General features: G+C 41.9%; 2 protein-coding genes across 7 annotated transcripts; both read left to right on the top strand.

Annotated features, from left to right (window-relative positions):
• The first annotated feature begins 4,061 nt into the window (after positions 1–4,061).
• Positions 4,062–43,907, top strand: VPS36 (vacuolar protein sorting 36 homolog). Of its 4 annotated transcripts, XM_054719774.1 has the most exons (15): positions 4,062–4,243; positions 19,335–19,403; positions 20,991–21,061; positions 29,068–29,182; positions 30,406–30,495; positions 31,214–31,300; positions 33,032–33,064; positions 33,185–33,262; positions 34,032–34,166; positions 36,188–36,253; positions 38,916–38,980; positions 39,764–39,848; positions 40,793–40,869; positions 40,949–41,043; positions 42,021–43,907. In XM_054719774.1, the coding sequence occupies exons 1-14, from the start codon at positions 4,148–4,150 to the stop codon at positions 41,040–41,042; spliced, it is 1,161 nt and encodes a 386-aa protein (XP_054575749.1). In that variant the 5' UTR covers positions 4,062–4,147; the 3' UTR covers position 41,043; positions 42,021–43,907. The 4 variants fall into 4 exon arrangements, with proteins under 4 accessions (XP_054575749.1, XP_054575751.1, XP_054575750.1 ...); XM_008152069.3 differs by lacking the exon at positions 4,062–4,243 and adding an exon at positions 17,372–17,400 and having other exon boundaries at positions 40,949–43,907; XM_054719776.1 differs by lacking the exon at positions 33,185–33,262 and having other exon boundaries at positions 40,949–43,907.
• A 3,115-nt stretch (positions 43,908–47,022) lies between these two features.
• On the top strand, positions 47,023–103,862 carry THSD1 (thrombospondin type 1 domain containing 1). 3 transcript variants are annotated; one of them, XM_054719772.1, is made up of 6 exons: positions 47,023–47,147; positions 50,252–50,422; positions 50,604–50,742; positions 58,952–59,917; positions 97,067–97,225; positions 102,221–103,862. In XM_054719772.1, the coding sequence occupies exons 3-6, from the start codon at positions 50,685–50,687 to the stop codon at positions 103,609–103,611; spliced, it is 2,574 nt and encodes an 857-aa protein (XP_054575747.1). In that variant the 5' UTR covers positions 47,023–47,147; positions 50,252–50,422; positions 50,604–50,684; the 3' UTR covers positions 103,612–103,862. The 3 variants fall into 3 exon arrangements, with proteins under 3 accessions (XP_054575747.1, XP_054575746.1, XP_054575748.1); XM_054719771.1 differs by lacking the exon at positions 50,252–50,422 and having other exon boundaries at positions 50,629–50,742; XM_054719773.1 differs by lacking the exons at positions 50,252–50,422; positions 97,067–97,225 and having other exon boundaries at positions 50,629–50,742.
• The last annotated feature ends 21,809 nt before the right edge of the window (positions 103,863–125,671 follow it).

Below are 125,671 nucleotides of genomic sequence, written 5' to 3'. Positions count from 1 at the left end.
AAAGAAACCATCAACAAAACAACAAGAAAGCCCACTCTATGGGAGAACATATTTGCAAATGCTATCACTGATAAAGGCTTAATCTCCAACATCTACAGGCAGCTTATGCAACTTAATAAAAGGAAGATAAATGATGCAATAAAAAAATGGGCAACGGACCTAAATAGAATCTTTTCAAAAGAAGACAGAAGGAAGGCCAAGAGACACATGAAAACAAGCTCAAAGTCACTAATTATCCGAGAGATGCAAATCAAAACAACAATGCGGTACCATCTCACACCTGTCAGAATGGCTATCATCAACAAATCAACAAATGACAAGTGTTGGCGAGGATGCGGAGAAAAAGGAACCCTCGTGCACTGCTGGTGGGAATGCAGACTGGTGCAGCCACTGTGGAGGACAGTATGGAGTTTCCTCAAAAAGCTGAAAATGGAACTCCCATTTGACCCAGTAATCCCACTTCTAGGAATATATGCTAAGAAACTGGAAACACCAATAAGAAAGGATATATGCACCCCTATGTTCATAGCAGCACAATTTACAATAGCTAAGATTTGGAAAGAGCCTAGGTGCCCATCAGCAGATGAGTGGATCAGAAAACTGTGGTACATCTACACAATGGAATACTATGCTGCCATAAAAAGGAGGAATTATCATCATTTGCAGCAACCTAATGGAATTGGAGAACATTATGCTAAGTGAAATAAGCCAGTCAATGAAAGAAAAATATCACATTACCTCACTCATTTATGGATAGTAAAGAACATTATAAACTGATGAACAAAAAGATAGATACAGAGGCAGTAAAGCATCAAACAGAATGTCAAATTACAGCGGGAAGGTTAGGGAGAGGAGGGGGAGATAAGAGATCAATCGAAGGACTTGTATGCATGCATATAAGCATAACCAATGGACACAAAACTCTGGGGGGTGAGGGCAAGTATGGGTGTGGGGTGGGGGGGGACAATGGTAAGATATGTACACATATAATACCTTAATTAAAAAATAAAGAAAAAAAATTAAAAAAAACCCACAAAAACAAAAAACACACAAATCAACAAAGGACAAGTGCTGGAGAGGATGCAGAGAAAAATAAACCCTCGTGCACTGCTGGTGGGAATGCAGACTGGTGCAGCCACTGTGGAAGATAGTATGTAGTTTCCTCAAAAAGTCAAAAATGGAACTCCCACTTGACCCAGTGATCCCACTTCTAGGACTATATCCCATGAAATCAGAAACACCAATCAGAAAGGATATATGCACCCCTATGTTCATAGCAGCACAATTTACAATAGCTAAGACTTGGAAACAGCCTAAGTGCCCGTCAGCAGATGAGTGGATCAGAAAACTGTGGTACATCTACACAATGGAATACCATGCCGCTATAAAAAAGAAGGAACTCTTACCATTTGCAACAGCATGGATGGACCTGGAGAGCATTATGCTAAGCGAAATAAGTCAGCCAGAGAAAGATAAATATCATATGATCTCACTCATATGTGGGATATAATGATCAACATAATTTGATGAACAAGAATAGATCCAGAGACAAATGGGGGGGGGGGTGGTTAGAGAGCAACCAAAGGACTTGTATGCATGCATATTAGTATAACCAATGGACACAGACACTGGGGCGTTGGGGGCTTGCCCAGGGTGGGAATGGCTGTGTGTGTGTGGCGGGGGGTAGGGGTTGGAGGAAGGGGGTTTCAATTGGGGAAAAAGGAGACATATGTAAAACTTTAGACAACGATAATAAAAAAAGAAAATAAGACCAATATGCTGTTTACATATGCTGAATACATATGCTGTTTACAAGAGAGCCACTTTAGAACAGAAGACACATAAAGACCGAGAGTAAAGGATAGAAAAAGATATTTCATGCAAATGAAAATTAAAAAAAAAAAGAGCTGGGGGAGTAATACATATACCAGACAAAATAGACTTTAAAACAAAAGTCATAATAAGAGACAAAAAAGGAGTCTTCATAATGAAAAAGGGATCAATCCAATAAAATGATATAACACTTTTAAACATTTATGCACCCAACATAGGAGTACCTAAATCTATAAAGAAAATATTGGTGGACATAAAGGAAGGGATCAACAGTAATAAAGTGATAGTAGCAGACTTTAATGTCCCTACTATGTTATCAATGTATTGATCTTCCAGACTGAAAATAAAAAAGGAAACAGTGGTCTTAAATGACACATTAGACCAGATGGATTTAATTGATATTTTTAGAGCATTTCACCCCAAAGCAGCAGAATATACATTCTTTTCAAGTGCACATGGAACCAACATCCTATCTAATAAAGAGGGAATATGCTAACCGACCATCACACCCTCAAAGATGGTGGCGCCCACAGCCAATAAGGAGGGAATATACTAATTGACTGCCACACCCTCAAAGATGGTGGTGCCCACAGCCACAAGATGGCGGCGCCCAGTCCCCTCAGCCCCGCCGGGGCAGCAGGCGTGTGGCACAGCTGGGCCCGCTCCCAGGTGGGTCCAGTCGCTCCATGTGCCTGTCTCTGGAGTCCCCAGTCCCCTCAGACCCCAGCTGCCCAGGGCCGGCCTGAGGTGCAGGCAAGCCTCGGGTGGCAGCTGCCCAGCCACCAAGGGCCGCCCGAGGCTCAGGTAACCAGGGCTGGCCGAGGCTTGCGCTGCCGGCAGTGGCAGCAGCAAAGGTGTGATGGGGTGTGCCTTCCCCTGATCACCAGGTCACCTCCTGCCCTGAGGGCTCCTGGACTGTGAGATGGGGCAGGCTGGGCTGAGGGACCCCCTCCTCCAGTGCATGAATTTTCATGCACCGGGCCTCTAGTTATCTATAATAGCTAAGATATGGAAGCAACCTAAGTGGCCATCATTGGACAATTACATAAAGATGTGTGGTACATATCTATAATGGGATATTACTCGGCCATAAAAAGAATGAAATGTTGGGAGTGGTGGGGGAGAGGGGTCAATCAGGGAAAAAGGAGACATATGTAATACTTGAAACAATAAACAAAAAGGAATGAAATCTTACATTTGTGACAACATAGATGCACCTAGAGGGTATTATGCTAAGTGAAATAAGTGAAACAGTGAAAGATAAATATCAGATGATCTCACTTACATGTGGAATTTAACAAAAAAGATAAATGAACTAACAAAATAGAAAAAAACTTATAGATACAGAGAGCAAACTGATGGTTGCCAGATAAGAGAGGGGGTTGAGGGTCTGGGTGAAAAACTTGAAGGGATTAAGAAGTACAAGTTTACAGTTACAAAACAGTCATGGGGATGTAAAGTACAGCATAGGGAAAATAGTCAATAATATTGTAACAGCTATGTATGGTTACAGGTGGATACTAGACTTACCAATGGGATCACTTCATAAATTATATGAATGTCTAACCACTATGCTACATACCTGAAAGTAATATTAAATAATATTGAATATCTGCAATTGAAGAAAAATTGTAGGACAGTAAATCATTTATTTCAGGTCTTGAGATCACCTTTGGTGTCCTTCATTTGGTTTCATGAGGATGTGGCTAGCTGGCCCTTCAGCTTCAGGAGCTGAAATACAACTGAGGCCATGATGTTATCTTTAGCTTAACAAACCCCTATCTTGCATCCATTCTTCAAGGAGTGCCCATTGTTCTTGCTGCCTCAGGGGCTAATAACTAAGGTAAGGGCTTAACATTTACAAGACATGCTGTAAAGAAACTGAATAGAGTGCTGGCGCTACATATTAAATCAAAATCACACATTAAATCTGGACCCTCGGTTTCCATTGCAGCTGTGTAAAAACAATTCAGGCCATAAATATTCATTTGGGATGCAGGAATAATGTACAATAAGGAAGTCCAAGCTGCGGTCCCGGCTCCACCAAAGTCCCTTGTAAGCTCTGGGTTTGTGCCTCAGCTGGACAAAGGATGGGGTGGACGACCCCGCCGGCCTTTGGCGAAACGACCGCCAGGGGGCGCTCCAGGCACACGATCACGTCCCTGGGGACCCTCGGGCCCGCGCACTCCCCGGGGCTCGCGCTGGCCGCGCCCTCCCCGCCCGCCGCCAGGGGGCGGTGCAGGCCGCCCGGCGCTCCCTAGCTGCCCGAGAGCGGCGGCGCGGGCGAGCCGGCGGGGCGGGCCTGGCGGCGAGCATGGACCGGTTCGTGTGGACCAGCGGCCTTCTGGAGATCCACGAGACCCTGGTGATCCAGCAGCGCGGGGTGCGCATCTACGACGGCGAGGAGAAGGTAGGGCGGCAGCGCGACCCGGCCGGGCCTCGCTCTCTCGGGCCTCGGCGCGCCGTCCGGCCGGCCTGCCGGGCCTCCCCCGCGCGTCGGCGCCGCCCCAGCTGCGCCCTGGCTCCGACGGGGCCGGTGGTTCCGGGCGGGCTCGCTCGGTGGCCGTCCCCCCGAGTCTCCCGAAATCTGCCTTGGAGTGGCACCGCCTGCGCGGGCCGAGAGGGGCGCCCGCCGTACGCATGGGGGGGGGCGATCCCCACGGCCGGGTCACCCCTCCTCCGCCGCCGGCGTCCTGTGACCCCGCCCAGGTTAGGACCCCGCCGTCTGTCCCCCACCCGGGAGGGCGGGCCGCGGGTTCCGGCCCAGCCCGCGGAGCGGCCGGCCCTTTGCTTGCAGGCGTCCTGACACTGCGGCCCGCGGGCCACATGCAGGTGTTTTTGCCGTTTTGTTTTTTTCCTTCAAAATAAGATATGTGCAGTGTGCACAGGAACTTGTTCACAGTTTTTTTTAAACGATAGTCCGGCCCTCCGCGGTCTGAGGGACAGGGAACTGGCCCCCCGGTTAAAAAGTCTGAGGACCGCTGCGGGTTTCTGAAAAGAGGTCTCATTGTCTCCCTGAGACGCCCAAAAGCTAAAGTTTTCTTTAAAAAAACCTGTTAGGAAGGAATTTTGAGCGTTTGTTTTGTCAAGCGATGCAGTACAGTAGGCCGTGCCTTGCACTCCAACACACACCTCAGGAGGCGGGTTTGCAAACGGAGAGGAGGGTGTGACTGACAGTAAACCTGCGGGGCCTCCGTCCAGCCCCAGCTGCCGTCCTGTGCTGGGTGCAGGGTGAGCTGGAACAGGGAACCGCTGAAACACCCCCTTGTCCTTTCCAGAAGTGTCCCTTGCCGTTTCTCCTTCCTCGTTCTGTGGGTGAAACTTCCTCTGTACCCCTCCCGCCTCCCCCCCGCAGCCAGGCTCCCCTCTGCCCCAGGCCCAGCTGCTCCTCCTCCTGTGGGGCATTTTCCATGGACTGTGTTGTCTCCAGTATTGAGTCAAGGTCTTTTCCTTTTCTTTCTTTCTTTCTTTCTTTCTTTCTTTCTTTCTTTCTTTCTTTCTTTCTTTCTTTCTTTCTTTCTTTCTTTCTTTCTTTCTTTCTTTCTTTCTTTCTTCCTTCCTTCCTTCCTTCCTTCCTTCCTTCCTTCCTTCCTTCCTTCCTTCCTTCCTTCTTGATTTTTTTTTTTTTTTTTTACAGAGAGAAAGGGAGAGGGATAGAGAGCTAGAAACATCGATGAGAGAGAAACATCGATCAGCTGCCTCCTGCACACCCCCCACAGGGGATGTGCCCGCAACCAAGGTACATGCCCTTGACCGGAATGGAACCTGGGACCCTTGAGTCTGCAGGCCGACGCTCTATCCACTGAGGCAAACCGGTTTCGGCTAAGGTCTTTTTCTCGAGTAATTTGCTTGGACTTAGCCATTTATTTCCTCAGCACTTTTATTAACTTGATCTCAGATCGGGTTTGCACTTTTTGGTTGGAGTGACAGCTAAATATTTTTGTTTTTTAAACCAAGGTTACACCTTTGGAACTATTTTAAATAAGAAGCCTGATTAACCTGGGGTGTGATGATGCCCCACTCTCAGAACTGAATGCTGACAAGGGTAGATTCGTCTTCAGAGATTCCTCCAAAGCCACACCCTTCTGGAAGTCATGCTTTTGCAAAGCAAAACCATTAATACCTGTATATGAAAAACTATTGTTAAACCAGCAAATTCTATATTTTTTTTCTTAAAATGTTTTTGCTTCTTGGTTTAGCAGACAAGTAGATAATAGGTATCTGAGGATTAAGAAAAACTTGGTGGAGTTGAGATCTAGTCAAGAATTCTTAACTGCTCCAAACACTTGGGGGGGCGAAGGAGGGGTGTAGGTGTCTTGAAATGGAGACAGAGCTCTAAGACAAGCCCGCTCACCACTGTGGCCCTGGGCTGGAAATCGTCACTTGCTGAGGTGTTACTAGTATGACTGAGGGCCAGACTGAGTCCTGGGGGAAAGTCCTGTGTCCTGGCTTCCTCCATCTGCCGGAAGACTTCCAGATCTCACAGGGTCTGAAGACTCTAGGAAGCTGCAAGTCAGCTTCCAGGTCTGATCAAGTTCCCTTTCAAAATCTCTCACTGGCTGCCTTGACTGCTCAGCCTTCATAGCTTTGTATCCCAACACACTTCCCAGACAAGTGTGCACGAGTGGCTGTCGAATAGACCAGGAGGGCAGGAAATGTGCCTTCCTCATCCTTGTTTCTTCTGACTCATTGTGGGTGTGAAATACATTGTTAAACAAATTTCTGAATAATTAGAGCATCTATTATGTACAAGGAGCTTTATATATAATCTCATTTAGTCCTCTCAATGGGCGTATGAGATGAGTATTTTACTGAATGAGAAAAACTCTCAGAGAGAAAGTGACTTGCCTAAGTAAGATACGTAGTTATCGGGAGAGACCGGAGTTAAATCTCTGTTGATCAGACATGGGCCCATTATGGTTGGATAATTTGTTATTTTCATAATCAGTATAGATAGGTTATTTGTTTTCATTCACAGAATCTTCTGTAGCCTCAGCTAATTTAAAAAATAATGTGATATACGCTATCTTCAACAAATCAACAAATGACAAGTGCTGGCTAGGATGTGGAGAAAAAGGAACCCTCGTACCCTGCTGGTGGGAATGCAGACTGGTGCAGCCACTGTGGAAGATAGTATGTAGTTTCCTCAAAAAGTCAAAAATGGAACTCCCACTTGACCCAGTGATCCCACTTCTAGGAATATATCCCAAGAAACTAGAAACACCAATCAGAAAGGATATATGCACCCCTATGTTCATAGCGGCACGATTCACCATAGGTAAGATTTGGAAACAGCCTAAGTGCCATCAGCAGATGAGTGGATTAGAAAACTGTGGTACATCTACACAATGGAATACTACGCTGCTGTAAAAAAAGAAGGAATTCTTACCATTTGCAACAGCATGGATGGAGCTGGAGAGCATTATGCTAAGCGAAATAAGCCAGTCGGAGAAAGATAAATATCACATGATCTCACTCATATGTGGGATATAATGATCAACATAATTTGATGAACAAGAATAGATTGATCTAGAGACAATGGTAGGGGATGGGGGGTTAGAGAGCAACTAAAGGACTTGTATGCATGCATATTAGCATAACCAGTGGACACAGACACTGGGGTGGTGGGGGCTTGCCCAGGGTGGGAATGGCTGGGAAGGGGGTCAATTGTGGAAAAAGGAGACATATGTAAAACTTTAGACAATAAAAAAAGAAAAGAAAAAGAAAACACACACAAAAATAATGTGATTAATAGCATATAAGGTGGTAAGTTGGCAGCATATACTAGAATATTTAGAAAATATTTCTTTGCTTTCATCTAGTTATTTCACTTTCAGGAATTTATCCTTGGAAAATATCTATAATAATAAAAGCATAATTTGCTAATTAGACCGGATGTCCTTCTGGATGAAGCCAGGGCTGCAAGGGAAGCCTGGGTCCCGGGTGCCTGCCAGTGGCTGGAGGGAAGCTGGGTCCCAGGTGCTGGAGGGAAGCCCGGGTCTCGGGTGCCAGAGGGAGAGCCGGTGCTGGCAGCTGGGGAAAGGAAGGCCTACTCTTGCACGAATTTCGTACATCGGGCCTCTGGTGGATGTATAAAAATGTAACAAATGAGGATGCTTAGCTCAGCAATATTATATATTATGTATTATTACGTATAGAGAAACATGGAAGCAATCTGAATGTCTACCATAGGGATTGGTTAATTAAATATGACAGTCCTGATGAGGAATTGCTAATGATAGGCTGCTAAGTGAAAAAAAAAAAATCTTAAAAAACTATAAATATCATGACCTCTTTTTGTTTAAAGATTATACACATGCACACACACATATATACACATCACGTATATATACACACATATATGTGTTTATGTGTGTGTGTATACATACACTCTGGTATGATTATGATTGATTTCATTTTCTTTTTTTACTTTAAAAACTATTTTCCAGATTTTTTAGCAGTCTGTTACTTTTATAACAGAAAAAAATGTTAAATAAAACAAAACAAAACAGGGTTAGAACTTATTCATCAAATGCTTAAGTTAGATCAACCTTTAAGTAGTTAAAATTCTAGTGGTAGAAGCAAACTAGTCTAAACTTGTCTATCAGGTTTAGCTCACAATCCCCTGGGATCCCTTGAAAGGGAGAGAGAGAGAGAAACATCAATGATGAGAATCATTGATCAGCTGCCTCCTGCACGCCCCCTACTGGGGATCAAGCCTGCAACCTGGGCATGTACCCTTAACCGGAATGGAACCCAGGACTCTTCAGTCCACAGGCCGACGCTCTATCCACTGAGCCAAACTGGCTAGAGCAAAATAAATAGCTTCTTAATCCAAACTATTATGCTCCAATGTAGCATCATGTACTACTCTTAAGTTGATAAAATATTTGCTGTTAGAAAAGGGAAACCTTACTTATTGGCAAAAAGATTTAAAAAGTATTTTCAATTATTTGGTTTTACATACATAAGATTAACCAAAACCTTTGAAACCAATCAGAATTAAGTGCCACTAGTATGGATGTTTTACTTCTGATTCAGAGGAAAACATGGAACTCATAAAGTCTTTTCTCTGTGGTGTTGAATAATTTCTCACAGAGTGTAAAGTAGATAGTTCAGTAGGACTCTGACCATTAAAGTTTATTAACCATATTAGTTAATACTTATTAATATTAAGATATTGGTAACACAGTAATGCCTTACTTTTAGAAAACAAATTTTTAAATTTCAAGTAAAAAATGTTGGGTTTTTATTACACAAGGACTTTTTGGACAAAAGAATGTTTCTGCATATGTTTGATTTAACAAAAGTCCTATCTAATAATAGACAAATATGCAAATTGACCATACCTCCGACATACCCACAAGCCACGCCCACAAGCCACGCCCACCATCCAATCAGAGCGAGTATGCAAATTAGCCCAAACTAAGATGACTAAAGCCACAGAGAGCAAGGTTTCCTAGGTAACAGAGGAAGCCAAGCTTTCTTCTGCCTGCCCTTGCCAGGCCTAAACCTCCACTCAAGCTACAAAGTTTCAATTATAGAAGGTAAACAAATTCAAACAAATGTCGGCAGAATGGAGCTTGAGAGAGCAGGCCAAGGTTGCTGCTGGCAACAGGGGAAGCAAAGCTTTCCACACACCCTGGCCGGTCCCACCCGCTTAAGGCAACAAAGTTTCAATTATAACCCCAACACAAATGGCTGCGGGCCTCAGAGGGAGCCCCAGGCTTGGCTCTGCTCCAGGCTACAAAGTTTCAATTGTAGAAGGAAAATAAATTCCAGATACCAGGGCCTCCGCTTGGGTTGCTAGGGGGCGTGGCCCGCCTGCAAACCACCACAGGCCCCTCACTCAGGCCGCCCCACACCCCAAGGGAACCCCCACCTGATCCGGGACGCCCTTCAGGGCAAACCAGCTGGCCCCCACCCCTGTACCAGGCCTCTATCCTATCTAATAAAAGAGTAATATGCAGATTGATCATCACTGCAACACACAATATAGCTGCCCCCATGTGGTCAAAGATTCTGCCCCCATGTGGACACAAGATGGCCACCACAAGATGGCCAGCAGGAGAGGGCAGTTGGGAGGCACCCGGCCTACAAGGGAGGGCAGTTGAGAAGGACCAGGCCTGCAAGGGAGGGCAGTTGGAGGTGATCAACCCTGCAGGAGAGGGCAGTTAGGGGTGACCAGGCTGGCAGAGGAGGGAAGTTGGGGGCAAACAGGCTGTCAGCAGAGTGGTTAGGGGGTGATCAGGCTGGCAGGCAGAAGCAGTTAGGGGCAATCAGGAAGGCAGGCAGGCGAGCAGTTGGGAGCCAGCAGTCCTGGATTGTGAGAGGGATGTCCGACTGCCCGTTTAGGGATCTGACTGCCCATTGGGATCGGGCCTAAACAGGTAGTCGGACATCCCTTGAGGGGTCCCAGATTGGAGAGGGTACAGGCTGGGCTGAGGGACAACCCCCCTCTGTGCATGAATTTCATGCACCGGGCCTCTAGTTATCTATATAAAAGCCCAGCGAACCTTACTGTGAAATGACCAGAATGACTGGTTGCTATGATGTGCACTGACTACTAGGGGGCAGACACTAAACACAGGAGCTGCCCCCTAGTGATCAGTGTGCTTCCACAGGGGGAGTGCCGCTCAGCCAGAAGCTGGGCTCACAGCTGGCGAGCGCAGCAGCAGTGGCGGGAGCCTCTCCTGCCTCCGTGGCAGTGCTAAGGAGCGTAGAGCCAAGCGTAAGGAGCAAGCAGGCGGGCAGTTAAGAGCGAGGGGTCCCAGATTGCGAGAGGTAATCTAACCACTAATAATGACTTTTGGCGTATTTTTTTTTTGTGTGTGTGTGTGTTTGCAAGCACATGTGTGTGCTGTGTGCATATCTAATCCTGCTGTGTATGCTATTTTGAAACCTACTTTTTATATTAACACTAGAGGCCCAGTGCACAAAATCGTGTAGGTAGGGTACCTAGGCCTAGCCTGTGATAGGGCCATCTTCTGCCTGTTCACCAGTCTCCAGGCCGAACGCTGCCACCCCGGTGGGTAGGTTGCGGGCGTGCCCTACAGCTTCTGTCAGTGCTGCAAGCCTTAGCAGCAGTGGGAGCAGCGGTGGCAGCACCCGCATGAGTGGCCCTGAGTGGGCAGCACATTCCATCAGTGGCCGGCCCAGCGCACACACATGGAGGTGAAGCAGCCGGTGTCTGCTTTCCCACTGGCCTGAGCCCCCGAGCAGCTGGGGATGAGCTGGGGATCACAATGGCCTGACAGCCAGCCTGGTCCTCCTGCCACCCACCCCGGACCCCCTGTTCACCATCGTTGATCCATCGGAGCCGGGGGGGAGGGACCAAGAGGTCAGCTGTTCCACCTGCTCACCCTGCCGCCACTCACCTGCTTTCCCATGGTTCCCTGTTCTCCTACGGGTGGGGGTGGGGGGTTGGGGGAGGTAGGGAAGGGAAGGGACTGAGAGGTGGTCAATGCACCTCATGGCGACTGGTCGAGTGGTCATTCCAGTCGTTATGCTTATGGTTCCTGGCCTTTTATTATATTAACGACCAACCGAAGGCTTGTCCGAACACTGGAAGTCAGTCCTGCAGTCAGTGCTGGGTTGCTGTGGTGACCCAGCACTGACTGCCACCAGTGTGGGTGTGGCAACCCAGCACTGACTGCTGAGGGGTTTGTGGATGAGGCCCAGAGAGAGGCCCGAAGAGAGAGGTAGGGTCTGATCTGCAGCCTCCGTGGCAGCTGTTGATCAGCCATTGCCTATCTCTTTCTCTCTGGGCTTTGCTAGCAGACATGCCTTTGTTTCTCTATGGGCCTCCATGGGGGCTGCTAATCAGCCCCACCTCTCTGATCAGGCCCGGAGATGCTGACTGGCATAGAAACCGACCAATCAGCACCAAATTGGGTGGACTGTGAGGAGCCAATGGCTGCCTAGGAGGCGGAGCTGCTGACACTGACTGGCATAGAAAGCGATCAATCAGAACCAAATTGTCTGGCAGGGGAGGGCAGTTGGGGTCGAGATCAGGCTGGCAGGGGAGGGCAGTTGGGGGCGAGATCAGGCCGGCAGGGGAAGGAAGTTGGGGGCAACCAAGCTGGCAGGGGAGGATAGTTGGGGGCGAGATCAGGCCAGCAGGGGAGGGCAGTTAGAGGCAATCAGGCCGGCAGAGGCAGTTAGGGGCGATCAGGTCGGCAGGGGAGAGTAGTTAGGGGCGAGATCAGGCCGGCAGGGGAGGGCCATTGGGGGTGAGATCAGGCCAGCAGGGGAGGGCAGTTAGGGGCAATCAGGTAGGCAGGCAGAGGCAGTTAGGGGTGATCAGGCAGGCAGGCAGGTGAGCAGTTAGGAGCCAGTGGTCCCAGATTGTGAGAGGGATCAGGCCTAAACTGGAAGTCGGACATCCCCCAAGGGGTCCCCGATTGGAGAGGGTACAGGCTGGGCTGAGGGAACCCCCCTCTCCATGCACAAATTTTGTGCACCGGGCCACTAGTCTTATAATATAATGTCAACTACATTATGGTTATTTTTACTTAAGTATGCTCTATAATGTTCGAATTGTTTAATTGACAGACATTGCAACCACATTATTTTAAACTCAAAAGGATTATTATTTGTAATAAACTGGACCCTCACTAAAATGCTTTTATTGAGTTTGTGTTGTAAGACAGCCTTATAAATGGGATTAATTAACCTTGAACTTTTGAAATGACAAATTGTTCCTCAAAAGGATATAAGCAAGTCCTACTGAAGGGCAATTTCTACTTTCTAGTAATTAAAGTTAATAGAAGATTCTAATATATTTTTGCTTTTAACAAAAATGAGGTAGTTTGGTTTATTAATCTCTTGAGTTGCAACTGTAAAATTTGCTTAGTTATATAATTTTCAATGCATAATAACAAATAATGGGGATTAAAAGTTTGGTCCTAAAGACCTAGCTGGCATTTTTTGTGATTGTATTATACTTAAAATTTTTTTTTCATTTTTCATTTACAGTTGATGTACAATATTATATGAATTTCAGGTGTACAACCCAGTGATTAGACACTTATGTAACTTATGAAGTGATCACCATGATAAACCTAGCACCCATCTGATACCATACATAGTTGTTACAGTACTAGAGGCCTTATGCATGAGATTTGTGCAAGCATAGGCCCGGCTGCCTTGGCCCTCGCAGCCCCGGCTGCGTCCGGGTGGTCGTTTTGTTCAGCCGTTCGGTTGATTTGCATATTATGCTTTTATTATTATAGATTATTGACTATATTCCCTATGCTATAATTTATGTCCCATGACTATTCTGTAAGTACTGATTTGTAGTTCTTAATCCCTTCACCCTGTTTTTTCCATTGATTTTTAGAGGGAGTGGATGGGAGGGAGGATAGGAGGGAGGGAGGAGAGAGAGAGAACCATTGATGTGAGAGACATATCAATCTGTTGCCTCCTGCATGAGCCCTGACCAGGGCTGGGATCAAACCTGCAACCCAGATACTTTGGTGCGTGGGCTGAAGCTCTAATCACTGATCCATACCAGCCAGGGCAATTCATTTACCCATTTTACCCTCCCCCTCTGCCCTCATTCCATCTGGCAGCCGTAAAAATATTCTCTGTATCTATGAGTCTATTTCTGTTTTGCTTGTTTATTTTGTTTTTTAGATTCCACATATTAGTGGAATCATGACATTTGTCTTTCTCTATCTGACTTATTTTAATCAGCACAATACCCTCTGGGTCCACCCATGTTGATGGCAAGGTTTCTTTTCTTTTCTTTTTTTTATGGCCGAATAATATTCTGTTGTATATATGCACCACTTCTTTATCCATTTATCTATTGATGGGCACTTAGGTTGCTTCCATATCTTTGCTATTGTAAATAATACTGCAATGCACATATGGATGCATATGTCTTTTGATTTAGTGTTTTGGGCTTCTTTGGATAAATACCCAGAAGTGAAATTGCTGGGTCCTTTTTGTCTCTTGTTTTAAAGTCTATTTTGTCTGGTAAAAATATTGCTCCTCTACCTTTTTTTTTTTCTTTTTCTTGTTTCCATTTTCATGAAATATCTTCTTCTTTCCCTTTCTTTTCAGTCAGTTTTTAAAAAAATCTGAAGTAAGTATCTTGTAGGCAGCATATGTAATAGTCTTGTTATTATCTATTGAGACACTCTATATCTTTTGATTGGAACATTTAATCAATTTACATTTAAAGTAATTCTTGATATTTTTTATTACTATTTTATTATTCCTATTTTTGATCTTTTTTTTTTTTTCCTTCTGGTATTCCCATGATGAAAATGTTGGTATCTTTGATGTCCTTATTTTTGGATTTTTTTTTTTTAATGTTTTGATTGTGTGTTTTCTTCTATCTTATCTTCCAAACTAGAGGCCTGGTGCATGAATTTGTACATGGGTGGGGTCCCTCAGCCTGGCTGGTGATCAGGGCCGATCGGGGCTGTCTCGTCCATTCCTAATCAGGGCTGGCGGGCCCAGGGGAGGGACTGCAGGAGTTTGGCTGTGGGAGTGCACTGACAACCAAGGGGCAGCTCCTGCGTTGAGCGTCTGCCCCTTGGTGGTCAGTGTGCTTCATAGCGACCGGTCATCTGATCGTAACGGTCACTTAGGCTTTTTTATATATATATAGATTGCTGATTTGATCCTCTACTTCATCTAATCTACTGTTGATTCCCTCTAATGTATTCTTCATTTCTGACTGGTTCTTTTTTTATGTTTTCTATCTCCATTTTTATGTTTCCTATTTGTTGAAGTTCTCACTGAGATCATTGAGCACCCTATAACTAGTTCTTTGAACTCTTTATCTGATAGATTGCTTGTCTTCATTTTGTTTAGTTCGTTTTGTGGAGTTTTGTTTTGTTCTTTCATTTGGGACATGTTTGTCTTCTCTCATTGCCTGCCATCCTGTGTTTCTTTCTAGGTCAGGTACAGCTGCCACACCTCCCTGTCTTGGTGTAGTTGCTCTATGTAGTAGGTGTCCTGTAGGGCCCAGTGGCACAGTGCCCCCAGTCACTCAAGCTGGGTGTTCCAGGTATGAAGTCCCCTCTCACCACCTCATTTGGGCTCTGTGCACCCTCCTGTTGTAGTTGAGCCTTGATTGCTGTTGACACATCACTGGGAGGGATTGGCCCCCAGGCAGATAGGCTGTAAGGACCGCCATAACTATAGTGCAGAGGCTGATTTCATGGAGCAGAACTTGCTTCAGTGGGGCTTTGGTGCCTGTCGCGTCTGCCCCTTGAGTCACTCATGGAGGTGGTTGGATGGTACTCTGGTGTGGTCTGTAGCTGTCCACTGGGTGTGCTTGCTCTGGGGCCTCCCAGGAGGTGCAGGCCAAGGTCAGCTGCTGCCTATGCCCTGCCCGGGACCACCTGATGAGCTACAAAGTGATTTGCAGATGATTGCCACTTGTGCTGAGCTTGGAGGTGCCTGGGAGATGCTAAGCTTTGAATTGAGGCTGGCTGCCACTGGTGCTGGGTTTCGGACTATTTACTGTAGCAAGAGGTCTGTGACATGGTGAGGCCAGGTCATGCTTGTTAAGTACTTGGGTGGACCCAAAAGTTGGGTGGGTCTCAGGGAATCACCAGACCTGGGAAACAGTGTTAGCCAGGTTAATGGAGACTCAGATATGTCACCCTTCTGTGCTACAGAGGGAGGGCTCAGCAAAGGAACAATGGCTTTTCTGCCAGCACTTTTGTCTGGGAGAAAACTGCCCCTCTAGCCCTTGCCCTGAAGCCAGATGATTCACCTCCTCCCCATACATCCTGGCACCTTTCAAGCTGCCATCCAGTGCTGGAGCTCAGAGTGAGTCAGTCAGCAAGTAAGTCTGGGTGGGCCCTTTAAGAGGAACTCCTGGGACTCCAGCAGCCCTCCATCCCACTCAGCCACAATCCCTGCTGGTTTTCACACAAGTTGTGGGGACTTCTTTTCCCAGCACTGGAACCATGGGCTGGGAGGCCTGTGTGGGGCTGGGACCCCTTGCTCTTCAGGGGGACCTCCCCCCCCTCACAGCCAAGATATCCCTTCTGATTTTTAGCCAACACATGTGGGTGTGAGACCAGCATTGTCTACCTCTCTATCCTTCTTACCAGTCTGAATGTAGCTTCTTCTGTATATCCTTAGCTTTAGAACTTCTGTTCAGCTAGACTTCAGGCAGATATCAGTGATGATTATTCTATAGTTTATTTGTAATTTTGATGTGGTTATGAGAAGATACAAGTATGATGTTTATAGCTCTGCCATCTTGACAAGAAGCTCTGTATTCTAGTTTTAAAAAACATTTTTACATTTATATTTTGAGTAGATGACAAAAATTCCATGATAAATATTAAAAACCCACAGCAAGTATAAAGTAAATGTCTCCCTCCTACCCTGTCTCTTTGGCATCCAATTCCCCATTAGAGGCCCCAGTGCATCATTCTAGAGCAGTGGTTCTCAACCTTTCTAAGGCCGCGACCCTTTAATACAGTTCCTCATGTTGTGGTGACCCCCAACCATAAAATTATTTTCATTGCTATGTCATAACTAATTTTGCTACTGTTAATGAGTCGTAATGTAAATATCTGTGTTTTCCGATGGTCTTAGGCGACCCTGCTATCGGTTCTCAACCTGTGGGTCGCAACCCACAGGTTGAAAACTGCTGCTGTAGAGCCTAAAACCATCGGAAAACACAGATATTTAAATTACGGTTCATTACAGTTATGAAGTAGCAACGAAAATAATTTTATGGTTGGGGGTCACCACAACATGAGGAACTGTATTAAAGGGTCGCGGCATTAGAAAGGTTGAGAACCACTGTTCTAGAGAGTTGTGCATACATAGGTATTTGTATGTGAAATACATAGGTATTTGTATTTTTGACACATATTAATACACTGCCCTCCTTGAAGGTTAGCCTCCCAGCTATGTGTGCAAATGCTTATTTCCCCAACAATTCAACACAATATTATCAAACTTTTGGGTCTCTGCCAATCTCCTGGATGAAAGGGGATCTTGATATTGCCTTAATTTGCCTTTTTCTTATCAATGAGGTTGGGAATCTTTATGTACTTATTGTATTTTAAAGTTTCTAAGATGCCATTGATTGTAAGATGCATACTTATTAAAACCTGTGTGTATAAGGGATGTGCATTGAAAATTGATGAAATATGGTAAATTCTATTAATGTGTTATTTTTAGTTCCTTTTTTGTGAACTTCCTGTTAATGGCCTTAGCCTGTAATCCATTAGAGAAACAGGCAATATTCTCATTGATTTGTAAGAGTTCTTTATATTTTAAGGAAATTAGCCCTTTGTCTCTGATAGGAGTTACAATTATTTTTCCCAGTCTGCTAACTTTGCCCTTGGTGGTTTTTTGCAATGAAGAATTTGTGTGCATACATGTTTGTATAGTTGAATTTATCGATCTTTTCCTCTAATGCTAATTAGTTTAGTGTTTTCCTTAGAAAGACCTCTACTCTGAGATTATTTTTAAAATTCTCTCATGATTTTTTGGTATTGCTTTTATAATTTTTTCTTTTTCTTTTTTTAAACTCATATATCTGATCCATCCTGAACTTATTTTGGTGCAGTATGTTAGGTATAAATCCAACTTTATGTTTGTTGTTTTTTCCTACTGGGCAACTCACTTGTCCCAGTGCCACTGGTTGAATCTGTGTTTGTGTCTATTTCTGGATTTTCTTAGTATGTAAAAATTATTTCTAAAAATTATATGAGTGTTATACATGAATCCAATCTCATGAAAAAATGCAATCAATAGTGAAGTTTTAAAAAAGGGCCCTTTGCTTCTCCCTACTTCTTCATACTTTTTCTAAGATAATCATTGTTAATAGACCGCCAAGTATTCCTTGTAGAACTTTTTCTACTACTTATCCCATCTAATAATAGACAAATATGCAAATTGACCATTCCTCTGACACACCCACAAGCCACACCCACAAGCCACGCCCATCATCCAATCAGAGCGAGTATGCAAATTAACCCAAACCAAGATGGCTACAGCCACAGAGAGCAAGGTTTCCTTGGTAACAGAGGAAGCCAAGCTTTCTGCCAGCCGTTGCAGGCCTAAGCCTCCACTCAAGCTACAAAGTTTCAATTATAGAAGATAAACAAATTCAATCAAATGGCGGCAGAATGGAGCTTGAGAGAGCAGGCCAGGGTTGCTGCCGGCAACAGGGGAAGCAAAGCTTTCCACACACCCTGACCTGGCCCACCTGCTTAAGGCAACAAAGTTTCAATTATAACCCCAACACAAATGGCTGCGGGCCTCAGAGGGAGCCCCAGGCTTGGCTCTGCTCCAGGCTACAAAGTTTCAATTGTAGAAGGAAAATAAATCCCAGATACCAGGGCCTCTGCTTGCGTTGCCAGGGGGCGTGGCCCGCCTGCAAACCACCACAGGCCCCTCACTCAGGCCGCCCCATGCCCCAAGGGAACCCCACCCTGATCAGGGACACCCTTCAGGGCAAACCAGCTGGCTCCCACCCCTGTACCAGGCCTCTATCCTATTTAATAAAAGAGTACTATGCAGATTGATCATCACTGCAACACACAATATAGCTGCCCCCATGTGGTCAAAGATCCTGCCCCCATGTGGACACAGGATGGCCACCACAAGATGGCCAGCAGGAGAGGGCAGTTGGGAGGCACCCGGCCTGCAAGGGAGGGCAGTTGAGAGGGACCAAGCCTGCAAGGGAGGGCAGTTGGAGGTGATCAACCCTGCGGGAGAGGGCAGTTAGGGGTGACCAGGCCGGCAGAGGAGGGAAGTTGGGGGCAAACAGGCTGTCAGCAGAGTGGTTAGGGGGTGATCAGGCTGGCAGGCAGAAGCAGTTAGGGGCAATCAGGAAGGCAGGCAGGCAAGCAGTTGGGAGCCAGCAGTCCTGGATTGTGAGAGGGATGTCCGACTGCCCATTTAGGGATCCGACTGCCCATCGGGATCGGGCCTAAACGGGCAGTCGGACATCCCTTGAGGGGTCCCAGATTGGAGAGGGTACAGGCTGGGCTGAGGGACAACCCCCCTCTGTGCACGAATTTCGTGCACTGGGCCTCTAGTATGTATATATCTGTAGTTTGAGGGATGTGGAGATTATGTCTGTCTGTTTATCATCTATCTATCTATCTATCTATCTATCTATCTATCATCTGCTGTAATATGCTGTAAATTGCTTTTCAACCCACTAACTCTATGTCTTAAGAGTTCCATAGCAGTCTGTGAAGTTCTACCTCATTATTCTTTTTAACCTCTGTATGGATTCCATGGTATGAATATTTCATACTTGATTTAACCACTCCCTTATTGTTGCACATCAAGGTTGTTTGCAATTTTTTCCTAATTTTAGCAAGGCTGTACATATTGCTTATAAACTGTGTAGCATTGCTTCTCTTTAATTTGTGATAAGCCAAATTCTAAAATATTTATGTGTGAAAAACTTACTATTGTGTAATTTGTGAGGAAGAAAAACTGGACCACATTGAGTGATATGTTATTAATATTTTGTGATGATCTTGTCTTTCTAGATAAAATTTGATGCTGGGACCCTCCTTCTTAGTACACATCGACTAATTTGGAGAGATCAGAGAAATCATGTAAGATACAGTTTTTTACATCTGTTCTAGCTTTTAAATCACTGAAGTTTTTCTTCCTTTCTGGAAAACTATAAATAGATGCAGCAAATTTTTAATTTCAGAACGTTATTGGAGTGTGTGTGTCCCATACGATCTGTCTGAATGGAGTGCACATAGAAGGGGCATAGTGTTGTCCCTCATTCAGCTTCAGAAAAGTCTGTAGTTACTGAATAGAGAATCATGATGACTCCTGTTTTTAAAATACCAGTCCGATCCTACCTCATACCTGAATGTTCCATGTGTAACAGGAATAATTCTCCCATCAGTTTTTAGGGATCCTTAAAAAACTTCATTCATCCTCAAAACAACCCAGCCTCCTGATTGCTGTTGAGAATCAGGAGGATGGTTCTGCTTGGAAGTGCATGCTTTTACCCAGATATTGAGAAAAAACAGCCTCTAAGTCACTCAGCAAGAGGAGAAACTCCTGTTTCTTCATTTCTAGGAAGGGAGAACAAGTTATGTGTATAGAGCTGATGTGTTTATTCCAAAGAACTTGAAAGCATTTGTGATTAAGAATAAATTTCAGTGTTGCCAGTACAATAAACAATCTCTTCTACATTATTTTTATAATTGCTGTCTCCCCATGAAATTTTATTCCCTAGTCCTAGCTCTAACTCTAACCCTAAACCTAGCCCCAAACCTAGCCCTAGGCCTTGCCGTAACCCTTAACCTAATCCAAATCCTAGTCCTACAATGAACTCTAACCTTAAACCTAACCCTAACCCTAAACCTAGCGCTAACCCTAGCACTAGCCCTAGCCCTAACCCTAACCCTAGCCCTAACCCTAACATTAACCCTAACCCTAACCCTAGACCTAACCCTAACCCCTAAACCTAGCCCTAACCCCAGCTCTAATTCTTACCCTAACCCTAGCCCTAACACTAGCCCTAGTCCTAGCCCTAGCCCTAATCCTAACCTTAACCCTAGTCCTAACCCTAACCCTAACCTTAATCCTAACCTTAACCCTAACCATAATCCACACCCTAACCTGTCACATCAGCCTCATGAAAATAACTTTTTAAGGTATCTGAGTCCAATGAGAATGAATGTTTAAGTGTTTAAACAACCTTCTTTCAACCAAGAGTCATTGATTCCCAATCAGGACACATGCCTGGGTTGTGGGCTCGATCCCCAGTGGAGGGCGTGCAGGAGGCAGCTGATCAGTGATGTGTCTGTCTCATTGGTGTTTCTATCTCTCTATCCCTGTCCCTTCCTCTCTTGAATCAATAAAAACATATTTAAAAAAAGAATATAGCATATGTAAAAAGTTGCATATAAATATTACTTTTTAAAAGATGTACCTACTGTAAAAACAAAGGTAGTTATAGCTGTTTTTAAATCTCTTATGTTTTTTCATGTAGTAAAATGCCATCATAGTGTTGCCTTCATTCATTTATTCCTTAAGTTTATTTAAGGAATAAAGTAACATTATTATTTATTGTTTTTATTATTAAGTATCTTAAAGGTATTTGACATTCTATTAAATGCTATAAAACAAGGATTTCTGACTAGTCTTATGAGTCATATTTTCTATTGATTTCCTTCTAGGAATGCTGCATGGCTATTCCTCTTTCTCAAATTGTGTTCATTGAAGAACAGGCAGCTGGAATTGGGAAAAGGTAAGGTCTATATATTATAGTTTTCATTCACAAAATACATTTCCATTCAAGCTATTATCATTAATTTAGTTAATTTACTGCTGTGCCATGACTACATATGGGGACATGGATCTAATGATTGTATTTGGGGGCTTGATAAATAATTGTCCTTGATCATCCTACCTTAAGCTCATTGATAAATGGAAGTCATTCTTAAAGCATGAATCAAGAACTAAGGTTTGCTATAAAATCCTTGGGTTATAATAAATAAATGTGGTCCAGTTGTCATTGTATATATTTCCACAGACATGTACTTTTAAATGGCTATGTATCTTATTTAGTACTTAACATCAGAAATGAAGAAAGGAACTGACTTTGCTTCTATTTCTAGTTGATCATTAAGTTTTTCACTTATATTTTTGATATATCAGTGTTAAGGTATCATAATATTTATTGTCCAAATTGGGACATTTATAAGTAATGGGAGTGCTGTTTATAATTGGACCAGACCAGCATAAAATGGGACTGTCCTAGGCAAATCAGGAGATGTGGCTTCCCAGGTTTAAAACCACAGGTTAAAATGTTTCTGTTTATTCAAGTACTAGAGGCCCGGTGCATGAAATTTGTGCACAGAGTGGGGGGTCCCTCAGCCTGGCCTGCACTCTCTCATAATCCAGGACCGCTGGCTCCTAACTGCTCACCTGCTTGCCTGCCTGATTCCCCTAAGCACTCTGCCTGTCTGCCTGATGCCCCTAACTACTCCCCTGCATGCCTGACCGCCCCTAACCACCTCTGCCTGCTGGCCTGATCACCCATAACTGCTCCCCTGCCAGCCTGATTGCTCCTAACTGCCTCTGCCCTCCTCTGCTGGCCTGGTCATCCCCAACTGCCCTCCCCTGCCGGCCTGGTCGCCCCTAACTGCCTCTGCCTCAGCCCCGCCACCATGGCTTTGTCCAGAAGGATGTCTGGAAGATGTCTGGTCTAATTAGCATATTACCCCTTTATGAGTATAGATATACAGAATTCTGGCTTTATAGTTTAAGTGATTGTAATTGAGGTCAACTTAAGAACAGATATTGAGGAATTTGTTTTCCACATGGGCCCATTTTTAGCTTTAGTATAGTTAGATACTTTAATAAATGTTAAGTGCTGAACTTCACAGGAAATGCAATGTATGCCATAATTACAATGTTGTAGCTAGCCTAAAAGATTGCTTATTTGACATAAAAGAAACTAACCAACATTTTGAAAAGAGTAATAAGGTATTTATTTTTAGAGTAGGCTATTTCTCTAATTTATGTTTTGCCCCTTGTCACTTCTTTCCATCTTATATCTTCTTTCTTTAAAATTTATTTATTTTTTTATTGAGGTATAATTAACATACAACACTATATTAGTTGCAGCTGTACAGCATTTGATATTTGTATATGTTGGTTTTATTATTAAATTCTACAAAGTAAAACTTAAGAGTGTTTTAGATCATTTGAATTTTCCTCTGCTGTGTTACAAGGAAATCTAAACTATAACAAATATATTCAAAATAGTTACCTTCATATTAGTGTCTTATTTTTAAACATCTCCAATGAGGAGGAATTTAATAATTTGCCAGGTTAACTTTTTTCAAATAGTTCCTAGCTCCTCCTGCCCCCAAATATTTATCATATCTTATTGATTCAAAGATGTATGCATATTTTCATCCTTTAAGAAAGAACCCAAGATGCTTCTTTGACTTGGTGGATTTTAAACTTAATGAAATATGGTATTGAATGACTCAAGAAATGAAGGTGAAAAAATTTGCATGGATCTTTTATGCTAATTTTGGAATTTTTAAACTTCACATTGTATCATAATATTTTAGCTTTTCATTAGGTTTCCTTTGACAAAATCTGATAGTAGGACTCAGGTTGTTGTTTTTTTTAGTTTTAAAGATTATATAATGCTTTTGCTCAGTCATCCTATCCCAATTGTCATTGTTTAGTTGCTCTAGTTGGCAGTTCATTTCAAATAGTCTTGTGGTTCTGCTTGCAGTTTTTAAAAAAATATATATATATTTTTATTGATTTCAGAGAGGAAGGGAGAGGAAGAGAGAGATAGAAACTCAATGATGAGAGAGAATCATTGACTGGCTGCCTCCTGCACCCCTCCTTCCCCACTGGGGATCAAGCCTGCAACCCAGGCACATGCCCTGACCTGGAATTGAACTGTGACCTTCTGGTACATAGGTTGATGCTCAACCACTGAGCCAAGCTGGCCAGGCTGCTTACACAGTTTGTTTGCTTATTGCACTTAAAGATATTCACCACAAAGGAATAGATGAAGAGTCCTTAGAAATTGGTCCCAGTTCACTAAACAAAACATTTGTTAAATTGAGGAGGCCCCATACATGGTATTTCACAGTGATATATATGTAACCACCTGGGCCTAAACAAAGTAAAATTGAGTAATAGGTGAATCTGTACTGTGGCCATAAAGAAAAAGCTTTAAGCTAGATATCCAAGGTATTTTGGCTAAGTCTCTTGGTTTTGCTAATCTTTATAGAAGATTGTTTATATTGCAGGTTGGGAAAACAACAACAACAAAAAAACCACATAAAACTGAACAAATATAGTGGTATTTTTAATAGCATAGAAGATAATGGTAGTCATAAAGATGATTGTAATTTGTCTTCCTAGAGCAGCACTGTTTTTGAGAAATGTTTTTGCTATTGAATATTTTTCTAGGTCATACTGTTGATCAAGTGGCATTTTCCAAAAATGACAGTATAGAATGTTAGTTTTGGATGGTGTTTTAATAAAATGTCTGCTGACCAGTTTTACAGAGATAAGTTCTTAAAAAAATATTTAACCTTTTGCACTCGCTTGCTTTTTTCTCGATTCCTTTATTCTAATGCTAACCATGTTGAGTCACACTCGACATCCGAGTGCAAAGGTTAAATCATTTTTATTTATCAATTGCAGTTGACATACAATATTATATTAGTTTCAGGTATACACTCCAGTGATTTAGACATTATATAACTTACTAAGTAATCATCCCAATAATTTTAGTACCCATCTGATACCATACATAATTATTAGAATATTATTGACTATATTCCCTGTGCTGTACTTTGCATCCTGATGATTATTCTGTAATAACCAATTGGTACTTCTTTTTTATTTTTTAAATATTTTTTTCAATTGATTTTTTTACAGAGAAGAAGGGAGAGGGAGAGAGAGTTAGAAACATCGGTGAGAGAGAAACATCAATCAGCTGCCTCCTGCACACCCCCTACTGGGGATGTGCCCGCAACCAAGGTACATGCCCTTGACCAGAATCGAATCTGGGACCCTTGAGTCCGCAGGCCCATGCTCTAGCCACTGAGCCAAACCAGTTAAGGCCAATTTGTACTTCTTAATCCCCTCACCCTTTTCACCCATCCTTCCAACCCCCCTCCCATCTGGCAACCTTCAAAATGTTCTCTGTATCTATGAGCCTGTTTCTGTTCTGTTTGTTTTGTTTTGTTTTTTAGATTAATTTGTTGATAGATATGTATTTATTCATATTTTTTTTCTTCTTTTTAAAGGAGACCCTTTAACATTTCATGTCATATAATACTGGTTTGATGGTAATGAACAGAAGCTCTTTATATGTCCTTCAGTTCTAAATGATAGTTTTGCTGGGTAGAGTGATATTTGTTGTAGGTCCTTGCTTTTCATCACCTTGAATATTTCTTGCCACTCTCTTCTAGCCTGCAGAGTTTCTGTTGAGAAATCAGCTGACAGTCTTATGGGAGCTCTCTTGTAGATATCCTAGAGGCCCAGTGCACGAAATTTGTGCACTCGGTGGGGGGGTGTCCCTCAGCCCGGGTTGTGCTCTCTCGCAGTCTGGGAGCCCTTGCTCCTTACCGCCCACCTGCTTGCTGCTCTTTACTGCTCTGCTCGCTATTCCTTAGCGCTGCCGTGGAGGCGGGAGAGACTCCCGCCACTGCCGCTGCACTCACCAGCCATGAGCCCGGCTTCTGGCTGAGCGGTGCTCCCCCTGTGGGAGTGCACTGGCCACCAGGGGGCAGCTCCTCTGTTGAGTGTCTGCCCCCTGGTGGTCATTGTGTGTCATAGTGATGGGTCATTCTGCTGTTTGGTCAATTTGCATATTAGCCTTTTATTATCTACCTAATAAAAGAGGAACATGTTAATTGACTGTACCTTCGCAACACCAACCAGCCAATCAGGAGTGAGTATGCAAATTAACCCAACAAAGATGGTGGGTTAATTTGCATATGCAGGCACCAAGCGGCTGGGGCCAGGCGTTCTGCACCACCCAAGCCTCTCCGAGCTTCTGGGCAGCATGGGAAGGCAGAAAGGCGGCTCTGGGCCAGAGCAGAAAGGCAACTCTGACCAGAGTGAAGGCGGTGCCAGCAGCCAGGGGAAGGAAGGCCCATTCTTGCACAAATCTTCGTGCATTGGGCCTCTAGTATAGGATAAGTGCTTTTTTCTTGCTGTTTTTAAGATTCTCTCTTTGTCTTTAATCTTTTGCATTTTAATTATTTTGTGTTTTGGGGAGGCCTCTTTGAGTTCATCTTGCTTGGGACTCTCTTCACTTCCTGGACTTGTATGTCTATTTCCTTCTAGGTTAGGGAAGTTTTTTGTCATTATATTTTCAAATAGTTTTTCAATTTCTTGCTCTTTCTCTTCTCCTTCTGGTACCCCCATGATGTGAATGTCAGTATGCTTGAAGTTGTCCCAGAGGCTCCTTACACTATCTTCATATTTTTGGATTCTGTTTTCTTTTTGTTGTTCTGATTGGGTGATTTTTTGCATCCTTATATTCCAAATCGCTGATTTGATTCTTGGCTTTGTCTACTCTACTGTTGAGTCCCTGTAAATTATTCTTCATTGCAGTTAGTGTATGCTTCATTTTTGACTGGCTCTTTTTTATGGTTTCCATGCCCTTTTTTTAAAAAATAAATCTTTTTTAAAAAAATAAATCTTTATTGTTCAGATTATTACAATTGTTCCTCTTTTTTCCCCCTATAGCTCCCCTCCACCCAGTTCCCACCCCACCATCTGCCCTTACCCCTCCCCACACTGTCCTAATCCATAGGTGTATGATTTTTGTCCAGTCTCTTCCCGCACCCACCACACCCCTTTCCCCCCGAGAATTGTCAGTCCACTCCCTTTCTATGCCCCTGGTTCTATTATATTCACCAGTTTATTCTGTTCATCAGATTTTTTATTCACTTGATTTTTAGATTCACTTGTTGATATTGATAGATATGTATTTGTTGTTCATAATTTTATCTTTACCTTTTTCTTCTACTTCCTCTTCTTAAAGAATACCTTTCAGCATTTCATATAATACTGGTTTGGTGGTGATGAACTCCTTTAGCTTTTTCTTGTCTGTGAAGCTCTTTATCTGACCTTCAATTCTAAATGATAGCTTCACTGGGTAGAGTAATCTTGGTTGTAGGTTCTTGCTATTCATCACTTTGAATATTTCTTGCCACTCCCGTCTGGCCTGCATAGTTTCTGTTGAGAAATCAGCTGACAGTTGTATGGGTGCTCCCTTGTAGGTAATTAACTGTTTTTCTCTTGCTGCTTTTAATATTCTCTCTTTGTCTTTTGCTCTTGGCATTTTAATTATGATGTGTCTTGGTATGGTCCTCTTTGGATTCCTCTTGTTTGGGGTTCTGTGCACTTCCTGGACTTGTAAGTCTATTTCTTTCACCAGGTGGGGGAAGATTTCAGCCATTATTTCTTCAAATAGGTTTTCAGTATCTTGCTGTCTCTCTTCTTCTGGCACCCCCATAATTCAGATGTTGGTACGCTTGAAGTTGTCCCAGAGGCTCCTTACACTATCTTCATATTTTTTGGATTCTTTTTGCTTTTTGCTTTTCTGGTTGGGTGTTTTTTACTTCTTTGTATTTCAAATCTTTGATTTGATTCTTACGATCCTCTAGTCTGCTGTTGGATCTCTGTATATTATTTTTTATTTCAGTGTATGCTTAATTTCTAGTTGGTCCTTTTTCATATCCTCAAGGGTCTTGCTAAATTTATTGGCCTTTTCTTTTCTTTTCTTTTCTTTTTAAATATATTTTATTGATTTTTCACAGAGAGGAAGGGAGAGGGACAGAGAGCCAAAAACATTGATGAGAGAGAAACATCGACCAGCTGCCTCCTGCACACCCCCTACCGGGGATGTGCCCGCAACCAATGTACATGCTCTTGACCGGAATCGAACCTGGGACCTTTCAGTCCACAGACCGATGCTCTATCCAGTGAGCCAAACCGGTTTCGGCTATTGGCCTTTTCTAGAAAATTCTCGAGTAACCTTATAACCGTGGTTTTGAACTCTATATCCAGTCGTTTGCTTTCCTCCATTTCTTTCATTTGTGACCTGTTTCTTTGTCTCCGCATTTTGGCTGCTTCCCTGAGTTGATAGAGTGGCTTTGTGTGCTAGGTGTCCTATAGGGCCCAGTGGCTCAGCCTCCCCAGTTACCTGAGGTGGACACTCTTGGTGCACCCCTTTGTGGGCTGTGTGCACAGTCTTGTTGTAGTTAAGCCTTGATTGTTGTTGGTATCACAGGGAGGAATTGACCTCCAGGCCAATTGGCTGTGAGGATCAGCTGTGTCTATGCTAGGAGAACTTCTGTGCTGGAGATACCCTTATGAGACAAGACTTGCAAAAGCCTCTGTGCTCAGCTTGCATGGGGCGGAGTCTCAGGGCGGAGCAGACAGCAATGGCTTTTTGTCAGCCCTGCCCTAAGAGGCCCCCGGGTCTCAGTGTCCCGCGATAATCACTGCAAGCACCTCTGAGAGAAGCCGCCCTTGAGTTTCGCCCGATGCCAGACAGTCCAGTTTCTCCCTGATGAGTCTGGGTCCCCAGAGTCTCTCCTGGAACTGGAGTTCAGAGACATCGGGAGCTTTTGTCTCCCTCCTGGTTGAGAAAGCCAGCTGCGTACTCAGTTGCCAGCCCTCTCCGTGTGCGTGCCTCAGTACCTCTGCCTTCTGCAGCTCCTCTGAGCCTCAGTGTGCTTTTCTCTTTCCTTCTAGTTGTAGAATTTCCACTCAGCCAGCCTTCCTGTGGTTCTGGATGATGTCTGTTTTGTCTTTTAGTTGTAGTTTTGAAATTGTTGTGTGAGGCAGCAGTTTAGCTGTTTACCTATGCCACCATCTTGGTTTCTCTCCATGCCCTTTTTTATGCTGTTGAAGTTCTCTCTAAGTTCAACTAGTCTTTCCCTAAATTTATTGAACATCCTTATAACCATTGCTTTGAACTCTGTATCTGGTACTTTGCTTGCTTTTAGTTCTTTTTCTGGAGATTTCTTCTGTTCTTTCATTTGGGACATGTTTCTTTGTCTTCTCATTTTGGCATCCTCCCTGTGTTTGTTTCTGTGTATTAGGTAGAGCTGCTATGTCTTCCAGGCTTGGTAGAGTGTCCTTTAGGGTCCAGTGGCATAGCCTTTCTGTTCAGCTGAGCTGGGCACTCCAGTTGTGTCTCCTACCCCCGATGGGATATGTACATCCTCCTGTTGTAGTTGACCCTTGATTGCTGCTGGCACATCAATGGGAGGGATTTATCCTTCAGGCCAATCTGCTGTAGGACTGGCTGTGACCATGACCACTGGGAAGGATTCTATATATAAGTTTTCACATTTTGTTTTCAAATGAGTAAGGTACTATGGCTAGGCAGAAATTATAGGCCCTGAGATTACCTCTGGGGATGACTCTGTGGATGGACAACCCTAATCATAAACCCATATCATAAACCACCCCAAATTTTGCAAATTTATTTTGAACTTATTTCCTGAAACCACATTATATTTAACATACAGACCTAATAACTTGAACTTTTTTGTACATAGCTTGCAGGTTTTAAGTAGAGATATTTTTGAAAGGTTCATTAATACTGAATTAATACTAACTTTGAAAGGATAGTCTTTGTTTCTATGTGAATTTTAAGTGATCTGAAATATATTAAAAGTTACAAAAATAGAATTAGTGATTTTTAAGAGGAAATTTAATACATTACATTTGCTTTTTCTTTAGTGCTAAAATAGTGGTTCATCTTCACCCTGCTCCTCCTAACAAAGAGCTTGGTCCATTACAGAGTAGTAAGAACTCCTACATTAAACTCTCCTTCAAAGAACATGGCCAGATTGAGGTAAGTATATGAATAAAATTGGACCATAAATGTGTGCTTGCATATATTTTTGTTGTTTGTTAATACGATGGAAGGCAGTATTGTTTCCATATTGTTAATATAATGTAGGCAACATACTAGGTTTCACCACATGTTTATAACATTTTTGGTAGCTTATGTCTTATCAGTAAAGAATATAAAGTTTAGGTGACAGTGGGAACAGGAAGCAGGCGTGTGTGGTCATAAGGAAAGAGTGAAGGCTGTCATGCCATTAGGCTACTAGTAAAGTTTTCAGTGGTATATGTAGTCCAGTTGAAGGCAGTTTATTAACTTTAACAAATCTAATCACTTGAGTGATTCTTTTTTTACATATAAGCACTGGTCCCTTTCCATTTCTGAGCTATTCTGTTCCTGTGCCATTACCATATTATGTTACCAGCACAATGTCATAATGCCCCTAGCTTCAGAATTATGAGATTTTCAATTTCTCCACATTAATAATCTCTTAAAATCTCATAGGGATAAGTTTACCTTGCTTCTATTTTTTGTTAGTGTCCTGTCTGTTGTTATTACCCCTTTGTTCTTACATATGAATTTTAGAATATAGTTTATATGTTCTGATTAATAAGTTGGTGTATAAATATTTTTAGACATTTATAAGTGTGTTTTTATCTTCCCATTGATGTCATAACTTATTTATGTTCTTTTTCAATGGCTTCGCACTCAGTGCTCTTCACAACAATAAGCACTAAGTAAATATAAGTCACTAACTGAAGTCATTCTCACCGTAGGTGAAAAATATAGTTGATTTTTTTTGTGAGCAGAGGCACGTTTTGGCCCCAATTTCTGACTACACATTTTAACTAGACAGATTATTCTTAGTTTTCTTCATGGATAATGGTTGTATATTTTTCTTGGCACTGTGTCTGTTTCACTATAAGTTGAAAACAGTCCACATAGGCAGAATTGTTTAAAGTAAGTCTATTTATTTCATTGTCACTCATCTCTTTGTTGAAATAGCTCGCTTTATATAGAAGGTCAGTTCCTTCTTTTTTTTTCTTTATTCTTTTTGAAGTTGATCCAAGAAAAGAACTTCCTTTGATTTTCTTTGATGTCTCTGAGAATTCTAGGCTTGTTGCAAATGATTGACTAGACCTTTCAACTAAAGAAATGTCAAGTAATTAATTCAATGAGGATGCCACAACCTGACTGAGTAATTTAAAGTGTATCTATGTGTATAACAGTTTTACAGGCGTTTATCAGAGGAAATGACACAGAGAAGATGGGAGAATATGCCAGTTTCCCAGTCATTCCAAACAAATAGAGGACCACAGGTATTTTTAAAACTTTCTTGATCTAGTGTTTTCAGCTCTGTACTTGCATCTTCATTAAGTAATAAGATATCTGTGATTATAGAACTTTCCAGAAACAAAATAATGATATTCGATTAAAAATTTATTTTCATAGAACCTAACTTAGTGCTCTTAGACAGTAAACACTTAGTACAAGTTAATTACTACTTACCAGAGTAATTCCTGGAGTGGTAGAAGTTAGATTCCACTGACTTCATCCTGTTGTTCATAATCCGTGTGGCATCTAAGAGACTGACAATAAATACTACTGGTGACGTTTTCCAGGCCAGTCTAAATTAACCACCAACTGTGGGCAGATGCTCATATCGGTAAAAGCAGTTTGTACAATAACTATCAAGTACCAACACTTTAACTATTTTTTGAGACCCTGTTAAGTATCTGATACATACATAATAGGTTGCCAAAGAACAAAAATGGGTAGGAAATTTAATTTATATATGAAGCGAAGAGTAAAATATGCCATTTTTTGTATCTTCAGTGTTTCTTTAGAATGATTTGAAGATTGTCATATATGGCAAGAAACTGACCAGTGTTTTGAAAGGAAACTAGATGTAGTTGTATGCTGTTTTTCTTTGGTTCTTTGTGGTCCTTTCCTGTCATTGAAAACACAGTGTGGTGGGTTACAAAAGATTGTGTCCTTCCTATTTTGTATATTTTACTTTCTACTTTTGATTTTCAGCCAGGAAGAATAAGGGCTGTAGGAATTGTAGGTATTGAAAGGAAACTGGAAGAAAAAAGAAAAGAAACAGACAAAAACATTTCTGAGGTAACTCTTACAGAAGTTCCGGTCATCTGTCCTTTTCAGCCATTTGTGTTTATTCTTTTGGATAAAACTGACTAATTCCATTCTGTATATTGGAATATTTAGTTTGCCTGAAGCTACACAGTATCTTATTCCATTTAGCTTGTCCACTTCAGGTTGGCAAACTTTAGCCAAAATGTGTTTTGAAAACTTTTTCCAAAAAGGAATAACAAAGAAATGCAAATTTGATTTTTGTGATGTAAGAAAATATCATGGTAAATATGCTAAGTGAAATAAGCCAGTCAGAGTGCAGTTTCTCCATCAATTTTTTTGGATAGTTGGCTAATTTCAAATTTTAGAATAATAGAAATACAAATGAGGAAGCTTTTGTTTGTGTTTTATAATTATTGAAATTATTTCATAGGAAATTCTTCTATAAATATAAAATATTTATATTTGTATTTTATGAACCATAGAAATAAGGGCCAATCTACATATTCTGTGTGAACTCACTATTTTAGCATTTTTAAGTGAAAATATAATAAAGTGATTTACCTTAAAAAATTTAAAAGTATTGTCATCCTAGTTTCCCTTAAACTTCTTTTAACATTCAAAATAAAAACCTAGGTGTGTAAAGTGTTGGTGTGTTTTACCTTTGAACGCTGGGGTGGTGTGTGATTGGCCCTCCATTTAAACGTTAGAATTGACTGGGTTTCAGAGCTGGTGCCCACAGTTTCCCACAGAAGGTTTCCTGCATCTGCTGGCTGTTGCTGATAAGAATCCAGTGTTTAAGCCTTTTGTTTATCTGAGGAAATTCCTGTTAGGTGTGTGCACATTCCCCTTTGTTTTCGGTATTAGCTTTAGTGAACTGGCCATAGGAATCCTACTCACTTATTTTAGCAAAGTCCTTTTGCAGATGGGGGATGCTTTCCTGCAAGTAATTAACATGGGAATGAGCTAATCAGAACCTATTGATTACTATTCTATGTGAACCAGAAGATTTTCAAATAATGATATATTGCTTAATTGGTTTTTAAAAAACAACATTTGTGCATATCAATTAGACAGAAAGTATTCTACACTGGAAGAATATTTTTAGTAATTTGAAACATTTATTATAAATATGTCTGATTAAATATGAAGAGACCTTTGAAGTGGATATTCATTGTAGTAAATTAAACAATCAAAAGTTTTTATTTAGATATGTTTTTGTGGTATTTGAATGTTTTACTTTTGTGATATTTACTATATCCAAAACCATAGGCATAATATGTTCAGTATTCAGAGGCTGAGATTTATGGTTTCAGTTAAATCACACCTGCTATTAAAGCCAAAATTGTTGTGCCCAAAGTATTCCTGCAGCTGCATATTGCCGTTTTCAACCAGGAAAGCTTTACAATGCCTCTTATCAGGAAATGGCTTTGGGAAAAGCTAGTGACAAATTTTCTTATTTGTGTTAAAGAACAGTTAATTATATTTTCTGAACTATCACTTATGTCACCCTTTGTTTTCTTAATCACCTTTTAACTCTTTGGGAAACTTTGAAGAGTTGTTTTTGCAAGTTTAGGAAAATTTATGGTTTCTTAGCTAATCTGACTTAGAATAAGGTAGATTTATCAGTTGTATAAATGTTTATATAAAAATTGAAGAAAATTTTATGTATTTTTATCATAGGGAAGAAAATAGAGTGCTTCATTGCTTTAAAACATTTTGATTCTTTAGACAGATTCCAACAAAACTAATTTCTCATTTCAGGCCTTTGAAGACCTCAGCAAGCTAATGGTCAAGGTATATGTCATTTATACCTATTAAATTCACACCAAGTATGATACAGTTTTGAAAATATATTTTGTTAGCAGACTCTTGGGGGACAGTTATTTCTTTTCACTTTTACTGTGCTCTTGACAGGCTAAAGAAATGGTGGAGTTATCAAAATCAATTGCTAATAAGATTAAAGACAAGCAAGGTGACATCACAGAAGATGAGGTAAATAGGTTGCTTTTTAAGGCATGAGAAACTACAGAAATAATGCAGTGATGTTTTAGTAGCTTACTAGATTGCTTTTTTAATGTAGTGTTTTATTTCTTTTAGAACTTGAGGACATATGAAATTGCTAAAAAAAGTCAACCATAAAAACTGTTAATTTTAGTGGGATTATAGGATATTTCAATAGCTTTTCTTACAGTGTATAAGACATATTGAAATATGTAAGGAGTGTCTATTTTATATATCATAAGTTTCGTGTTGTTTCATGAAATTTGTCTATAATCTGGTCAAGCCATTTTTCTTTTTTAAAAAACATTTAAAAAATATATTTTATTGATTTTTTTACAGAGAGGAAGGGAGAGGGAGAGAGAGTTAGAAACATCGATCAGCTGTCTCCTGCACACCTCCTACTGGGGATGTGCCCACAACCAAGGTACATGCCTTTGACCGGAATCGAACCTGGGACCTTTCAATCCACAGGCTGATGCTCTATCCACTGAGCCAAACCGGTTAGACAAGCCATTTTTCTAAGTTCTCAGTTGTATCATTTGGTTGACATTAACCATAGCATGGTTATTTAAATCACCTCTCACACCAAACTTGTGAAGTAAAGGGAGTATGAGGTAGCAAGATAGAAGGAAGGATAATTAGATTTATGCAGGGAACTATGATAAGTAATTGAGTAGAATTGAATTTATGATGGAAGGATTTCAAATGTTGGGAGAGAATAATTCTGAATTGTCTTTTTGTGTATTTTCTCCTCTTATAGACCATCAGGTTTAAATCCTATTTGCTGAGCATGGGAATAGCTAACCCAGTTACCAGGGAAACCTACGGCTCAGGCACACAGTACCACATGCAGCTGGCTAAACAGCTGGCTGGAATATTGCAGGCCCCTTTAGAGGTAAAAACAAAACCTAAATGGTCTTTTTAATTTGTGTTAAATTATTTCTGTGTAATCAGAAATCTTAATAAGAGCACAATTCCTTTCATGATGTGGTTACTGTTTAACCATCATGTTATTTTTTCTCTCAGGAATATTAAATTAGTTCATTGTACTTATTAATGGGTTCTTTGTCAGTAATCTTCTAAATTGTTTTTAATTTTCACTTAAGATATGTGTAACTTTCTAAATCTAGTTGATATGAAGTTTTTCTTATCTCTTATTTCCAAAAGGAAATATATGATTTCTATATATTTAGCTATTTTTGTATATCAGTAGTCAATATACAGGGTGGGGCAAAAGTAGGTTTACAGTTGTTTGTATGGAAAATAATACAATAATTAACAAATAATAATACAAGAATAAACTGTTTCACATACAGCTACCTACTTCTGCCCCACCCTGTATATGTACTATTAATTTTATAACATTTCTCTTCTAGTCTAACATTATTCAGGCAATCAAAACTTTACTCATTAAAGCACTTGTATTAAGAAATATTTCAAACATGAACAAATAGACTAGTATAATGAATCCTTATGTGCCCACCATCTAGCTTCTTCTGTAAGCCAACCTCCACTCTGAATTACTATAAAGCAAATCCCTGACATCACAGCACTTTTATCTGTAAATATTTCAGTATGTAATTATGATAATAAATAAACCTTGAAATGTAATTATAATCCCATTTTACACCTGAAAAGTTAAAAATAACTTTTTAACATTATTAAATACCTAGTTATTTTTCACATTTTCTCTTACAATTGGTTTGTTCAAATCAGAACACATTGAAATTGGTTGATTTGTCTCTCAAGTTTTTTTTAATTCCATGGGTTTTCCTTTTTTCTATCCCTCCTCCCAATTTATTGATTGGAGAAATTAATAGTTTATCTGATAGAGTGTCTCAGTCTGGATTTTGCTGACTTGTATGTTAACATGGTTTCCTGTAATCTGGTAATTATATCTAGAAGTTCTTTTTTTTCTGATAAGAATATTTCATAGAGTTTGTGCATTTTCATCAGGAGGTACATGTCTGATTGTCTTCTCTTTATGATGTTAGCAGCCATTGACAGTCATCATCTACATTATTACTTCACTAGAGGCCCGGTGCACGTAATTCGTGCACTTGGGGGTAGTCCCTCAGCCCAGCCTGTGCCCTCTCACAGTCTGGGAGCCCCGAGATCAATCGCCCTGGCAGAGGGAGGCCCTGCCCACCCGCCGCAGTGCTGCTGCCGGGTAGCCTGGGCCTCCCTCTTTGGGGCGATTGATCACTGGGCTCCACCATCAATTGCCCCAAAGAGGTAGGCCCTGTCCACCTGGCTGGGGCTCCGCAGTGGATCGCCCCCACAGAGGGAGGCCCCACCTGCCCGCCATAGCCTGCCAGTTGGTAGCCTGGGCCTCCCTCTTTGGGGCGATTGTGGAGCCCCCCGATTGATCGATTGCCCTACGAGCCAGTGGCCTGGAACTCCTTCTGCAGTGCGATCATGGGGTGATGGTCGGGCCCCCAATCAATTACATTGCACCCATCTTGGCTGGCCTGGTGCCAGTGGGTGTCATAGCATGGTCATCCGGAAGGTCGTCTGGACGGTCGTTCTGCAGTTCAGTTGTCCGGTCAATTTGCATATTACACTTTTATTATTATAGTCTAGGAGTAGCAAAATGGAGATATTCTTACTCAGTTCTATAGTTTCGTTGTTTATTAGCTAGAATAACTTAAAACACTTTTGAAATAATGGTGGAGAGACTCTTTTTTCATTTAAGTAAATGTGAAAAGAGTAATAATGACATTGAAGTCCAGATATAGAATTTAAATGTCTCATGGTATCTGAGTAAGTTCTCCTGTGTGTAAATAGTATTTTTTAAAGCTTCTTAAGAAATTTTATAATTTCCAATTTCACTCTTGATTATGATTTCTAAGAAATGCTAACTGGTGCTAATTATAACATAATACTTTTAAAATTTTCATTATTTTATTTTAATAGGAACGAGGGGGTATAATGTCACTCACGGAGGTGTACTGTTTAGTAAACCGAGCTCGAGGAATGGAAGTAAGCATAGAATATTTAGATTTCTTTTTTTTCAAAACTAAATATAGACTTTCTTAATATAATACAAATTTCCCTACAATGAATACAATTTGAGGAAGGGTTGTGACTATCAAAACTATTTTGAGAAAAAGTATGGTGCAGTGAAAGAACCACTCTGTGATCTAGGAGGTAGATTCTGTTCCTGGTTTTGCTGAGTGAACTTGAGTAGCTTACTTCACCTCTCAAACTCAGTTTTTCTACCCTTTCTACCCTTTGGACTGACTGACAGCTTTCAGCTCTAATAGTCTGTGTTTGTATTGTGATTAATAAGTTGGACATGATGCCCTTTCTCTGGGATAATTAGCTGTTTGACTTAATTGGGGTGGATGCAGAGTGCCTGTAGATAACAGAGGGAAAGCTGCCATGCTCCTTTGGCTGTGAATCAGCTGAGGCTATTCTTCAACTTTCATTGACCCTTCACACCCAGATGTCCTTGGCCTCCAAGGTTCTGTCCGTGCACTCCTTATGCCCTCACAGTCAAACACAGTTTTGTGGTGTCAACAGTTTGCTCTGTCTTTCCAGTGTTCACCCCTGACTCACAAATTAAGCCTATGCTCTTTTTATTTGAATAGTCATAACTGCCATTGGTGAGTACTTACTCTCCATCAGGCACTCTGCACTTTACCTCATTTGTCCTCCCAATAACTCAGTGAGGCAGCTGCTTTTACTATCCCTATGTGGTGGTAACGTGGGGTGAGGAAATTGAGGCTTAGGAAGATTAAATAATTTTACATAGGTTGCACCTGGAGACTGATTTGATAGGGATTTGGACCCAGGCTGGGTTGGCTCCATAGCCGTTCTGTGTGACTCAAAGCTGTGCTTGTCAACCACCACATGGCTCCACGGTCTGGAAGGGTAGCGACTAGCTAGCCACATGTGATGACTGTGAACTTAAAATGTAGTGAATCCAAATTGATGTAAGTGTAAATTACACATCTCATTTAGAAGACAGTACAGAATAAAGAAATCTTAAATATCTGATTAAAAATTTTTTATATCGATTTTACAGGGTGGGACAGAAGTAGGTGTACAGTTGTGAGTATGCAAAACACAGTTTGTTCTTGTACTAGAGGCCTGGTCGTGCACCAGTGGAGTCCCTCAGCCTGGCCTGTGCAATCAGGCCGAAACTGGCTCACCAACATCCCCCGAGGGATCCTGGATTGTGAGAGGGCGCAGGCCAGGCTGAGGAACCCCACTGGTGCACAATCAGGGCCGGGGAGGGATGTAGGAAGTTGGCCAGCCGGGAGGGACTGCAGGAGGGCTCCAGGGCGTGTCCGGCTAGTCTCGCTCAGTTCCAATCGGTCTGACCCCAGCAGCAAGGTAACCTACCAGTCGGAGCATCTGCCCCCTGGCGGTCAGTGCACATCAGTGACTGGTCGATTGGTCGACTGTCTGCCCCCTGGTGGTCAGTGCACGTCATAGCGAGCAGTTGAGCGGCCTTAGCATATCATTAGCATACTAGAGGCTTGGTACATGAAATTCATGCACAGGGAGGGGGTCCCTCAGCCTGACCTGCACCCTCTCCAATCCAGGACCCCTGCAGGATGGGGCCTAAACCAGTAGTTGGACATCTCTCTTGCAATCTGGGACCGCTGGCTCCTAACTGCTCACCTGCCTGCCTGCCTAATCGCCCCTAACCTCCTCTGCTTGCTGGCCTGATCGCCCCCTAACTGGTCCCCAGCCAGCCTGTACACCCCCAAACTGCCCCCCTGCCGGCCTGGCCACCCTCTAACTGCCCCCCTGCCAGCCTGGCTTCCGCTAACTGCTCCCCTGCTGGCCTGGCCTCCCCCTAACCACCCCTCTGCTCTGCCAGCCTGGCTGCCCCCTAACTGCCCCCCTGCCCCTGCCGGACTGGCCACCCCCTAACTGCCCCCTGCCGGCCTGGTCACCCCCTAACTGCTCCCTGCTGGCCTGGCTGCCCCCTAACTGGCCCCCTGCCGGCCTTGTTGCCCCCTAACTGCCACCTGCCAGCCTGGCCGCCCCCAACTGCCCCCCTGCTGGCCTGGCTGCCCCCTAACTGCCCCCCTGCTAGCCTGGCCACCTCCCAACTGCTCCCCTGCAAACTTGATCACCCCTACCCTCCTCTGCCTCGGCACCCACCACCATGGCTTTGTCCGGAAGGAAGTTGGATGTCCAGTTGACCCTGTCTAATTAGCATATTACCCTCTTATTAGTATAGATTACGCTTTGATTGGTTGACCGAATGACTGGACATTTAACATATTAGGCTTTTATTATATAGGATTATTATTTATTAATTGTATTATTTTCCATACGAACAACTGTAAACCTTTTGCCCCACTCTGTATACTGAATTTTTGATCTATTGGGTATATATGTGTTAAAATTAAATTCACCTGTTTCTTTTAATTTTTTAATATGGCTACTAGAAAATTTAAAATTATATACATGACTTACCTTCTGTTTCTATTGGCTAGCACTGCTTTAATGAATAGAAGTTTTTGCTTCTTTGTTAATTTTTTGCTTTGTAGTGATTAAGCCACCTAAAATCCTTGACAAATGACAATTTTAAAAATTTCTCTTCTGTTTTAGTGGTCGTTATAATTATATAGCATCACTCTATTAATTTGCAGTATAAACTGGATTTTTTCCCCCCCATTAGTTGCTCTCACCAGAAGATTTAGTGAATGCATGCAAGATGCTGGAAGCTCTGAAATTACCTCTCAGGTAAAAGAATCTCTGCAGGAAGTTTGCCAACTATAGCCACTATCCCGCACTAATTAGATAGGAAAGCCCTGCCAGGTCTGCCATCCTGTGGGGTGAGCCAACATTTTGCCCCTCTGGAAATTCTATGTTAACAGAATTCACTTGGCACCACAAGCACCTCTGTCATCCTGGCTTCCATCCTGTGCATGGCCTGAGGGGGGTAGTAATCCAACTCCTGTCGTTTTGGCGCAGTGAGATAAGAATGTGGGCTCTTCCCATGAGGTCAGGGTAACTAGCTCCTCTTCCCTTAGACTTTCTGTGTTTGTCTCTGGAGACCCAGAAGTACAGATGTTCAGCTGTGAATTATATTTTCCTTATCTTCATGGTTAAAAAAAATTAGCCAGAGATGTACTGCGTAGTGAATATTACTGTAATAACTATGAATGGTGCCAGATGGGTACTAGAATTATCAGGTGATAACTTCATAAATTATATAATTCTCTAATCACTACGTTGTACATCTGAAACTAATATGAAATAATATTGAATGTCAACTATAATTGGAAAATAAAAAAATTGAAAAAATAGCCAGATATGTTTTTGGTTTTTTAGAATGTAGATGATAGTTCATTCATGAGCTTTGTAGTTATGCCATGGTTGCTTGTGATTGTTAAGTTTCAAATGATGTTTTGTGTTAATGTTGCCTCATACCTGGGCAAAGAGAAGGTGAGTAATATCTGTGCCTCCGTAGTGGTTGAAGATCCTAGATGTTCACAGCTTTGTTCTCCCGCCTGCTGCTTTTAGGCTCCGAGTTTTTGACAGTGGCGTCATGGTAATTGAGCTGCAGTCCCACAAGGAAGAGGAAATGGTGGCCTCAGCCTTGGAGACAGTATGTGAACCCAGTTTCCTCTAGTCATTAGGGCTTGCTGGGAGGACCCGATGTCTAGCAACTTGAGAAACAGGATTTCCTTTTGAACTTAACTTTACTAAAAAGTAATGTTTGTTGGCCCAGTTAAAAATGGTTTATCATTAACAATGAATAAATACTAATCTTAGTTATTCTCTGAAGGCTTTTTTTGAAATGTACTGACGCTCAAAACATCTTACAAGAAAAGAGAATTAGAATTAATGAGGTGTTTTCTTTTTGTTTGAAGCTATCTTGAGAACAGGTTTTTTAACTTTGTTAATCAGAATGTTATCCACGATAGAACTTTTACTTTTAGTAGCAATTACGTAAGTAGCATTACAAACATCAAAAGTTGTTTTATGAAATAATTGTTTCAAAAATATGAAAAGCAACTCTAGTTTAGATGGATTTTATGGCCAAACTGCTATTACTCATCAGGGTACTTGAACTATTACTACCTTCATAGTCTCTATGGTGAGCCTGTATAATTTGAATAGCTTACATTTATTATACTTTTCAATTTAAACTAGATGAAAATACCTGAGACTATAGGTATTTTGACCACATACTTAAAACTAAACCGATATATAAAGAAGGTTCTTCACTGGATTGTGTAATATGAATTCAATTAGAATTTGTTATATATTCCTTTTAAGAATATAAAAAATTTTTTTAGACTTTAGTACAGCGCCTTGATTATATTATAGAGGGTTTTATATTTTAGCCTCTACTTTTTTTGGTCTGGGTCCTTCAGCTTTTGTAGCATTAAACATTAGTGAAGACTTAGTTCTATAGTGGGTATTTTTTGGATTTTAGTAGAACATTCAGTAAATTATTTCCTGAGTATAGCTGGTAGAAATTCTTTCTAGGTTAGTACCTAGGTGGTCTAAATTATGACATTTTATTTTGCTGTGTGTTTCTATTAGGTTTCAGAAAAGGGATCCCTAACATCAGAAGAGTTTGCCAAGCTTGTGGGAATGTCTGTCCTGCTAGCTAAAGAAAGGTAAGGAAGGTCCTTGCTCTTTGTTACAACTTGTGTTTCTGAATGGACAGATGATGTGGTTTTCTCCCTTGATTCCTAGGTTGCTACTTGCAGAGAAGATGGGCCATCTTTGCCGAGACGACTCAGTGGAAGGCTTGCGGTTTTACCCAAATTTATTTATGACACAGAGCTAAGGTTTTTTTGTATTTGAAATACTTCTTATCCATGTACTTGCATCATGTAGAGGTTGTATGATGCTGAGCTAAGGGTAAACTCTGATAAACTGAGAATTTGCTGGAACTGTAAAACCCTTTTAATTTCTTCCTAATATGATGGGATAGGAAGTTGATTTAGGACGAATATAGGAAAATACAGAAAAATGAATGCCAATGTGAATTTAAAATCATGCTACACTTGTATAGAACCCTCATAGTTTAACTTGAAATATAGTGGATTTTAACTTGATCATCAAATCTAACTATTTAGTTCATGGGGGAAGAAAAAGAGAAGCTGCATGTTAGACAGGTTAGTTCGTTATTTTGGTGTGACTGAAATTCACTGAATTATACATAAGTGAAGTTTTTGTCCAGTCTGGGGGGTTTTCATGAAGCAAGTCCCACATTCAGTGTAGTTTAAGAACCTGACAACATTGGAACAAAATATCAAACTGCGGAGGCTCCTTCTAAGGGCTTTTATTAGAAACAGTCATAACATGTCTCCAACAGACAAATAAAGCACCTTAAAAAAGGAGAGAATTGTATCTGACTCACGTATATATTACCTAACTAGTTTTTTTTTTAAGTGATGATTTCATGCCTGACATTTAAAGAATGCAACTATGTCATTTTGTTTAAAAAATGCTGTGGATCTTGAAACTGAATTAAAGAGCTGTACAGACATGCCCAGAGATATGATTACAAATTTGGGAAGTAGATGGCTCAGGAACATAAAAGTGGAAAAATAATATGTCTCCTTTTCTTTCCCTTAAGGAGTTTCACACTGAACTTTAAAAATCTGCCCTATCATATTCTAGCAATATTTGTTCTTTACATGATAAGTTGTGTGGAGGAACTTTCCTGCTAAAAAGTATTACTGAGGTAGCAAAAACTGGATAATGCTGAGTTTAGATTGCTTGAGTGTTAAAGTGGACTCCCTGACTTTATATGTTCCAGCTGTATAGCATACAATATGCTGGGATTACCTCAAACTCAGGGACCAGCAGGCACAGAGGAGTCCCTCATTCTGAGACTGAGTCAGAAGTGGAAGGCAGTGATGATTTTCGCCCAAGCATCCAGAGGGGATAGTATCTGTGTTGAGGGAACCATTGAGAGCAGGAGGAGGCCATACCCAGGTTCACACTCTCAGATGTTCTCAGTGAGGTGAGTGCTGCTGCCAGAGGCTGCTACAGGTGCCGGGATCCTCAGCTGCAGACCCAGGGAATCCCTCCAAGTGCAGCCAGAGTCCGTCCCTGATTCCTCCCAGAAAAGTGGCTGTTGCTGCTTCACATCCTCCAGTGTCTTGGGAATGTTGTGCCCGAGGCATCCTTCCTTACTCTTCATTTTCCAAGTGTGTCACTGATTCTAAATTGTGATGACATATCCCCTAATTCCTTCACTGCTCAGCCTCAGGTTTGTTTTGGGGGAAATTCAGTGTCTGGCTGCCCAAGTCTTTGAGGCCATTGTGTAAGCTTGTTTGTACATCACTCCTCTCTGGGCTGCACAGCTAAGATCCAGCTCTACTGGGATCTAGCTCTAATGCTGTGGATTCATTACAGCAAACTCCCATAATTCAGCATATTTATTTACATTAGTGTGACAACACGTTAACAAAAATGGAGCAATCTGAATTGTATACAGTGAACTAAAGAGGCAGTAAAGTGACATATGAATGTATTTTGCCCAAAAAACCCCAAAACCAAACCAAATGTGATTGCCTTCACTGTTTTTATTATTATTATTTTTTGTTAATCTTTATATGAGGATATATTTTCCATTGATTTTTTTTTTTTCTTTTTTAGAGAGAGTGGAAGGGAGACAGGGTTGGGGGGATGGGGTGGAGAGACCGAGAGATAGAGACATTGACTGGTTTTCTCCCACATGAGCCCTGAGCAGTCCGGGGATTGAACCTAGGACCCTTTGGTGTGTGGGCCGACGCTCTTAATCACTGAGCCAAACCAGCCAGGGCAGCATTGTTTTATTCTTCACGTGGGCATTCTTCACATTTTCCACACCTCAGTATATATTTTTTTATCTTTTTCTTTTTTTTGTCAAATAAGGTGTTATTTTGGTCCTCCATTAGTAGAGGTTATGTTTAAATACAACCAATCAGGTCCTAAGTGCAAAAAAGTTCTGTCTTGGTGCTTATCACTGGTACAATTATTGTTTTTGCTTTCCTAACTTTGCTCTTAGGAGCATTAATCTGTTGGTAGCTTTATGGTAATGGAATATTTCTAGACACATACTGTCCAAAATTTTTTTATATTGTACGAGTAGATTGTTTTTGGGGTTAAATGATTGGTATTAATGTATATGAAGTTATTGCAAAATTAAAAATGGTTTTTCTTAACTTGGTGTCTTTTAAATACTCTTTGGAAAATATATGAAAATCATAAACCTTTAATCGGAATAAGCTGGTATGTTATAATTTGTTCTTTTAGGTTTGTAATCAAGAGTTGATTATAATTATTTTTTACCTCAAGCTCTTACTATTTTAGTTGTTTTATAAGAATGGAAAATGGCTCATGAACTTTTTAAAAAAAATTCTTGATGTGAATTCCACCGTTGATTGACCAGGTGTATTCATGTGAATGTACTGTATCTTATTCGCTGTCATCAGACTAATATGACCAAATGTGGATTCATCATGTCATTATTCTCATATTCATCTGCTTAAAATGATTCTCCTTTGCCCAACAATCTGAGTTTTCATCTTGGAGCAGTAGAGTCACAACTTACAGGGTGGTTAAATTTTAAAGACTGTGCCTAAGTATGAAATCGAACATGCTCAAAATGATCCTTGAAAATCTCTTAAATGCCAATAAAGTTCTACATAGAGTCTTACATTAGAATCCCTGTAGTGATTCCTGGGTATGAGTATTTTATGAATATGGTAAGTGCAATATATAATAAAAACTACATACCAGCAGTAGACTTTTATAGCGCCAATAATTAAACTGTTTAAATGTGTTGTCTCCTTTTGTTGCTGCTAGGTATGGTTGAATTTATGTAAATTTATTGCTTATCCCTTCCCTTATGATAGATCTAGAGTATTAGCTCCACAAGGGCAAAGGTTTTGATCTGGTTTGTTCATGGACATAGCCTCAGAGCCTAGAACAAGGCCTGGCACACAGTAAGCACTCAATAAATATTTATTGAATGAATGAACTCTGATGCATTTACCTATTAAAATTTGGCTTCACTTTACCCTACTTTATCTCCCATTCAATTCAATTAAGGAAACATTTTTTCATACATACCAACTTAGCGTGAGGAACTTTGTGGGCCACTGGTGGTGGTGGTGGTGGTGGTGGGGGTGGGGGTGGTGGTGGTGGTATACAAAAAGTGAGTAGGATAGAGCTCTTGCCCGTAAGAGGGTGGCCTACTCGGGGAAATGGATGTGAGCAAACTTAATTGAGGATGGAATGAAGTGCGTGCCATGGAGGGGCACAGGTACCATGCGGTGGAAGACAGAGGAAGGAGCTCTTAGCTCTCCTGGAGGAATCGGAAAAGGCCTGTGGGAGAGGACGAGCTTGGTAAACTCGGCTCACAAGAACCAAGTAATCTGCAGTGGGTGGAAGGTCAAGGGAACAGCATGCGGTGTGCCCCTTCCTCATTCTGGGATGCACTTCCCTTGTCTGTCCAAACTTCTTTTATTACTTCTTCTCACGTCCCCACCCCCCTTCTCATTAATCAATCCCATGTGCTCTCGAAAAATTCCAGTACACAACTTACTGTTTCTAAATTCCATAAGAGTTGTCTGCCCAATATACTTGACTATATTTTGTATTGTTCTCTATTTTAATGCCATAAGAAAATAGAGAAATCGGGTTTCTTTGTTTAAGGACTGTCATATAACACTTCTTTTGAATTCCTGCTGGTCTAAGTCGGTAATTGTACATGGTATTGTCCTAGTGAAAGCATTAACTGAACTGAGTGGTTTTTGGATTATAATGTGTTGACTTGCAAACCTAAATCTTCGTCCTTTACCCAGTCCCCAAGAGGCTTCTCAGCCAGCCTTGTCTGGGCTCAGCCTATCTGAGACACACTCTGTCTTACTCAGATTTTATAATACGGGCCATATCCATGATGCTGGAGCACTCCCGAAAAGTCAGGTTAACACACACGTAAGATCTATTATTACACTGAAAATTGGGTCATTGTGTACTTCCTTGTGTCCTGATAATCATGAGTTAGTTAAACCTTTTCTCTTAGTATTACCTAGGGCAAGAAAAGACCTCTCCGGATAAACTGATGTTACTGAGACAGTGAATAAATTTTACACAATTTGCACAAGATCATTAGAGCAGTTGCTGATCCTGAGGGAGGCAGTGTGGGGAGAGAGAAAGAAACATCCATGTGAGAAAGACACATCAATCGGTTGCCTCCCAAACATGCCCCAACCAAGGGTGGGGGAGTGAACCTGCAACCCAGGTATGTGTCCTTGACTGGGAATTGAACCCACGACCCTTCAGTTCACGGGCCAACACTAACCACTGAGCGGCACTGGTCAGGGCTATGTTGCCTTCTTTTAGAAAAGCTTAAACTATCTTAATTGTCCAATAAAGACAGTAATATAGTTTGGCAAGAATTCTAATTAAGGCAAAAATGACCAAGCACAGTGATTCAGCCATTTGCATCTGGATTTAGGTCCTTCCACCCCTCAAGAGTGGGTTTCTAAGGGAGGGTGTGTGTCTGAAAGATTAATGCAAAGTGCTTTCTACATGTTTCACTCAGTCACCAAGAAACTTAAATGGAACTGATACTGTATGACTTTCACAGTGGAGGGAAGGAGGGATTGCCATTTGCCCAAGGTTACAGAGGCAGGGCTGGGAATAGTAATCTCAGCTCTAACTCCAAAGCCGTCTTTCCATTGAGCTTTTTGCTTTTAAAGCTGAAAATGCCAGGGACCTTGGCATGTAGTTAGTTGAAAAGGAATCCCAATTTGAGTTACATGGATATTGGACTAGTTAATTCTACTGGGAGTGAAAGTGAATGATGGCCTTAAAGCCTTTTTTGAAACTTTGGGTCTAATTAGTACTGCTAGAATTAGTTATTTGACAAGGTAAGTACTTAGCAAATTTGGTATCTCTGACAACCTTTGATAATTGTGCTACCTTTTAAAGACTAAGGATGGATTCAGGGACTTGCAAATGCTGTATTTTAAGAGTTTTAAAAATTGAGGTAAAATTCACAGTGAAATGCATAGCTCTTAAATTGAGTAAGTTTTGATAATCCGTGTAACACACACCGCAACCAGTAGAATATATCTGTCATCACAAAAAGTTCCCTGGCGCTTCTTTCCAATCACCTGCTCCCCGAGGCCACCAGGATGCTGTGATTTCTATTCCTCTGTCAGTTTTGTCTGTTAAAGAAAACCAAATGGTAATCGGTGGTGCACATCGTGTACCCAAAAAACCGCACAACTGCTGAACAAGATGGAACTCTATCCTCTTAAGAAGATCTTCACCTGCAGATGAGAGTTTTTAAAATGTAAATTTACAACTCAATAACCAACGCTGGCTCCTGAGAAAGAAAAACAAATTGCACCTTCCCTGAACTGTTTTCTTTTAAAACTTCTCCATAACATTTGGGAAACCGAGTATTTTGGGAAACCATGTTTACCACCCACCAGCTCTGTCCCTTCAGTGGCTGGCTTTGTGCTCCCCCGGGAGAGAAGTGATTAAATCTGAAAAGTCCGGAGGCCGCTGGCTCGCCCTGCAGCCCAGTGCCGCCCGCGGGCTGAGGGTGTGTGTGCCTCGGCCGGGTCTGTGCCCGCTCCTGCCGGCCCGGCGGTCCGCGCGCGTTTCCCGTTCCCCGCGGGGCGCAGGCAGGAAAGGACGCGCCGCCCTGGACACGGGGCGGGCCTCGCCGGCTCGCGCAGGCCCCCGCCCTCCGAGTGCCGCCCACCCCGCGCCGTCGGGGGCGGGCCCGGGTCCGGGTGGGGCTGCGGTCGGGAGCCGCCGGGCCCGGTCGCGCAGTCACGGTCGCGGGATGCGTTCGCGCACTACCTCGCGGGCCCCGGGGCTTCCGACCCGCGCGCTCCGCGCCGCCCCGCGCCGCTGACCCCGCCAGTCCCGAGAGGTAAGAAGAGCCCCCCGCGCGGCCGGGCAGGCGCCCCTGTGCTGCGGGACTGCCCGCACCCCGTCGCCTCAATCTCCCCGCTGCCCGAAAGCGCAGGCGGACCGACGGTGCCAGTCCCTCGACGCACCCGGTCGCCTCCCCTCACGGCTCGGTGTTCAGCCCGCCCCCGGGCGACGGGCCCTAACTGCGTCCCAGGGCTCCCCAGGCGCAGGTGCTGCCGGGGGACCGGAGCTGGCTGTGGACCGCTAAGTCAGAACAGCTGAGACCCTCGGAGAATACGTCTTAGGTGGTTAAGCCTTTGGGAACAAGTCAGCCCTTTTCCCCAAAAGAAACCCTTTTTGGGATCTAGGCGTTTCAAAACGGCCCTCATTCTCAGAGAGCTCTCTCTGACCTCACAGGCCGGGCTCTGTTTGCAAGCATGAACCTGACTCGGGGCCTTTGGAAGGCTGGGTGGATGTGGGAGCGCACCACTCCCCGGGAAGCTGCACCCGAAGGGTGGGAGGGTGGGACCAGGGCAGAGCCGACCGGACTGCACAGGTACTAGTAAATAAAGCCGCTTCACCCGAGCTGCTTTGGAATTAGGGATTTCATCCTAATAGATATTATTATTAGATGTATGCACTCACAAACATGTGCAGGTTTACCAGAGGGACACAATAACTGCTTCTTTTTTTGTTTTCCCTTTTACTTATGTATTGATTTATATATCTTTATGAATTTCAGAGAGGAAGGGAGAGGGGGAGAGAGAGAGAGAGAGATAGAAATATCAATGATGAGAGTGAATCACTGATTGATTGCCTCCTGCACTCCCCCTACTGGGGATCGAGCCCACAACCTCGGCATGTGCCCTTGACCGGAATCTAACGGGCCCCTTCTGTCCTTAGCCAGCGCTCTGTCCACTGAACCAAACCAGCTAGGGCGTCTTTTCCCTTTTATTTGTAATAAGCCATTGGTCTCCTGTCCTTTAGCATAATTCATTGTCTTTTTCTGCGACTATGAAGACACTGTGGGGATTATGTTAGCTGGTTTCACCAAAAACATGGAATCTGAGCTTGGCGTGAAACCATTAGCCATTGAGAATAGTCACAACTTCTACCTACCCTGTAGTTGATACATTTAGAATTTGTCTGTGAATGCTATATAGAAGTATTTTAAAATGTGTATAAAATACACTTAAGTTCTTATTTTCTCAAAATGATTCTCAAGTCAAACACTGTAAGTAGCAAGTACTGTATTGGGAACAACACGTTGGGATAAATTGAGCAAAGCAAGGTTATCATTTTTTTTAATGTAGAGCTTTCCCCCCAGCAATTAATTCTGTTTTGCGATGCTCTGTTAAAGTATTCAAATTAGTGGTTGAGCTGGTAAAATTTCAGCATTTATTTTCAGAAGCTTGAGAATACAAAAAAATAAAAATAAAAGTCTGTATTATGATTTCAGGTAGGATGGTTTATTTAATTCCATTTCTATTCAGTTCTAAATATAGATTATTATACTATTCTAGGTTTTACTGGTCATTTTCTTGAGCAAAATGTGTTGTAATCACAAAATCAGTTGTAATTAGAAGCTTCTTTAAAAAAATAGTTATAACGGGGAAACAAGCAATTTGGGGAAAGCCATTAAACTTTTGGGAGCTATGGATGCTTGTCTCTCCTGACTTTGGTTGCTGAGAATCGCTGACGTAAAGGGAGCTTTTAATGGCCCCCAATCCTATGCTTGCTGGGGAGATACGTGATGTTCACTTGCTGTCTTTGCCCAGGTTCCCCAGTCCATGTTCAAAAAGAGGATTAAGGTCAAGTCTGTGCCTAATTCGAGCAAAATTGAATTTTCTTTTTTTGTTGTTGGTGGGGTGGAGGGAGTCCTAATCATCTGCATAATTACGTTTTAAATCTCTGCTTTCCTTTAAGGAAGTACAGCACCTATTTCCTTTGTTCAACCAACTCCCACTATAAGAAAGCTAATAGACACATATCAGTTCTCTTTCTATTGAATTTTTTATTATTCCAATCATTCTCTTTAATTCCATTATTTTTCTATCTTATTTGAATGGATATAGCATACTTATATTTGGAATAAAATATATTTATTAAAATTATTAACTGGATAATGGGAATATGAACATTAAGTAAATATATATTTGGTTATGTTTAGTAGCCCACTTTTACTAGGTTCTAGTATGAAAAAAAGGGCACTTAAATGCCCGATGTCTTATTCTGTGGTCTAACAGTTGTTTATATTGAAGTGAGTGCCTCCTCCCACAAATCATTCTGAAGCACTGGCCAGCAAGGTCTTTGCTGCTCTCCTAGGTGGTCTGGGAAGATTGCTGCATGAAATCATCTGTCTCCTGATGCGTAACAACAGCAACAAGTATTAGAAGACTGACAGATGATAATTGTTATTTCTCTGTTTTCTCTTTAGAGTGACCTAAATAAGGGAAATCAGGGCCACATGGGGTTCACAATTAATTGACTACTCCGGGTATCTTTTTTAAAGGTTTGATAGCTTTGGTATAGTTCCTAGGCATTAAGAAATGAAGCAATTCAGATAGCACCCTGGATGTGCAAGGAAGATAGTACGCCCATTTGGGGAAGCAAGGCAGGACCTTTCCACATAGCATAATGCAAAAAGGAAGTTTGACAGACATTTAATAAATTTACTGAAGTTTAGTAAATCAGTGTGAAATACCAAGCAGATAAATATGTGAAGATGTATTATCAAGACTGGTGCCCTAGCTCCGTGGTCGGCAAACTGCGGCTCGCGAGCCACATGCGGCTCTTTGGCCCCTTGAGTGTGGCTCTTCCACAAAATACCACGGCCTGGGTGAGTCTATTTTGACGAAGTGGCATTAAAAGAAGTTTAAGTTTAAAAAATTTGGCTCTCAAAAGAAATTTCAATCATTGTACTGTTGATATTTGGCTCTGTTGACTAATGAGTTTGCCGACCACTGCCCTAGCTGGTTTGGCTCAGTAGATAGAGTTGCAAACTGAAGGGTCCAGGGTTCGATTCTGGTCAAGAGCACATATCTTGGTTGTAGGCTTGGTCATGTGTGGCAACCAATCAATGTGTCTCTCACATCGATGTTTCTCTCTCTCCCTTCCACTCAGTCTAAAAATCAACGGGAAAAATACCTTTGGGTGAGGATTAACAACAAAATGATTGGCTATTATCTTTGATGAAGTTAAGAAAATATTAACAAATTCTCCACTTAAAGATGTGCTACGAAGATGTTCTGCAAAGATAATCTTGGTGTTGAGCACCCTGAATATTCTTAACAGGTGATCTATAATGGAACAAAAGGGAAGTGTGTAATTACAGATCATTTCCCCAGTGAAAATGAGTGTCCTTTGTTTTTCCTTTTCAGTACCACGTAGGAAGTTTGATTTCTTGGAATGGTTTTTGTAATTTCATAATTACTATTTTAAGAATATCATCATTTTTCTGAGGTTCTAATTACAGGTGTTTTTGAAAAAAACATTCACAGTTTAGATGTGAGAAAGGACATGAGGAGACCAAAGACCTGGGATTTTGCTGATCAGAATGAAACAAATGTTGAAAGACTTTTCAAATCTATTGTTGGTGGTGCTCTGTGACTGTGGTGAGTATTGTGAGAGTACTTAATGCTATCAGAACCAATGAAGAAACATCATTGACAAGTTTATAAATGCATTGATGTTGATGACCTGCATGAGGAGGCAGGGCAGGGTTTATAATGCAGTACCTTTCCAACTGTGATCCTTGTAACCATGGGTTCTCTTAAGGTTTGAATTATGGATTCAAATTTCACTTTAAATATATTTTTAAATCTTAATATGATAAAAAACAACTCACTTTCAATTTAACAAATTGGAGACAAGCCTGTTGTTACATGATGTTTTATACATTGGGGTTTGATGTAAGATTGCACTTGACAAGAGAGTTTTGCTGCTACATTATCATTGGAACCAATTTGAATTTTCAATCTTTGCCAATTGTATACCTTAGATAGGTTTTTTTTAAAATATGTTTTTATTGATTACAGAGAGGAAGAGAGAGGGGGAGACAGATAGAAACACCAAGGATGAGAGAGAATCATGGATTGGCTGCCTCCTGCACGCCCCCTATTGGGGATCATGCTCCGGGCATGTGCCCTTGACTGAAATTGAACCTGGGATCCTTAAGCTGATGCTCTATCCACTGAGTCAAACCAGCTAGGGCTTTAGTAAATTTTTTAATTCCTTTTAACCTTAATAATAATATTGACTTCATAGGGTTGTTGCTACGGTAAAATAGTCAAGAATTTGAAACAGCTTGAATGGTTGAACATACAGTTGGTGTTTAATGTTAGTTTTCTTGTTTCGATTAAATATTGAGTTCATTTCTCAGACATGCAACTACTGAACCAGTAGATTCAATAATGCTGGTTGTGATGATTTCCAAATATTTCATAAACATCTAAACAGTTGATGGTATGAGAGTAGAAGTTGATTCCATTTTGATGAAAAAATTATGATCCAAGAGAAGGAGAATCCTGCTCGGGTAATATTGATGGCACAGCCAGTTAAATGGACTAGAATTCGTACTGGTCATTTTGCCCAGTGAATCTTCTTCCTCAGTAATTTCTTTTTTAAGACATTTAATTAAACAAGTTTTTACAGAAAACCAATCTGGCATTCATTTCTTTTAAAGTCATTTATCCCTACTTAAAAACAGATTGCTCTGTATGTAACAGCCTCATACAATTATTTATAAGTGTCCTTGTTTTCATAGTGATAAATAAAGACATAAAATCTTCCATTTAAATAAAGTCTGCAAGGGTATTTGTCATTGTCTTTTTAAATTAATTTATTGATTGATTTTTAAGAGAGAGAGAGTGAGAGAAAGAGAGATTTGTTCCCCTTATTTATGCATTCATTGTGGATTCTTGTGTGATTCCCTGAGTGGGACTTGAACTCCCAACCTTTGCGTATCGGAATGATGCTCTAACCCAGCCAGGACCATGGATGTTTATCATTGTTGAGCACAAAATATCTTACTGGAATATAAAAATAAAAATTGAATGAGCATAAAATAGAGCATACAGCATAGAAGCTGAGTGCACAGGCTACTAATGGAAGAACAGGTATATTCATAGGTCTAGGTTTTTATTTCCCCTTCTCTATTTAATGTTGATCAAAATATACCATTGCCAATAAGATGGTGTTTTTTTTAATCCTCAGCTGAGGATATTTTTTCCATTGATTTTTAGAGAGAGTGGAAGGAAGGGGGAAGACACAGAGAGAGAAACATTGATGTGAGAGAGAGATACCAGGAATCCAGCCTGCAACCGAAGTACGTGCCCTTTGACCGGAATCAAACCCATGACCCTTTAGTCTGCTCTATCCACTGAGCCAAACGGGCCAGGGCTATGTTGTTTTTATTAAGCACCATGTTTATATTGAGACAACAGTCCTTTGAATACAATAAAGGAATGGGGAGAGAAGAAATGAAATCATAGAGAAAGCTATACTGTAGTAGTCAGGATGGCATACAAATTGTAGTTTTCTAAATGAAATGGTATTCTTGTCTGTAAAGACAAGAGTTGTAAAGTACTAAGCTCTCTCTCTAGTACACTATGCTGGAACCCATTGTATCTTTTTTCTCCATTTCCAACTGGGCATGTATGTCTCTTTCATTGATTGGTTGCCATCAAATCAGAATTTGATCTGCCTCATTGACAGTCCCTGGCATTGACAGTAGGCTTTCATTCGTTAACTAAGTGGTGTATGCCTCTTTTTTTTTATTGTTTAAAGTTTTACATATGTCTCCTCCCCCCGCCACCCCATTGAAACCTCCCGCCCCCGCCACTCCCTCCCCCCAGGAAAGCCTCCACAACTCCAGTGTCCGTGTCCATTTATTATGCTAATATGCTTGCATACAAGTCCTTTGGTTGATCTCTTATTCTACCTTCCCCACCTCCCCCCACCCTCCCTTCTCTCTGAGGTTGGACTGTCCAGTTTTTCTTAGTCTCTGGATCTGTTTTTGTTCATCAGTTTATGTTGTTCATTATATCCATATGAGTGAGATCATGTGATATTTATCTTTCTCCCACATATGAGTGAGATCATGTGATATTTATCTTTCTCCGACTGGCTTATTTCACTTAGTATAATGCTTTCCAGGTCCATCCATGCTGTTGCAAATGGTAAAAGTTCCTTTTTTTAAAAAATAGCAGCATAGTATTCCATTGTGTAGATGTACCACAGTTTTTTAATCCACTCATCTGCAGACGGGCACTTAGGCTGTTTCCAAATCTTAGCTATTGTAAATTGTGCTGCTATGAACATAGGGGAGCATATTTCGTTTCTGATTGGTGTTTCTGGTTTCTTGGGATATATTCCTAGAAGTGGGATTACTGTGTTGAATCGGAGTTCCATTTTTAATTGTTTGAGGAATCTCCATACTGTTCTCCACAGTGGCTGCACCAATCTGCATTCCCACCAACAGTGCACGGGGGTTCCTTTTTCTCCACATCCTCGCCAGCGCTTGTCCTTCGTTGATTTGTTGATGATAGCCATTCTGACAGGTGTGAGATGGTACCACATTGTTGTTTTGATTTGCATCTATCGGATGATTAGTGACTTTGAGCATGTTTTCATATGTCTCTCGGCTTTCTATATGTTCTCATTCAAAAAGTGTCTATTTAGGTCCTTTGGCCATTTTTTTTGATTGGATTGTTTATCTTTCTTTTAAGTTGTATGAGTTCCCTGTAAAATTTGGAGATTAAATCCTTATCTGAGTTAGCATTGGCAAATATGTTCTCCCCATGCAGTGGGCTTTCTTATTGTTTTGTTGATGGTTTCTTATGCTGTGCAGAAGCTTTTTATTTTGATGATGTAGTCCCATTTGTTTATTTTCTCCTTAGTTTCCAATGCCCTAGGAGCTGTATCAGTAAAGATATTGCTACAACATATGTTTGATATTTTGCTGCCTAAGGAGTCTCCTAAGATTTTTATGGTTTCCCATCTTACATTTAAGTTCTTTAACCATTTTGAGTTTATTTTTGTGTATGGTATAAGTTGGTGATCTAGTTTCTTTCTTTCTTTTTTTTTTTTTTTTTGCATGTATCTGACCAAATTTCCCAGCACCATTTATTGAAGAGACTGCCTTGATTCCATTGTATGCTCTTGCCTCCTTTGTCGAATATTAATTGAGCATAATGGCTTGGGTCTATTTCTGGGTTCTCTGCTCTGTTCCATTGGTCTGTATGTCTGTTCTTGTGCCAGTACCATGCAGTTTTGAGAACCGTGTCTTGGTAATATAGCTTGATATCTGGTATTGTGATCTCTCCAACTTTGTTCGTCTTTACCAGGATTGCTGTGGCTATTCTGGGTCTTTTTTAAAAATTTTTTTATTCCAGATGAATTTTTGGAGAGTTTATTCTAGATCTGTGAAATATGCTGTTGGTATTTTAACAGGAATTGCATTGAATCTATAAATTGCTTTGGGTAGTGTGGACATTTTAATGATGTTGATTCTACCAATCCATGAACATGGTATGTTCTTCCATTTGTTTATGTCTTCTTCTATCTCTTTTTTTAATGTCCTGTAGTTTTCTGAGTACAGGTCTTTTACTTCCTTAATTAAGTTTATTCCTAGGTATCTTAATTTTTTTGGTGCAATGGTAAGTGGGATTGTTTTTTTTAGTTTCTCTTTCTGTGAGTTCATTATTGGTATATAAAAAAGCCATAGATTTCTGGGTGTTAATTTTGTATCTTGCTAAATTGCCGAATTCATTTATTAAGTCTAGTAGTTTTTGATGGATTCTTTAGGGTTTTCTGTGTACAATATCATGTCATCTGTGAATAATGACAGTTTTATTTCTTCTTTTCCAATTTTGATGCCTTTTATTTCTTCTTCTTGTCTGATTGCTATGGCTAGCACTTCCAGTACTATGTCGAACAGGAGTGGTGAAAGTGGGCATCCCTGTCTTTTTCCTGTTCTTAGGGGAAATGGTTTTAGTTTTTGCCCATTGAGTATGATGTTGGCTGTAGGTTTGTCATATAAGGCTTTTATTATGTTGAGGTATGATCCCTCTATTCCTACTTTGCTGAGAATTTTTTTCAAGAAAGGGTGTTAGATTTTTGTCAAATGCTTTTTCTGCATTGATTGATATGATTATGTGATTTTTGTCTCTCAATTTGTTTATGTGATGTATCACATTTATTGATTTGTGGATATTGTACCATCCTTGCATCCCCAGAATAAATTCCACTTGGTCATGGTGTATGATCTTTCTAATGTAATGCTGGATCTGATTTGCTAGAATTTTGTTGAGGATTTTAGCATCTATGTTCATCTAGGATATTGGCCTCTAGTTCTCTTTCTTTGTGGTGTCTTTATCTGGTTTTGGAGTTAGGGTAATGCTGGCCTCATAGAAACAGCTTAGAAGTATGCCTTCCTCTTGAATTTTTTGGAATAGTCTGAGGAGGATAGGTTTTAGTTCTTTTCTGAATGTTTGGTAGAGCTCCCCTGTAAAGCCGTCTGGACCAGGGCTTTTGTTTGCTGGAAGTTGTTTGATTACTGCTTCAATTTCTTCGGTAGTTATCGGCCTATTCAGGTTTTTTGATTCTTCATGATTGCGTTTTAGAAGCTTGTATTTTTCTAGGAATATGTTCATTTCATCGAGGTTGTCCAGCTTGTTGGAGTAGAGTTGTTCATAGTATTTTAATGGTGTATGCCTCTTAGTCTTAATCCAGTGAGCACTGGAGTCTCTTTAGCCAGCTGTACACAAAAAGGTACCAGGTCTGCTATGAACTACCACGGAAGCTGCACAAGAATCAGCCACTTTTTTTAACCTTAACTTTGAATTGTTTACATCTGAAAGGAAGTAGCCCTCAACTTCCGTTTTGATTAAATAAATTAAAAAAAACCCCACAACTTTATTCTACTAAGGTTTTCAAGCAAGTGGTGATCAAGCATTCAGGACTATCCAAGTTTTATATCTTTTCTTTCACCCCATCTTAAATAAGAAATGGAAGAATTGCTGAGCTAATGAAAAGAAAACCACAAAATTTCTATGTGCCAATATATTCATGTGCTGATTCTAAAAATCATTTACTGAATACATGTAAGGGTAGATTTAAAGACTACCAGCCCAAACAACACATTGAGACCCTTTGGACACATATATGATATAATATGCACTTATATATTATCCTATATAATAATAGACAAATATGCAAATTGACCATACCTCCGACACACCCACAAGCCACGCCCACAAGTCATGCCCACCATCCAATCAGAGCGAGTATGCAAATTAACCCAAACCAAGATGGCTACAGCCACAGAGAGCAAGGTTTCCTAGGTAACAGAGGAAGCCAAGCTTTCTGCCAGCCGTTGCAGGCCTAAGCCTCCACTCAAGCTACAAAGTTTCAATTATAGAAGGTAAACAAATTCAAACAAATGGCGGCAGAATGGAGCTTGAGAGAGCCGGCCAGGGTTGCCGCCAGCAACAGGGGAAGCAAAGCTTTCCACACACCCTGGCCAGGCCCACCCGCTTAAGGCAACAAAGTTTCAATTATAACCCCAACACAAATGGCTTCGGGCCTCGGAGGGAGCCCCAGGCTTGGCTCTGCTCCAGGCTACAAAGTTTCAATTGTAGAAGGAAAATAAATTCCAGATACCAGGGCCTCCGCTTGCGTTGCCAGGGGGCATGGCCGGCCTGCAAACCACCACAGGCCCCTCGCTCAGGCCGCCCCACGCCCCAAGGGTACCCCACCCTGATCAGGGACGCCCTTCAGGGCAAACCAGCTGGCCCCCACCCCTGTACCAGGCCTCTATCCTATCTAATAAAAGAGTACTATGCAGATTGATCATCACTGCAACACACAATATAGCTGCCCCCATATGGTCAAAGATCCTGTCCCCATGTGGACACAGGATGGCCACCACAAAATGGCCAGCAGGAGAGGGCAGTTGGGAGGCACCTGGCCTGCAAGGGAGGGCAGTTGAGAGGGACCAAGCCTGCAAGGGAGGGCAGTTGGAGGTGATCAACCCTGCAGGAGAGGGCAGTTAGGGGTGACCAGGCCGGCAGAGGAGGGAAGTTGGGGGCAAACAGGCTGGCAGCAGAGTGGTTAGGGGGTGATCAGGCTGGCAGGCAGAAGCGATTAGGGGAAATCAGGAAGGCAGGCAGGCAAGCAGTTGGGAGCCAGCAGTCCTGGATTGTGAGAGGCAGGCAGAAGCGGTTAGGGGCAATCAGGAAGGTAGGCAGGCAAGCAGTTGGGAGCCAACAGTCCTGGATTGTGAGAGGGATGTCCGACTGCCCGTTTAGGCCCGATCCCCGGGATCGGGCCTAAATGGGCAGTCAGATATCCCTTGAGGGGTCCCAGATTGGAGAGGGTACAGGCTGGGCTGAGGGATAACCCCCCTCCGTGCACGAATTTCGTGCACCGGGCCTCTAGTATACTTATGAATATATATAGTAAGATAAATGAATTCATACTTACACATGTTGGTTTTCAAACCATAATGGCACTGTAGTCCCTTAAACCTAGAATGGTTTCTTACCCCAGCCATGGCCAGCCAATTGTTGCATTGCCAAATCCTGTCTCCTTTGATGTAGTTTTTTTTTTAAATATATTTTATTGATTTTTTACAGAGAGGAAGAGAGAGGGATAGAGAGTTAGAAACATCGATGAGAGAGAAACATCGATCTGCTGCCTCTTGCACACCCCACTGGGGATGTGCCCGCAACCAAGGTACATGCCCTTGACCGGAATCGAACCTGGGACCCTTGAGTCCGCAGGCCGACGCTCTATCCACTGAGCCAAACCGGTTTCGGCAGATTCTATGTTTTTTACAGTCTTTACTTTAGTTGTTCTTATGGGTCTCTTTTTAAAAAGATATGTTTGATCCTAACAGAGTAATAGTAGTGGGCTGGTAGTCATCCATCCTACCAGGGGCAATAGCAGTTTTATAATGCCAAGGACAAGCCTAGTTGTTTCATAAAGTTTCACTCTTTCCTTGGATGACCCATGGAGAACAGTGTCAACATTTCTTATTTGTCCAAAATTTTCTGCCTCATATAAACCAGGATCATTTGTTTCTTTACAGTGAAAATGTCCAACAAAATACTTGTCTTGAATACCTGAAAAATAACTTTGAAGTATATTTAGGGTCTGAAATTTTAAGTAACCTAGAGAAGTGTATATTATACCATTTAAACCAAGCTTTCTCTGCCTTGGCAGGTGTGGCTCAGTTGGTTGAGTGCCATCCCATGCACCGAAAGGTCACCAGTTCGATTCCCGGTCAGGGCACATGCCCAGGTTGCGGGTCCAGTCCCAGTTGGGGTGTGCATGGGTGGCAACCAATCTGTGTTTCTCTCTCTCAGTTCCTCCCTCTCCCTTCCTGTCTAAAATCAATAAAAACACATTAAAAAATAAATAAACCAAGCTTTCTCTGACTTCACTGTAAACCCATCTCCCCCAAATACCTGAACACCAGAATATGGTTAAAATGAGAAAAGTGAGGTATTAGATTTTTATCTTGGGGACTGTAAATTGTTACTCTTTCTTTATAGATTGTCATTGCAGACACATTATACTGTTGAATGTTATGAATTCAGAGTATTACTGTTTATTTTAAACATAACCATAAAAGAGGAAGATAAAGGAACAGAGCCATTTTAAAATCAAAACAGTATAGTGCCCACGTCCCAGAATCAGCACTAAGCATCATTTTGTATCATTCTTGCCTTGTGTCTATAATGATTTTTTTCTTTGATGTCTCCTGTAGTACTGCTTAACCATGCCTTTGTAAAACCCATTCTGACCATTTCATTTCAGTTCTTGGAGAAGCTAAATATCTCCTCTTGGGAGAGCCAGGACATGTAGCGCTAAGCAACACCACAGTGTCTGTGGATTTCCAGTATTTTGATGATGCTAATGGGACCCTGAGGAATGTATCTGTGCTGTTGCTGGAGGCTAACACCAATCAGACTGTGACCACCAAATACCTCCTGACCAACCAGTCCCAGGGGACACTTGAGTTTGAATGCTTCTACTTCAAGGAGGCTGGCCACTACTGGTTCACAATGACGCAGGGAGTGACAGACAGCAGCACGCCCGTTCCCTGGGGGGAGAAAAGTGCCTTTCTGCAGGTGGAATGGCCCGTCTTTCAGGTTGATCTGAATAGGACATCCAGAGCAGCAGAAGGCACCTTCCAGGTGGGCCTTTTCACCGATCAACCACTATGCCTGTTTCCTGGGGATCAGCCTGACATCTTGGTGGATGTCATCTTCACCAACCGTCTTCCTGAGGCAAGAACAAGTCAGGAACAACCACTGGAGATAAGAACCAGCAAGAGGACAGAACTCTCCCAAGGTCAGTGGGTTGAGTTTGGCTGTGCGCCTGTGGGGCCAGAAGCCTATGTCACTGTGGTGCTGAAGTTGTCTGGCCGAGATTCAGTCATTACCTCCATGGGACCAATTGACCTGGCCCAGAAATTTGGATACAAATTGGTGATGGTGCCAGAACTCACATGTGCGTCCCGGGTGGAGGTGATGGTGCTGCCCCCGCCATGCATCTTTGTCCAAGGGGTGATCGCTGTCTTCAAGGAGGCCCCCAGGCGTCCTGGGGAAAAGACCGTTCGCCTGGCTGAAAACAGACTGACGTTGGGACAGAGGAGAACAGTGTTCAATTGTACTTTGTTCGACATGGGGAGGAATAAATACTGCTTTGACTTTGGCATTTCAAGCAGAAGCCAGTTTTCCGCAAAGGAGAAGGAGTGCATGCTCATTCAGAGAAATATAGGTTGGTATTGAGATTTAAATTTTTAAAAATCAAATTAATGCCTTTATGCAGTCAAAATTATTATTTTGAATTTAAGTGAACTTAATTTTCTGTGAACTATATCGTCATTTTTATGGATCACTTCTCAGAATGGCACTAATAAACATTAGCATTATTACATCATATGGCAAGTCCATGGCAGGTGTGATCAGAGTTCAAAGCTAAATCCCAAGCTGTATTTAGTAACTTGCTAGCTTGCTCACCTGAGCATGTCTTTTTCCTCTTATTTATCCTTCATTATAAGAATGAAGCCTCTTTAGTGAGATTTCAAAACAAGATTTCTAAAAACTTGAAATTATGAATTATTTGCATAAGCTCTACCTAACCACAAAGAAGTGGGGCTATTACAATCCCATTTCTTTCCCTTTTCCTGGGTGCAAGTCTGGTCTTGGCAAGAGGGTTAACCTGACAGAGATTATCCGGTTCACTGACATGTTGCTTCTGTCGTCATCCCCACGGAGCTGCATGTCCCTTGACAGCCAAACCTCCATCCAGTCATCTTTGTAACTCCAAGTGTGTCTTCATCTGAGTCCACCCGCTTCCTCTCCTTAGAGCAGCGGTTCTCAACCTTCCTAATGCCTCGACCCTTTAATACAGTTCCTCATGTTGTGGTGACCCCCAACCATAAAATTATTTTCGTTGTTACTTCATAACTGTAATTTTGCTACTGTTATGAATCGTAATGTAAATATCTGTTTTCCGATGGTCTTAGGCTCTACAAGCAGCGGTTCTCAACCTGTGAACCGCTAGCAGGGTCGCCTAAGACCATCGGAAAACACAGATATTTACATTACGATTCATAACAGTAGCAAAATTACAGTTATGAAGTTGCAACGAAAATAATTTTATGGTTGGGGGTCACCACAACATGAGGAACTGTATTAAAGGGTCGCGGCATTAGAAAGGTTGAGAACCACTGCCTTAGAGGAAGTCCCTTTTTTTGGACTGTCAGCCCACCCACTGGCCACTTCCCTGCTTGCATTTACCTCAGATTATGGAGGCCATCTCATCAATCACTCTCCTACCCACACCCTAAACGCTACCTTGTTGTCTTTCTGATGCACCTGCTAGGCCACAGCCCAGCTCTGCACGGATCCAGCTAACTGCAGGCTACCCATTGCACTGAAGCTGCACAAGAAGATAGCACCAGGCCTGTGTGGAGGGATCACGCCTCCACCCTCAGCTAGGCCCACCAGTGTACCCAGCAAGGCACCGTGGCGGGTTCTGCTTCAGTTCTCCACAACTGCTCTTTCGACCTCCTCTCCTTGCTCCCCTCACCTCCGCCCCTAGTTAACTCTCAGAGCCGACTTTGCCTCCTACCATACGAAGCAGCTGGAGGCCTGAGGTGTGAGCTCCCTCACCCTCCCACCAAAATCTCTGTGAGCCCATAGGCCCCATCCTCTCCACATCCTGCTTTCCCTGGGGAGAAGTGTCATTCTCCTGTGCAAAGTCAACCCTCCCCTCCACTGTGGAGCCCTGCCTCTCTGCCCATTTCAGGAACCTTCCGTTAATCATTATCCCCTCTCTCTCCTCTGCCTCCAACTGCCCCTTCTTTATTCCCATCAGCTTTGAAATATATTTATCTAAATTTCTAAAGTTTTTAGAAATCTTGCTTTGAAATTTCACTAAAGAGGCTTCATTCTTATAATGAAAGACTTAAGAGGAAAAAGACATGCCCAGCTGATCACGCCAGCAAGTTACTAAATACAACTTGGGATTTAGCTTTGAACTCTGATCACACCTGCCATGGACTTGCCATATCCTCCTATATAATAAAAGGGTAATATGCAAATTGTCCCCTCCACCAGGAGTTCGACCAGGGGGCGGGGCTGGCCTGCAATTGCCTGGGGCCACTTTCCCTGGCTGGCCCCATCCCCGATTGGTCCCCACCTCCCGCGTTTCCTCCCCCAAGCTGGCCTGGCCCAATCAGCCTCAATTGGGATGGGCAGGCCGGACCCCATCCATGCACGAATTCATGCACCTGGCCTCTAGTGATGTAATAATGCTAATGTTTATTAGTGCCATTATGAGAAGTGATCCAAAATATACTTAACTCTCTTAACTAAAAACAAAACAAAATCACCCCTCATCACCTGGTTCTTCTTCAGAACTCACACTCTTTGTATATATATTGATTTCAGAGAGGAAGGGAGAGAGATAGAAACATCAATGATGAGAATCATTGATTGGCTGCCTCCTGCACACCCTCCACTGGGGACCGAGCCCACAACCCCTGGCATGTGCCCTCACCAGGAATTGAATCATGGTCCGTGACCTCCTAGTTCATAGGTCGACGTTCAACCTCTGAGCCACACTGGCTGGGCAAGAAATCATTACTCTTAATCTCTTCTTCCTTTTATAGTCCAGGTTCTTGAAAAAGCCATCCGTACTTTGGGGCTCATTTCCTCACCTCATATTCACTCTTCAACCCACTCCAAACCCACCACCCTGCCCTGAAAAATGCTCTCGTTAAAGTAGCCAGTGGATGACTTCTGGGTCCCCAAATCCCTGGATGTCTTTTAGTTTGTATCTTCATTGACCTTGAGTCTGTGATGTCACACTTGCTTTTTACCTCCTGCCTTCTGGCTGTCCTTCTTGGCCTCCTTTGCCTGTGGCTTCCACCACTTCACCTCATCCCTTAAGTGTCAGACTCCTGCTTCTTGTAGTAGAGTGTCTGTCTGCATTTCTTACTCTTCACACATGGTGGGTGGTTACTATCCTGATGCTGGTGACGCCAGATTGTCATCTCTCCCCTACATTCAAGTGTTTCTGAATAGCTGTCACCCCTCAGATGTCCCTGAGGCACCTCAAAAGCAACATACCTGGAATTACTGATAGACTCAACATTCTACCCCCCAATCCTGCTCCTCAGTACAGGACCCCACCATCCATCCAGTGTTCAAAGCAGAAAGCCAGGAGTCTTTCTCTTCATCTTCCTATAAAAGTTCATTATGTCCTGTGGATGTTGACTTCTCAAAGAACTTCTGAATGTCTGAATCTCTGAGTCTCCCTAGTTTCACTTGACACCAGTTGGTTTAAGCCTCCATCATCCCTTATCTGCATTCCTGCTACAGATTCCAAAATGGTTCCCCCATCCACTTCATTCTCTCACTGTAGCCAGAGGGGTTGTTTAAAATGCAGGTCACTGCATTTCCCCTGCTTAAAATCTGTCAGTCACCGGGCTTGGCCAGACTGTCCACCCTACCGTCTCTCTGAGCTGGAGCCTGGGACAGCCTCACCCCACCTTAACCTGATTAAAATTAACCCATCCTCCAAGTCTCCACTTGGGTTACTCCTTCTCAACCCAGACTAGTTAAATTGCCGTGCTGTAAGCTGGCACACCATTCTTGATATGTTTCTCATGGCATTATCATTTCTGTTATTGCTTGTTCAAGGTCTTTCTTCCCCTGACACCCCCCTCTCCCCCAATGAGGAACGCTCATGTGGTGGCAAAAGCCAACCTGTGCTGCCATGAAGCTATTTATGATCTTTATTTGGCTCACTTAGTATGCCCGGCACGTTAACAGGTGCTTAATACATGTTTCTTAAAGTAAAAACTGAACTCAGATGTGGCTAGTCTCACATTAGTAGGAAAACAATTGTGTTAAATCATTAAAAATAACTCAAGATATGCTTGCCTTTTCAGAAGTTACTTGTTAAGAGAGAGAAAAAAATTTTAATTGGCTGAATTTAATGGAAACAAACCAAGGGGAGTGAAGACATTTGGGCATTTGATGAAAGGCATTGGAAGTCTACTTGGTTGGTTCTCCCAGCTGCTGAGTTTCCCCCAGATTCTTCCACTCAATGTCTAAAGACTGGGTTTTCCCCCACAGCAAGGTGTGTGTGTAGGTGTGTGTAGGTGTGTGTGTGTGTGTGTGTAGGTGTGTGTGTAGGTGTGTGTGTAGGTGTGTGTAGGTGTGTGTAGGTGTGTGTGTAGGTGTGTGTGTAGGTGTGTGTATGTGTGTGTGTGTGTGTGTGTATGTGTGTGTGTGTAGGTGTGTGTGTAGGTGTGTGTGTAGGTGTGTGTAGGTGTGTGTAGGTGTGTGTGTAGGTGTGTGTGTAGGTGTGTGTAGGTGTGTGTGTAGGTGTGTGTGTAGGTGTGTGTGTAGGTGTGTGTGTAGGTGTGTGTGTAGGTGTGTGTATAGGTGTGTGTGTAGGTGTGTGTGTAGGTGTGTGTGTGTGTGTATAGGTGTGTGTGTAGGTGTGTGTGTAGGTGTGTGTAGGTGTGTGTGTAGGTGTGTGTGTAGGTGTGTGTAGGTGTGTGTAGGTGTGTGTGTAGGTGTGTGTAGGTGTGTGTGTAGGTGTGTGTAGGTGTGTGTGTAGGTGTGTGTGTGTGTGTGTGTGTGTGTGTGTGTGTGTGTAGGTGTGTGTGTGTGGGGTCGGAGGGTGGGCAGACACTGGGAAGAGGCAGAAGAGGAAGTAGTTCTCTCAGCATCCACGCTGTAGCCACCAGATACAACTGGAAGCAGTACCTGGAGGGGCTAAATGATCCCGGAGACCACAATAGTGGCTCTGACTCCGGCTGATCAGTGAAACTTATGCTAGTGATAGGAACCTCCATGTCTTCCTATGTTTTTAGTATAAAAATATATGATTGAATCAAGTTCTCATAATAACTTTCCATTTCAATGGACAGCTCTCAGCAGTAAAGACTGCCTTTTTTGTTGTTGTTGGTAATCCTCACTCAAGGATATTTTTCTCTTTTATAAAAATTTATTTTTTATTTTTTAAATTTTATTGTTGAAAGTATTACATATGTCCACTCCCCTCCCATTAACCCCCTAATTGTCCTGCCCCAGGCTCTCACCACCTAATTGTCCTTGTCCATGGGTTATGCATATGTACATACAAGGTCTTTGGTTGATTACCTCCCACCCACCCTCCCCTGCCTTCCCTCTGACATTCCGCACTCTGTTCCATGCTTCCATGTCTCTGGATTCTCTCTGTTCATCAGTTTGTTACTTAGATTCCACATGTGAGTGAGATCATGTGATACTTGTCTTTCTCTGACTGGCTCATTTCGCTTAGCATAATACTCTCCAGGTCCCTCCATGCTGTCTCAAAGGGTAAGAGAGTCTTCTGTTTACTGCTGCATAGTATTCCATGGTATACATGTACCACAGCTTTTTTATCCATTCATCTGCTGATGGGCACTTGGGCTGTTTCCAGATCTTAGCTATTGTAAGTAGTGCTGCTATGAACATAGGGGTGCATATATCCTTTCTGATTGGTGTTTCAGGTTTCTTAGGATATATTCCTAGAAGTGCGATCACTGGGTAAATGGCAGTTACATTTTTAATTTTTTTTTTAATTTCTTTATTGATTAAGGTATCACATATTTGTCCTCGTGCCCCCATTTCCATCCCACCCCCCTCCCCACACATGCCCCCACCCCCCTGTTGTCCTTAACCACTGGTTGGGCTCATATGTCTGCACACAAGTCCTTTGGTTGATCTCTCCCTTTATCCCCACCCTTCCCTCCCCTCCCCCCGAGGCCCGACAGTCTGATCCATGCCTCCTTGTTTCTGGGTCTGTTCTTGTTCATCAGTCTATGTTGTTCATTATTTCCCCTAGATGAGTGAGATCATGTGCTCTTAGAAATACACTTATAAGAACCGAAAATGAGACAAGCAATAATGGTTATGGTGACAGGCAAATGAATCAGTCTGTAGTGAGTTTCTTTCTGGGCCAACAGTTCTTTTGAGACCCAATTTCAATGTCCAACAGTTCCTTATGTGTACATGTCAGCACTGACATTTCAGTTCTGGATGGTGGACAACTGGTGGTAATGCAGGTCCGACTCTGTCTGGTTTGGTCCTGGGCAATCTGCAGTGATGCACAGCTGCTAACTGCTATTATGGGAAGGCCACATCAGCGTCTTCTGTCTCTGGACTGCTTCTCTTCTGTATTCATGGCTGGAGTAGTCCTGTTGATTCTTCTCTTGCTAGAATCCACATGGTCTCGGAGTTGTTTTCTGAAAATATACAAACATATTCTCGACCAAAAGTTAATAAAGGAATATTTTCTATAAATTTGACTGGGGATCCTTTTTCAATTTTTGCCCAAATGATTTTCCTCTGGCTTGTTTTATCACCTTGTGTGTTTTTCATGGGTGTCTTGCTTTTAGCCTTACAATTAATTTTCTAAAGTATTAATTTTCTAGATGTAATTTACTTACAGGATATTTTTCCTTACATGATATTACTCTACTATCCCCTCCTTTTTTGATTTGAATGTTAGGAGGCTTTTGAAAATTTTATAATGTAGTCTTGATGGCTTTTAAATTTTAATTTTTTGTACTATAATATTACTGTTTTAGGATCATTACATGGTGCACAATTTTATCGTGAGATGAAGTACCAATAAAGATTTTAGTTGATACTTTAGGAACACCTTTTTGTCCAGTACAGTTATTTTTCTAGAATATTCACTTGTTTCAACTGGCCAATTTAAATTTGCCTGAAAACTTGACTACTATTTTACTGTCAAATTTATTACTCTAACAATAATCTTGTTTTACCCTGTAAATATTGGTGGAAGGGTACATTTTTAATTTTTTAAGGAAACTCCACACTGTTATCCACAGTGGCTGCACCAGTCTGCATTCCCACCAGCAGTGTACCAGGGCTCCCTTTTCTCCACATCCTCACCAGCACTTGTCATTTGTTGATTTGCCGATGGTAGCCATTCTGACATAAGTGATATGATATCTCATTGTCATTTTAATTTGCATCTCTCTGATGATTAGTGACTGAGCATTTTTTCATATATCTCTTTTTTTATTTTTATATTTTTAAACATACTTTTATTGATTTCAGAGAGGAAGGGAGATGGGGAGAGAGATAGAAACATCAATGATGAAAGAATCATTGATCGGCTGCCTCCTGCACACCCCCCACTGGGGATCAAGCCCACAACCCAGTCATGTGCTCTTGGCCAAAATCGAACCTGGGACCCATCAGTCTGCATGCCAATGCTCTATCCACCAAGCCACACCAGCCAGGGCTCTCTTGGCCATCTGTATGTCCACCTTGGAAAAGTGTCTATTTAGGTCTTTTGTCCATTTTTAATTGGATTGTTTGTCTTCCTTTTGTTAAGTTGTATGAGTTCCTTATATATTTTGGAAATTAACCCCTTATCAAGATGTATCATTGCCAAATATGTTCTCCCTATAGTGGACTCCCTTGTTATTTTGTTTGATGGTTTCTTTTGCTGTGCAGAATTTTTTTATTTTGATGTAGTCCCATTTGTTTATTTTCTCCTTAGTTTCCTTTGCCCTAGGAGATATATCGGCAAACATATTGCTGTGAAAGATATCTGAGATTTTGCTGCCTATGGTTTCTTCTAAGATTTTTATGGTTTCATGACTTATATTTAAGTCTTTATTCATTTAGAGTTCATTCTTGTATATGTTGTAAGTTGGTGGTCTAGTTCCATTTTTTTGCATATATCTGTCCAGTTTTCCCAACACCATTTATTGAAGAGACTATCTTTACTCCATTATATGCTCTTGTCTCCTTTGTCAAATATTAATTGATCATAATGGCTTGGGTTGATTTCCGGAGTCTTTGTTCTGTTCCTGTGTCAGTACCAAGCTATTTTGATTACAGTGGCTTTGTAGTATAACTTGATATCTGGTATTGTGATCCCTCCCTCTTTATTCTTCTTTCTGAAGATTGCTGCAACTATCTGGGGTTTTCTTTGGTTTCATATAAATTTTTGGAATATTTGTTCTAACTCTGTGAAACATGCCATTGGTATTTTAATAGGGATTGCATTGAATCTATAATTGCTTTGGGTAGTATGGCCATTTTAATTCTACCAATCCATGAACACGGTATATTCAGCCATTTGTTTATATCTTCTTCCTCTATCTCTTTTTTAACTTCCTGTAGTTTTCCTAATACAGGTCTTTTTCCTCCTTGGTTAAGTTTATTCCAGAGTATCTTAATTTTTTTGTTGCAGTGGTAAATGTGATTTTTTAAAAGTTTTTCTTTCTGAGAGTTCATTATTCTATATAATGAAAGCCTAATATGCAAATTGTTCGACTGGGAGTTCGACTGCTCACTATGATGTGCGCTGACCACCAGGGGGCGGTGCAGAACATGGCGAGTGTCAGTGACTGCTGGCAGCGGGTGGCAGTGGAGGTGCTGCCAGCCCCAATGGGCCCCCACGAGAGCGGGACCGTGGTGGGATGGTGGAGCAGGTGAGAGGGCGGCACCAGGCCAAGGCAGAGTGCCAGGTAGGGGCGGTGGGGCTGTGGGGCTGCAAGGCTGGGGGTGTTAGCTGGGGCTGTGAGCCTGGGGACGCAAGCTGGGGCCTGATCCCCGCAGGCCACCCCGAGAGACCCCACCCATGTACGAATTCGTGTACCAGGCCTCTAGTTGGTGTATAAAAATACCATTGATTTCTGGGTGTTAATTTTGTATCCTGCTACATTGCCGTATTCATTTATTAAATCTACCATATTTTCCGGCATATAAGACGACTGGGTGTATAAGATTTTCCTGGGTTAAAAAGTCATCTTATACGCTGGAAAATACGGTAAATATCTATGCAGCTTTGAGCACAAGTCACTTCACCTCTAAGATGGAAATACCGTATTTTCCAGTGTATAAGATGACTTTTTAACCCAGGAAAATCTTATACGCCCACTTGTCTTATATGCCGGAAAATACGGTAGTAGTTTTTTGGTGGAGTCTTTAGGGTTTTCTATGTACAATATCATGTCATCTGTGAATAATGACAGTTTTACTTCCTCCTTTCCAATTTGGGTGCTTTTTTTTTTTTTTTTTCCTGTCTGATCACTGTGGCTATGACTTTGGAGAATATTTTTTCTATTGATTTTTAGAGAGAGTAGAAGAAGAGAGGGAGGGAACAAAGGAAGGAGGGAGGGAGAGAGAGAGAAAGACCTAAATATGAGAGAGCTACATTGATTGGTTGCCTCCCACATGTGCCCCGAGCAGGGCCAGGGATTGAACCTGCAACCCAAGTATGTGCCCTTGACTAGGAATCGAACCTGTGACCCTTCCATGCATGGGCTGACACTCTAACCACTGAGCCACACAGGCCATGGCAAGACTGTCTTATTTGAATAATGGCATCATTCAGGGACCCTGTTGAACTTATGGTGACTTATGTGAGCCACTGACTCTACTGAATTTCTTATTTGTTCCTTTTGAAAATGGAATAATAATGTATTTTATATGTTTGTCTCTTTGTGCAAATATGTCTTAGGACCTTAAGATACTATGTAAATAACAATGTACAGCAAATATATAATAGATGTTGCAGAAATGATTTATTATCATTTATCCTACTTAGTGTGAAAGTTTATATTTTCTCTGCAGAACTATTAACATGTGTGATTATGAGATGCTGCCCCAGATCCTGCTAGGGGAGTGTTAGTAATATATGGCACAGGCACTATAGTAACTTACAAAAATCTAAATCGACAAATTCTAAATTTTGAACACGTCTGCCTCAAAGATTTCCACCAGGGAGTGTGGGCCCTGTCTCTCAAGGTACAAAATATATTTAAGGCAAAGTTAGAATTAATAAGAAAGGGTATAAATTCATATTTACATAGTATTTGGGGGGGGGGGCTAATAAAAATAATGTATAGTTAACAGTTTCTTGATAAGTTAAATTTTTGGCCATATTGTGTCTCTGATTAGCTGGGGTTGCTTTTCCTTCATAATGACTGAACAATAGCTTTTAACCAAGAATAGGAGTAATTAGCTCTGTCATTTTGTTCTTATTTTCAGGTGCTTGCAATAACAGTATTATTTTTACTTCTTTCCAGAATCTTAAGCCACTTGTCTACCTTGTGAGTTAGTTTACCTAAAATTAGAAAATACAATTTAAAAATTTCATATGAACAGACTGTTGCATGCTTTAATACTCTATAATTCTCTGAAAATGAATGAACCAGTAAACCCTTTCACCTAGTAGAACTCCTATTCTTCCTTCGGGATTCCTTTACGATATCTGACATAGTGTTTGTGACCATCTAGCATTAAAAAAACTCACATTGATATAGTGATTGCTGTCCTAAGTGCTTTATGAATGTTAACCCATTTAATTCACATAAAACCCTATGAGTTAGGTTTATTATATTGTCAATTTTATAGGTGAAGAAATGGAGGCACAGAAAGGTTAAATAATTTGCCTAACATCAATGGTGGCTAAGTGGCTTAGACTAGCTTGAGACTTCGCTTTTCCACTATACTTACTTCCTCGTATACAGTCACCTGTTAATTCAGGTATTTAACAGTATAAAGCTCTTAAATGGAAAAATAGTTCTGACATTTTCCTCTTCGCTTTGCTGGTTCACCTTGTGCTGCTCAGCACTCTTACAGACATGGAACGCACTTTGGAGGCATTTGGCCCAGGCATACGCACAACTGATTCAATATGAGTGATTCTGCGTGGAAGGTCTGTGCATGGAAGTTCTGAGCTGCTCATTCAGGTGCCTTTGCTCCTACTGCTGCTTTTAGCTACTCATTTGTCTGTAAGCATTCTTTGTTTGGTTACCTTAGTCTCTTGAGCAAAATGTCTTGCAGATGTGAATATTTCAGAGGCTGTATTACTTCAGACAGTGTCCGGGGTGGAAACAAATCTCCCTTTCCCTGTGCCAGACAAATTTTGCTCATTTAGAATTAATATTCTCTAGAGTGGCCAGAAAGACATTTGTCCTGGCCGAACAGGTTTGTTATGTAGTGTGAACACATGTACGGAAAAAACAAAACAGCCTTTCATTTATGAAGTAAGATTTTTGGAATATTGGTAATCTTGCTTTTTATTTCTAAAACATGAACTACAGTTATCTAATGAGTTTCCATTTTGCCAAGTATTTTCCTCAAAGTTATTAGTAGAAATCTGCAGGGAATAGGTAGAGTTACTTAAGGCATTTAAAAAGTTTGCCTGATTAAATTTGTTAATTGCTTTATTTGAGTGGTTTCCTACTTCATGTTTGAGTAATTTGGTTTAGAAATAAAAAGGCATAAAACTTAGCTTAAATATTTATTTTTTTATTGTTGATTATCCTCCAAGCCATGATTTTACTTTTCAAGGGAAAAAGACAAAACATTTCAAAATGAGATTTTTGACCTTAAGATTCATGCTTTTATCAAAACTTTGTTTTTTTCCTGGTCCCCAGTAATGAAATTTTTAGTTTGACAAATGACTTTATGTATTTAAATAAGTTATATTTATGTTAAGTGTAGAAGAGTTTAAAAAGAATAAAATAAGGACTTAGCTTTTCTTATATCTACCTTTAGTGGTCTTAAATGTGAGCACAAGAGAAGGATAAACTATACATTGACTTAATTTTCAATTTAGATTTCACAGTAGTGGAATTACCAGTAGATTTTTTGAAAATAAATCACAATTCTTTAACTTGAGAGACTTTAATATCAGATTCCCGAAGCTTTGGAAATGCTGCGGGTTTAGTGTCTGAACACCTCTGAAGCTTGAGGCCAAAGCTGGCTCCTTGTTCTGCCATTTGAGGAGCTGTAGTGTGATTCGGGAGGCACAGAACCAATATCGTGTTCAGTTGAACCTCTGGATGGAACATAATTACCACACCTCAGTTTATGTTGGTCCAGGATACTGGTTTGTAATGTTCCTACTCTTGTGTAATCCAAGAGTCTTTTAATTGCTGTAAAGAACTCATATTCCATGACTCATTCCAAAGATTGCGCCACTTGGCTCACCTGAGAATGTGTCTGCCTTACACACTCTCCTTTTTTTTGTAGTGCTTTGTGTTTCTTTGACTGTATTGTGAGACTTTGCTCATAAAGGATGAAGAGAGATCTTTATGCAGAGAATGTTTTGGAGCCTATTGTTGGCATGACTAGTTCCCTAGGCCGCTGGGTCTTGGGGTTGGATGGATACTAATAGAGAAGGAGCTTAGGGTAATTTTTTATAGGGGACTATTCAATTATTCTATCTGGTAGTGATTTCATATGTGCTTGGAAGAGAAGTTTGCATTTATCAGTCAATAATAACTGTTCTGGGAGTGTTTTTTATGTATTTTGAAGCTCTGGTGTTAGGTATCTCCTCATTCACAGGTTTGTTAAAGCTCTTTGCTGAGTTCACACTTTTATGATTATGTAATGTCCTTCTTTATCACAGATAATATTCCTTGTCCTGCAATCTATTTTGTCTGATGTTAATATAGATGCTCCAGTTTTTCTATTTTTAAAATCTTTTTAAAATTAAATTTATTGGGGAGACATTGGTTAGTAAGATTATATAGGTTTCAAGTGTACAACTCTATAATGCATCATCTGTATGTTGCATTGTGTGCCCACCACCCAAAGTCAAATCATCTTCTGTTACCATATATTTGACCCACTTTACCCTTTACTATCCCCCTACTGTTCTTCCCTCAGGAAACCACCATACTGTTATCTGTGTCTATGAGTTTCCATTTTATATTCTACATAAAGTGAAATCAGATGGTTCTTATCTTTTTCTGACTGAATTATTTCACTTAGCATGATATTCTCAAGGTCCATCTATGTTGTTGCAAATGGCAGTATTTCATCTTTTTTTATGGCTGAGCAGAATTCCATTGTACATATGTACCACATCTTTTTTAAAAAATGTTTTCATTGATTTCAGAGAGAGAATAGGAGAGGGGAAATAGAGATAGAAACATCAATGATGAGAGAGAATCATCAATTGGCTGCCTACTGCAACCCCCCCTCCCCCCAACCAAGGATGGAGCCCACAACTTGGGCATGTGCCCTGTCCCGGAATCCAATTGTGACTTCCTGGTTCATGGGTCGATGCTCAACCACTGAGCAACACTGGCCAGGCTTCTTTATCAAATCATTTATCGAAGGACACTTTGGTTGTTTCCATGTCTTGGCCACTGTCAATAATTCTGCAGTGAACATAGGTGTGCATATATCCATGAGAATAAATGTTTTCAAAATTTTTGGTAGATACCCAGAAAAGGGATTGCTGGGTCATGTTGTAACTCTACTCTTATTTTTTTAAGAAACCTCCATACTGTTTTCCATAGTGGCTGTACCAGTTTACATTCCTGCCAACAATGAAGGAGAATTTCTTTTTCTCCACAAGCTCTCCAACACTTGTTATTAGTTGTCTTGTATATAATAGCCATTCTCATAGGTGGGAGGTGCTATCTCATTGTAGTTTTGATTTGCATTTCCCTAATAGCTGTGAAGTCGAGCATCTTTTCATGTATCTATTGGCCATTTGTATGTCTTATTGGAAGAAGTGTCTGTTGTGTACAAATACAGTTTTCTTTTGATTAATGTTCACAAGGTATAATTTCTTCCATCCTTTTACTTTTAAGCTATTTATATATTTATATTTAAAGTTTCTTTTAAATAAAATATAGTTGGGTCATACTTTTTTAACCCAATCTCAAAATCTCTTTTAACTGATATATTTTTATTATTTACATTTAGTGTAATCATTAAGTAGTTAGATTAAGATCTATCATCTTGCCAGTCTTATATTTATTTGATGATTTTTTTTGTTTTTAAATTTTTTTTTCTGTATCCTTTTGGATTAATTGAATTTTTAAAATGATTTACTTAAACTGCACTATTGTTTTGTTTATAATTGCTTATACCTTAAAATGCTTTTTAGTGATTGTCTTAGAGTTTACAGTATACATCAAATTACTCTCAGTCTGCCTTCAGATAATTTTATTTTGCTTCACATGTAGTATACACTCCCACTAATTCTTCCCATTCTTTTTTTGATTGTTGTCATACACTTTATATAGGCTATAAACACATAATGCATTATTACTATTTTGCTTTAGACTATCAATTATATTTAAAGTATTTAAAAATGAAAAAATGAATTTTATCTTTATAAATGCCATTTCCAGTACACTCTTATTTTTTTTATATAGATGAAAGTTTTTGTCTGGTATCATATTCCTTCTATCTGAAGGATTTTCTTTCTTCTCCTTTTTCTTTCTATCTTTTTTTTTTTTTTTTTGGCTTTTTAATTTATTTTTGACAGTTAAACAGAGCTTAAATCATCATTCCAGTTTAAAGTTAATGATTGCCTTGTATACCATAGATAGATTATTAATTCCAAAAATATTGAGTACATTAGAAAAAGATAATAGTGGAAAATACTAGAAGAAAGGGGAGTAATAGCTGTGAGGGAAATCTTTTATTTCTAAAACTAGGGAGGAAGATCACAGTAGACAGCTAAATTACACAAAACTCCAAGTGGGTATTCAAGCATCTAAAAAGAGGATATTTAATAGCAAAAGTATAAAATTGCTCTTCTAACGCTTTTAGTAATTTGAAGAGTCAAATATTCATTATATCAAACTATATTTTTTAAAATTTTGTATTTGTTTCAGGTATACAGTATAATGGTCAGATAATTATATAATTCAATAAGTGATCCTCCTGATAATTCTAGTACTCACCTAGCTGGCATCATACATAGTTATTACAATATTATTGTCTATAATACTTATACTATACTGTACACCCCCATGACTATTTTATAACTTCTTACTCCCTTCACCTTTTGTATCCATCTCCCCTGCCCCTCTCTCAGTTTGTTCACTGTATCTATAAATCTGTTTCTGTTTTGTTTGTTCATTTATTTTGTTCTTTAGATTCCACATATAAGTGAAATCATAGAATATTTGTTTTTTTTTTATTTTTTTTATTTTAATGAATCTTTATTGTTCAGATTACAATTGTTTCTCCTTTTCCCCCCATATCTCCCCACTACCCAGTTCCCACCCCTTCTCTGCCCTTACCTCCCCCCCGCTGTCCTTATCCATAGGTGTATGATTTTTTGTCCAGTCTCTTCCCATACTCCCCACACAGACACCCCTTTCCCCCTGAGAATTATCAATCCACTCCCATTCTATGCCTCTGATTCTATTAAGTTCACCAGTTTATTCTGTTCCTCAGATTTTTAATTCACATGACTTTTAGATTCACTTGTTGATAGATATGTATTTGTTGTTCATAATTTTTATCTTTCTTCTTCTTTTTCCTCTTTTTAAAGAATACCTTTCAGCATTTCATATAATACTGGTTTGGTGGTGATGAACTCCTTTAGCTTTTTCTTATCTGTGAAGCTCTTTATCTGCCCTTCAATTCTGAATGATAACTTTGTTGGGTAGAGTAGTCTTGGTTGTAGGTTCCTGCTATTCATCACTTTGAATATTTCTTGCCACTCCCGTCTGGCCTGCATGGTTTCTGTTGAGAAATTAGCTGATAATCGTATGGGAGCTCCCTTGTAGGTAACGAACTGTTTTTCTCTTGCTGCTTGTAAGATTCTCTCTTTGTCTTTTGCTCTTGGCATTTTAATTATGATGTGTCTTGGTGTGGTCCTCTTTGGATTCCTTTTGTTTGGGGTTCTGTGTGCTTCCTGGACTTGTAAATCTATTTCTTTCATCAGGTGGGGGAAGTTTTCGTTCATTATTTCTTCAAATAGGTTTTCAGCATCTTGCTCTCTCTCTTCTTCTGGTACCCCCATAATTCTGATGTTGGTTCGCTTGAAGTTGTCCCAGAGGCTTCTTACACTATCTTCAACTTTCTGAATTCTCTTCTCTTCATGTTTCTCTGGAGGAGTGTCCTTGGCCTCTTTGTATTCCAAATCTTTGAGTTGATTCTTGCGATCCTCTAGTCTGCTGTTGGGTCTCTGTATAATATTTTTTATCTCAGTCAGTGTATGTTTAATTTCTAGTTGGTCCTTTTTCATATCTTCGAGGGTCTCATTGAACTTATCGGCCTTTTCCATGAAATTCTTGAAAAACCTTATAACCGTGGTTTTGAACTCTATGTCCAGTCGCTTGTTCTCCTCCATTTCTTTGGTTTGTGATCTGTTTCCTTGCCTCCTCATTTTCTCTGCTTCCCTGAATTGGTAGGGTAGCTTTGTGTACTAGGTGTCCTATTGGTTCAATGGGTCAGCCTCCCAGTTACTTGAGGTGGACACTCTTGGTGTACCCTTGTGTACTGTGTGTCCCCCAGCAGGAGCTACAGCAAGAACTAGTTTTCTCCTCCTTTGCTTGGGTGGTTTTGGAGCAGTCTGACTGGAGCTGCAGTTAATTTGGTTAAGCTGCCACAGAACAGGCCATTTATATGCAAAAGCCGCTGTGTGGAGCCTGGGCGGGTTTGTAGAATGTGTGGGGCGGGGTCTCAGGGCTGGGCGGGGTCTCAGGGCGTCACTAGCCTGGGGCGTGGCCAATGGCGATGGCTGCCGTCAGCCGTCTCTGCCTTTCCACGTTTCCAAGTCCCTGCGCCCCGCGCTCCAGCGCAGTAAAACAATGATTTCTGGACACACCTCTGCAAAAAAGTCACTCTCACTTTCCGACCCGATGGCCGAGAGTCCAGCTTCTCCCCGTAGGCGTCTGGGTCCCCTGCGTGTCCCCAGAAACTGGATTTCAGAGTGATCGGGAGCTTGTCTCCCTTTGGGTTGAAGAAAAGCTGCGCACCCAGTCGCCCGCCGCCAGCCCGATTCGCGCGCCTCCGTACCTCACTCAGCTTTTCAGCGTTTGTGCTCCTTTCTCTCCTTAGTTGTAAATCTACCACTCAGCCAGCTTTCCCATGGTTCAGAATATTTGTCTTTTTCTGTCTGACTTATTTCAGAAACTAAGCATAATATCCTCATGGTCCATCCATGTTTTCACAAGTATTATCGTTTGTGACAAAATGGTAACATTTTTTTAAATGACCAATATCCCTTTACATATATCTTCTTTATCCAATCACCTATTGATGTGTACTTTAGGGAGGTATATAACTTTTCAAATTAGTGTTTTGGATTTCTTTGGATATATTCCCAAAAGTGGAATTGCTGGGTTATAAGGTAATTCTAGTTTTAGTTTTATGAGTAACCTCCACACTGTTTTCCTTAGTGGCTGCAACCAATTTGCAATCCCACCAACAGAGAACCAGAGTTCCCTCTTCTCCACATCCTTACCAATACTTGCTGTAAGTTGGTGGTCTAGTTTCATTTTTTCCCCATGTATCTGTCCAATTTTCTCAACACTATTTATTGAAGAGACTGTCTTTAATCCATTATATGCTCTTGCCTCCTTTGTCAAATATTAATTGGCTTGGGTCAATTTCTGGGTTCTCTATTTTGTTCCATTGATCTATATGCCTGTTCTTATGCTAGTACCAGGCAGTTTTGAGCACAGTGGCTTTGTAGTATAGCTTGATATCTGGTATTGTGATCCCTCCAACTTTGTTCTTCTTTCTCAAGATTGCTGCGACTATTCGGGGTCTTTTTTGGTTCCATATGCTACCAATTTTTGGTTCAGTTCTGAGTTCGTTGTCTTGTGAAATTGAAGAATGAGTTCACAGACAAAGAGGTAAGTGAAAGCAAAGTTTGTTGAGAGATAGCAGGGAGGAACCCAAATGGGTTGCTGTGGGAGCTCTCTGTCTAGGGGCAGATATATGCCCTGCTGGCTTCTGATTAGTTCTTTCAAAGAAATCTGCCTTAGCAACATTCATATATTTTAAAGCTCATGTCTCCCAGTTGTGCTTCCTTCCCGCCCAGCTAGGTTGCCTTAGTATCCCGCCAGCTGGGTTCAGTTTTAGGTTACTTTGTTTTTCTCTTTGTGATTTTTCTTAGAATGACACAGTCAGCAAGCTGCATGCTGTCCATATCTGCAAGGTCCTGATATTATTGGACTTACCCATTTTTCTTCCCTTCATGTAGTCCCATCCCTGGCTATCTAGCCCTCTTCTATCTCCTCACATATAAATTTTTGAAGTGTTTGTTCTAGATCTGTGAAATATGCCATTGGTATTTTAATATGGATTGCATTGACTCTGTAGATTTGTTGGATAGTATGGACATTTTAATGATGTTCACTCTACCAATCCATGAACACAGTATATTCATCCATTTGTTTATATCTTCCCCTCTCTCTCTTTTTCAATATCCTATAATTTTCTAAGTACAGGTCTTTTACTTCCTTGGTTAAGTTTATTCTTAATTTATCTTATTTTTTTTGTTGTTGCAATGGTAAATGGGATTGTTTTATTCGTTTCTCTTTCTGAGAGTTCATTATTGGTGTATAAAAATGCCTTCGATTTCTGGGTATTAAATTTGTATCCTGCTATGTTGCAAAATTCATTTATTAAATCTAGTAGTTTTTTTTGGTGGAGTTTTTAGGGTTTTCTATGTACAATATTATGTCACCGGCAAATAATGACAGTTTTACTACCTCCTTTCCAATTTGGATGCCTTTTATTTCTTCTTCTTGTCTGATCGCTGTGGCTAGGACTTATAGTACTATGTTGAATAAGAGTGGTGAAAGTGAACATCCTTGTCTTGTTCCTGTTTTTAGGGGTAATAGTTTTAGTTTTTCCCCCATCAAGTATGATATCCGCTGTAGGTTTGTCATATATGGCCTTTATTATGTTGAGATCACTCTATTCCCACTTTGCTGAGAGTTTTTTGTTTTGTTTTGTTTTTTAAATAAAAAATAGGGTTTGGATTTTGTTGAATGCTTTTTCTGCATCAATTGATATGATCATGTGATTTTTGTCTTCCAATTTGTTTATGTGATGTATCACATTTATTGATTTGTGAATATAGTACCAGCCTTGCATCCCTCAAATAAATCCCACTGGATCATGGTGTCTGATCTTTTTAATGTATTGCTAGATTCAATTTGCTAATATTCTGTTGAGGATTTTAGCATCTATGTTCATCAGGGATATTGGCCTGTAATTCTCTTTCATTGTATTGTCTTTATCTGGGTCATGTTTTCTCCTCCGTTCAGCTACCCCATGTCTTTTGATTGGAGCAGTTAAGCCATTTACATTTAAAGTTATTATTGATAGTTACTTATTTGTTGCCATTCTTATTCTTTATGCCTGTGTTCTTCTTTTTCTCTCCATTTCTTCTTCTTATAACAGTCCCTTTAGCATTTTTTGCATGCTGGTTTGGTGGTAATATACTCTTTTAGCCTTTTTTGTCTGTGAATCTCTTTAGTTCACCTTCGATTTTGAATGATAGCCTTGCTGGATAGAGTAGTCTTGAGTTCAGTCCCTTGGTTTTCATTACTTTGTATACTTCATGCCATTCCCTTCTGGCCTGATGTATTTCTGTTGAGAAATCCACTGACAGTCTTATGGGAGCACCTTACTAGGTAACTTCCTTTCTCTCTCTTGCAGCCTTTAACCCTTTGCACTCGCTTGCTTTTTTCTCGATTCCTTTATTCTAATGTTAACTGTGTCAAGTCACACTCGACATCCGAGTGCAAAAGGTTAAGATTCTTTATTTTTCTTTAATGTTTGTCATTTTAATTATTATGTGCCTGGGTGTGGGTCTTTTGTGGTTCATTCTGATTGTGACTCTGTGTTCCCTGAACTTGAGTAACTCATTCACAAGGTTAGGGAAACTTTCTCTCCTTATTTCTTCAAACAGGTTCTCTATTCTTTTTTGAGATTCTTCTACTTCTGGTACCCCTATGATTTGAATTTTGTTATATTTCATGTTCTCCCAAAGCTACCTGAAACTCTCTTCCTCCTTTTTAATTTTTTTTCCCATTTGCTGCTCTGAATGGGTGTGTGTGTTCCCCCCGCCCCCCCCCATCTTGTCTTCCAATTCGCTGATTTGGTCCTCAGCTTCTTCTAGTTTACTGTTGGATCCTTCTAGAGTGTTCTTTATTTCAGCAATGGCATTTTTTCATTTACAATTGATTCTTATTATTTCACCGTCTCTTTTCATGTTGGTGTAGTTCTCAGTAAGTCCCTCTAATTCTTATTTAGTTGCTTATGGTTGTCACTGAATTGTTTGAGCACCCTTATCACCATTACTTTGAATTCTTTATCTGAGAAATAGCTTGCCTCCATTTCATGTAGTTCTTTTTTTTTTTTTTTTTTTTTTTTAGCAATTCCTCATTTTTTTCATTTGGAGGTTGTTTCTCATCTCCCCAGTTTTGCTGTCCCTTTGTATTCATTTTTATATATGAGATCACACTGCTATGCCTCCCAGACTTTGTGGGGGTCATCTTATGTAGTAGTTTTTTTATGGGACCCAGTGGTGCAGTCTCTTAGATCACCTGAGCTGGGTGCTCTAGGAAAGCCCCTTGCTTGAGTTATTTAGTTTCTCCTGTTATAGTTGAGTCTTGAATGTCATTGTCCCATTTATGGATGGAATCACCTCTCAGGCTGTCTGACTATATGGCTCATCCCTGACCATGTCATGGAAGCTATTGTGGAGGTACTGACAGAACAGAACAAAATACAACACCACAAAATGCGAAATAAAAGAAACAACACACACACACACAAGATCCCTACAGCAACCATTGGAGAAGAGAATTAGGAAAGAGAAAAGAGAGCAAAGATGATAGAAGAAAAGAAAAAAAATCTGAGGAGAAAGACAACAAAACACAAATAAAACAAAACAAAAAAAAGGGTGGGTAGAGAAAAGGTGCAGAGCTGAAATAAAGAAAATAAGAGTAAAGAATTAGGGGAATAGGGGAAAGATAACAGTTTAAAATAAAGGAGGAAGAAAAGAAAAGAAAAAAAAATGGAAAAGGAAAATTGATAAGAAAGCAGATAGACCCAAAATAAGAAAAGGAAAAAAAGATGAGAAAGCAGGAGAAAAGGAAAAGAGAGGAAAAAAGAAAAGACTGAGTAGGAAAAGGGAAGAGGAAAATTAGAGCTATGAACGAAACAATAGATAAAGTCTCCAGGTGTTTTCTGTCCTTTGATATAAATCTCCTCAGCTGGACCTCAGTTGGTAATTCCAGGTATTCATTCCTCATTCAATTTTATTTCCAGTCTGGCCATGGGAGGAGTTGCAAGAAAGGTCTGCCTATTTGGCCGCCATTTTCTCCTCCTCCTTGGCATATGGTATCCTCTCTAATAAAATGGTAATATACAAATTAACCATCACTCTGCTACACAAGCCACACCCACCAGCCAAGCCACGCCCACCAGCCAATCAGGGCGAGTATGCAAATTAACCCCATCCAAGATGGCTACAGCCACAGAGAGCAAGGTTTCCCAGGTAACAGAGCAAGCCAAGCTTTCCATAGCCGTTGCAGGCCTAAGCCTCCACTCAAGCTACAAAGTTTCAATTATAGAAGGTAAACAAATTCAAACAAATGGTGGCAGAATGGAGCTTGAGAGAGCAGGCCAGGGTTGCCGGCGGCAACAGGGGAAGCAAAGCTTTCCGGACACCCTGGCCAGGCTCACCCGCTTAAGGCTACAAAGTTTCAATTGTAGAAGGTGAATTAACTACTACAGAAATGGCTGCCACCCCGGAGGGAGCAGCAGGCTTGGCTCCGCTCCAGGCTACAAAGTTTCAGTTGTAGAAGGAAAATAAATTCCAGATACCAGGGCCTCTGCTTGGGTTGCCAGGGGGCGTGGCCAGCCTGCAAACCACCACAGGCCCCTTGCTCAGGCTGCCCCACGCCCCAAGGGAACCCCACCCTGATCCGGGACACCCTTCAGGGAAAACCAGATGGCCCCCACCCGTGCACCAGGCCTCTATCCTATCTAATAAAAGAGTAATATGCAGATTGATCATCACTGCAACACACAATATAGCTGCCCCCATGTGGTCAAAGATCCTGCCCCCATGTGGACACAAGATGGCCACCACAAGATGGCCAGCAGGAGAGGGCAGTTGGGAGGCACCTGGCCTGCAAGGGAGGGCAGTTGAGAGGGACCAGGCCTGCAAGGAAGGGCAGTTGGAGATGATCAACCCTGCAGGAGAGGGCAGTTAGGGGTGACCAGGCTGGCAGAGGAGGGAAGTTGGGGGCAAACAGGCTGGCAGGGGAGCAGTTAAGCATCAACCAGGCTGGCAGCGGAGTGGGTTAAGGGGTGATCAGGCTGGCAGGCAGAAGCTGTTAGGGGCAATCAGGAAGGCAGGCAGGCAAGCAGTTTGGAGCCAGCAGTCCTGGATCGGGCCTAAACGGGCAGTCAGACATCCCTCCAGGAGTCCCAGATTGGAGAGGGTACAGGCTGGGCTGAGGGACAACCCCCGCCGTGCACGAATTTCGTGCACCGGGCTTCTAGTTTTTTAAATATTTTGCTAAATTTGAGTTGCTAATGTTTTGTTGTGGGTTTTTGCAACTGTGTTTATAGGGGAAATTTGTCTATAATTTTCTTTTCCTGAAATGTATTTGTCTTGTCTTGGAATTCAAGTCATACTGGCCTTGTAAAATGAGCTTGGGAGCCTTCTCTCCTCTTGAATTTTTTGGAACAGTTTGCAAAGGATAGGGGTTACTTCTTTTTTGAATGTTTGGTAAAATTCATCTATGAAGCCATTGGATCCAGGACTTTTGTTTTTGGGGGAATTTTTTATTGCAGATTTTATTTTATTGATAGTAATCAGTATGTTCAGATTTTCTGTTTCTTTTTGACTCAGTCAAAAGAAGATTGTGTGTTTCTAGGAATGTACCCATTTCTTCCAATTTGTTGGCATATTGTTTGTAGCATTTTCTTATAATTCTTTGTATTTCTATTATGTCAGTTGTCACTTCTCCTCTTTCATTTCTGATTTTATTTATTTGGGTCATCTTTCCTTTTTATTGATGAGTCTAGTTAAAGTTTTATCAATTTTGTTTATTTTTTCAAAGAACCAGCTCTTGGTTTCATTGATCTTTTGTATTTTTTAGACTGTTTTTAAAAATTTCTGTTCTGTTATAATTTTTCCTTCTACTCATGTTGGACTTTGCTTTTTTTTCTTTTATTTATTTGAGACTTTTATTGTTTCTTAAGATAAGCCTGTATTTCTATGAATTTCCCTCTTAGGACTGCTTTCACTGTGTCCCATATATATTTTGGTTGTTTTCATTTTCATTTGTCTCAAGGTATATTTTGATTTCTTCCTTGATCTCATTGTTAATCCAGTCTATGTTTAGTAACATATAATTTAGCCTTCATGTGTTTGTGTTTTTCAGTTTTCTTCTTGAAATTGATTTCTAGTTTCATACCATTATGGTTGGAGAATATGCTTGACACAATTTCAGCCTTTTAAAATTTATTGAGAGCTGGTTTTTGGCTTAACGTGTTTATCCTGGAAAATATTCCATGTGCACTTGAAAATAATGTATATTCTGCTGGGCTGGGGTGGAGTGCTCCAAAGATATTAAGTAAATCAATTTGGTCTAATGTGTCATTTAAGGTCACTGTTTTCTTGTTGATTTTCTGTCTTGCAGATCTATCCATTGATGGCAATGGGGGTATTAAAGTTCTCTACTATGACTGTATTGGTGTCAATCTCTCCCTTTAAATCCATCAATATTTGCTTTATATATTCAGATGCTCCTGTGTTGGGTGCATAAATGTTTACAAAGGTTATATACCCAGGACCATTCAGTCCTCAGGCTGACGCTCTATCCACTGAGCCAAACCAGCTAGGGCAGCATTGCCATTTTAATTATGATGTGTCTTGTATGGGTCTCTGGGTTCATCTTGGTTGATACTGTCTGTGCCTCCTGGACTTGTATGTTTATTTCCTTCGCCAGGTTAGGAAAATTTTCAGTCATTATTTATTCAAACAGGTTCTCAATCCCTCGTTGTCTTCTCCTATAATTCCCCTATAATGTGAATGTTGTTACGCTTGAGGTTGTCCCAGAGGTTCCTTAATCTCTCCTTTAAAAAAAAAAAATATATATATATATATATATATATATGGGTGTTCTGAATGGGTGTTTTTTGCTACCTTGTCTTCTAGATAGCTGATTTGATCCTGTGCTTCATCTATTCTGCTGTTGATTCCTTCTAGTGTATTCTTAATTTTATTTATTGTGTTCTTCATTTGACTTTTTAAAATGGTTTTTATGTTTTTATGCTTATTATTTCTTTGTTGCAGTTCTAAGTTTCTTGAGCATCCTTATAACCAGTGTTTCTTTTCCCATGTATCTTTTTTTTTCAATTATAGTTAGTTAGCATTCAATCTTACTTTTGTATTTTCAGATGTAGAGCATAATGGTTAGACAATTATATACTTTACAAAGTGTTCCCCCTGGTATTTCCAGTACCCATCTGGCTTCATACGTAGTTATTAACAATTTTATTGACTATATTCCCTATGTTGTACTTTACATACTCATAAGTATTTTGTAACTACCAGTTTGTATTTAATCTCGTCACCTTTTTTAGCCAATCCCCTGAAACTCCTCCCCATGACAACTGTTACTGGTTGTTGTTTTTTCAGTTTGTCCATTTATTTGATTAGATTCTACATATGAGTGAAATCATATGGTATTTGTCTTTCTATGACTGATTGATTTCACTTAGCATAATACCATCTAGGTCCATCTATGCTGAAATCTGGTAAGATCTCAATCTTTTTTATGGCTGAATAATATTCCATTGATATATGTACCACTTCTTTATCCAATCATCTATTGATGGGCACCTGTTTGCTTCCATATTTTGGCTATTGTAAATAATGCTGCAATGAACTTCAAGGTGTATATATTCTTTCCATGATTTTTGAGTTTAACTAGTGTTTTGATTTCTGTATTTGGTAGCTTTCTTGCCTTCATTTCATTTAGTTCTTTCTGGATATTTCTCCTGTTTTCTCATTTGGGACATGTTTGTTTTTCTCCTCATTTTGCTGCTTCTCTGTGTTTATTTCTATGTGTTTCTGTCTTGACACTATAGTCATGTGTAGTACGTGTCCTGTGGTGCCCAGTGACACAGTCTTTCTGGTCACCTTAGCCAGGCACTCCAGAATGTTCCTTGTGTGGATTATGAGTGACCTTCTATTGTAGTTGAGTCTTGATTGCTGTTGGCACATCTGTGGGTGGGATTGACCCTTAGGTTGACTGGCTGTGAGGATTGGTCACCACCACAGCATACGATTTGCCATGCAGTGGCTAACCCCATGGAACATGTCTCATCCTGGCGGGGTCTGGTGCCTGTTGATACCTATCTTTTGGGTGTGCCACTTGTTGAATAAATGAGATGGTGTTCTGTTGTGGTCTGAAGCTTGCCACCAGATGTATTCTGGGGCCTCTTAGGATGGTCTTTGGTGCAGGTCAGTGTCAGATGCTGCCTGTGACTGTCCTGAGGCTACCTGTTAGGCACTATGAAGCGATCACAGTTAGTAGCTGCCTGTACTGGGCCTGGCTGCATATGGGAGGGACCACACTGGGAACCAAGGCTGGCTAACACCTGTATCAGGCCTGGGGAAGACCAGCAAATGGTTCAAGGCACCTTGAAACAAGCATCAGCCTCTCAGCTACCTATAAGGCTCAGCTGCTGAAAGTGCCTTGGGCAGAACATGAGTCGGGTTAGCCCAGTCTCAAGAGGTCATTGGGGTGGAGCTAGTGGAGTTCACCCGACTAATGCAGAACAAAGTTTTGTAACCAAAACGCATGTTTGGCTACCTGCCATAACAAAAGCCAAACTTGTGAGACAGGTGCTGGTGCAAAAGGAAAGATGTTTATTCAGGTACCGTGACTTGGAAGAACAGTGGACTCCTGTCTCAAAGACCATTCCTCTTCCTGTTCAAGCCTGTGGTTCTTACAGGGATAGGGAGAGGATGGATTTTTTCTTCTATTCAGTTATCTTGCTAGTTTTTGACATGCTCAGGTCCTGTCCATTCATCTTTCTAGGTTTTGGTGTGCTCAGTGTAAGAACCTTTCCCTGAATCATCTTGACCACTGTGGAAGACTCCCTAGCACTCCCGGACTGTCTATGGCAGTGATGGTGAACCTATGACACGCGTGTCAGCACTGACATGCGTACCATTTCTGATGACACGCGGCCGCTGGGGCGGCCGCATGCCGAGGATGAAACATTTGCTTCTCCTGAGGATGAAACGTTTGCGAAATAATGTTTTTTCCTCAAAGTGACACACTACCCGAGTTATGCTCAGTTTTTTGGTGAAGTTTGACATACCAAGCTCAAAAGGTTGCCCATCACTGGTCTATGGTATCAGGAACAGTGGGGAGGGTGGGCCTGCAGGACCTGCTATCAGGAAGCCCTCAGGCCATCTCCTGGAGCTGGATGTGGCACTCTGCACATCTGTGGGAGCCCATTGGGACACCCCTGGATCCTGGTGTGCCTGCATCCTTTGTGTAGACCCTGTGCGCCTGCCCCTCTGAAGTGGCAAGCTTGGCCCATTCTCACCCTGCTGCTAGCTGCCTGCTCTCCAATTGACTGTCTATAGTAACAGTTTGGGTGTGGCAGGGAGGCTCAACACAGGGACAGTGGTGGTGTCCCTCCAGCCCCCACCCTGAATCCACACAATTCAGCCTCTCCCTGCTTGTCTCTGGCAACCCCCAAGCTTCACAAGAATTTCTCAAGAGTTTTAAAGGAAAGACTGCCAAGCAGGCTCAGGCTAATTGCCCCCATCAGCCTTGGGCTATGGGTGAGGTGGATGGGGCAGGGTCTCAGTGAGTCATCAGGGTCGAGCTAGCAGAGTTCATTAGGCCAATTCTTGTTCAGATTTTCCCAGGGAAGAAGGGCTTAACACAGGAGATATGGCCCCTGTGGACCATGTGGGAGGAGGGTTCAACACAGGGACAATGACAGCAGTCCCTCCACCCTTTACATGGAAGCCACCCAACTCAGTCTCTCCCTGTATGTCTCTGATGCCCACAAAGCCACTCTCCCTCTGCCAGTGCCCAAGGTGAGTGCCTGCAAGTGAAAGTTTGTGTGTTAGCCCCTTAAGAGGGCACCTGGGTTTCCAGAAGCCTTCCACCTCACTGGCAAAGATGGAGGAACTCCTGCTGATTTTCACAGATGAGTCCAGGTGTTATACGGACTCTTCCTCCTGGCTCTGGTGTTTTGGGCTGGGGAGCCCAGCAGGTCGTTGAGACTCCTTGCTCCTCAAGGGGGACCTCTGCAGCTGAGATATATCTTTGGACTCTTAACCACTGCACTCGAGTGTGTGGCCAGCCTGTTTTGTGTCTTCACCCTTCCTACCAGTCTTGACACAGCTTCTTCTTTATATCCTTTAGTTATAGGACTTCTGTTCAACTAGTCTTAAAATGGTTATCCAAGTTGGTTGTTTCATAATTTGGTTGTAATTTTGATGTGTTCATGGAAGGAGGTGAATACAATATTCACCTACTCCATCATCTTGACCGGAACCCCTCCTGAAGGATTTTCTAACATTTTTTGTAATGAAGATCTGCTGGTAATTAATTCTAAGTTTTTGTCTGAAAAAGTCTTTATTTTTTCTTTATTTTTGAAAGATATTTTCACTGAATATGAAATTCTGGGTTGCTCAGTTTTTCTTTCAGTATTTAGAGGTATCACTTCATTATTTCTGGATTGCTAGCATGTCGAGAAGTCTGCTGTTATTCTCATTATTTTTCTTCTCTGTGTGATGTATTTCCACATTTCCCCTTCCCTTCTGCTACAAAGTTTTCTGTTTGTTTTTTTAGCAATTTAAAGATAGCATGTCCAAGCTTTTTGTTTATTTGCTTTAAAAATTTATATTGCTTGGTGTTCTCTGAATGTCTTGGTTGTAGTTTAGTGTTTCTAATTAATTTTGAAGATCTTTTGGACATTATTCTATTTTTTTCTCTTCTGGGATTCTAATTGCAAATATGAGAGACTATTTGATATTGCCCCACAGCTTTTAGGTATTCTATTCTGTCTTATTCACTCATTTTTCCCCTCTTTGTGTTTTAGTTTGAGTGATTTCTGTTGACCTATATTGAAACTCATTTCTTTTCTCAGCTGTGCTGGTTCTAATGATGAGCCTGTAGGAGGCATTCTTCATCTCTGCTACAGACTTTTCATTTCTAGCACCCCATTTGACTCTTTTTAGTTTATAACACTGATGACAATTTTCATCTATTCATGTTTCTTGTTCACCTTTTTCACTCAAATTGTTGCAGAAGACCAAAGAAATACCAAGCACGCTTCCTAGAGAAAGGGAAGGACCCGTTTATTAACACTCGTGGACTCCGGGAATAATTTCCAAATCAGAGTGAAGAAACACGCAGAGGGTTTCACTCTTTATAACCTTCTGTGGTCTTTGTCTTGCAGATATGGCTCCGCCCCCTTTCCTGGGCTTACAGGAAGGCCCCCAGGTGTTGGGGGTCCCCAGGCCATATTGGATGATCTGTCCTGGGGTGAGCGATAACACCCCCCCCCCCAGGGCAGTGCATTGTTCACAGTTTTTATGGCCTGACACGCCTTGCAAGACCAGTTTTCTCCTCATTCCCTCCCACCCCCCTTGTCCCACAAGCTTCTTTTAGCCTTGTAGAACAACAACCACGGGATGTTATGGTGAACGACCACTCTTAGCTACTTCCTGCTGGAAAGAGACGATGACTTCCCCTCAGAGAGGTTTGTAGGGAGTTCTGGTTTGTAGGACTATCTGAAGTTTAAAGGCATTCCCGTCCAGTTTGCAGGCAGGCAGAGGTAAGCAGTGGTCCCACACGTGTAGAATGTTCCTGCAGGGGGCACCAGGGGTAGGTGGTGTTTTCAGCCTTGGGGGTAGAGTTGCATAGTTCATCTGGGAGGTGACCTGTTGGATGTTGGCCCTGTGTACTGCTGAAGCAAATAGGAGCAACATTAGTTAGCTGCACATTGGCCGTGACAGGTCCTATTATTATTTTTTTCCGTCCAATACAATTCCCCCCCCCCCCCCCCACGTGCATTTGGTAGTAGAGTCGTAACATGCCTCAGGCTGATAAGTATAGCTAACAAAAATCTGGCTTGATTGGGTTTTCTCGTGGACTACCCGGTCTAGCATATTTGGCTAGCGAGTTTCTAAGCAAGGAGCAAAGGATGGCATGACAAGGTGTAATCCAACAATTCATGATGAGGCCTTTGCTTCCTTGCTGTGTGGGGAGCAGTAATTTTATGGTGCTTCTGTGACCCAGCAAGAACAGATGAGTTCTCCTCCTGGTACTAGTCTCGATTCCGCTGGCACTCATAAAAAGACAAAATAAGAATTATTAGATAAAACCAGTGATTATCCAGAAATACCAGAGCATGTTACATTAGGAGGAGATAAGAAAGAAAGATTAGTGTTAGGGAGAATTCAGCAGGGTGTTATCTGAATTCCTTGGAGCAGGTTGCTTGGCCAGGTCTGCTGTCTTCTTGAGAGTGATCCTCAGCAGGTGTTTCTGGTCAGAGGTCACCTTCCACTCAGACTGGATGTCACTCGGCTGGTAGGCTGCCTTCACCCGGGAGTGGTGGATCCAGGTGTTTAGTCCTGCAACCTTGAGAGCTGTGGGGGTGGTTAATATGACTGGATAGGGTCCCTTCCAGGTAGGCTTGAGGGGCTCCTTTTTCCAATCCTTTACCCAAACCTGGTCTCCAGGTTTATAAGGACGTACAGCTGTTCCTAGAGAGATGGGTAGTCGGTCAGTAACCCATCTGTGTACCTCAAAGACAGTTTTTCCAAGTCCTTGTAGTTGTTTCTGGATTTCTAAGTTCCCTATTTCCCCCAAATCTCCCTTTGGCCAAATTAAGGGAGGGGGTCTACCGTATAGAATTTCAAAGGGAGAGAAACCTACCCTGAACTCTGAGGCCTGAAGGCTGTATGTAGGTTCCATTTAATTCCTAAAGCCTTAGCTACCTGTTGTACTATTTCTGCTACAAAGGCTGGGCCCTTATCAGACCCTATGGTCAGAGGCATTCCATACCTCGGAATTATGTCCTTCAGCAATGCCTTAGTGACTTCTCTCGCCTTTTCAGTGCGAGTGGGATATGCCTCGACCCAGCCTGAAAAGGTACAAACAAAGGCTAGCAGGTATTTATTTTCTCTGCTAGGCCCCATTTCTGTAAAATCTACTTCTAAGTCCTCAAAATGAACTTGCCCACAGCGCTGAACTCCTATCGGTCCCACAGGACCCTGTTTGGCATTGTTCTGAGCACAGAGGAGGCAACGCTGAGAGACTGAGGCACACAAGGAGGGAAGACGGGCAATCAGGTAGTACCTGCCTAACAAAGCTTCTAGGGCAGCCTTCCCTAAATGAGTGAGTTCATGCTGCTGGAGGACTGCCTATGGGCTAATGTTCTGGGACATAGACCCTATGATCTGGGAGTATCCACCAGCCTTCCATTGTTCTCCTTCCCCCTTCTTTCTGGGCCCATTTCTCTTCCTGAGGAGTGTATTTTGGAGGTTCAGGTAATTCAGGGGCCAACATGATTCGTGCTGGTGCTGGATTTCTAAGTTCCCTATTTCCCCCGAATCTCCCTTTGGCCAAATTAAGGGAGGGGTCTACTGTATAGAATTTCAAAGGGAGAGAAACCTACCCTGGCCCTGCTTGTTCTTGAGCAGCCAGCTTGGCTGCGGCGTCAGCAGTTCGGTTTCCTTCTGATACTGAGTCTTTCCCTTTCTGGTGACCTTTGCAATGGATGACGGCTATTTCCTTAGGCTCCCAGACTGCTTCTAGTAGCTTTAAAATCTCATTCTGATTTTTGATTCCTTTTCCTCCTGCTGTCAAGAGCCCCCTATCCTTATATATGGCCCCATGGACATGCAGGGTAGCAATGGCATAGTGCGAGTCAGTGTAGATGTTGTCACGCTTATCCTAACTGAGTTCTAGGGCTCTGACTAGGGCCCAAAGTTCTGCCCTCTGCACTGACCATCCTTCAGGCAGGGCCTGTGCTTCAGTTGTCTCAAAGTTTGATACCACTGCATATCTGGCTCGTCTTTTTCCTTCATCTAAGAAGCTGCTGCCGTCTGTGAACAATACCAAGTCCGGGTTTGGCAGGGGCCTATCCCTTAGGTCTGGCCGGCTGGAATATACCTCCTCTAGGACTTCCCGGCAATCATGCTCAGGGGCCCCCTCAGTGGTGGGTAGAAAGGTGGCAGGATTAAGTGTTCTCACTGCTTCTCATTCTACCCACGAATTCTCACATAACTGCCCTTGATACTGAGTCATTTGAGCATGAGTCAGCCAGTGCTGTCCCCTTGCTTCCATCAAGGTGACAACAGCATGAGGTACTTTTACATTTAAGTTTTGTCCTAAGGTAAGCTTATCCGCTTCCTTGACTAATAATACTGTGGCTGCAAGGGCCCTGAGGCACAGGGGCCACCTGGAGGCATCTGGGTCAATCCGCTTGGAGAGATAGGCTACTGGTCTTTGCCAGGGTCCAAACTCCTGGGTTAGAACTTCTAGGACTACCCCGCTGTTCTCGTGAACAACAAGATTAAAGTCCCGTGTCACATCTGGTAGCCCTAGTGCCGGGGCCTCGGTGAGCTTTGCTTTTATGGTGATGAAGGCTTTCTCCTGTTTGGGACCCAAGTCGATGGGTGCCTTCTCTTCTCCTTTTAAAGCTTCATAGAGAGGCTTGGCCAGGTCTGAAAACCCTGGGATCTAAATTCAACAGAATCATGCCACTCCCAGGAATTCCCGAATCTGCCACCGGGTGCTAGGGACTGGGATGGCACATACTGCCTGCTTCCTTTCAGTCCCTAGCTTTCGTTTCCCTCGGGTGATCCGGAAGCCTAGATACTTGACTTCTTTCTGACAAATCTGTGCCTTTTTCTTAGACACCCGATAACCTGTTTCAGTTAATAGTCTCAGAAGGGCTCGTGTTCCCTCCCAGCACTGAGCTTGTGTGGAGCTAGCCAGTAAGAGGTCATAGACATACTGGAGTAGAACACTCCCCAAGTCCTGTCCTGGGAACTTAGACAGATCAGATGCTAGTGCTCCACTAAAAAAAGTAGGGGAGTTCTTGAACCCTGTGGCAGTCTGGTCCAGGTGAACTGCTCCTTGGCCCCTGTAGTTGGGTTTTCCCATTTGAAAGCGAAGAGAGGCTGACTGGAAGGAGCTAATCTAAGGCAGAAAAAGGCATCTTTCAGATCTAGGCATGTAATCCATTCCGCCTCTGATGGGATGAGTCCCAGAGAGTGTAGTGGTTCGGCAGTGCTGAATGCAGGGTTATAACAGCCTCATTAACAGCCTGTAGATCCTGCAGCAGGCGGTAGTCATTAGTCCCAGGCTTTTTGACAGGCAAGAGAGGCGTGTTCCTGGATTCCTAGGCGTGCTTCCCTTGGAATTGGATATTGGCGGATTTTAACAGGCTGTGCTCCAGGCTCTAACTCGATTAGCACCAGGGCGTGGTCCTTAGCCAGGCCTGGAGGATTCCCTTCTGCCCAGACCAGCGGGAATTCCTTCTCTAATTCAGGTTCTAATGGTGAGGCCTTTGACTGGGGGGTATAAAGTCTCCATTCTTCCTCCCTCTGCTCTGCTAAGGACAGGATCATTGGGGAGGTCTCCTCACCTAGGCGAAGCTGTGCTGAGCCATCTGGAGCAAAAGTGATGTCTGCCCTCATTTTGGCTAAAAGATCTCTACCCATTAGAGGCACTGGACAGTCTGGAAAGTATAGGAATTCATGAATTACTTGATGACCGCCAAGTTGGCATCGGCGAGGGTGGCAGAATGGTCTATGGGTCTGGTCCCCAGTAGCTCCAATAATGGTGACCTCCTTTCCTGAGAGAGGCGCTACTTTCTGAGTGACTATTGAGTGCTCAGCTCCTGTATCAACCATAAAGTCCACAGTCTGGCCCCCAATTTTCATTCTGACCATGGGCTCGTGGGGGCCTAGCTGACATGAGCCCAGTCTGTCCTAGTCGGAATCAGCCATTGCTGCCCAATGAGATCTGCTTCAGGTGCTCTGGCTGATAGCAACTGGATGGAAAAGGGGGCCCAGTCTTTTTACTTTGCCGTTTGGGACATTCATTCTTCCAGTGTCCTGTTTCCTTACAATAGGCACACTGGTCTCATCTCAGGCTCACTCTTTTTCCCCTGGTCTGTATCCTTGCTGATCTATCTGGGAGCCTGAGTCTCTAAAAGCTGCTGCTATTATATTGGCCCTTCTTTGTATTCTCTTTTCTTCCTCCTTCATTGCTGTACTGTCTCGATTGATGAAAACCTTGTCAGCTATCTCTAGCAGTTCAGTAGCATTCTTTCCTGCAAACCCTTCCAGTTTCTGTAATTTTCTCCTGATGTCAGCCTGGGTTGGCCTACAAAAATGGCATTTACCACGTGTGATTTTCTGGGGCCTCAGGTCTAAAGGGGGTGTAGATCCGGTATGCCTCACATAGTCTCTCATAGAAAGCTGCTGGACTTTCATCAGGCTTCTGGAAAACCTCAGAGATTTTAGCCATGTTGGTGGGCTTCGTGGCTCCGGCCCTGACCCCCTGGAGGAAGGCCAGCCGACATCTTTCTAGCCCGGTCCTTCCGTCTTCTGAGTTCGGGTTCCAATCTGGTTCCTCATCTGGGAAGGCCTCGCTGGCCCATCTGTCTGTATCTAATATCCCTGCCGGGGCCTGGGTCTGGAGCCACTTCCAAGCCTCTGTTACTATTCTCATGTGCTCCTCAGTTACTATTCTCATACAGAACGCAAATAGGAGCTGCTAACAATCCACCCAGGTGGGCTTCTGGGTCTGGAAGATCATTTCTAGGAGGTCTACCATGGCCTGAGGTTTTTCAGAATCAGCTGGGGTGTGATGTTTCCAATTCAGGATGTCACTGGTGGTAAAGGGCTGATAATAATAGACTGGCCCTCCCTCCTGCAAGGTCCCATCTATGCCAACTACTTTGGCACCCCGAATCTCCCTGAGAGGCATCTGACGTGCTGGTTGTGGCCTGGGCCCTTGATTGGCTGAACGCAAGCACCACCCAACGGGCTCTGGAGAGCCTGGCTGAGGAGAAACTGAACGGGGCAGTGTTTCTGGACCTTTCAGACCAGCTGGGGAAGCACTTGGTGCTGCCTGTGGCACATATGGAGATGGTAAAACTAGCGGGACTTTCTCAGGGGATCCTGGCAGAACAAGGGGTTGGGTTCCCTTCTGAGAGACCTGTTTCTTTTCTCCTACTACTAAAACCTTACAGAACCGGACCCAAGGCAGCAAGGTTTGAGCAATTCCTAACCAGCTGTCTATGTAAGGGAACTGATCTGGGTGTCCGGGGTCTGTCGTGACTACATTCCAGACTGCCCTGACCAGTCCTACATCTAAAGCGCCTTCCAGGAGCCAGCCAACCCCAAAGGCTGGCCATTTTAATTCACAGAATTTCCTTAGTGTTTTGGGGTTCATTTTAATACCATAGTCCTCAATAAAACCCTTTTCAAAATTTTCCAACATGCAATTGAGAACAGTGGGTTTACTTTGTCCCAACCCCATGATGATCAGTGGTGAGAGACAGACAAGGGTGCAGAGAAATTTACTAAAAGCCTGGAGGGTCTCCTTAAAGAAAAGATCCTTAATGAGCACAGACAGGGGCAGGGTGGGTAAAATCTTTCTGCCCTGCGGAGCTGTGAGCCCCGCCCCTGAAAGTCCCAGCCATATACCAAAAGAGATGTACCACTGAGGTACAACTCTGAGACAAAAGAGACAAGAGACAAGAAAAGCCGCAAATACCTTTAAGTCTACCCCAGAATTCCAAAATTTCAACCTAACACAGCAAAATCACAGAGCAAACCAAAGCCCCTAGTACACAAACATAGACAGAAATTTTTATCAACTATCCCTCCGTGATCGAGAGCAAACGTCTCTGAAAGAACTAACTCAACAGCGCTGCTTGAGACTTTTGCAGACCATCACGGGTTCAGCCTTCAGTAAATCAAATGTTTTAACCAGATGAGCGAACAGAAAATCAAAGTAGCTTTCCCTTTCACACAGACCAGTTAATCAGCAGATAATTATGCCAAGACAGACAAACATCCGTACTCACACTCTCTCAGTAGACTAGCCCAGACTGGAGCTGAGCAGATAATGCCCAACTCCCCAGATGGGCATGGGGCACTCCCGGCACCCACGCCCCAGAACAGAATTCTCGACCCATGTCTCAGTGAGAACCTACCGGAGGAGTTAAGACTGTGTCCAGCCCCCCTTCTTGGTAGCAAATTGGCTAGTCCCACACACAAACAAACAGAAGAGTGAACCCATAATTCCTTAATTGAATCTGAATTCACTCACCTCCGGAGTCCTGATTCCTGATTTACCTGACGAAGTCCTATGACTTCTGGGGAGGTGATCAAGCTCCCCCTTCCACTCACTTGGAGTGGGCCTGACTGACTGGGGCCCCTACCTTACCGATTCTGTCGACAGGTCCAGAGGTGTCCGTCCACTTTCTCCAGATGCCGCCTGGGTCCTGGGCTGAGGTCTGTGAGGGCCTGGAGTCGTACCGCCCCCCCCCCCCCCCCCCCCCCTTTCAATTCTGCTAAAAGCAGCGTGCACCTTCCTGAGGCCTGTCCCGCGCCCCCGGGCCCCAAACCCACTCACTGGAGGCAAGAGCCAAACGCAGTTAGCTTCCCGGTCAGGGAACCAAATGTTCCAGAAGACCAAGCAAATACCAAGCACGCTTCCTAGAGAAAGGGAGGGACCCCGATTATTAACACTCGTGGACTCCGGGAATAATTTCCAAATCAGAGTGAAGAAACACGCAGAGGGTTTCACTCTTTATAACCTTCTGGGGTCTTTGTCTTGCAGATATGGTTCCGCCCCCTTTCCTGGGCTTACAGGAAGGCCCCCAGGTGTTGGGGGTCCCCAGGCCATATCCAATGATCTGTCCTGGGGCCAGCGATATCGACCCCCTTCCCCCACTCCAGGGCAGTGCATTGTTCACAGTTTTTATGGCCTGACACGCCTTGCAAGACCAGTTTTCTCCTCAAAATCTTTAACATGTTAATCATAGTTATCTTAACTTTTCTGTCTGATAATTCCAATATTTGGGTCACGTCTGAATCTGGTTCTCTTGATTACTTTCTTTTAAAAAAATACATTTTTATTGATTTCAGAGAGGAAGGGAGAGGGAGAAAGAGATAGAAACATCGATGATGAGAGAGAATTGTTGATCAGCTGCCCCCTGAATGCCCCCCACTGGGGATTGAGCCCGCAACCCAGGCATGTGCCATTAACCAGAATCGAACCTGGGACCCTTCAGTCCACAGGCCGAGGCTCTAGCCACTGAACCAAACTGGTGATTACTTCATTTCTTGATAGTTTGTTGTTTTTTCTTGCTTCTCTGTGTGTTTCATAATTTTTGGTAGAAAGTTGGACATCTTACTTAAAGCTGTATATATCAATAAATAGTATTTTCCTGGAATTGGGCATGCCCTGTTTTTATAGACCTTTAATGTGGGGATTGGGATAATCTAGTAAGGAATGGCCACCTTCAGTGCATAACAGAGTTCAAAATTTTCTAATGTTTCAGAGTAGGATTGGGTGGCCAGAGGGTTTTACTCCATACTTCAGTTGTACCTCAGCTTTAGGCTTGAGTCTGCATATCAGGGAGGTTTTCACCTGTTACTCTTGCCCCTGCCACAGTAGTATGTTGTTATTTGATATTTGGTAATCGCTAATATGGTGCAGGGTTGGGGATGGGCTACGGAGGTTGGAGAGCATACTCTTCTGCCAGTTCAGTCTTAGTCTTAGACAAGTACTGTGCCCCTGAGTCTCAGTGTTGGGGCCTTCTTGATGATCCTGCGCCTCCTACTGGTAGAAGCCCTCTAACAATCAAGGCCCAGGATATTTTTTGCTCCTATCTTCTCTTTTTATTTCCTCGCGATACTGGGTGCCCTTAGAGTGACAGGGTTTTCTGCCTTGTCCGCAGTGGTTGAGGCTTTTGTTGATAGAGCAAATGGGGTGGAGGATCTGGATGAGGTTTGAGTATTTCCCATAATGCTGCCCCTTCCCTTCTCAGGCCTCCACCTAGAGAGGGAGCCTTTTCTACTCTTGCACCTCCCCTCAGTCCTTTTTGGGAAACTCTGGTGAGATCTGAGGCCTGCACATGGGTACAGACCCCCCTTGAGTACGTGGGGTTCTGTGTGTTCATGCTAGCCCCAATCAGGCCGTTCATTATATTTTCAGTGACTTCTCTTCACCAGCTTGTATGAAGCCTGGCACGTGCCCCAGGAAGCAATGTTTGCGCCCTGTCTTTCCTTAGAGGAGCTGTCTTTCCTCGTATTTCAGGCCATTCGGCTGCCCTGTGACTTTAGTTCTCTGAGGGTTCTAGAAAGGTTAATATTTTGAAGTTTATTCAGCTTTCCTTTGTTTTACAAGCAGGGCCAACAACACTCTTTCCAGCTTTCTACATCGTTGAGAATGTTTTTAGTTACTGCCTTTTTAAGGCCCAAGATTTGGGTTTTGCTGCTTCATTTGGGTGCAGTTACATTTTGGTTCTCAAATGAACTGCATTGAAAGCATGGCTAATGTCCTTGCAGAAACTTGGGGACTGTGGCAGCCGTGGAGCCAGTGTAGTGCCACGTGTGGGGATGGTGTCAGAGAGCGTCGCCGCCTGTGCCTGACTTCCTTCCCCTCCAGCCCTGGCTGCCCTGGAATGCCCTCGGAGAGCTCCCGGTGTTCCCTGGAGGAGTGTGCCGGTAGGTATTCTTCTTCCTTTGGGAGTCTCTCCCAGAGAGATTGTTGAGCCAACGCCTACCTGAAAATGACCAGTCTGAGTTCAGGAGTGACTCATAAAATTCTGTTATTTCTGTTGGCTGTACTAACCCTGTGTTCATCAGTGTGTCATTGACTGAGAATAGCTTGCCAGTGAGATTACAGGGGACTTAACACTTCAGAAGATAGGGAAATGACAAATAACTTTATCAAAGATTCAGACATATGAAATTATTTTAAAAAATATAAAAATGGGAGAGGTGATCATTTCCCCCCAGGATTTTTTGTTTTTACTTTTGTTTTATTTCTCCCTCCTTTACATCTCCTCACCAAAATTGTGGAGAAACATTAAAATGTTATTCTCCCCATTATCCCAAAGAAGCTCCAAGGGACCACACAGACCATTGTTTATCAAAATGGGGAAGACTTATCCCCTAGATGGCCCTATATTTATACTTACTAGCCCTACCCAGGAGGAGAAGGTGGGGAGAGTTCTTCTTGCCATCACCGAGAGACTGGCCTTCTCTTCACCCTCTAAACATCTTGAAGGCTCAATAAGAATTTGATGCGAATTGACTCTAGATGTGATGGTCACATGGCTCAATTAGGTTTGCTTTAGTTTATGGAATGGAATCCCATTCATTTGCCACAGGTTACAGTAATAAAGAGTCCTGGTTCTTCCTATACACCATTCCACCTTCTGATGTCTAACCAGTTGCCAATTTAGTTGGCCAGCCTTTGCTCTGGTCCTGACTCTTAGGTAAAATCCTCCTGTCAAGTCCTGACTTTTCCCACTTTCCAATTCCAGGTGAGAAAACCATCCCTACTTCCTTGTCCTTTCTCATCTTAAGAAGTTAGATGTTTTTCTGTGCTTGGATCTCAGGGTATCTTTTAGCCAAAACTACAGGCACCTGGCAACACCTTGGTCAGTGCCCAGGTCTGTGACCGTCTTTTCAGCCAGTGCTACAGCCCTTCTCCTCTTTATTCCAGTACCCTAAAGCTGTCCTCGCCTCTGTATTTTTTATATTACAGCTTCAGACCAGGCTCTTTCCTAGCCCTGAGCTTGCCCCTCTTTTTTCATAAGCCTCGGGCCACACCCTGAGTCTGTTCTTTCCCCAGTTACCTCTCATAATGTTTTCTAAGGCTCTCTTCTCTGTTTACTCTTTTCTATATAAGTTTCCTCCACTTTCCACAGTTTTTTTCTTCTGTATAACATTCTTCAAATACATCTATTCCTTTGAATTCTGAAATGTCATGTTGTGTTAACATATTCCATCTAGAGTTCATAATTCTCAAATGAATTTAAAGTTAATTGCCACTGGCTTTTACTGCACCTTGATATTATTGGAGTGACCATTTACTGACCATCTGCTATGCACCAGCACTTTAAATACATCATCTCTAGAACAAAATAGATCCAGAGACATAGAAGCATGAAACAGACTGTCTAATCTCAGAGGGAAGGGGGCGGTGCAAGAGAAGAAATTAACCAAAGAACTTATATGCATAACCCATGGACACAAGGAAATAGTGTGTGTGGTGAAGGCCTGGGGAAGGGGGTCGGGTGTGGGCTAGAAGGTGTCAATGGGGAGAAAAGGGACATCTGTAATGATTTCAACAACAATAACAATAACAAATACATCATCTCACTTAAAGCTCTCAACTCCACAAGGTAAGGATTATTATATTGGGCTCAGATCTTGAGAGGTGCTGCCTACCAAGCATTTTCCTAAGTGCTTTGCACACATGAAGTAAGTACATCATTATCTTCACATACAGATGAGGACTTTGTGGCATAGAGAGGGTAAGTGACCTGCCCGAGGCCATACAGCTGGAAATCAGGGGACTAGATCTGACTCCATACTAAGCTACCTATCTTGAATACTTTGCCTTTATATACCGGCCAATGTAGCTTTCTAGAAACATCAACAACCTGAAATTAGCAATCATTTTTGAGGACATATGGTGTTATTTCATGTTCTGGCATCTTAACTCTTTAATGAGTGGGAATTAGAAATTTGTACATTATAAATTAGCAAAAAGGGTAAGTGCTACAGGCATCCCTACTCCTTCTATAGGGGTCCTCAGATAAATGCTTATGTGGATAAATATGATCATTTCTTTCAAGTGTTCTCTGTCTCCTAATCAACCTATCTTCCACTCCTTGGAAATATAGAGATCTGTTTGCAGGCTACTTAGCATCAGGAAATCTACATTTCCGGTGAAAGAGGAAAGACTACTCTATGAGGCAGAGATGGACAAGGCTGGCAGCTTTGGGGCTTTTCTCCTACTGTGGCTTTGAAGGGATCCAGCCATGTCACAGATGACTGCTAAGTGAAGAGCCCTCACTTAGCTGCTATCCCTGAGCTCAGCAGCCACCGCAGATGAAAGAAGTGATAAGTCAGGAAACAAGTCTTTCATTATTCAACTACTTTCACTTGGTTGAAGATTGAGAGTTTTGTTTGGCTTTGAGAGGATGTTTTCATGCCAAGGTCTGAGTCTAGTTCTTTGTTAATTTGGTTCTTCTTGTTCAACACAAGAGGAGGAGGATCCAATTGCCATTGCGCCCACATTCCGCAGGTGGATTTTGGTCATTTTGCTATTACCTTTTAAATAATGAATCGATTGATTAATTAATCTTTCATTTATTGAGTACCAGTTATGTTCAAGTTACTGTGACTGGGGTTGATAATATCAAGAAGGAACTCCTTTGAATTCAGCCATTAGGTCATGAATTACCTTGACAGAAGCCCTTTAAACCAGCGGCCCCAACCGGTGGTCCGTGGACCACTGGTGGTCTGTGAGGCCCGAAAGGTTGGTGAGCGCTGCTTTAAACCGCGGGAATCCTCAGGAGCCAGAGGTGATGATGTGGAAGTACAGCAAAGGTGGACTCCTTTTTCTGTGAGCTTGGCAGGGAAGACAAGGAACAAGCTGTGGCTGTGGCAGTAGTGAGAGGATTCTAGAAATGTCTTTTTAAAGTGAGAAGAGCTTGAGCATGTTTCTGTGATATTGCATGGAGGAGATGCTGGAGATAATTGGTACAGAGGGGCAAGCCCCCTGGAGAAGGGTGGCCTAGAGAGCACTTGCCTTTATAGGAAGACACTTCTCCTAATTCTGTAGAGAAAGAGGTAAATAGAGGTGCAGTTGCTGGTAAGTTTATGGCGGGGAGAGGATGGCAGAAGCAGCTTGGGTGCACTTGCCTGATAGCTTCTATTTTTTGTGTGACCTAGGAGACGGCCGAGGAAGAGGATTAGATAGGAGGATTGAGAAAGTGTTGAAACTGTGAAGCAGTATTGTAGATGTTGGAAGAGAGAGTTGCTTAGGAATCCATGGAAGGATTTGGGTACTGTCAGCATGTGGAGGCACTGGCTTGCTGAATGAGTTATTTTCTTCACCAGGGCCTGGCTGCAGCAGCTGGAATTCACATGTCTGAGTTTATCTAGGAATGGACTTCTACTGTAGAGCAGGAAAAGGGGTATAACTCAATATTAGAGGTCAGAGAGTTGAGTTGTAGGGAGAGAAGAGAGACCAGGATGTGGCTGGAGATTGGGAGAAATGGAGGGGTTGCAGAATCAGAAGTTGCAGTGAGCTTGAACAGCCAGTGTAGTGACAGTGAGTGAGTGTGAGTGAGAGGGAAATACAGCCAGAAAGCGGGCTATGAAATGTAAGCTTTCAGAAGAGGAGCAACAGCAGACGGGGAAGGTGTGATATGTTGGATGGACACTGAAGTCACCTAGATGGTCCTAGCTTTGGGATGGTGAAGAAGATGGGGACCCAGGTCCTAGCGACTGATGGCTGCCATGAGGCTGGGAGTTTATAGTATTTGGGGAGGAGTAGGGGAGTCATCTAAGTGGATGGCTTCTAATAAAAAGAGTACAAGTTTTGTATGGAGGTGAACGAATTGGTTGAAAGTGGCAATTGGAAGGAGAGGGAGGACACACCAGTTGCTGGCCCTGTTTGCTTATAAAGTTGGTGTCAAGCTTCCCTTCAAGAGGGCGGAGGAGAAGCTGTGCCCTGCAGTCATCCCCCCTCAGGAAAGGCCAGGAGGTGAAGGGAGTGTCTGGTGGAAAGATTCTGGATGCTGATGAGCTTGGTTGTCAGGTGTCCCAAAGGTACCATGGGAAGGAGAAGGGAGCAGTGGGAGGACAGGTCCAGGGCTGGTGACAATAAGACTGTGAGAAAAAAAAGAGATCAGACAAGTGACTGGAAGGACTTGAATTGTGGATAGTGACCAAGGAGGAAAGAGAGGTGAGGTCTGGTGGCATAAGTTGGTCTCAGGTTCCCAGATATCTCAGCGGCAGCTTCAGATGGCGTCTGAGTATTGGTGAAACATTTTGGTGACTGTGGGGAAAACCAGTTGGAGGAAGCAGGGAAGAAGAAGAAAAAAACCCAATGCCACATGGAAGGTAGGAATGGGAGTGGAGAGCTGAAGATGGCCACCTGAGAAAGAGGAGGCTTTACACTTAGGAAAGTCAGTTCCTGGATATTAGAAAGGAAAACTGAGTGACATTGTCAAAAGTCTTATTTTCATGTATGAAGTTCTCTTACAACCTACTTAAATTATTCTGCATTTTGAGTTTTATGCTTGTAAGAATTTCCTGATGTACACCTATCTCAAAGGTACACTTAACTATCGCTGTCCCATGCACCTTAAGTGAAAAATTTCATTTTACCTTGAAACTCTCCTCATGCTGCTTCTATGTAGAAAATTTGAGGCAAGTGTCAGCAGGAGCTGTGAGCCCAAGTCACCTTTATTGTGGCTCATCTGGCCACCTCTCTTCTATAGGTCTCCGTTTTTTAGTTTGGTTTAAGCTGCCAGCAGAAATACATAGTCAAGACAAATTCTAGTCCTTGGTTCGTTTACTTTGTTCTTTAACTGCTACATAGTTAGAGCAAGCCACTCAGAGATCTTAAAACCATGCAGAGAAAACAATTCTAGAGAATACATTTGTCCTCCCCCCCCCCTTTTTTTTTTGTAGTTTTCCAGCCATCTAGTCCATCTCCTCTTCAGCCCCAGGGTCCAGTGAAGTCCAACAACATTGTGACGATTACGGGGATATCCCTGTGCTTGTTCATCATCGTTGCCACCGTCCTCATCACGCTGTGGAGGAAGTTTGGCCGTCCCCCGAAGTGCGGTACCCCCGCCCGACACAACTCCATCCACTCCCCAAGCTTCCGAAAGAACTCCGACGAGGAGAACATCTGTGAGCTCAGCGAGCAGCGTGGGAGCTTCTCGGATGCAGGTGACGGGCCCTCGGGGAGCCGGGGGGACCTGGGCATCCCCCTGACCTACAGGCAGAGTGTGCCAGTGACTCCTGAGGACGAGGCCTCTGGCAGTGAGAGCTTCCAGTCCAACGCCCAGAAGATAATCCCCCCTCTGTTTAGCTACCGGCTTGCCCAGCAGCAGTTGAAGGAGATGAAGAAGAAAGGCCTGACCGAGACCACCAAAGTGTACCACGTGTCTCAGAGCCCCCTGACAGACACCGCCCTCGATGGTGCCACGCTGCCCGCAGACCTGCCCTTGGACCCAGCAAGCCCAGAAGATGCTGCAGCCACCAAGTTCCGGATCAAATCCCCATTCCTGGAGCAGCCTGCAGTCGGTGCCGGGGAGAGGCCCCCCTCCCGGCTGGATGGCCCTGACTCTCAGGCCAGTTGTGCTGTAAGCCCCAGCCAGACCCTAATCCGCAAGTCACAGGTGAGGCACGTGGGCAGCCGAGGGGGGCTGCCGGAGAGGAGCCACCCCCGGAGTCTTCACTTCAGGAGGACTGCCAGCTTCCACGAAACCAAGCAGGCCCGGCCGTTCAGGGAGAGGAGCTTGTCCACGCTGACCCCCCGGCAGGCCCCGGCCTACAGGGCGCGGGCCCGGCCCTGGGACCAGGCGGGAGACAGAGGCAGACCTCAGAGTCGGGGTGCCGTCGTGCTTCCTGAGAAACGGGACCGTTTCCAAGGAGCAGGTGGAACCAGTGCTCCGTTCGCCTCTTTCCCTACATCCTGCGCCTTCGGGCCGCCCCCGAGGAAACCAGACCCCGGGTTTCGCCAGGCAGGATTGTTGGCGGGAGGTGAGAGAGCAGAGCCGCCCCGAGCTCCTCGGAGGGGCCCGTCCCCCAGTCACAGGAGTGTCTCAAGGAAGCAGCCTTCACCCACCGCTCCCAAAGACAGCTGCCACAGGGCGAGTCCTCTGAGCCCCCCACAGGGTAGAAAAGACAGGTGCCAGAGCTTCCCGGCGCACCCCGAGTTCGCCTTCTATGACAACACGTCATTCGGCCTCACAGAGGCTGAGCAGAGGATGCTCGACCTCCCAGGATATTTTGGGTCAAATGAAGAGGATGAAACCACAAGTACACTTAGTGTGGAGAAGCTGGTCATCTAGTCCGAGATCAGCCTGAGACTTCACATAACTGGTGTCCTTGGCCCAGCTCGTGTAACCGGCTGCCCATCTTGTCCTGTGGATTGTTTCGTATAACTGTACAGGAGGACAGAATGTAGGCAGGAAGTAACGTGTGTGCATGCATTCTAATTCATAGGAAAGAGGTTATTTATCCTGAATTTTTCCCTTTGTTATCCTATTTCTATTGGTTTATTACTAATAACTACAATAATAAAATTTATACAAGAGTGAAACAGGGCTTGGTCTCTCATGTGGATATGAAATATGACAGAAGGTGGTTTGTGAGTGAGAAATGCTGTGAACACGTCTTCGACAGTTTCCAACCTGAAACAAATTTGGGAGTCTCAACTGTAAAAAGGGCTTGAACAAAGTGAACTTGCTAACCCAACTCTGACTTCTAATTTATTGTTATAAATACTTAAGAATGTGACACCTAAGGGGCATTATTGAACATGTTTGGCTAATTAAGTCAGTTCTGACTATTATGTAGTAGGCTATCTAGACATGGTAATACTGCGAGATATTCCAGAAGAACTTTCAGGCCAGAGTTGGGTAATTTCTTACATGTTTTTTTATTTATTTTTTATTCAACCAAATAAATTTGGTGACTTGACACAAAATTATGAGTTAATTCTGCTTTGGAGAAATAATATAAGAAGCTGATTGTTCAGGTACTGATTCAAATGAAGACCTATCCATACATCCATCATTGTTTTGAGCAAAAAGTGAACATTTTGGAAAGGCAGGTATTGTGTCCTGAAAGAGCATCAGCTGGAGCATGAGCAGTGGGTGCTGGCCACCACCCAGCCTGCATCAGCGCGCAGCCAAGCCCCCAGGGGCTGTCTGAAACAGGATGTGTGTGTTTCTGAAGATAACACTATCGTATTAATCAGAAAGCATGTGAATTAATCTCAGGTATATGGAAAGCAGGTGGACTAGATTATGCTCTTACGGCTTAATCTTTTTTAATTGGAAGATAGAGTAAAGAGGGAAAGAGGAAAACCTTTTAGAAATTTAGAATCACTTTTATTTTCTGATTCAATCTGCCTGTCACATTTTACAGATGAAGAATTTGAGGCTCGAGGAGGGGAATTCACTCCTGCGGAGTGGGATGAACATGGACTCATTTTTACTCTCATTACCAAACTCTGTGCTCTGCCGTCACAGCCTTTGCAAGTCTTCTCCAGCAGCGGCAGCTTCAGGAGAAAGCTGGCCCTTCGGCAGCAGGACACAGAGAGACGCCTTTACCAGTTTTTCCCAAAGAGAGGAAGCTTCTACTGCTCGATGTTAGAACTGGTTTTGCAACTTGCTTTGGAGGTGAGGGCTACACAAAAGGACCTAAAGGTTGGGCTCCTTCATTGGACGTCTGCCATCAGGTACCACGTGGGCACTCTGCAATAGGGTGTATTCTGCTAGAGCAATCTCAGCCCTTGAACCTGAAGCCTTATCTGCAAACGCTTGAGTAGCTGCACTTCCCTTATTGTTCCTCATGACCTCTCTAGCTGCCGCACCCACCCTGCCATTTAGCCTGTTTTCCTTCTTCCTCTTCGTGTTTATCAGGATGTCAGCCTGCTGGCGAGATTTTGAGGGCCATTGGAGAGCGCGGAATTAGATGGGACAAAAAAAAAAAAAATCACAAATGCAAATACTGTATTTTTTAAAGTTTCTCTTCTGTTTGTTGCATTAGTGGTTCATTTGTGCCATTATTATTGAAAATTAAAACATACTTCCTTTTGGCAGTGCTTTAATAATAACTATCTACCTTTCAGGAACAGGAGGAGTAGATTATTCAGTGGTGTCTGACAGCTGGTATGTGCTGATACAGAAAAGAGGAAACCAAACTTTTTAATTTCCATTTTCTTTGTTTATCATACTAGAACGCTTTGTTCTCTTTCCAAGTTCACAGGTTTGTGGCCATCCTGTGAGGACAGAGGGTACACACTCACTTATTTCAGACCTCACAGTGAATTTCTCTACAGTGTCAGACCAAAATAGCCACAAGAATGTGAAGAGTCAAGAAAAACACTGTGAACAGAAGGGTTTTCTGTTAAATTATGTTCTTCCCCGGTATTTATTTATCTAAGCTAATATCACAGTCACCTAATACCAGCATATACCACATTCACCATCTACCTAGTCCAGTGTTCTGTGCCTCTGACTAAGAGTCAGTCTCTACATTTCATAGTTAAGTTAATTTGGCCTCACCTCTGAGAAACAGGAAAGTAGATGCTTCAGTGTTGTCTTTGGTGGATAAGTGCTAAACTTCATTAGAAGTAATCTTACATTCTGCACTATGTGTCCCTAAGTCCTAACCCCAGTGGCTGCCATTAGGAGATCTGTGGGACAAAATCTAGATACTCAAAAGCCCTCAAACTATATTTGTGGTTGAACTAGAACAATTCTAATACTTTAAATGTTAAACCATTGTGAGTAGGATGTGTTCCTATGTGATACTGTGGAATTTTAGTTTCTAGAAGTCCCTCAAAATGAAAGCCTCACCTTTTGGGGATATTACCCTCATTGAAGGAGAAAGTATCTCTGGAGCCTATTATAGTGTCTGTACACAGTAGTCACTTAATGAGATTTGAATGTATATGAGAAAGTGGCATCCCAGTGAATGGTGTCCCCTACCTTTCTAGTGAGTCTCTTCCACTCACTCCACTGCTCTGGAGTCTGCACCACCTCTTTGGGGCAATCGCTCCACAATTGTAACTTCTAAAGTGGATTTGGTAGTGCCCAGAGCACTCAGTATGCTAAGCCCTTCCTATCAATTTTCTCTCCTCAAGCTCTAGTACACTTCATCCTGACCCACAAAATATAAAACTGCTGCTACTTTGATGATTTCTCATTTTATTCTAGATATGTAACTTGTAAAGCGACATTGCACAGTTTGTAGTCTGTGCAGTCTCTGAGTCATTTTTATATACAAATGACACTGGATTTAAATATTATAGTATTATAATACTATAAATTTATATACTCAGGTCATACCAGCTGAGTCATGATTTGGACAAAAATAAGTAGTTTGGCACAGTCAAAAGCATACAAGTTGAATCCTGGCCCTTCTCTTTCTAGATGTGTGATCTTAGGCAAGTCACTTAATCACATGAACCTCCATTTTTCAGATGTAAAATGGGATAATCCCTGCTCCTGTTATTGGTTTAGGGTGGGGACTTGAGCATACATAATTATTTCCTCTCCTCCCTAGGACTCAGTTAAAATTATAGAAAAGGTAAAAGGTCAAAAAGTTTAGAAGACAAAAGGATAAGTGATTTCAATGAATTTTTTTTTAAAAAAATATTGATTTCAGAGAGGAAGGGAGAGGGAGAGAAAGATAGATAGAAACATCAATGATGAGCCCTAGCTAGTTTGGCTCAGTGGATAGAACCAAGGTTGCCAGCTCAATGGAGGCAGCTGATCAATGATTCTCTCTTATCATTGATGTTTCTATCTCTCTCTTTCCGTTCCTCTCTGAAATCAATAAAAATATATTAAAAAAAAACAAAAAAGAAACATCAATGATGAGAATCATCAATCTGCTGCCTCCTGCACACCCCCTACTTGGTATCATCCCCTACTGTGTATCGAGACCATAACCCTGGCATGTGGCCCTGACTAGAATTGAACGCAGGACCCTTCATTCCGCAAGCTGATGCTCTATCCACTGAACCAATGAATTTCTGTAAGACAGAGTGCATGAAAGAACACCAAGTGGAAGAAACTATAGGTCAGGATATGCTTGGAGGGTCATAGAGAAGATGAGGGAGCCTCCCTACATGGTAGAACCTTGCAGAGGTTGGGGATTCTAAGTTACTAGAATGAAGAGGACGAAGACAGTGAAGATCTGTATATGAAATGATTACCCTCCATCACTGCTCCTCAACTCTGGTGCCAGGAACTCCCTGCAACTGGGTGTTCAACCACAGACAAAAGCAAAACCAACCAATCAACCAGGAAATGACCAGAGGGGACTTTTCTAAAGACAATGAAGGATTTTTCTGAGAAAACTTGGGCAGTTGGAGTTGTCATTGGTATCCTAGTGCAAAGCCATCTGTATCCTGGCATTTGAGAGGCCTTAGAACAATGATCAGTTCTCCGACTATTCACCCAAATGGAAGCCTGCCAAGCAGCCAGTTCCAATCACGGGTTTAGAGTTCTAGTCAGCCTTTCTCATGTCTCATTTTTAAGAATAGCCTGACAACTGAGAATCTCCAAACATCTGAGAAAGCCTACAGTGTGATGAAGAAAGGTAAGTAGAGAAAAACTAACCCCAGAGGAAACATATAATCTAGGAAATTCAAGAAAAATCATTAAAACTGCAAAACTAATTATAAAGAATATGAAATGATGTTACATTTATTAAATAAGAACATGATGCTATAAAAAAAAGAATCAGAAAATGGGAAGGAACTCTAGGAAATGGAATATTTAATAGGAGATTGCAAGCTAAAGTAGAGAAAATCTCCCCAAACCTGGAGCAAAAATATGTAAAACATGAGAGTATTACACACACACACACACACACACACAGAGAGAGAGAGAGAGAGAGAGAGAGAGAGAGAGAGAGAGAGAGAGAGAGAGAGATCCAGAGGGGGCCCAATAAGAGAGTAATAAGAATTCCAGAAAGAGCTGAGAACCAGGGGGAAAAGACATTAAAGAAATGATACAATGAAAATTTCCAGAATGAAAGATGTGAGCTTTCAATCAAAAAGGGCCTCCTGAGTTGTGATTAAGGGCAATGGGAAAGGCCACATATCACTTGGAAGGTTTAATTCAATAAGCCATAAGGAGAAATCCTAAGAGCTATCTTGGGATAGAGGAGTGCAAACTCCTACAAGAAACAAAAATCATGTTGGAATTAGATTGTTATTAGCTATACTAGAAGCAACGGATCTTCAAAATTCAGGGGGAAATGATTTTCAACCTGGGAAACGTATGCTTAGTCAAATTACTAGTGACAAATTACTAAAGACGTTGTTAGACATGCAAAGACTGAGCTTACTTGCCATATACTTTTTTTCTTGAGAAGTTATTTGAGCATGTACTCTATCAGTAGAATAACAGAGCAATAACAGGAAGACATTGGATTTAAAAAACAGCAGATGTGACCAAGAATGTCAGCTGTGTGGGTGACTTAGCCCCCAGCTCATATTTGAGCAAGAATAGGGCTCTAGGAAAGAAAGAAGTGTCATAGAACATAGAGTTGGAGGGTCTTGGAGATACAGGCAAAAAATGCATGAAAAACAACTAGAAAATTTATAAAAGACTCAATACAAGTATGAATCAAATTAGAATTGGATGTCAGTGGTCTAAAAAAAGAAAAAAAAGGGGGCAGAATTCTACGCAATAGATAGAACGGGTAAGATGGTACAGGTTTCCTCTTCCAACAAGCAAAGAAAACACTAGGAAAAACATCAAGCAATCATGATTTTGAGCAGTTAAGCAGCACAGGGTTTTGACACGATTACAGAGAAGGAAACACTTCCTGGTTCTGTTGCAAAGGAAAGTTTTCATAAACTTAATGCTGTTTATGGGTTACTGTCTCTTAGGCTCTAACCTAAGGACAAACTGTAGAAGACTTAATTATGGATATAGAATGATGTGTAAGTACTCTCAGTCATGGAAACCTAAGAGTAAGAATACAGTTGGCCCTCCATATCCGTGAGTTCTGCAGCCATGGATTCAACCAACCATGAAAAAAAAAAAAAAATCCAAAAAAACCCAGTATTTTCTATCCAAGTTTGAGAATCTGTGGATGCAGAGGGCCAACTGTGCACTGTTCTACACCATTTTATTTAAAGAACTTGAGCATCCATGGACTTAGGTATCCAAGGGAGGTACTGGAACCAATCCCCTGTGGGTCTATAAGCTTTACAAAAAGTTTGGAGGTAAAAGTAGAGCTGGGCAGTCTAGCAGTAGGAGCTCAAATACCCTCCTCTCACTAAATGAAGAGCCAAGAGATGCTCTCTGTATTTGAGAGATTTAAAACCAAAAGTTTAAGGAAACAAGTGTTGCAAAAGCAAACAGTAGAACTACTAGTAAAAATAGCGATGTGACTGTGTGTGTATGTAGGTGACATTAAGTAAGCTGAACCTTCATCATTGTTAGAGTCAACACTTAATGTTATAAATAACAGCTCAGTCAAATTTGTACAGTGCGAGAGCATCAGCAGGAAAATAAAACCCAGGAAGGTAAGGTGGTTTCACTTGCAAGGTGGGATTGAGGCTGGGAAGTGAAAAGCAAGGAACCATTGCTTTTTGTTGTAAATCCTCTGTGCTATTTGCCTTAAAACACACACACAAAAACAAACAAAAAAAACAAATCAAACCAAACATAACAATCCTACCTTACAGGGTTATGATATGGGTCAGGGATAATCTATTACTAATTCCTGGAAATGTAATCAGTGCGTCATCTTGAGGCAATAGAATTTGCTCCTGATGTTGCTACCAACCAAACCCCCAAACTGCCCACTCTCTTTGTTTCTCTTCCTTGAGGATCCCGGATGGCTTATGCCCACAGCTGCCCTATCATGTCTACTGTTCCTATTTCTGTGGCATTCCAGTGGTGAACATTGTCTCTCGCCGCCCCCCTCTCCTCTAGATGCCACCTCAGCTGCCGGTGTGGGGATCCCCATCCTTCAGTTATTGATATTGTCATTTTCTCCCTCAACTGCTGTCAAAAGATATCAAACATCTTACTACTACAAATTGATTGATATAAATTTATTTTATCAATTCAAATACATACACTTAGAAACTTAATTTTAGCCTGTAATCATAATATTACTCAATTAGAAATATAGTTCATCATAAACAAAACTTTGTATGTTTTGGCTGTTTCTAAGCTTCATACCATAGAACCACTTTAAAAATATTTTTCTTTAAAAATAAAGCAATATTGTTCATTATGAAGCATTTGAAAAATAGACATAATTGCTCTATTCCACTTCATCAGCTTGGGGTACAGAAAAAAATCATTTAAAAAAATTTCTAGCCCTTTATTTCTCTGTGAAAAGAAAGGAATAAAATAAAAATGGCACAATTGATACATACACACACACACACACACACACACACACACACACACACACAACAATGAGGGGAAGGAAGAAAGTGAAGTGGAGAAGCAGATGTGGGAGGGGATCCCCATTGCAGCAGCAGGAGCCAGTGACCCAGATGCCAACTCTCTAGCCCAGTAGCCCCTCCTTCCCAGGGTCGCTGCCCTGTCCCACCTTCTACCTGTTGGCAGGTGGACAGTGAGAAGTCGGATTTCAGGGCTAAGGAGAGGATGACCATGCTGGGAGAAGGGTACTCCAAGTTCCTAGACCACTTTTTTTTTTTAATGTGTTTGTTGATTTTAGAGAGAAAGGAAAGGAGCAGGATATATACACTGAGTGGCCAGATTATTATGATCTCTGAACGCATAATAATCTGGCCACTCAGTGTATATCCTATATAATAAAAGGCTAATATGCAAACTGTCCCCTCGACCAGGAGTTCAACCAGCAGGCAGGCTGGCCAACCGCCCATGTCCCCTCCCCCTGGCCAGGCTGGCCGGACCCCACACTGAGTGGCCAGATTATTATGCGTTCAGAGATCATAATAATCTGGCCACTCAGTGTATAGAAAAACATCATGTGAGAGGGACACATCAGTCAGCTGCCTCCTGCACGACCCCTAATGGGGATTGAGCCCACAACCCAGGCGTGTGCCCTGACTGGGGATCCAGCGGGTGAACTCTTGGTTCATGGGCTGCTGCTCAACCACTGAGCCACATTGGCCGGGTGATTTCTAAAGAGAAGACCTCCCTTTCCTTTTTGAATACTTTGTATAGAAATACCTTCCCCCTCCCTCTCCACCCCCGCCTCCCAAGTGATGTTTATGCCTCCTCTTCCTGAAGTGTCACTCCAGTCAGAAATCGGGAAGTCATCCTAAACTGCTCTTTCCTCTTCATTCTTCAGATCTACTCAATGTATGTACAAATGTACATTTGGAGCATTGTGTTAAAAATTCATTCAAAATTCTTGTCTCTGTGTGATTGTCTTACCAATTTGATACACAATTTGTATAATTTGTTTCAGTGTGTTTTTAATGTTTGCTCTTTTTAAAAAAATATGTAAAACATTTACATGGATCACAAATTAAAACTCTATAAAAGATATACTCAGAAAAATCTCTCTTTCATCTCTGTCCTTTCTAACCCCTTTCTCTACATCCTCGCCAACACTTGTCCTTTGTTGATTTGTTGATGATAGCCATTCTGACAGGTGTGAGGTGATATCTCATTGTCATTTTGATTTGTATCTCTTGGATGATTAGTGACTTTGAGCATTTTTCATGTGCCTTTTGGACTTATGTATGCCAACTTTGGAGGTCTTTTGCCTATTTTTTAATTGAATTTTATCTTCCTTTTGTTAAATTGTATGAGTTCCCTATACATTTTGGAGATTAACCCTTATCGGAACCATCATTGGAAAATATGTTCTCCCATGCAGTGGGCTCCCTCGTTATTTTGTTGATGGTTTATTTTGCTGTGCAGAAGCTTTTTATTTTGATGTAGTCCCACGTGTTTATTTTCTCCTTAGTTTCCATTGTCCTAGGAGATGTATCGGTAAACATATTGCTATGAGAGATGTCTGAGATTTTGCTGCCTATGGTTTTTTCTAATATTTTTATGGTTTCATGTCTTACATTTAAGTCTTTCATGCATTTTTAGTTTATTTTTGTGCATGGTGTAAGTTGGTGGTCTAATTTCTTTTTTTTTTTTTTTTATGTATCTGTCCAATTTTCCCAGCACCATTTATTGAAGAGACTGTCTTGACTCTATTGTATGCTCTTGTCTCCCTTGTCAAATATTAATTGAGGGTAATGTCTTGGGTCAATTTTTGGGTTCTCTATTCTGTTCCATTGATCTATATGCTTGTTCTTATGATAGTACCAGACTGTTTTGAGTACAATAGCTTTGTAGTATAGCTTGATATCTGGTATTTTGATTCCTCCAACTTTGTTCTTCTTTCTCGAAATTGCTGTGGCTATTTGGGGTCTTTTTTGATTCCATATAAAATTTTGGAGAGTTTGTTCTAGGTCTGTGAAATATGCTGTTGGTATTTTAAAATGGATTATATTGAATCTATAGATTGCTTTGGGTAGTATGGACATTTTAATAATGTTGATTCTACTAATCCATGAATAAGATATGTTCTTCCACTGTGTATATCTTCCTCAATCTCTTCTTTCAATGTCCTGTAGTTTTGTAAGTACAGGTCTTTTACCTCCTTGGTTACATTTATTCCTAAATATCTTAATATTTTTGTTGCAGTGGTAGGTGGGATTTTTTTTTAGTTTCTCTTTTTGAGAGTTCATTATTGGTATGTAAAAATGCCATAGATTTCAGGGTGTTAATTTTATATCCTGCTATGTTGCCCAATTAATTTATTAAGTCTATAAGTTTTTGATGGAATCTTTAGTGTTTTCTATATATAATATCATGCCATCTGAAAATAATGACAGTTTTATTTCCTCCTTTCCTATTTGCATGCCTTTTATTTCTTCTTCTTGTCTGATTGCATTAGCTAGCACTTCCAGTACTATGTTGAACAGGAGTGGTGAAAGTGGGTATCCCTGTCTTATTCCAGTTTTTAGGGGAAATAGTTTTATTTTTATTATTATTTTCTTTTAATAAATAAATCTTTATTGTTCAGATTACTACAATTGTTCCTCTTTTTTTCCCCCCATAGCTCCTCTCCACCCAATACCCATCCCATCCTCTGTCCTTACACACCCCCCCCCCCACTGTCCTCATCCATAGGTGTATGATTTTTGTCCAGTCTCTTTCTGCACCCCCCACAACCCTTTTCCCCCGAGAATTGTCAGTCCACTCCCTTTCTATGCCCCTGATTCTATTATATTCACCAGTTTATTCTGTTCATCAGATTTTTTATTTACTTGATTTTTAGATTCACTTGTTGATAGATATGTATTTGTTGTTCATAATTTTTATCTTTACCTTTTTCTTCTTCTTCCTTCTTCTTAAACAATACCTTTCAGCATTTCATATAATACTGGTTTGGTGGTGATGAACTCCTTTAGCTTTTTCTTATCTGTGAAGCTCTTTATCTGACTTTCGATTCTGAATGATAGCTTTGCTGGGTGGAATAATCTTGTTTGTAGGTTCTTGCTATTCATCACTTTGAATATTTCTTGCCACTCCCATCTGGCCTGCATAGTTTCTGTTGAGAAATCAGCTGACAGTCGTATGGGTGCTACCTTGTAGGTAACTCACTGTTTTTCTCTTGCTGCTTTTAATATTCTCTGTCTTTTGCTCTTGGCATTTTAATTATGATGTGTCTTGGTGTGGTCCTCTTTGGATTCCTTTTGTTGGGGTTCTGTGTGCTTCTTGGACTTGTAAGTCTATTTCTTTCACCAGGAGGAGGAAGTTTTCAGTCATTATTTCTTCAAATAGGTTTTCAGTATCTTGCTCTCTCTCTTCTTCTGGCACCCCCATAATTCAGATGTTGGTACACTTGAAGTTGTCCCAGAGGCTCCTTACACTATCTTCATATTTTTGGATTCTTTTTTCTTTCCTGGTTGGGTGTTTTTCACTTCTTTGTATTTCAAATCTTTGCCTTGATTCTTGCGATCCTCTAGTCTGCTGTTGGATCTCTGTATATTATTTTTTATTTCAGTCAGTGTATGCTTAATTTCTAGTTGGTCCTTTTTCATATCCTCGAGGGTCTCGCTGAATTTATCAGCCTTTTCTAGAAAATTCTTGAAAAACCTTATAACCGTGGCTTTGAACTCTATATCCAGTCATTTGCTTTCCTCCATTTCTTTCATTTGTGACCTGTTTCTTTGTCTCCACATTTTGGCTGCTTCCCTGAGTTGATAGAGTGGCTTTGTGTGCTAGGTGTCCTATATGGCCCAGTGGCTCAGCCTCCCCAGTTACCTGAGGTGGACACTCTTGGTGCACCGCTTTGTGGGCTGTGTGCACAGTCTTGTTGTAGTTAAGCCTTGATTGTTGTTGGTATCACAGGGAGGAATTGACCTCCAGGCCAATTGGCTGTGAGGACCAGTTGTGTCTATGATGGGAGAACTTCTGTGCTGGAGACACCCTTATGGGGCAAGACTTGCTTCAGTGGGGCTTTGGTGATCACTGAGTCTGTCTTCTGAGTGTGTCCCTTATGGATCTGAGGAGTTGTAATCTGGATGGTCCCACTCTGATCACTGGGTACACTGGCTCTTGGATCTCTAAGGAGGTGCTAATTTAGCCTCTGCCTGAGGCCACCCAGCAGGAGCTATGGAGAGATCTGCATATTCCTCTTCTTTTTTGGGGGTTTGGAGGTGCCCAGATGAGGCCCAATTGTGAAGCAGTGTAAGCTGCTGTGGAGCCTTGGGCCTTCTTTTGGAAGTGCTGGGGCTCTCTGACCCAGCTGCAGTTTGTTAGGTAAATTTAGATTGTAAAGGACTAGGCCATTCATATGCAAAACCTCTGCGCACAGCTGGGGTGGGGTTGTAAATTGGGTGGGGCGGGGTCTCAGGGAATCACCAGGGCGGAGAAAACAGCAATGGCTGACCGTCAGCCCTGCCCTAAGAGGCCCCTGGGTCTCAGTGTCCCGGTAGCTGCAAACACCTCTGAGAAAAAGTGGCCCTCGTGTTCCGCCCCGATGCCAGACAGTCCAGTTTCCCCCTGTATGAATCTGGGTCCCCAGAGTCTGGCTCAGAACTGGAGTTCAGAGCATTCGGGAGCTTATGTCTTCCTCCCGATTGAAAAAGACAACTGCATCCTCAGTTGCCAGCCTCCGTACTTCTGCACTTTACTTCTGCACCTCCTCTGAGTCTCAGTGTGCTTTTCTCTTTCCTTCTAGTTGTAGAATTTCCACTCAGCCAGCCTTCCTGTGGTTCTGGATGATGTCCGTTTTGTCTTTTAGTTGTAGTTTTGAAGTGGTTGTGCGAGGCAGCAAGTTCAAGTGTTTACCTATGCTGCCATCTTGATTTCTCCTCGGGGATTGTTTCTTTGTCTCCACATTTTTGCTATCCCTTTGTATTTGTTTCTATATCTTAGATCAAACTGCTATGCCACCCAGATTTTTGGGGGATGGTTCTATGTAGTAGGTGTTTTGTGAGCCCCAGTGGGACAGTCTCTCAGATCTCCTGAGCTGGGTGTTCTAGGAAAGCCCCCTACTTGAGTTATTTGGATTCTCCTGATATAGTTTGGTCTTGAATGTTATTGTCTCATTTGTGGATAGAGTCTCCTCACAGGTTGTCTGGCTATGTAGTGCAAGCTGTTGTGGATGTGCTCAGGGTCCTGGCTCCTGTGGCAAGGGTTGCCTGTGAGGTCCCACTGGTGTGTGACTCTGTGACCTAGAGACCCGGTGGGGGTGGTGTGTGATTCTGTGACTCACTACAGAATCGCACACCACCTGGGGTGGTGTCCAGGGCCAGTCTGGGTGGTGGTGAGGCTATGCTCCTAGCCGCCACTGCTCCCCCCTTCAAGATGACCTGGTTTCCGTGGCAGAGCCGTGTCTACATGGGGAGTGCCTGTGGTGGTAGCAAGAGCTCTTTGATCATGAGAGCCTGAACCTCCAGCTCCCAAAACTCCCGTAAGATCTAACTGTCCATCATTCACACACACACACACACACACACACACACACACACACACACACCATGCATGTCCGCACACTCACCTCTCACTCCCTTACTTACACTCTTCCCCTCACTCCTGTCCTACCGGCCACCATGATTGATGTCTATATATTTTCATTTTTATTTCCTTTATTCCTTACAAAACATTTAAAAGTTTTGGTATCTTAAAGTGTTTTAAATGTATGAGTGTGAAACGCTCTACTTTAAAAATCTGTGAATATGGCTCATATTACATATTACATATAAACTTAAGAAATTGCTGCTTCTACAAGCTATAGAAGCAACCCATGGGCCATGAGTAGATGAGTGGATAAAAAAGCTGTGGTACATTTACACAATGGAATACTACTTAGCCATAAAAAAAAGAAGAAAAAAATTTTAAATATATTTTATTGATTTTTTTACAGAGAGGAAGGGAGAGGGATAGAGAGTTAGAAACATCAATGAGAGAGAAACATTGATCAGCTGCCTCCTGCACACCCCCTACTGGGGATGTGCCCACAACCAAGGTACATACCCTTGACTGGAATCGAACCTGGAACCTTTCAGTCCATAGGCCAACGCTCTATCCACTGAGCCGAACCGGTTAGGGCAAAAGAAGAAAATCTTACCTTTTGCAGCAACATGGATGGATCTGGAGAGCATTATGTTAAGTGAAATAAGCCAGCCAGAAAAACACAAGTACCATATGATTTTACTTACATGTGGAATCTAATGAGCAAAATAAACTAACAAATAAATTAGAAACAGATTCATAGATACAGAGAACAGACTGACAGTTGTCAGAGGGAAAGGGTTTGGGGCTGGGTTAAAAAAAAGGAAGGGCCGAAACCGGTTTGGCTCGGTGGATAGAGCATCGGCCTGCGGACTCAGGGGTCCCAGGTTCGATTCCGGTCAGGGGCATGTGCCTTGGTTGCGGGCACATCCCCAGTAGGGGGTGTGCAGGAGACAGCTGATTGATGTTTCTCTCTCATCGATGTTTCTAGCTCTCTATCCCTCTCTCTTCCTCTCTGTAAAAAATCAATAAAATATATTAAAAAAAAAAAAAAAAGGAAGGGATTAAGCAAAAAAAAAAAAAAAAAAATCCTAGACACAGATAACAGTATGGTTATTACCAGAGGGAAAAGGGAGTAGGGGGAGGGAGAAGAGGGTAATAGGGGGATATATATGGTGTTGAAAGGAGAATTGACTTGGGGTAGTGAATACACAATACAATATACAGATGATGTATTATAGAATTGTACACCTGAAACCTATATAACCAATGTCACCCCAATAAATTCAATAAAAAATTGCTACTTCTAAATGATAAATGTTGGATATGTATTTTAAAATAAAGTGGCAGAGGGCATGTGTGGGGGGGTGTGTGTGGGGGGCATAGGGGAGGCGGTGGAAAGGTCAATTGAAAAAAATGAGACATATGTACTACTATTTGTAATACTTTAAACAATAAAAAGTAAATAAAAATTTTTAAAAAGAAAATAAAGTGGCAGTGAAGGATACCCATTATATCATCATGAGAACTTATTAATATTTTGTCTTTGTCATTCCTGTTCTCCCTGCTGACCATAAATATTTAGTTGCCTGGGATAATTTGCAAGCCTCTATTCCCACAGTACTTGGTTCATAAAGCAGTTTTGCAATGATCTCATTATGTTATAGTTGTTTATATGCTTTTCCCAAAAAGCATGTGAGAGCTGAGAGCAGGAATCTTATATCTGTATATCCTCTTCCTCTCTGTGTCTCATGCAGCACATTGTAGGAGGAAGTTCACTGTCCCTGGAATCTTGGCTCTTCCACCTCCCAGTTGTGTGAGCTTCTCCGTGTTACTTAACCCCGTGGACCTGAGGTTTCTCGTGTGTAAGTAAGAATAATCCCTTCTTGCCAGGCCACTGGTAACATTGAGGGAGATAACATGAGTGCAGGGCACAGTGCATGGCCCAGCCAGCCGCTGAACTCTCAGTGCTATTCAGCCACTATTTCCCTTGTCCTTAGATTTAACTTCCATTTTCATTCCTGACATCAGCTCTTTTAATAAATTTTACATACTTATTTCTTTATTATCTGTGTCCCAATCAGTTGGAACACCTCATGATATCCCTGGGCTCTCTATTGAAAATGAATGTCCTTGCTTCCTAGTTCATAACAGAACTGGAGTTAATGGAGAGGGAGAATTGGAAACACCTTGTTTCACAGCTCCAGAGATCAGCATGCCCACAGACCACAGGCCAACAGGGTCCCTAGGGCTGTGCAACTTCACAGCCCCACTTCCTGGCCTCCAACCCACAAACGGTTTCTAAATGCTTCTTAGTCTACTTTTCTCCTTCCCTTCTACCTGTACTTAAGACCTCATTCCTTCCCTTTATCATTAGGCTTCTTGGAGGAGTTTTTACTTCATTTTCTCCTCTTTCATCAGCTCTTTTTCCCTTCCTTTTCCTCATTCACTAATTAACTCATTTCAATCTGGCTTTTACCTTCGCTAGACTAAAACTGATTCCAATAAAAATCATACTAATTTCAAAGCCTTTATACTTGCTCACTAAAGCCTTTTAATCACTCTGTTTTACACTGGATCCATAATTTTCCCAACCCTAACTCTGTACCTCTTTACCTATTATATTTTTTCCATAGTATTCATCCAATGTTATTAAAATTTTACATATTTATTTAGTGCTGTGTCTCCCACTAGTAGGTAAGCCTAGAGGGCAGAGATTTTTATTTTCTATTTAGTTCACTGATTTATCCCCACTGCCTTGAACAGAACATGCACTTAATAGGTGCTTAATGCATATTCACTGACTTGAGCAAATAAATGACTATCTGGTTTTCAAATTCATTGTCTCTGTTTCAGATTGTACCCTACCTGGCCTTTTGGTGACATTTGACACTAGCTTCCCTGTTTTTCTGTGACCATATTCTTTCCTAGGTTTCCTCCTATTTTCAGACCACTTTTTATTTCCCTTTGTCAGCTTCTTTTTTTCTTCTTACTCTTAAATATTGGCCATCCTGATATTGTTCTTGTTACCTTTCTCTTTTACCCTTCTCACTTTTCCAGGCAAGCTTATCCACATTTAGCCCTTCAACTCACATCCACAGGGTGAAAATTCTCACACATGTATTTACAGCTCTTGACTGCTCCTTCTGTCTTCAAAATGGTCGTCTCAACCTGGATTCCAACACATCCTTTTTTTTTTTTTTCTCCCCAAGCTGCTCTACATTCTGGAAGCACCACCATACAACTGCCTACCCCCTACCCCCACCCCAATCAGAAACTTAGGAGTAACTTTGAATTTTTTTTCTTTTCCTAGCTTCCTGCATCTAGTAAGTTCCCAAAAACTGTGTCAGTGTTATTATCCTTGTTTTTTCTAGCCCCATTGCACAGCCTTATCATTTCTTGCTGTACTGTTTCATTAATTTTCTAAAATTCCTCTGCCTCTATTTTACCCTCCTCAGATTCATTCCACACATTCTTTTTCAAATGTAAATATGACCATACCACTCCCTTAGGGAGTATCATTTAGTGTCTGCAAAAATCAACCCAACTTCTTAGCATGGTACAGAAGGCACTTTAAGATCTGGCAAATCTCTATCTATCTATCTATCTATCTATCTATCTATCTATCTATCATCTATCTATCTATATCTATCAATCATCTATCATCTATCTATATAAAAGCCTAATATACTAAGTGTCTGACCGATCAGTTGAATGCTCAGTTGACCGCTCAACCAGTTGCTATTATGCGTGCTGACCACCAGGGGGCAGATGCTCCAACTGGTAGGTTAGCTTGCTGGGGTCTGGACAATTGGGACTGGGTGAGATGGGCCAGACACCCCCTAGAACCCTTCCATGGCCCCTCCCTGACTGGCCAACCTCCTATGGTCCATCCCCAGCTGGCCGGCCCCCATTAGCCCTGATCAGGACTGGGCAAGACAGTCCCGATAGATCAGTCAGCCCTGATCGCTGGCTAGACCGAGGGACCCCACCTGTGCGTGAATTCGTGCACCAGGCCTCTAGTTTTCTACATTGACACAAACATCCTGTATACTGTGTGTAGTTCCTTAAAGAAGACACATGCTTTCTCATTTCTTAGACTTTGCACATACTGTTTCTGATAAACACAGATGCCCTTCCATGCTTTGTCCATCTGATGAACTCCTACTTAGGTCATCCCTGATATCCCTGGGCAGAGGTGAGGACCTTCTTCTGTGCCCCTCCCACCATTAAGTACCCACCTTACAGAACTGATTACATTGCAGTAATTGTTTTTCACATGTTTGTCTTCCTCAAGAAAATCATCTTTGTTCTTAAGGGCTCAGGGAAATGGCTGGCACAGAGTTTTATTTCAATCAAATTTATTAAATTGAACAAAAGACTAATCATCATCATCATCATCATCTCACATTTAACCTGATATTCTAATTTAATATGTTTTTAAAACACTGTTTGTGTGGCCCAGCTTTGAGCAATTGCTATTTAGTGCAGAAAGGAGGAAGCCATCTGTATGGCCTATCAAGTCAGTTCTTCTCTCTATGCCACTACGTGGATTTGTGGGGCATTTAACTGGTCAAGCTTCAGTTTCTTCATCTATAAAATAAGAACAACCTGACTTTTGGGAGCAAACAAAAAATGTAAGTGGAACTAAAGTAACGGCCAAAACTCTGCTGTAACAACCAATTTATAAAGTTTAGTGTGCTCAAATCAGCTCTGTATTTTGTTTATTTTTGTAGTTCAATTACAATTACATTTCTCTATTTTATGTCTACCAGAGTCACAGGTAGTTATTTTAGATTGCAAATTCCAGAAGGGCAAAAGGCCTTATAACCCTCAGCACATGGTTGAGCTGAGTACCTGGGCTTGAACAGAGTTCAGAACAACTTTCAGGCAACCTCAAAAATGGCAATATTAGAAGCAGATTTGCTGTGATTTTACTTACAAGTAATAAGAAAAAAATGTTCTGCTCCTCATAAATGGAAGGCATCAGTTTATCTAAAGGAATAAGAAGGGAAACTGATGGATGACCTGATTTGCTAAACCCAAATCCTGTTAGTGAAATAGGGACTTAAAAATGAAAAAAAAACACCTGCCTAGTACCTTTGGGTTTTGTTTTTTAAGTATGTTTTTGTTGATTTTTAGAGAGCGAGGAAGGGAGAGGGATAGAGAGATAGAAACATCCATGAGAGAGAAACATTGATTGGCTGTCTCCTGCTCACCCCTTACTGGGGATTGAGCCTGAAACCTAGGCATGTGTCCTGACTAGGAATCAAACTGGTGACCTCTTGGTTCATGGGTTTACACTCAACCACTAAACCACAATAGCTGGTCATAGATACCTTTGTGATGTTTGGTTATGTTTATAGTGGGCACTTTATAAACACCTGTTAAGTGAATGTTGAATGACTCCAGTTCCTCCACTGCATATAGCTTTAATGAGTTCCTAGAAGCAGCTAGCCCTATCCCTTACTAGTGCCTTACTGCTGACAGCTGTACGATATGTATGGTGTAGCATAATTGCTAGATGATGGAAGAAGAGAAAGAGCAATCTTGAATAAACATCTAGAAATTCAGCAAGAATAGTTCAGCAAAGAACAGCATAAAACTGCAAACAAAAAGACTGTATACCAGTTAGGTATATAGACGAATCTTCTTCAGTTAGGTATACAATTAAAAACAAAACAAAAACCCAAAACAAAAGCTGGTGTCTGTTTGCCTGAAGATTGACTTTGGCCTACAAAAGGTTTTAATTTGAATCCTCTTTTGGTGGGCCCTATGGAATCTACTTTTCCAGTTCCTAAAAATCCCTATTATCTTGTTTGCTCATTTACATAATCCAGGAGACCCCTGAAGGCAGCAAGCCTTGGCTTAGTGGCAGCTGAAACCAGAGAGAGACCTTTGGGTGCCAAAGTGGCCTAAAATTAGAAGTTAGTCTTCAAAATTGGTTTAACCTATCTTTCAGAACGGATGAGCATTGTTTCTTCATCTGATTTATCTTAAGAGTTTTGTTGATTGCTACAACTTGTGGAAAAGTTAGAGAAGGGCTTGTTATGAGTAATTTCCCAGAGGACCTTACAGACATGCATTTTTTTCCAATAATCAAGAATCACTTCTTATGTACATTTTAGGTAGCAACCTAGGTGCCTAAGTGTATGAAGTCTCATTGCATTTGCGCAGCCATGGGAGGCTCAGAGAGTAAGGACTTGCTCAAGAGTACACAATCGGCAACCTGGCTAAAAAGAATCTCCTAATGCCAACACCCTGTCCTTAGTTTCCTGGTCCCTGGGGCAACATATGATTTCCTATTACACTGGGCACTAAAAAGAAGGATAGTAATTTTATAATCAATAAATGATCAGCCTCAAGGAATATCTGCTGCAAGATTAGAATAAACTAAAATTAGCTAATAATTATTGAGTGCCCACTATGTGTTGGCATTGTTTTAAGTGCTTACATGTATTAAGTTAATTTTTTAATTCTCACATCAACTCTATAAGGTAGTAGTCACATTTTACAGATGAAGCAAGTTAGGTATAAAGAAGTTAAATAACTTGTTTGCCCAAGGGCACAGTTAATGAACTGCTGAGCCAGGATTTGAACCCAGGAAGAGGAGCTCCAAAGTTTATATATATAAGCTATGCCATAGCTATTTACCTTATATTTAGAGATTGGCTGTGAGGATGGTGGAAGACAGCAAATTAAGCACTAGTCTGCATTCAAAAGCCAATGAAATATTTCTGGTATAAAAACAGTGATGTGATCTTTATTGATATTTTGATTGACATTCAACATTTTATTACTATGGCATCCTGTGATGCAAATATACAATTTTTTTGTAGAGTTATAGAACTATAAAATATTTTTTAAGCTAATTAGATGGAGCCATCTAAACAATTTCTTTGTTTTCCTGGTTGTTTATTATTATTAGGAAAATAAAGAAAAAAACATGGGATGAACAACTCTCAACAGAAGAGTCATAGCTTTCTATGAAGTCAACATCTGTTTCTACTCTCATATTGCTGAGTCCAGATGTTGTTATCTCCCTAGTATAATCCCCACAGTGAATGTTTTCCAACTGGAACTTCATGTTCAAGCAAATCAAAGCAGAACAATGTTTTATGTAGGTTGTTTTGAGCCATCCATTATTAAAAGACAATTCAGTTGCTTTTGTGCTCTGTTTTCAGTCAGTAACACAGCCCCCTCATTCATTACATTAAACTTTGGCATTTGCATGTCAGAAAAATTATTTAAATTTCCAGTCTGAGATATTATAGGAAAAAATTTTTTTAAGTATGAGAGATAGCAAAATTTGCTATAGGTTCCTTGTTCATAGTTGTAAAAAATAACATTATGACAAGAATGTTTGCTTGACCTAACTTTAAAAAAACAAACAATTGATTCCCAGAATTCATAAGGTGATATTCATAAATAATGATTGTTTGAAAGTTATATAAATCAAAAGAAGAAAGTCATTAATGAGTAATTTTAACCTAATTTCCATATGTTTTAAAATCTACTTCAAGACCAAAGGAAGCTTTTGCAGAAAAAAAAAAGCTTTCTTAGATCCCTAACACTACTTTTCATTTGGGTGTTTCTTTCCAGCCTATGACATTGGTGAGTAATTAATGGATATAATGCAGGATACATTTATTCTGCTGGAATAAACTATCCAAAGTCCTTTTACTTAGTTTAAATTTTATGACCCATCACATGACCCATCCCACAACTCAAGTGAAAGAGGAAAGGTTTGTTGTTGTTGTTTTCATTTAAAAACAATTTTTAAATGCAAATCTCACTTTCAGGGAATTTGTTTTCTAGAGCTTGAGAGGGTGTGGTGACTATAAAAACCAACAGCTGTTTGTTGACTTTATGTATAAGTTATTTATACAGGCTGGGAAAGCAGAATGTCTGAGAAAATTTAAAAAGCCAATCTGATAACTCAACACAGCAGCAGGATGAGGTCATGGCTGAACTTGGGGTGGGCTAGAAGCCATACTAAGGCAGGATCTCTGCAGGTGGCCCTGATGTGCCAATGGGAGGAGAGGAGAACAGAGGATAAGAAGGAGGGATTAGATCCAGTTGGATTAAACTAGACCCTGCAATTGACATGTGGAATTACATTTCTATGAAGAAGTAGCTGGGAGGCCATATACTATTTATACTTAAAGTGTTATACCAGGTGTACCGGTTAATAATGCGGATTTTTTTCAATAAATGCAGTTACACATATGTGGATATACATGGACTTGATATGTATGCTATTTTGTTGTATTGACAGCAAGCTTCAAAACTTCATATGTCAAATTTGCTGAAGGTGTTAACATCATAGATATTTTTTATGCTTAAAAATGTCGAATTTCATGCCAAAAAAAAGAACATTTGCGAGAAGCTTTAACTCATTACTTTATTTTGAAGAAAAGTGCTGCTGAAAGTTATTGTATACTTCGGGAAGCTTATGGTGAACATGCTCCATCTCAAGATACTTGTGAACACTGGTTTAAATGCTTTAAAAGGGATGATTTTGATATGAAAGACAAAGAACGTCTGGGTCAACCAAAAAAGTTTGAAGACCAACAATTACAAGCATTATTGAATGAAGATGCGTGTCAAACTCAAAAACAACTTGCAGAAAGATTAAACGTTGCTCAGCAAACAATTTCCGATCGTTTACAAGCAATGGGAAAGATTGTAAAGGAAGGAAAATGGGAGCCACATCAACTGAATGAAAGACAAATGGAAAACTGAAAAGTCATCAGTAAAATGTTGCTTCAACGGCATGAAAGAAAGTCTTTTTTGCATCAAATTGTGACTGGCGATGAAAAGTGGATTTATTTTGAGAATCCCAAATGCACAAAATCATGATCTGGCCCAGGTCAACCATCAACATGGACTGCAAGGCAAATCGCTTCTGAAGAAAGACAATACTCTGCGTTTGGTGGGATCAGGAAGGTGTGGTGTAATATGAGCTTCTAAAACCAGGTGAAGCTGTTAATACTGATTGCTACCGACAACAAATAATCAATTTGAACCATGCTTTGATCGTGAAATGACCAGAATTTGCCAGAAGACACGGCAAAGTAATTTTGCTTCATGATGACGCACCATCACACACTTCTAAACCAGTTAAAGACACATAAAAGATCTTGCCTGGGAAGTATTAACCCACCCGCTGTATTCACCAGACCTTGCTCCTTCAGATCACCACTTGTTCCGATCGATGGCACATGCACTTTCTGAGCAGCACTTCAAAACGTATGAAGAAGTGGAAAATTGGGTCTCTGAATGGTTTGCCTCAAAACAAGAAAAGTTCTATTGGGACGGTAGCCACAAATTACCTGAAAGATGGGGAAATGTGTAGCTAGTGATGGACATTACTTTGAATAAAGCACTTTTGAAGTTT

The sequence above is a fragment of the Eptesicus fuscus genome, chromosome 8, assembly GCF_027574615.1.
Source record: "Eptesicus fuscus isolate TK198812 chromosome 8, DD_ASM_mEF_20220401, whole genome shotgun sequence".
Taxonomy (NCBI): Eukaryota; Metazoa; Chordata; class Mammalia; order Chiroptera; family Vespertilionidae; genus Eptesicus; species Eptesicus fuscus.
This window is presented reverse-complemented; position numbering and strand designations above follow the sequence as displayed.

Coding starts and splice junctions, on each gene's coding strand:
- VPS36 (XM_054719774.1), top strand. CDS start 4,148: ATGGACCGGTTCGTGTGGACCAGCGGCCTTCTGGAGATCCACGAGACC. Junction 19,404..20,990: donor GGAGAGATCAGAGAAATCAT/GTAAGATACAGT, acceptor ATTTCCTTCTAG/GAATGCTGCATGGCTATTCC. Junction 31,301..33,031: donor CAGACAAAAACATTTCTGAG/GTAACTCTTACA, acceptor TTCTCATTTCAG/GCCTTTGAAGACCTCAGCAA.
- THSD1 (XM_054719771.1), top strand. CDS start 50,685: ATGAAACAAATGTTGAAAGACTTTTCAAATCTATTGTTGGTGGTGCTC. Junction 50,743..58,951: donor GGTGGTGCTCTGTGACTGTG/GTGAGTATTGTG, acceptor ATTTCATTTCAG/TTCTTGGAGAAGCTAAATAT. Junction 97,226..102,220: donor TTCCCTGGAGGAGTGTGCCG/GTAGGTATTCTT, acceptor TTTTTTTTGTAG/TTTTCCAGCCATCTAGTCCA.